General features: G+C 37.0%; 1 protein-coding gene across 3 annotated transcripts; it reads left to right on the top strand.

Annotated features, from left to right (window-relative positions):
- Window positions 1-22,135: 22,135 nt before the first annotated feature.
- Window positions 22,136-75,853, top strand: LOC131031446 (probable aldo-keto reductase 1). 3 transcript variants are annotated; one of them, XM_057962561.2, is made up of 8 exons: window positions 22,140-22,388; window positions 22,495-22,662; window positions 24,483-24,686; window positions 50,075-50,278; window positions 50,546-50,718; window positions 74,992-75,088; window positions 75,253-75,406; window positions 75,509-75,853. In XM_057962561.2, the coding sequence occupies exons 1-8, from the start codon at window positions 22,338-22,340 to the stop codon at window positions 75,685-75,687; spliced, it is 1,230 nt and encodes a 409-aa protein (XP_057818544.1). In that variant the 5' UTR covers window positions 22,140-22,337; the 3' UTR covers window positions 75,688-75,853. The 3 variants fall into 3 exon arrangements, with proteins under 3 accessions (XP_057818545.1, XP_057818544.1, XP_057818546.1); XM_057962562.2 differs by lacking the exon at window positions 22,495-22,662 and having other exon boundaries at window positions 22,136-22,388; XM_057962563.2 differs by lacking the exon at window positions 24,483-24,686 and having other exon boundaries at window positions 22,146-22,388.
- The last annotated feature ends 31,481 nt before the right edge of the window (window positions 75,854-107,334 follow it).

The following is a 107,334-nucleotide window of genomic DNA, read 5'->3' as shown; positions in this document are numbered from 1 at the left end:
CCCTTTAATAACTATGCAAGCAAGAATATGGTATACATTCTAGATCTTGGATGATCAATAACTAAAATGAATTAGGGTTATCCTTTAGTTAAAATACCAAGGGTCTAAAATGAATATCTCAACTTTGATTTGATACATAACAACTAGCTGAAATGATAATTTGGCACTAAATTTGAACTTGAAAACTAATCAATTAAGAATCATTTTTGTAAATTTGCACATCTAACCTAGATCATTTATGTAATCATGGATCTAGCCCAAGTTGGGAGATCGAAGAATATGAGGATCAAAATTCCTTTTTGGGGGAGTGTACATATGAAAACAAATAAGTTTTGGGTTATGTTCACACACTAAATGAAAAATATGCTATTTGTTCTTTTTTCATTGTATAAGATATAACCAAGCTAAAGTAAGTCTAAAATAAACGATAAAACTAGAAGGCATGCAAATTTTTACCATTACAAAATAGATGCTTAAATTTAACTTTATATGCATGTAATTAGAAAATTTTACCTTGGTGGATTATTTAATAAACATAATCTATGTAGATATGTAATTATATTAATTATTGATTCGTATAAAGACTAATTTATGAACAATATTCAAATTGAACATACATGTCATGTTTCCTTTGTTGAAGCATCTCCTATACTCTTTGATTGAATAGTATGATATTATAGTAAAAAATTATATAGTGTATTAGAACTTCAAGACAAAGATTGATCCAAGGAGATGAAAATATGGAGAATTATATGTAGAAAATTCTTAATTTTGTTTGTGCACACATTATCTAATAGGATTTTTTTTAGAGTGGAAATCGTTAAAATGGTCAAAAGGTTGTTGGGAGGATGCTTGGTTTATAAAGAGCCTACAAAAAATTGAATCTTGTTGAATGCGATGGATTTAGATGATATGAGATAAGACCATGTCCATCCTTGATCTAAACAAAAGAAGATTGCTTATTCTAGAATAGAAGCTATATGCACCTCAAACCTTCTTTAAACCTAAGAAAATCAATTATTCAAGAATAGATAACCCTTAATCATGTAAGCTTAAGAAAATTGATTATTTTATAATTAATACCCTCCAATCATTCTTTGAGAAATTAATTATTTTAGAATGGAAACCTTTTGCTTTATTCTCTAAATCTAGGAAGATAGATTATTTGTCCTTGCATTTAAAAATCCTATTGTAATGAAAATTTATTACCTAGTAGAGTATTTTTTGTCCTTGTAACCAATTAAATATTAGAATTTTTCAAACTAAAATAAACATTATCTTTTCAAAAATCAACATGTTAAATTTTTACAATTTCTCTAAAAAAATGATTTATTGACAATGTAATTTGTGTAATATAATATATTTATTAACTTTTTACTCTTGAAAATTTGAGTTGCTCTTTCGATTACCTTATTGAATAATTTGTATTAGATATCACTCTTTTGATTGACTTTCTTGGCAAAATAATTACCATCTTTAAAAATTGCATTGACAATCAAGAGCATGACAAGTGGATAGCAAACTAAATATTTGTACTTTTTTTTTAATATTTAAATTTTTAAAATATATTTCCGTTGTATTTAAATGAGGATTATTTATTCATATCTTGTCATATTTTTATTATATTCTATTAAAAATTCATTTGGAGTTGTTATTTTTCAAGCTCAAATTTCCTATCACATTTTTTTGCACAATATGGTGTTCATGCACTTCAAGCTCCCTAGAACAAATCTACACCTTACACATTTGATATTTGAGTTCATTTAGTAAATATCTTGTTAGTTAGGAAAAAATGATTTATATGTATTATTACAAGGATACATATTTAAATTATTGGAGGGTAGACATCTACTACATGTTTGCACGTCACACTACACTTCTACAAGATTTTTCACTTGTTTTTATTTATTGCAATGTGAGTGACACCACTAGACATTTTTCCCCTCTTTATATGGCCTTGACCTTTCTTTCCTCCATAACAACTATTTCTAGAGTTGAAGGCTTGATGATGACATCTAGTGGCTCCCTTGCCCAAACACCTTCAAAAGTTTGTACCCCAGGTGTTCCATGAGGTATGTCCCTTGAAACACTATAAATGTGATTCTTTCCATTCCTGATTTTGATAATACTTGCAAATGGCTGGAGAATTCACTTTAGTTGGCCATTTTATGGGTAGGGCCCCCTCTAAAATCATGCTTAAAAATTGGGTCAACAAAACTTTGACCCCACATAAGATTTGTTTTACTACTGTGTAAAACCTCACCAAAAGGTTTTTCTCTTTTGATCCATGGAGGCCAATCATGTTGAGTCTATCATCAACTGAGGCCTGTAGCTTTTCTATTCTTTCCTCTTAGAGTTAAACCCTAGAGTCGTGCCATTTTCATCTCAAATGAGAAGTCTCTTTGAATCCCTATTTGGGTTGAGTTTCATGTTTTCCACTACCTTGCTAGAACTTTCTACCTCGAGTAGTGTCTTCACTAGGCACAATGGTTTTCATCAAACCTAAAATGTTTTTCTTGGTTCATCCACACTGACATTTTTATGTGGAGATAGACCTCTCCAAGGACCTCAAATATGATGTAGATATACAAGTTGGGCATGCATGCTATTCTTAGCGGGTGTGATATATCAATCTACTGAATATGTGATATTGATACCAATCCTTAAAGCACAAGATTCAAGATTTCTTATTGGCATCTCCACACTCAAAGCCTTTAACATAACCCTTGCCAAGACCAACACCTCCTACAAAAGAAGTTTTGTCCACCATGGTTAACAAGGGAGACGAGCACAAATGCCTAGAATTTGGCTCCCAAATTTTTTGGCATGGGATCTTTGGCATCATAGGTGACTTCAAAGACCATCATCTCATATTTACCCTCATGAGAATCCATCTAGTGAAGTGATGAATAACATAGTTGCTACTTAGATAGTTAAGGCCCATTTCTCTTCTCCTCTTGCAACAGAAAGGTGGTCTTGTTTGCAAGGCACCTAGCACTCCAAGAATGAAAGCTTTGTTTTCTTTTAAGTTTGTGTGTTAATTTGTGATGTAATAATGGACCAACCATTGAGGACTCAGTAGAGCCATGGTTGAGTTGTCCAAATTTTGGTTTGAGTCATTTGTGCTCAGGATGTTGTCAGTCTGAGAAGTGAGATGCTTAGGTAGTTCACAGGAAAAATACTCCAGATGAATGTATTCATGTATTAGGAGTCAATTGAGTTGTGTTTAGGTCTTCTAGGGTGTTTGAGGACCTTCAAGAGTCTTAGAATGCAAAAATTGCATCTTGAAGCAAAAAGTTGTCAAAAGTTGCATTTTTGGTTATAGGTGTTAGGAAGTTGGTTGAACCGACTGAAACAAGTGGATATAAGCAAAATTTCACTTCATTGTACGAGCTGAGGATTGGAAATGCAAGAGCAAGTTTTTGGTTTGTGAAGCAACCTTGTTTCCACCGGTTGTTGACAGTTTTTGTCTTGTTTTCCTTGTTTGTATAGTCCAATATGGACTAGATGGTGTAAACTCATTGCCATCTTTGAAGGTCCATTGTATTTGCTTTCATTAAGGTTGATTTGCAGGTTTGATTGTTTCAGGTTGTAGAGATTTCTTCCATTCTTTGCAACTAGGAACAAAACACTTGCAAGTAGGGTTTAAGAGCAAGAAATGGCTCTAACCTAGGCATTATTTGATGACACCTATTGAAATCACTAAGAATGCTAGGTTAGGGTCTATACATAGCTTAGGAATAGGGTGTGTGGTGTTGTAGGTTTAGGAGGAGGAGAAACAATGAAGCCCTAGGCTCACCGCTGGGAGTAGGTGAGTTAGGACAACAAGAAAGTGTGATTTGTGAGCACATGGGGATTGGTGCAGGTCCAAGTGGCACATGAATGGAAAGCCCTCTGAGTTCCCTTGAAGGTTCCCAATTTGTTTGGAGCAGGAGATTTGATTGGTGAAGAGTTTAGACCCATCTTGCCAAGTCACCAACGAGGCCTAAAACCCTTCAAAATAGTGCAACATTGGAAACCCCACATGTACGGATAAACCAGATGCACTTTTCCAGTATTGTCTGTAACTTCCAAAAGGGTACTCAAATCCATGATTTATTTCTAGGCTTGTTTGGGATTTTCGCAAATTAAACCCCTAAAACTGCCTAGGGAGAGCTAATGCAATTAGGCCTATTTAGGTGCCGGTAGAGACCTAGAAGGGTTAAGAAGCCAAGCCGATGGATTTGGTGAGTCTTAAACCTCAAAACATATTGAAGACACCTTGTTGATGCATTGGGAAACCATAGGAAGAGATTGTGTGTTAAGATCCTTGCAGGATTGGTTGGAGCCCAAGAGAGGAGTGTGTGAGTAACTGAAGTGGCAACCTAAAGTGGTGGAGTTGATTGACCAAAAACCATTGGCTATGCCTAGGAGGCTAGTCAAGAAGGTTAAGACCGGGGAGGTCCCATTAGCGTAACCCCTGCCAAGTGCCATAGGAAGGACTTGAGTAGTTGAAGGGTTGAGTAGGTCAAGTCAGTCAAGAAGGTGTAACAAACAAAGCTCCAAGACTCTCCGCATCAAAAGTTCATGCCACAAAAATGGATTTCTAGTCAAGGTGATTTACAAATTAAAATTTATATAAGTGATGCATTGTTCCCGAATAGTTATTTGGCTCTAGGCAAGCTGGATAATGAAGAGATGAACCTCGAAACTCATCAATGAATTATGTTTTTATGGAACATTCAAGGTTTAAAAACCTCTCCCAAAAGTACAATGCTTCCTTTGCTCATCTTCTTATATTCAAATTTAAACATTTTCTACCTTCAATATTTCAAAGTGTTTGGTTTTTTCTCTCAGTGGCATGTGTCATCTAGCCTTCAAACCATTTTTTTACAGTAGCCATGAATCTAGTCGGGGAGGAGTTGTCACCTTTCTCTCTCCCATATGAATCGGTTATTGGTTGATCATGGTTGTGACCCAACTAACCATGTTTTATGGGTCTTTTCAATTCCAATAATCATTCCTTAAGATACCTTTAGAGATGGATTGTTCATTCACTATTAGCCACCACTTGGGTTTTGTGCAAGTATTTTAATATGGTCAAGAATGCATATAATAAATGTGGTGCATCTCCTATGCAATTGATACCTAGTGAAAGAGAGGCTTGGTTTATTAAGTGTAATTAATTGGGTGTTTTTAACCCCAATTTGGTTGTCACCAAGATCATTCATTGTGGTACACTTGGAACAATTTAAGAGCAATCCTTGATAGTTTTCAAAAGACTTGATCGTGCCATGATTTTATCCCAATATTTCTTCTCACTTGCTAGATTTTATTCTTTTCCTTTGGAACTTTTGGTTGATCTTATCTTTTTAAATCACTTCCCAATATGTTTTCACATCGATTTGACTATTTCGAATCTCAAAGCTATAAGGATTTAGTTATTTTAAAAATGCACTTCTCCACCATGAGGCTAGATCAAAATACACCAACATGTCTAGAATTTAGATCCTCACCCAATGCATAGGGATAATTGGATAACATGGTGGAACAACACCATCATTCACATGTCGTGGTTCCTCTACATATATGGGTGACAAACTTGCCCATTTCCATAATTTCTTGTATGAGTGGCTCCACCTGGCCATCATCACTTTGGAAGCTAAACCATTTCATCTATATTTCCAAATCTAGGTGGCTTAACTCTAACGACATAAGTAGATTGGCTATACTCATACAACTTAAGGATCTCAAATTAAATCTCAACTACATTGGCTCAAGATAAGAGACAAAGTGATAAAAAGAGTTTTTTTTTACCTTGCAAGCCTACCACACTTCCCTTTCCATCCAATAGGTTTGAGAGCTACAACATCTCTTGCATGAGTTACTAACACTTTGTAAGCCTTTATTTGTTGACGGGCCTTCTCAATGCATGAGTTATCTTCAATTAGGGTTTTTCTTTGTAAACATTCTTGTTGTCATCCCTTCATGAGATACAATGCTCAATGCACCTTATGTGATTAACTTCTCTCTTAAGATGATTTCAAAGAGGTTGTTTTTATATGGCCAATGAGAAAGCTCCTGATTAGAATGACTTTGCTTTTGAATTTTATAATACTTTTTGGCGTACAATGTATGATGATCTGCATCATGTGTATATTGAGGCCACGTGAACTCGCTCATTGTGAAACATAATTAATAAAGACAATATCAAATTCATAACTAAATTCAAGGGTGCTAAAGAAATTGACAAGTTGAGGCCTATCACATTGCATAATGTTTCTTACAAAATTATTGGTAAAGCCTTGAACATCAAAGATTTGCTCCACATTCCACTGATTGTTCACCCTAAACAAATGATTAGTCTCCACTATATCCATTAAGTTGGCGTAGTATGTCATGCACACAACACGGTTGAAATTTTCAATGCGGTAACCCTATGTCCTATGTGAAGGCTCATTTAATTATTGATTCCTAAACTTTCTTTTTAGGATAAGGTGATGTTAACCTTGCAATCCTAATCCATTCATATGTCTCCATATTCTTTGGAAAGTGTTCCCTAGGACATGTGAGGAAAATATTAAATATTTTTACCTTATGGCTATTGGTAATTGCATTTTGAAAAGGTGAACATGAAGATGTAATAAATATAAATCAAAATGGATAAAATACACTCCATCCCACGTCCATAATGAGACATGAAGGGTCATGCATAAGGAGATCAAGTTTGGGAGGAGAAAAGGTGTCCATTTGGAGTTTTGAATAGTCACCGAAAGCTTTAGAGCACTTGGAATGTGTAAAGACTAAGCAGCCTTGGGTTGGCATCCTTGAGGAGTCACTTGAAGAGTTATTTATTATCTTATTATGTCTATTGGCTATTCATTCTCCCAGGCATGGTTTTTTGTAAGTAGTTTTGGCCCCTTGGTTTGGGAAAACAACACTAGTTTTTCCTTTCTCATTTGGCTATAAATTGGAGCCAAAGCATAATTGTTGATTCATCAGTTGGTCATTATTTATAAATAGTTGCAAGATCATTTGGAGGTGTGTACTGAAGTGTATTATTGTGGTGTTCTCTCTTTTGAAGAATAATAATGTTCTTGCTCTCGTTCTCTGGTGGAGTTTTTTTCCCAAAAGGGTTTCTCCACATAAATTTGGTGTCTCTTTTGGTATGGTTTTTATATTTATGTTGAATAGTGCAATCACATGTTCATTTTAGATTTGATAAGTCTTTTTTAAATTTCTAATCACATAAAAAATTTAATATTGCAAGCTTTCTTTACTTTGTTTCTCAACATTTGGTATTAGATCTAATGGTTCTATTGAGAGGGGGACGCCTTTCTCTTTAAATGTTCAAGGTTTGTTGTTGCAGTGGGAGCTTTTTTTGTGTGGTTTTGCAAATTTGAGAAGAGGATCGAAAGCCATGGCTTCTACGTCTCACATACATATTAAGAAATTCAATGGCACTGGTTATGAGATGTGAAAACTAAAGATCTTTTGGAAGAAATAGATTAGTGGTTGCCAGTTTCACATGAAAAGAAACCATATGACTCTACTTTGGATGATGATGCTTGGAAGAAATTGGACAAGAAGGTACGAGGAACCATTCAGTTTTGTCATATTGATTCCGTCATCTTGAATGTCTCTGTAGAAGATACCGCACACAAGTTGTGAAAATGGATTAGTGACATTTATCAATCTAAATGTTTGTCCAATAAGTTATATCTCAAAAGAAGGTTATATTCTTTGAAAATGAAAGAGGGTGAATCTATTACAGATCATTTGAGTTCTTTTAATCTTACTATAAATCATCTTGCATTGATAGATATTAAATTAGAAGATGAAGATAAATGTATCTAATTTCTTTGCTCTTTGCTTGAATCTTGGGAAAATCTAATTGTTGCTATTAGCAATGGTAATATAGAGCTAAAGATGAACAACTTGATTATCATACTTCTTTAAGAAGAGGTGAGAAGAAACTGTATGAACGTTGTCTCCAAAGATGCCTTGCATGTGCAAGGAAGGTCCAAAGAAAACAAACCATAACGAGATAAAAAGAGGGAGAAGTCTAAAGGATGATTTAAGACTTGCAGAGAGAGCAAAGTGTTGGAATTGTGGGAAAAGAGGGGCAAGTGAAGAAATAATGTAGAGTTAAGAAAAATAATGTTTACTCCTTTATGGAAAAGTCATTCGATGATGATTCTAATGCTTTGTTTATTTTTGCAAACACTATTAGTGATGATGTTTGGCTTATTGATTTAGGTGTCTCCTACCACATGACTCCTCACACGGAGTGGTTTTCCTCTTACAAAGAATATGATGGAAGAGTAGAAACCATTGATAATGTTTTTTTGCATATTTCAGGACTTGTGAGAAATCTTCTTTTTGTATCCAAGTTGAATGATTCTGGAGTGTATTGGACATTTGGCAAGTCTGGTTGTAGGTTGGTAAGAGGGAGTTTGATGATAGCTAAAGGATCGCGAATATGGACTTTATTTAGGCTTAATGCCTCTACTTTTTGTAACTCTATCAATGTAACTGGCAATGAAAATACATGTATGATGTGGCACTAGACATTGGATCACATTGGTGAAAAACGTCTTAGGACCATTCTAAAAAAAAAGTTGGTTGATAGTCTTTTTGATTATTCTGTTGGCAAAAATGATTTCTGTGAGCATTGTGTATTTGGTAAACAAAATAGATCATCATTTCCTAAAGGAATCTATAAGGCAAAGAGATCATTAGAGATTATTCATTCGGATGTGTGGTCTAGTGGATGTTGTTTCTTTGGGTAAATCTTGGTATTATGTTTCCTTCATTGACGATTTATTGAGATACACTTAGATTTATTTTATGCATTCCGAATATGAATTTTGTCACTAAGTTTAAGGAATTTAAGGCGTTAGTGGAAAAACAATCAGATAATAAGATAAAAGTGTTGAGGATTGACAATGAGGATGGATATTGTTCAAGGGAATTTGAAGAGTTTTGTAAGCATGCAAGTATTGTTTGACAAAAGATGACTTCTTACACTCCCCAACAAGATGGGGTAAAAGAAAGAATGAACCAAACCATAATGGAAAGAGCTAGGATCATGTTGATAGATGCTTTTGGGTAGAAGTTGTTAGTATTGCTTGTTGTTTGGTTAATAGATATCCTTGTTTAGCTCTTACTGACAAAACTTCTTATGAAGTGTGGACATGTAAAAGCTATTGGTTGCACACTTAAGGGTCTTTGGTTGTGAGGCTATTGTTTATGTGCCTCAAGAGAAGCAATCTAAACTAGATCCAAAAGCTCATAAATGCATCTTCATTGGTTATGGTGAGAATGTAAAAGGTTATAAGATTTGGAATCCGCTAACCTGAAAAATTATTCTTTCTGGAGATGTTATTTTCAAGGAATTTAGAGCTTATTCAAGTGAAGAACAACCAAAGGAGAAGACAAAGATAGTGCACTTTGAACAAAAATTGAGAAGCATGAAGACGCACATGTGGAAGAGTCGATAGATGGATTTGAGGATGGCGAAGAAGAGGGTTCAAAGAGTTCTGATGATATGTAGGATGAACATACATATGAAGATGAATATGTTGAGCTCATTGCTCCTACCTTGAGGAGGTCCACAAGGCAACGCAACCTAGTTGACATGTATAGCCGACTAGATTTCCATTGTATATTTGCTTTGTTAATTACCGACAATGAACCTAGATCCTTTAGGGAGGCTCTCTCTTCAGAGGAAAGTGATTCTTGGATGCATCTCATGAAGGAGGAGATGATGACCTTAGATACTTGTGACACCTGGGATCTTGTAAGTTTGCCCAAAGGAAGCCCATTGGATGCAAGTGGGTATTTAAAAAGAAGTTTAGAGAAGACAAACTGTTAGAGCGGTACAAGGCCAGATTGGTAGCCAAGGGATACTCCTAGAGAGATGGTTAATTTGGTGAAATTTTCTCTCTTGTTGCAAAATTGACTTCTATTAGATTCCTATTGTCTATTTCTATTGCTTGTGATTTTGCATAGAGCAAATGGATATTAAAATTGCTTTCTTGCATGGAGATCTTTAGGAGGAGATTTATATGTGAAAGGGAAAGGAGAATTGATTTGCAGGTTACAGAGAAATTTGTATGGTTTGAAACAGTCACCGAGGATGTGGTACCAAAAGTTTGATACATTTGAATTAAAGTTGGGTTATAAGAGGAGTGAAGAAGATCATTGTGTTTATATGAAAGTTATTGATGATCAAATACTAATCATTGTCTTGTATGTTGACAACATGTTGTTTATGGGTAACAACAAGGTGATGATTAGAGAAATCAAGACTCAACTTTCTGGCACATTTGATATGAAAGGCTTGGGGGGTGCAAAATATATTCTTGGGATGGAGATTCGCAAAGATCAAGCTCACATATAGCTTTGGTTAAGCTAGAGTAGTTATGTTGATACTATTTTACAGAGGTTTAATATGCATGGTTGTAAGCCAACAAGTATTCCTTTTCCAGTTGGTACTAAGTTGAGTTTAGATATTTGTTTGAGTTTTGATGATGATTATGAGGATATGTCTAAGGTTCCTTATGCTAGTGTCATTGGGAGTTTGATGTATGCAATGGTTTGACACTAGAGAAGATATAGCCCAAGTAGTGGGAATTTTGAGTAGGTTTATGTCTAATCCTGTTAAAGAACATTAGAATTCAGATGTTTACATATTTACAAGGTACTTTTGATTCTATTGAAAACCCCTTTGTATAATGAATTCATATAACCATAAACATATTTATAACTTAACTGATATGTCACAATGATACTTTAATAGAAGACTAGAATTCCATAAATATTACATATGTTTGTGTTTATAAACACCTTCAAAAAACACCTTTGAGTCTTTTCTATACATAGTTAAAGAAACAAAAATCTTCACACATTCAACTTCAAACCATAGAATGCGAAAGAAAATATAAAAATAAAACAACAATTATTATAAGAAGAACCCACAAAACAACATAACCATAAAATTAACGAATATAGAGAAGGGATGAACAAAAACCTAAAAATCCATAAATGAAAGAAACACCCACAACAAAAAACTTATGGTTAATTGCCTTAGTGAGGAAAGAAAAATCTCACCTAGGTTAAAAATTGCTCCATGACAACCTAGAAGAACAATGTTGATCAACACAGCATTGACGACCACTCCATTATGTGAAACTTGCAAAAAATGGTAAATGAGGAAGCAAATGTTGTAGGCAAAAGGGAAACCCACCTTAGTAGAAACATTACTATGAAGAGGAACAACAAAAAATGATAAATGAGGAAGCAAATGTTGTAGCCAAATGATAAATAAGGAAGCAAATGTTGAAGCTAAATGAAGTTATCTTTGTAGACGCCATCATTGTGAAGAGAAGTAATGAGCACAAACCCACCATTGTTGAACATTTCTTTCACAAAAATCTTATAGAATATAGAGTAGAGCCAATTAAAATGTTTTGGTCCCTATTGAAATAAACAATCGAGAAGAAACATCTCATTTATGAAATTGCAATGAGTGAGATAAATGATGTTTTGTAGCATTCAATGTCAAATGCATCAAAAGTTGACACCATTTGAAACAAGTAAATGGAAAGGGATGTAGAGTTGACATGTTAAATGTGAGGAAGTGGATGTTTATGGTGGCACTTTTCTTGCTTGTTATATAGCTTGACGAATATGTACCACTTTTTCCATAGAGTCGTCGAAGGTGGTTTTGACTTCAAATCAATCACCTATCTAAACAAACAACTAATTTGATCATTCCACCTATCATCAATATGCACATAATAGATTGCATCCACATAAACAAAATGAATTTTTTAATCTGAACTACATTTTTTATTATTATTTTGATTCATAAGATACTCCTGTTGGAATCAGGGATCACTGAGGGGGGGGGGGTGGTGAATCAGTGATCTACCGGTTAGTAAATTTTCAGACTTAACTTTAAACCACTAGAAGCATACACATGAAATTGAAATGCAGGAACATAAAAAAATCAACCACAAAATCATATCATCGGATTTTTACGTGGAAACCCAAATGGGAAAAACCACAGTGGGATTTGAACCCACAATATTATTCCACTATGGCCAGTAGCAAACAATATTGCAATATGGGGAATGCACAGGCATTAGGCACACTGCCCAGAGCTCACTACTCAAATACAATGAGGGCTACAACCCCAGAAGGCTTATTGCCTTATTGATTAATTACAAAGATGAATTACAACAAATGAACTCCAAAATAGCATCTACAATGCTTGGATGAGTTCCGTTTAAGTGCCAAATACACTATCTAAATCACCTCTATTGTTCTGCTTTGCCTTGTTCACTGTCCTAGTCAGTTACCAGATCAAGAATGCGAACGTGAAATTGCACCAAAACGGATTCTCGATCACCACTCACTCGTATACAATCATACCATACACCAAAAAGATCATCTACACCAGTCTTATATATCTGCAATCACAAAATAGATCATTTATCAAGTCGGCCTGCAAATGTAACATGTAGTCACATGTCGGCTTGATTGGGTCGCCAAATATAAATGTGGATCACCAAAACAAAAATAAAATGATGTCTCTACGTCAACCCAATCATCCCATACATGATTCATAGCTCTGCAATCACTGGAAAACTTCCGAACCAAAATTGCTTTGTTCAACTTGAAATATCGGTTAACTGGCTACTGATTAACATCCTCTTCCAGAAATCAAGATCCGTGATTAATGGATGGGAACCTCATGAAGAGTTGTCATCAATGACAACCCTAAACCAATAATCAACCACTAGAAGCCACCAGATGAGTGTCAATTGCCAACAACTGCATGTGGTCCCTCAAACTTACTTCACTATGGGATCCTACAACGAAGGCACACCAAAATAACAAGAAGATTAAGATGGCTAAGGCATAATAAATTTATCACAATCCTTCTAAAGGAAATAAGCTTCAACCAAATAACGGTCATTCATGAAACACAACAAAAGCAAGTAAAAACAATGACATATTTACAAGAAAATCGTGAAAATCTTGAAAATCAAGTTGAAAGGATATGTCTGTATAATCACCAACTTAATTGTACCGAGGAAATGAAGTAGCAAGAGGGAAGGTGAAAGGTGAAGGCAAGCTGGACCAATACAACCCTAAGTCAACTTGGTCTTCATACCTATATGTTGATGAACTAGTGGGGCTAAAGAGGAGACTTGAAGGTATAGCAAATGACAAGAGATCGTGGATACCAATCATAAACTCAGTCAAGAAAATAGGTTATTTAAAGTGAAAATAGTCAAACTATAAGCTAATCTGAAAACAAGTGAGCAAGAAATATTGATCATGAAGTGGGAACTAAAGTAGGTTAAAGATGAAAACTCTCTCAGAGATTTGGAGGAAAGAGGCACTTCACCTCTATAGGAGTTTCAATCAACAATAGCAAACATATATTAGGGAAGTGAAGCTAAAGGAACAAGTGAAAGAGGCAAAATCATGGGCAAAAGTAATGAAAGGGTCAACAAAGAGTTAAAGAGAACTCATAAAGAAGCAAAGTAAGATGCAATTAGGGGAATAAAAGCATCAAAATGATAGAGCAACAAAAATAATAATATTTAAGATTGAAAGAACATGGAGAAGGTGAGCACACCGATAAGTTAATTAAAGACTTTTTAGCAGACACGTTGATGTTGGTAGGGCATATTCATCAAGCAAAATCGGTAATGTTACAAGATGACAGGAATATAAATGTAGGGGTAACATTGAAAAACATAGAGGACAAGAACAAAATTATGATGAACAAAAGGTCTCTCAAGGGAACACGATTCTACATAGATGAAGATTTAACCCCATTATAATTAGAAGAGATAAGAAAGGAATGGGAAAAAGTGGTGGTGGCAAGAAATGCAAGTAATGAGGCATAGATCTATAGAGGGAAAGATGAGTTCAACAACAAAAGAAAACATAGTAAATAGGAAGGCAGAGCCCCTCAAGCATGCTTCTCAATGGTAAGTTGAAATTGCAGGGGTTATCCTTGGAGGAGACGGGTTGGTTAGGGCCCACAACTGAGGGGATGGACATAATTGTCCTCCTTGAAACACACAAGCATGAGGGCTACAAGGTTTCAAATTCTAAGGGTTACATGAACATGTCAGTATGGAATGAGCTAACCGAAAGTGGAAAGGGCTATGGAGGGGTAACAATTTTAGTAAGAGAATCTTAGGAAAAAAATCACACAAGTGGAAAAGGAAGACCCAAATAAGCAGTACATATGGATAAAAATAGAGGTTAAGGAGCTCATAAAATATCTTGCAACATGTTACTTTGCTCCCAATGTTTCAAAATTCTATAAGAATAAGAAATTAGACAAAGAAGACCCATGCAACCTTGAAAAAGGATATATCAACATACAACCACAAAGGGGAAATCATCTTAATTGGATACTGTAATATTAGAATTGCAAATAACCGGTCTCTTTGCCTCAATAATGAAGAGGGAATATGAGACAACTCTTTATGGTTGGAAGGGGAAGAGAGCGAAAAGTGGGAAAGAGTATCACAAGTTGGAAAATGAGCTACCATAGAATATGGGGCAGGATTGTTGGGAGTTTGCAGCTTGTACAATCTAATTATATGCAATGGTTTAAAAGCCTGGCCAAGTTTGGGGAACATTACGTGTCACACCTACAATAGTCAATGCATGGTTGACTATGTTATAAGCTGAAAGAAACTCATAACAAATTTAATAGAGATAGAGGTGAAGGATTGTCCCATAGAAATGAAATTAGATTACAATCCAATACATGTAAAGATCAACATACAAAAAGATAATTAGTACAAAGATGAGATGCAACACAATGAAAAGAAAAAGGCTACTTAAGGTACAATCCTTTTGACACATGAAAACCAATAAACCTTTCAAACAACACTCGAAAAATAGTTGCACGAAGTGGGAACCGATGGGATGGCCAATTCAAATGAGAAAAGAATAGGCAACATCATGTTGACCTCTATTATCCTCAAGGCTCTGAAATCTTGCAAAAGGTCTAGAAGCAACACAAATATCTTTCCGACAAACCCATGATACGATGAGGATTGTAAGGCACGATCAAAATATTGGGTAATAACAGGAAATATGCAAAGCCGATTAGACTGAGAAAAGAAGCCTATTTGCAAACAATAAAGGAGTTGATTTCTCTTGGGAGGTACAATCCAAGAGGCTTTTGGAAAGAATTGCAACCAAAAGACATGAATAAAGAGAACAATATCACAAATCTTGAATGCTTAGAGTATGCAAAGCAAGTATATGAGAGAGTGCAAGATAAAGACATCCCTTCGATAATCAATTCAACAACTAAACTCTTCTCTTTGAAAAACATTAAAGATGTAATAAAGAAGCTTGCAATGGGTAAAGCTCGAGACATAGATGGTCTACAGGTAGAATATTTAAAATCGGGCTTAAAGGCCCTCATGTCTCTGATTAAAAGAATATTCAATAGGGTCATTCAAAATGGGTTTTCGACAAATTGGACAACTAGCATTGTCATCCCATTGTTCAAAAGTGATGACATGAACAACCCTTCAAATTACCACACTATAATGATCAATCCTCTTTTTGGTAAAATTTTTGGGAGCATGATAGAAAACATATTAGTGCTTGGGCTGAAAAGGAGAGAAAGAGGGAGAAAGGGCAAGCGAGCTTTAGGCCAAAGCATTCTACCATCGACCATTGGATTACACTTAGACACTTAATTGAGAAGGTTTGGGATAAATAGGAGGGGAGATCTTTTGCTACTTTGTTGACTTCAAGAAAGATTTTGATACGTTACCTATAAGAAAATCCTAGAGTAGAATGAAAGAATTAGAAATTCCAAAACAATATAGGGTTGTTGTGCATCGACTATTTGACCAAGTCTAGGCCAAAATTTGAGCCAAACAAGGATCTTTAAAATGTTCTGGAAGTGACATTGGTGTCAAGCAGGGATGCCCATTATCCCCTACATTATTTGGGATATACATTAACAAATTAGAGGAGTGGATAGACAAGTTTGGTGGTCGGGGGGTTTACTTGACCAATTATGTTATAAAGTTGCTTCTTTATGCTGGTGATCTTATTTCACAAAATTTGTAGGAAGACTTAAAAGCTCTAGAGCTTTTTTATCATGAGGTAGGGATGTAGGTGAACATTAGCAAAACTAGAGTCATCATTTTTACTTTGAAGAGAAAGAAGGTTCATATGGAATTTGTTTTTGAAGGTAGGCCCTTATAGGTGGTCAATGAATATAAGTACCTTGGCCTTGATTTCCACAACAAATTCAGTTGGGAAACATGTATCTAGCAAAAAGAATACAATGGGGGTGGAAAGATTTATACTGATTGCAAAATAGATGTAGAAGAGATGAGCTATGGGACTGAAAGACAAAGAAAACTCGTTTTGGGCTTCTAGTGGTTCTAGTGGTACTATATAGATGTGAAGTATGGGGTAGCAACACGTCAGCAAGAAAGTGGAGATAGATAGAGAACTTATACAAACATTAAACCACACATTGCCTCACAGTTAAATCAACTATTCTATATGAGATTGTCTTGGTTAAAGTTGTGGCTTTCCTCGTTGAAGCATCAACTATGTTTTGGTTATTAAGTTATTTAAGAAGATTAGATAACATGGAACCTCATCGCTGTTAAAAATGACAACTAGAAAGAAATTAGATAGGAGGAAGATCACGTGGATGAAACAAAACATCAAATGGAAGAATAAGTAGAGTATTAGCATAAGTGAATGTCCAAATAACAATGAGGATATAAAAAAGTATGTGCAAGGAAAATTCAAAGAAAGCACATGGAAATGGATGCTTGGGAGGAAAAATGAATACTATATCAAACATTTCAATCTTAAATATGACCATACATAAAAGACCTACATAAGAATGAAAATGAAATGGAAAGCAAAAATGTTAACCACTCATATAAGAACTAATTCATGCCAACTTAGGTGTGAAACTAGAAGATGGATGATACCCAAAGAGGTGTAATGCTCACCAAATTACCCTAAAGAAATACAATCATCTAACACGCAAATAGAGATAATTTAAAATAAAATAAAATTAAACCAATGTAACACTTACAACTCAATAATAATTTACATCTATTTAAACATCCACTAACCATACACAATCTACTTAAACATGATCATAAGAATATAATATGCAAGTGGAAATAAATAGCATCTCATTGTCTAACACTCCCTAGGGTATCTCAATGCCACTACTTAACATAACTCTAACCATATGAACGCAACTAACTTCATAGAAAACCACCACATCCAATTAACTTCATTAACTCTGACATTCATTCCTAAGCATACGGAATTGTTTATTTAATTAAGATATCATGAATACATTTCATTATAGTCCAATTACCATTTATTCCCCCTTAGATTCATTTTAAAAGCACCAATTCTCAATATTTCTTTTCCCCTTATTTATATCATTTACTACTACATTATCATCCCATTATTAATCCATTACTAACTTCACTTACGACATATCTATACCATTTCCAATAGAATTAACCTTACAATTCCACACAAACGCTTACATGATTACATCCGTTAAAAAAAGAGCATTAAGGGAGTAGCTTCGTTTACCATCAAGATCTATAACCATTAATCATAGAAATAACCTTTCTAATTTATTCATCAAGTCTTACAATATTACAATATCATCTTTCATCTATTACATGATCACCTAACCAACAATTATCCATACACATCCAAAAATCGAATCTAAAGTATAAATGTTTCTCATTTTCTAATAGAAGATTCCACACAATTCTAAAGCATAATTTCCAATTTAACACATAAGGTACACATATCCCTAATCCAAATAGCATCATTATTCATCCATGAACCTTAATCGCTAAATGCATAGATATTGAATAAACAACATACAACAGAGGGTCAACAAGGATTACAACACTATATATACTCTGTCACAAGAATCATGATCACAACCTACTACATCATTTCCCCATTACATATGAGTACAAGATTTTCTTACATCAAGATACACAGTTTTCCAATCTACAAATGCATTTATCTCATGATACATAATTTCCTATCCTACTATTATAAATGTCACATGAATCATAATACACCATCAAATTACATTCTTTAAGGTATACAACAATCTACTTCATGAATCCATCCATAAACTGAAGAGAAAGAATCCACAATTACGCACAAGAGCATCCAACGAAGAACATCCCAATGGAAGAAGACATTAAACCACCTGACCATGTGGAACCAATTAGGAACCACCTCCCATGCTGGGAGATGACACAAGGTCACACACACACTCTAGACCTAGGCTGGCACCTAACAACCAAAGGATATAGACACAACAATAACTATAACTGCAAGCAACCACTTATACAATAAACCAATTCACATCACAAGGCTAAATCGGAAGCATAAAGATCCTAGAGGCCGATCAACGATCATGACATAAGGAACAAGGACACATGTAGGGAAGAGTGTCATCGCATGTTACCCTCACAAAGAAGGTAGATCCACACCCTTGATAGACATGCAAAACCGTCTCCACCTATGTGAGAATCAAGGGAGTTTGGTTTGCCATCTCTATGACTTCCGCAAGCTCATCCCAAGTCTCTCCTTAAGGGCTATGAGATGGGGCACCAAAAAACCAAATTATTATCTTATTTAGATGAATCCTAAATACCTAACCCATCTAATTAATTATTAAAGTTATCATTTGATTAAACAAGAAAACTTTCAATGAGATCCTGGAAGTCTAGACCCAGAAGCATCCTTACAAGGAACCTCTTGGTGGCCTACTCTCATGTGACCCTGACCAACTCATGAAAGCCACTCCCCCTAACCATGTTCCAAGACCTTAGGGTAACAATAATACAATAACAACAACATGGAGGCTCAATCAAGGCCACATAACAATAACATCCACATATACATATACAAATATGAAACAATAGCCAATATGTCATAAAGACAAATCATATAATAACCAAGAGCCTCATAGAAAATCTATAAACATGAGCAAGGCATGATCCCTCTTGCTTAGCCAACAAATAATTCAAACATCCTCAGCAAGACAACATCTTCTTGTTGGAACCATTTAAATGCACAAATACTCAATGCAAGGCAAATACATCTTGCTCAATCACAACATATCGATAAACAACATTTGATCATAAATACAATTCTGGAATAACAAAGAATCCCGAAAATATCCTCTTTAGTAAAACACAAATTTAGAAAATTGACACAAAAAGCTAAAAAATACCAAGAAAATGAAAAGACAACAGACTAGTGCATACACAGGCTTAAACAACACATATGCCAAATCCTGTTGCACATATGAAAAATTCTGTTGCACATATGACAAATCCTGTCCCACATATGACAAATTTTGTTGCACATATACACATGAAAATAACACATACATAAAGTCTTGTATAGTCCAGACTAGCGCTTACACGAAATAACACATATGATAAATTTTGTCGCACATTTGTTAAATTCTGTTGCATATTTGTTAAATTTTATTCCACATTTGTTTGTTTATCGCATATGCCTAGAAAGTATCAGAAACAAAAGTAAAATTCATGACAAAGTATAAAAATTAATTTCCAAGAATTACACAACATTGAAATGTCCAAATGGACATAATACAACACAAAATTACTTCTCGACAACACATAGACAAGCCATTCACGACAAACACAAAAATCAAACCTTGCTTTCCATAAAAAATCAAAACTATATAAAATATATTTATCCCAAGGTTTCATATGCACATTTTATATTTATCAAACTATTTGGTAAATCTCCCAAATATCTCCTCGTAGACAATCTTTTCACAGGCGCGATGAAAACAATCTTTTCAAATTAAAAACAATTGAAGGAAATAATTCTCCGACCTGGTAAAATTGAAGCTATGGAAAATGAATCTGGAGAAGCCCAATCCAATCCACAATCCAACCAAATCCAAAGCCAAGCTCTCAAAATCCAAATCCTCAAACAAATGCAAAATTTTTCTAGCAAGCCAACCAACACCCGAATACGCTCAGAAAACCAAATTTATAAAAAATCATTCAAAAAACTATGCGAAATTCCAACCAATCAAAAAAATCGGAAATATAATATTTCCTACCAACCATACCAAATTCGAGGTAGAACATTATAAAATAATATTATTTAAATTACCCAAACCTCACAACCAATCATAAAATAGGGTAGGTGGAGTAAATAATAATTAAACAAATGGGTAAAAGAACAAATAGTAATAAATAATAAATAAATCCATTAATCGATAAATAAAATAGAAAGGGCTAATAAACAAAATCAATAAATCAAATGCCCAATAAATGTTAAACCACAAAATAACATAAATAAATAAACAAACAATTAAATAATAATATCTTCACAATCACAACTCCCAAAATGGCCAATCATAACAAGGGATGAGTAAATAAATATTAACAAATAAATAAGCCATCAATCAATAAATAAATAACCAATAAATAAATAAATAAACAATAAATAACCCAACAATAAATAAATAAATAAATACTAAATCCAATAAATCAAAGGCTCAAATAAATACTCAAATAAATATTAAACCATATAATAATAATAATAATATAAAAGCAACAATAAAATATTAATCCATTAAATAAACATTAATGAATAATAATTCTTCAATAATAATAACCACACATTAATATTAAATATTAATGTCATCCATTAATTTATTTTAATACTTAATAAACTATACGAATCAATTAATTATTAATTTAATAAATAATCACAAACTCAACTCAACGTAGGGTTGAACAACATACCACATGACGTTGACCATCAACTCAAGCCAAGATATTAACTTACATGGGTATCAACTTAAGCCTAGAGTGTGTAGTAGGAACTCATGTCATCTCCGATCAACTTGCCATTGGGATTAAGACATGCTTAGACTTGTGAGACTAGGTGGAGTCGATGTCTAGTACCTACAACTATGCAACCACCAATAACCACAAGACAATATGTACAATTGCATATATCATAAATAACCAGGCAAGTGAAGATAATCACAACATCATATCATGCTCGTAATGAGTGATATGACATCGTCTCTATCACAAATACAATAGCAAACAATCAGGACAACCATATCATCTACTCATCCAATATAATCATGAAGTGGGGTTAGCACTAGTAAGAAGCTATCATATCGTCATGAGCAATATAATCCATATATGAATAACAAGTGTATATGGATCACCAAATGCAAGTTCAATTATCATAATAGTCCAAGATATAACATTATCCGCATTAATCCTAATAAACCCACTAATGTCAAAGAGAATATTTGTATAAAGAATGAAACAAGAGGCATCAAGAGCATGAACAAGTCCAAAAATATTTATCACATCCTCTCATAAAGGATGAATCACCAAGGGGCATTACAAGAGGAGTGGGCAGACAAAAGGTGTAGTTATTGCATTCAAGAAGTGGTGGAGACAGAATGAGATTACATCATGGAGTGTTCAACGTATAAGGATATCTAGTTTAATTAAATTGAGACACTAAACGTGAATAACTTGAATAATCTTTTAGAAAAAGAGAAGACAATAAGAGTTAAAGATTTTTTGGTCAAGATACACAATAGAAGATCCAAAATGTAGAAAGAAAAAGAGATTTAGGTGTGATGTTTTGGACTATGCATGCTTTTCTTTGTTGGGTACACTGGATCCCATAGAGTGCTTGACCCCATGAAGTGTTCAACGTATAAGGACATCTAGTTTAATTAAATTGAGACACTAAACGTGAATAACTTGAATAATCTTTTAGAAAAAGAGAAGATAATAAGAGTTAAAGATTTTTTGGTCAAGATACACAATAAAAGATCCAAAATGTAGAAACAAAAAAAAAATTAGGTGTGATGTTTTGGACTATGCATACTTTTCTTTGTTGAGTACCGTGAATCCCATAGAGTACTTGACCCCATGGATATGATTAAGAACATTCATTCATTCCTTCTATGAACCAAGAATGATTTAAAAGCGCCACTAAAATTATATAAAAAGTACCGCTAAAATGATTTTAAAAGCACCCTCCATAAGTTACCTATGTGCAACGATGATGGTTGCTGCTTCCTAATGCTTTTTACCGACCGGTCAAAACAATATAAGAAGAATGAGCGTAACTACGGACAGACGCTAAACCCAATCAACAACTTGTTTCTAACATAGTAGGCTGTTAAAAACCACGGCTTCTGTATATTGAGCTGCCGAAGTCATCTCCGTTTATCTACAATGGCAACAACAGTAATTCCACGAACCAATTTGGGCAGCCAAGGTTTGCAGGTGTGCATTTTCTTTTTCATTTTATCTGTTCCATGTATAACCCTTGTGGAATTTCGGGTTGAAAGATTTCGATAAACATTGAAATTGGAATGTGGATTTGGTTAAGGTTTCTAAGTTGGGATATGGATGCATGGGGCTTACTGGAGTATATAATAAACCTCTCTCCGAAGAAGATGGGATTTTTATGATTAAGTATGCTTTCGAGAAAGGCATTACCTTCTTTGACACATCAGATGTATATGGCGCCACTACCAATGAAATCATTGTTGGGAAGGTGAGCTTCAGTTTTAAAATGGTTTGCTATACACACTTTCCTGATTTTTTCTTTGGAGTATCCTTTAAATTTAAGACATTGTAAGAACGGGCGTGTTCGATGCCGCTATCAGTGTCCTTTATGGTCATCATGGCCCTTATTAGTGGGGGCTAAATCTGGTTGCACACACATTCAAGAACAGCCCACCGGTTTTGACTCCTGGTCCTCCAGGAACAATGCTAATTTGTTAATTATTTATAGACACCCTTAAAAGGAAATTTTCTCCATCCCTAATCTGATTTGTGATTAAAGGTGTCTTCAGGTTTCATGAAAAAGCTGTTAATCTTATAGATTTTGTAGTGCAATTTAACTTAAAAGTCTAAGCTCTGATTTAAGGAAGCTGGTAGTCTCATGAACACAGTATCTTTGTCAGTTGCTAGTCTTCTATACTCTGCAGTGTATATAGAATAAAATCAAGTAAAAAGAATATTTTTCTTTCAAATTTTATTCAAGGGAAATCTAAACTTAGATGATTGACACATGCTAGATAACATTTTTAAGCTGGTAGATCAATTTCTAGCCCTACACCATTTTCACCATTTCACCAGCTTAAATATGCAAGCCTAAAATGTAGGGGAATGACTATCTAGCCACTCAAATGCATCAAACATCTATTATAATGTATTTATAATGTACAAAAGATAATGATGCTTTGGTGCATTTTAGGGACTGAAATTTACAATATACAAAAGATAATGATACTCTGGTGCATTCTAGGGGTTAGTCGTTTCCAAAAAGTAAGAGCTCCTTTTTTCTAGGAATTGATTCCAAATAATCCCTTAGCAATTTTTTTTTCTTCATAAGACGACCTATTGCTGGAAAATAGAAGATTAAAATGAGACCCCATTCCTGAAAAGTAGAAGCTTAAACCTTCCATAAGACCCCAGCCTTACAAGCGATCAAATATACTGTACTATTGATGATTACAACTCGCAAGGGTCTCTAGGCCAGGACTCGTTGATCTGAGTGCCAGAGTCTGTAGCCTTGGCTGAGTCCAACAGCCCAGACTCCTGCTGTCAGACTCACAAGTCTCAGTTGTCAGACTTAGCCCAAATCATTTGTTGGATCATAGTATTGACTATTGAGGCAAGGACTCATCTGAGTACGAGAATCTGCAGCCTTGGTTGAGTCCGACAGCCTAATCTCTTGTTGTGTGTAGAACATATCAGGATGCATCTATCTAGATGGAGTATTATTAAGTCTTTATAATAATTCTCCAAACTTTATTTCCTTGTTTTTAATTTATCTCAAGTCTCTGATTTTTCTGTATTAAATCTTTTAAACTTCAAGCACCTGATTTGATTCATTCCCAATAGCCATGAGGCACTTAATTTATGGTAGACTTTCTGTCGGATGATGGGCAGATACTTTTTTGACTTTTTTGTCTTTGAAGGATGAAGAGTGAAACTGAATATGTAGCATGTGTTGAGATTTAACATTACATTGCAAATGTGTGTAGTTGAGCTTTATTTTCTGTAAATTATACAAGTTAATTCAAATTTGTTCACTTCTACTTCGTTTATATTGCATGTTCGACAAATTATTTGTTGTCATTGTTGTAAAGCACATAAAATAATAGAAAATATGTTTAACTCTTTTTCATTTGAATTCTTTGTTCTCATAAAGTCTTTAGGTGACTACATCTAGTTTTATTTCATAGTTAACGTAGTTGGTTTTGATTATATCTCCCAAGCTTTTTTCTTTCAGTTTATTAACTGTGAACAAAAATGGTTTAGTGGCCTACAGTAGTAAATGTAGCTAACACAGGAAATGATACACAGGCCTTAAAGCAGCTTCCTCGTGACAAAATTCAACTTGCAACAAAGTTTGGTATTGTGTTTAGTGCTGATGGTAAGATAGATGTCAAGGGTTCCCCAGAGTATGTCGGGAAATGTTGTGAAGAAAGCCTTAAACGTCTTGATGTGGAGTACATAGATCTATATTATCCGTCTAAGATAGATACGTCAATTCCTATTGAAGAAACAGTAAGCATAGTGTGTTCCTATTTGTATTGGTTCTTTCTAAAATGCAACGAATGTTAAGTCTAAGGCTAGGTTTGTTTCTGAAATTTCCATCTATTCTGAAATTTGGAGCATATTTTTTATTTTCCCTTGGAGGTTTTGGGAAGGTTTCAAGTGCGCATGTGCTAACTTAATAAGACTTCATCTGTCATATGCAGATTCATTAGTGAGTTTTGTCTGGTTTATAATCAATGCAATCTTTTTCTTGCCGATGATTTTAGATAGGGGAGCTCAAAAAACTTGTGGAAGAGGGAAAAGTAAAATTTATTGGACTGTCAGAAGCCAGTGTTGACACCATTAGAAGAGCTCATGCAGTGCATCCTATTACTGCCGTTCAGCTTGAATGGTCCCTTTGGACTCGTGACACTGAGGAGGACATAATCCCAGTATGCAGGTCTGTACAAACTTGTCTGCATATATTTTGATTGAGTTTATTACTTAAATAAATTATTCACGAATCCAAACTTTTTATTGCCAACTATTGTAAACTCTCCCTGTTGAGACATGGACCAGCTAGGACTTGAACCTAGGACCTTCCATACGCTGCTGGAGTGCTCTACCACTGAGCTACTGGCCCCTCTTGAACCAGTTCATCGTCGGTCCGGGTGTGGCTTATTTCCAACACCAACACCCCCCTTAAGCCACACCTCTCATGTGCTTGGGGCTCCTAGCCTGGACCTGACTCTGATACCATGTTGAGACATGGATCAGCTAGGACTCGAACCTAGGACCTTCCATACGCTGCTGGAGTGCTCTACCACTGAGCTACTGGCCCCTCTTGGACCAGTCCATCGTCGGTCCGGGTGTGGCTTATTTCCAACACCAACACTCCCAACAGTTGCGATTTCCTCACACAGAAACTTTGTCAGCAACTTGAAAATTGTAAGCCTGGGGATGGATTAAAGAGGTAGTTAATATTCTTAACTTGGAAATCTTACAAATGGAAAGGTTCCCTAAGATGATCATGGAGGCATCAATTATTTGTCTGCAATTAAGGCTGTTTGATTGTTACTTCCATCAGATGTCAAGGACCCTTGTGGTCATTTTTAAACGATATGTTAAACCGAGATGGAAGACTCATTTCTTAGATGCCAGATGTAATGATTCTGCAAGAAATTTGAAATTTTAATCCGTGCATGGAAGATCAGTTTTTGAATAACAGCCTTTCAAGGAAAGGGATCTAGGAAGTTTGCCACAAGATTGGGCATCATCTTGAATAATTTGATGGTTTTCCTTAGGCGGTGAAAAAAAAAAATGTCAAGCATTGTTAAGGCTTGGTACAATAAATGCAGCTGACCGCTGATTCCTTGTCGATTAGAGGGAACAATTGGATAGGAACTTATTGAGTGCCTGTTTTTAATCCAAGAAGATAAACGTGCAAATTTGCTTACGGGATGCAAAATCTTTTTGAAAGTTTTCTTCATTGCCTTTTTTAGATGGAAGTTTGGAACAGTTTAAAATTAAAACTAATAGAGTCAATGATTTACTAAAATGAGTGTTCCTTAGATGCTTAGGAAACATTGAGAAATAAATGGCAAAATTCTGTAGAGTTTGCTGAATATGAAAGAAGAAATGAAGGTATTAAGTTTTACATCAACACACCAAGCAACAAAGAGATCTGGAACAAAAGAAGGCTGTGTATGTTCATGTAGGCTGTAATGAAGATGCCTTTACGGTATTTATTGAGAGATCACCATACAACGTGCATCTTCATCATTGATTCTATAGCAATATAACCTGAGGATGCGTTTCTGGGTGAAATAGAGCTATTTCGGGGACGGTACATGTCCGGGGACAGCGTGTAACGTTTCTTTCCTGTTTCCAGTTTGTAGGAAAATGCCGAAATGTTTCCTGAGCGCGGGGACGGCATAGGAAACCTGGGGGTATGCCCTCCGTCCCAAGGACGGCTGGCGACATGTCAGATATCCCTTGACCGTCTAGGGACAAGTGGCTGTTTCCCAGTTCTCATTCAATTTTAAAACAAAAAAAAACTCGCCCAGCTAAGAAAAAAGGACTATTCTCCATGCAAATTGAAAAATCAAACCTTGGAACTGTGATATCTTGATCTTCATTCATTTGTAGTTTTTGGCATTTGGCAGTGTTAAGAGGATTGCATGACATTGTTCAAAAATTTTACATTCAATAGTTGGCAGGGTATTTGATAGAGAGGAAGCAAGAAAAAGCAAGTGATGCCACTAGAGATACATAGTGGTGGAATTGGATTCTTTTGCAACAACGTTCATAATAAGATTTAGGGCAAATATCCAGGCATATAGTAGCATTTGAATTTAAATTTTTTTCATATTGAGAATATAACAGTAATTGCACTATGTGGCTGGGAGAATTCAAAATAATTTCTAAATTAATGGGAAAGGCATGCATCCCATTTTCAAAACACAGCTATTTGTATTAAGCACTAACTGTTTATATTTTTTTTAATACTTTTGCAAAGAATCTAGCTCATGCACATTCTAACCTCTTGCACAGTCCTCATTAAATTTTTTCCATGGTTTTTACAAGAAAAATAAACTATTTATATTGTCAATTACATTCCACAAGGAAATAAACAATTATTTTTACCCTCAAGTACATTCAAGGAAAACAAACAATTATTTATACTCTCAAGTACATTCCACTAATAGTTGCATTCTACTGTCAACCATATTATATGTTAGGTAGATATGGCCATTGTTTGCATGCTTTCCTATACTGCCAAGAATATATTAGAAATTTGAACTCATTTATCAATGTTATCATATGAATATATTTGAAATTTGAAATTTCTCTATATATTTGAAATTTTCTCTATTTTTTTATATAATCGTGACATCATCCCCTTTGTCATCCCCTCTGTCTCCTAAAATAGCAAAAAAGAAAAAAAAAAACGGTCCCAAAAACCCGTTTTCCCGTCCCCTCGTCCCGAAGACTCAGCGTAACATAGTTCTATAGTGATCTTTGCTAGTGTAAATATACACATCTTAGTCATTTGAATGTGAGAAGGGGTCGACAAAGACTCAATGTGGTACATATAACACAATGTATGGATTGATCCCCATAAAGTACAAATGTCTATAATCAGGCCATCCATGAGAGTTGCAAGGTCCAAGATGTATCAACCTAGCACATGTAGGACTCTAACCAAGCATGAATAGTCATTATTGAAGTAATATTGTAATATTTAGTTTATAATGGTCAATTAAGTTGTTAGGAAAGACTTTAGGAATATTCTTTATTCTTTTAGGAAAGGAAAGGATCTTTTATAGTCCACGATGCCAGCAATTTATATATGGGTCTACACATGGTTTACAACAATATGGGTCTACCCCGTACTCCTTGTGGGAGGCACCTAACTATGCTACAAATGAGACGTACAAACCCCACCCCCCTGTGGGATTTGAACTCGTGACCTCTCTTTCAAGAGCACAAATTCTATACCACTAGGCCAACTCAGGCTGTATCCTTTGCTTTACTAGTTGCTGATCTTATCCTTTACGAATAAATTATTTGTATCTTTTTTTAAGGAGACTTTGGTTCCTTTGTTAATTATCGTATATCGTGGTAATCATTTTGTGTCTTGCATTTTTTGTAATATGGTATTAGAGCCCAAGTCAAGCTTAGGGATCCTGAGAATGTGTGGAGTTGTAGGGATTGTTGTCGGTAGTGATTACTTGCACACACGTAATGTAGAAAGACCAAAGGGCTGCTTATACGACATTGTATGAAACTATACAGATTGTCATTTAGGGTAGAAATCAGGTGTTTTTCTAAGCAAAAATTGTATGTTTTTTTTGCTGTAAAAATTGTGGGTCATTTTGTGGAAAATCACATTTTTTATTTTCTTGCAAAAATACACCTTTTCTCTCTACAATATTGTGCCATTTTTTTTTGAAATTTCGTGATTTTTTGGTCTGAAAAATTGTGCTATTTTTTTGAAGAAACTGTGGCATTATTTTGGTAAAATTCATGTTGTTTTGCCAGTAGAAGTTGTGCGCCTTTGTTCTCTGCAAAAATGCAACAAATTTCTTACAAAAATAATTGTTGCAGGTTTTATGGCATAGCTGATGGGTTTTTTTTTTAATCAGTTTTTTGATATTTTTCATTAAAATCATGGGATTTTTGTTGTTTCTTGAACTAGTCAACATGATTTTAGAAGTATTTTTTTATTGATTCAAAAAAAAAATTGTGGGTCTTTGGCATCATCGAGGTTTACTAAAATCATCAATTTTTTTTGAGCAGTTTGAGAACTACGGCAAGGACACGAGATTTGATTTTTGCAGATGAAACTTTGAGCAGGTTTGGTAGCTAGGGTTTCAAATTTTTCCTGAAAATTTTGTTTGGTCTTTTTTTATAATGGTAGAGAGTTTTTGTATTTTCCGTAATTACAAATTGCCGGAGGGTGGCTTCACCCAGCATCATGTTGGAAGGCAGCCAACACTTCACTCGCAAAAAAATATGACACTTGGAAACACCACATGCTCATGATCTTTGAGATAGTTGCCTCAACAAGATCACTCTCGGGTAACGACACTCGTCCAACCGTTGCTAGTAAAGGCTAGGAGAAGTTTAATGAGTGTGATCAAGAAGCCGTCATGTTGATTAAGTTATCAGTGATAGATGAGTGCTTCTGGAGGTTTGAAGAGGCATCACCTTTACGGAGATTTGGAAGCACCTGCAAGATCCGCATAAGATAAAGGCAGTGCCTTACTCAAATATATGCTTTCTTTCAATAATGATGGATGAGAAGATGTGTTTGCAGGAACATTTGATGAAGATCAAAGACATTCACGATCAACTGCAAACCATTGGTTGGAAGATGGAAGAAATAGATATAGTGGTCATAACATTGAAAAACTTACCACGGGAATTTGTACATTTCATTGAGCCAGTCAACATTACATCTACTAGTGTTGACCTAAAGTTTGAAGATTTGTGCAACAAGCTCTTGTAGCAAGACAGATGGAAGTAGTAGTTTGGTAGCAGTAGTGAAACACAGTGAAGAACATGCCTTTACATCCAAGGACAAGGGCAAAGGCATTGGCCTAAAAAAAAAGGTCAAGGGAATAATGGAGATACTTAAAAGAATCTGAAAGTATCATGTCACTATCGTGGTAAACTTGTTCTAATGAAGAAGTATTGCAGAAAGAGGTTGGCTGATCATAATCCAACTAGGAAGGGCCTCCACAAAATGCTTATGTCACAAAGCATTTTGAGCAGGAGTCAACCTTTTATGCTTTCATTGCCAAACGACCAGCAATTCAGTAAAATTCTATTGCATGGTATATTGAATTCGGAGCATCTCAACTTTTTACCCATTGGAAAGATTGGTTCATGAAGTATACAAATTGTTTAGATTCAATGATCTTTAGTGGTGGTGAGGACTACATAGTTGTTGGCAGAGGAAATGTGCAAATATTTTTTTGTTGCACAAATCTTATTTTCTTAATGTCTGCTATGTGTTGAGAATGGAGCTCGTTTTGCTCTCAATGAGTTAGATTATGTGCCATTGTCCCAATTTGGATTTCATATTTCGCAAACATGAATGCTAAATAGTTGAAAAGGAATCTAAGAAAACTATCGCTATTGGTATTGAAGATCATGGTTCATATTGGCTTGTTGATATTGGACAGGTTCAAGAGCGTGTAGTAGTAGCCAAGAGTGCTTCAGATATTAGTATGCTATGGCATCAATGATATGGCCACGCCAACTTAACTTACCTTTCATAGTTGTTGTTGTTGTGTTTTTATGCACCTCGAACACAGAATAAAATACCAAGGTATTCTATCCTCTCTTGAACAGAGAAACCTCACATGCTAAATAATATGATCAAGTGAGATGACTCCAAGGTTTACAATGCGAACTATGCGACTTAAATGCTGTTGTTGTACAATTTGAGGAATCATGTCAAGTATGTACATATGTTAGTCTTTTGAGTTGTGTCCAATCTAGGAGTCTTGTATACAGTTTAGTTTAGTTTAGAGTAGGTTTCCTTTCGTGTGTTTAGTTTAGTTGTTTTGGTTGATCCTGGTTGTCAATTTGCCTTGAGTCATTTGGCTCGAGATATTTAGGTGGCTCAAGTAGTTTAGTTTGGTTTTCAGTCGTCTAGCTTCTTTAGTTTTGTTTGCATTAGTGTCGGTTTTCTTCGTTTAGGTGCCTTGAGTGGGAGCCTTCATTTGTGAGAAAGGGTGTTTGTGTTGTTTTCTCATGCGGAGCCTTCATTTGTGAGAAAGGGTGTTTGTGTTGTTTTCTCATGTGATGGCATAATTCTTATCTTATGTTCGGTCCATTTCCTTGATATCTATTCATGAAGCTCTTTAGAATCCGAGGTTATTCCTCTCAATTTTATCATTTGTTTAGGATTTGTACCTGATTCGAAAGGGAATCACTTATTTTGTTTTGATAATATCTTTCGATTACTATATTTTTACACACTTAATCAATTGCTCTAAGTCATTGTGGTTTATTTAGGAGACGTTGTGGCTAGTGAAAAATCTGAAATCCTGCTTCAGCACCATTGTAATCCTCAAACCCATGTAAGCTTTATTGCTTACGAGTCAAAAGTGTGGAAGATGTGTGAAAAAGAAATCAATATCAAAAAAGAAAGAAAAAATGAGAAAGCAAAAAGAGAAAAAATCAAGAAAAGAAAAAATGAATAGAATGAAATATCAAAGTTTTGGCTTTGGGGACATGTGAATAACTCCATCGGGGCTATGGACACCCGACTAACAATGGAGCAATTTTCGTGAGATTACAATGATAACCTTGTTAGGGCTATGGACACTCGCTAACATCGAGGCTCTATCTAGGATGCTTTTGAAGTTAGGATTACTCACGTAGCTTGTCACGGTGGATTCTAATGGCCATGGTGGTCTTGTGAGTTGGAATGAATACATTTGCACACACTTGGGTAATCAAAGCCGAAGGGCCTTGATCCAATTTGGGATTCTTCTTCCCTTTTGAGTATGTTTCCTAGTTACTTGATAGGTTGGGTTGAATTTTCCGGAGGTTCTAGGTGTAGATTGGGTCTTTATCTTTGAAATGTTCAGGAATGCTTATTCGAGGTGATGCTAGATTTTGTGACGTTTTCACACATCGCCGAACTGCAAATGGGGACCCCCACTTTTTGCTTAGCTTAGGTGTTTTGTTAGCTTGATAGTAGTTTCTTTAGCGTCCTTGGCCTTTGCTTGTGAGAAGAGATGAGTTTTGTCAGGATAGGGTTGAGGGGGAGTGTGATGTCAATCATACAAGTGTTGTCGATGATGCTAAGTTGCTCAATATTGCAAAGTTGTCAAGGTTGTCAAAATTGTCAAAAATTCAAGAAAAGTTGTAAAAATGCTGTAATGACGAATTGTTGAAGTACAATCTCAAATGTTGGAGTGGAAATTTTCTTGCGATTCCGTTAGGAATTGCAAGTCTTTCATGTTGGTCTTTCTCTACAATGTTGGCACAATCATTAGAAGTGTCAAGAAATAACAAGTGAAATGGTCAAGATGCTATATGTCGGTGTGGTGTCGAAGTTGTCAAGGAGCTTTTCAATTTTGCATTTGTCTGTGTGATTGAGCATTAAGATTTTTTGTACTAAGGTAAATGTTAATCAAGTGCAAGATTTTAACAAGGTTCAAGACAATGTTCTTAAGGGCATCTTCTATCAAATGTGTTAAGAATGCAAAACATTTTGAAACTCCGATTTGCCTTGGGAGAATGCACAACATCTTAAAAGTCCGACCTTCATACTGTTCGACTTAAATCAATACAAATCACTCAAGAGTTCGACTTGGATGAATACTAAACTCATCCAAACTTCGACCTAGGTGGGATAAGAATTGCAAAACATGATTGAATTCCGACTTGGCATATTGCAAAGTTCATCCTAGGTCCAACATGATACTGCACAATTGCAAAATCTTCTTAAAATCCGACCTTGGTGTATAAATTACAAGACTCCTAAAACGTCGAATCAACTTTGTGGATAACTTGTAAAAGCTCCGATCCGCTTTGAATGCATATCTTCAAGAAGGCCTGACCAGTCTCATTGCACAACTGTAACAAGGTCCAACCTTGCATTGCCAAAATTGTTGATTCACATCAAACTCCACCAAGGCTAGGGTGAGAAAATGCCTAAGGGATTCAAGTTTGATGGCGAAAATGCAAAAACTTGAAAAATGTAAAATCTCATGAAGGTTCGACCTTGGTGACAACAAAATGCAAAGTTATTATAAACTACGATCCATCTTGCGTCAATGCAAAACATCTTAAAAGTCCGATCATGCATAGTGTAAATTCGCTTGGAAGTTCGATCTAAAAATTGTTGCTCTCTTTTGTTGTTTTATGACACCCTTGGTCCATCAGTGAAAACCGATCAGAGATATGTTCCATGGACCAGCGTGGCCTCAGTTGTTCAAGGAGAGAAGAATCATGAAGTGTGAGGTGTTGCCTTGTCCGAAGGAAGTTCCTCCTTTTCCTTTTCTTCTTCTCCGGAACTCCCGAACCCCGAGGTTCCGAAGTTCTTTGCCTTAGTCACTTTCTTTTCTTCTCCGGACCTCCGGAACCTCGAGGTTCCCAAGTTCTTTGCCTTAGCCGTTTTCTTTTCTTCTCCGGAACTCCGGAACCCCGAGGTTCCGAAGTTCTTTGCCTTAGCCGATTTCTTTCCTTCTCTGAAACTCCGGAACCCCGAGGTTCCGAAGTTCCCTTCCTTCCCTTAGCTTTTCTCCAGTTCTCTGGAACCCCAAGGTTCCGAAGTTCCTTCCCCTTTTTGCCTTCTCTCCCTAGCTCCTTCGGAACTCTAGAACCCCGAGGTTCCGAAGTTCCCTTCCTCTCCATAGCCTCCTTCTATCCTTGCCCGGAACTTCGGAACCTCGAGGTTCCGAAGTTCCCCTTCTCTCTTTAGCCCTTTCCCTCTCTTCCTCGGAACTTCGGAACCCTGAGGTTTCGTAGTTCCTTTGAGCAGTTCTCCAGAACTCTGGAACCTCGAGGTTCCGAAGTTCCTTCCCCTTTTTGCCTTCTCTACCCTAGTTCCTTCGGAACTCTACAACCCCGAGGTTCCGAGGTTCCTTTTCTTCTCTTCCTCTCTCTATCCCGAAACTTCGGAACCCCGAGGTTCCGAAGTTCTTTCCTTAGCCTTTTCGAAGTTCCTTGCTCCTTCCCTTGACTCCCTCACTTCGGGAGTCCGAGCTTTCGAAGTCTCTGGGCTTCCTTCCGATTGGCGACACTTCCGGATGGCGTGATCGACACTCAATGCTTTTAATGCTCCAACAACTTGGTGACTTGTGCACTTTCTTTTGTGGAGCCACAAGGGTGCATTAAGTGTTTTTGGCAGGATTTCTATCAAGGGAGGTACGGGGCCATGCTTGGTGACTTATGTCATGTTTGACTTTGGAAGGTTAGTCAGCCCACCTTCCTCAGAGTTGCCTTTGGTGGTATGGCTAGGTTCTTGCATGTACAAGCCAAGTGCATGCACTTCCCTGCACCTGCAGACTGACATGCAGGGGTCATGATCACCATTGTAGCCCATTTTTCTATATAAGGTTGATAAGCCTTATTGTAAAGGTTTCTCTCCCTGCTGCCTTGAGCTTTCTTATGCTCTTCTCTTCTCTTGAAGACTTGTAATCTTTTTTGCATTTCTGCAATTGTAAGATTGGCTTTTGACCTCGAATTAACTGAAGATCACCATTCTTGCCTTCTTTCAACTTATTCATGCTGTGTATGTGTTCTTACCTCCATTATAAGTGTATGTTTGTGATTTTCTTTCACATGTATGCTGTGTTAGCTTGTTTTTTGAGTGTGACTTGTGGGAATCCTTCTCCCCTCTTAACACTAAGCAAATTCTAACCTCCACACACATATTGGGATCACTTGTACAATTGAAGTCTGTGCATTTCCTGGGTGTTTCAGTTAATTCTTTGTGTCATTTCGGTAGGGAGAGGAACTATCTCTTCTTGGTGCATCACCTCCTTTCATTTTAAGCAATTCTCTCTTCCCTTTCCTTTGCAAGCCGTTAGGATAGTTTTAGAAGTTAGTTTTGAAGTGTTGAGTTGGTTCAACACTTGCACCTAGATTGAGAAGGAAGCCGACCTTCTGCGGAGATTCAACCCCCTCGTGCAAGGTCCCACACTTCGGGGTTGTTTCCATGTTTCACAAGGTTGCTGAGTTGATTGCTTAGCAAGGGTGCAAGCTTTTGTGATAACAGTTTTTGGCACGCCCGGTGGGACCTCATTCAATTCACATGCTAAGGATTCAATGCTCTTCTTGGCATCTCAGCCAGTAGAGGCAAACATCTTCAAGCACTTGGCGACTTTGCTCCAGACCAATTCTTGTTCACACAAAGTTCGCAGCTCCGGAACCCCGGGACCCCCAGGTTCCGAAGTCAGTAAGATTTTTTCACTCCGTAACCCCGGAACCCCCAGGTTCCGAGGTGCTTAGGCTCGGAAACCCGGAACCCCCAAGTTTCGAACTCCCGAACTTCCTTACCCTAGACATCCGAGCTCTCGAGGTGCCGTAGTGGTCATACTCTGGAACTTCGGACCTTCGAACTTCGGAGGTCGGTTGTGGATTTCATGCCCAGAATTAATACAAGGGCGTCTTCTAGAGGTAGTTTTCAATTTGTAGAGCTCCCATTTGCATGCTCTAGAAGGTGGAGAGGCAGACCTTCATTGTCACCAGTTAGGGGTGTCGACGTTGTAAACACCCCATCTCCCAGGTCTCATTCTACTCCTCCATTTACAAGACCATTGCTATCAGGGGCTCCTACCACTCATATCAATAGACCATTGTTCCGCATGGCTAGAAATCAGGTTTTCGTCACCTTCAATGGAGGGAGTTCCCTTATTTTGACTCAATGGAGTGATATACCGGTGGTTGCATTGAAGAGTATACCATACTTCATTGGTGAAACAACTACTACACCCATTGAGCACATTCAAGACATTGCAAACATCTGCTCCGTCCACAATATCACTCAGGGTGATGTTGTTGTCAGACTCTTAGCCACATCTTTGAAAGGCAAAGCCTTGCGGTATAGAGGGTTGCCGTCTAGTTCCATTCACAATTGGGATGAATTGGGGGAGAGGTTGTGCAACCATTTCGAAGACAAAAGTGATCACCTATCACTTGTGGAGCAATTAACTACGATCAAGAGGCAACCTCACGAATTCATGGGAGATTTCAATTTTAGATTCCATAAGACATGGAATAGGATTCCTGCTCTAGTGAAGCCATCTCCAAATCATGCATTCTTGTATTATCTTAGAGCTCTCAACAATGATATAGCTGTCATGATCCAATCAATGGGTGGAGCCTCTCTACCGGGTGCATATGACATAGCCATAAGAGCAGAAAATTGTTTGATTTAGGCTGGGAAGATAGATCCAAGGCCTCCAATGCCTCTCTTCCTAGAGGCTCCTACTCAACAACCCACCTTGGCTCCTATCCCCATGGCTCCCACATGACAATCATCCACACCCTCTACATCCTCCAATGAGCTCCATGAGGTCAAGGTTCTATTGCAAAATTTTGGCAATGAATTGGTGGCACTGAAGAGGCAACAAACTCAGTATAGCAGACCTTACCAAGCACAAGGTCAGAATTGTTAGCAAAATAGGCCACCCTTTCAAGGGCAAAACCAATGGAGCAATGCCAGGCTGTTGAATAGTGTGAACCCCACAACCGCAAGCAACTCAAAGGCAATAGTTCCAATGCAAAATAACCTCGCCCAAGAGCAAGACTGGTGTCAATTATGTAATCAGCCACACAACCAAGGTATATGCCAAAATGGAGGGTTTATCCAAACCTTAGTGGTGCAAGATGAGCCAACCACTTCAGGCCAGCAATATGACCCAAATCAACCTAGTGTTGGTCCCCAGGCTCACTTACAAGGGGATTCCACCTTTGTCAATTGGCAGGAGGCGGAATTTTGTGGTTTGAACCAAACAAATGGTGAGTCCATGCTGCAATATACAAGGTCAAAGAATAGAGCAATGGAGGCTGCCTCACCTTCAACATCAACCTAAGCTCCAACACCCAATGTAGCCATCCATGATACAAGCCAAAGTACCATGCAAGGGAACAAGAGGCAGGAGGGGACCCAAGCTATCCCAGGAGCAAAGGCAAATCTTGTAACCTCAAAGGGGCCTCTAAAGTCAGCTGGTGTTCCTTTCAACATAGTTGATCAGATGAAGAAGGCCAACCTCAATGTCACTATGTGGGAGGCCCTTTCAATCCCATCTCAAAGGGATTTTCTTAAGGAGGCACTGAAGGATGTCAATCAGTCAGGTGGTGAGACAACAATCAACGAAAAGGCAGTCTCCACCAGCTTGGTGCAACCCAAGGAGGAAGAAGATTCAAGCAAAATCAGCAAGCCTCCCCCTTTCTATCTCTCCTTAATCATAGGAGACAACTTGGTTCACAACTGCATGATCGATTTAGGAGCTAGTAGCTCAGTCATGCCTAAGAAGGTAGCTGATCTTCTTGGCATAGAATATGAACCCATGACCAAAGGGGTGGTCCAATTAGATGGCACTTCTATTAAGATTGTAGGGGTGGTAAAAAAATTGAAGTTAACCTTGAATGCATGCCTTGGTTGCACTGTCTTGCAAGACGTATCAATCATCGACCTCCCTGCCTTCTTTGCCATTTGCCTATCTAGAGACTTCACAGCTAAGATAGGTGGGTACCTGTCTTCTGACTGGTCCCATATGCTATTTCGAACAAGGTATGGTACCAAGGTCACCATAAGGGCAGAGCCCATTGCCCAAAACCACATTGAGCTCTACACCCCTAGCCCTTTAAACATGAATTGCACTTTGCATGAAGAAGGGGAGGAGTGTGCTATCCGTGAGCTTGGTACTCTCTTGCAAGAGGTTCCTGATTGTTTGCTGGACGAATGGGCCAATGCTTTTTAGTTTGATCCATTAGCTGAGACTGAAGAGACTAGGCTTGGCACCTATTGTATCCACGAAGAGGATACTCCTATCCCTAACCTCATCAAGACACAAGGAGATTCAGAGGGGTTATGGAACATGTTTTTTGATGGTTCAAGAAACAAGAATGGTGCAGGTGCCGAGGTGATTCTAGTTTCTCCTGAGGAGGAGAAATATTTCTTCTCTTTTAGGCTTCAATTTGGTTGCACTAACAATTTCCCTGAGTATGAAGCCTTGATCCAAGGTCTCCAACTTGCACAAAGCAGAAAGATCAAATCTTTGCAAGTATTTGGAGATAGTGAGTTGGTTGTTAACCACATGCGAGCCCAAAGTGTAGCAAAGAACAACCTACTCAAATCATACAAACACATGGTTTGGGATTTGATTGAAGGATTTGAGGCCTTCAATATCCAGAGGCCTTCAATATCCAGAGCATCCCTAAAGATCAGAACAAGCATGCTGATAGGCTTGCAGCGGTTGGTGCTCAATTCGACATACCAACGCATGTTGCAAGTGAGAAGGAGCAACACATAAGGTTTGTTGTGAGGCCTACTGTCCCAGACAATTAGGTGAATTGGCAAGTGTTTGAAAGCGATCGGCAGATCGTCAACTTCTTGCAAAATGAAGTAGAATTTTCTGCTAAAATTCAGTCTAAGCTGTAGGACCAGTATGGAAATCAAATCATTTAGCTCAACTCCAACAAGTTGCCTAAAGGTCTAGTTACCTTGGAATGCATTTTCAACTCGGGTGATCAGTTGAAGAAAAAAATGATCTTGGTTGCAAAGAGGGGTGATAACAAGCCAGTTTTGTTGCTGAGGGTAGGTCCTTAAATTTGGGCAAGGTGTGCTCCTCAACCGAGCAAGAGGCCTTTGTTGAGCTTTGCCAACAATATGATGACATAGTTGCTTGGACCTATGAAGACTTGAAGGGTTTTGACCCTAGCTTAGCCCAGCATACCATAGAGCTAGACCCAGATGCAAAGCCAATTAGACAAAAGCAAAGGCCAATAAAGCCCAAAATTGACCACTAATGAGGAAGGAGTTGTCCAAGCTCATAGAAGAATAGAAGCTAATATCATCTTCCCTATCAAGCACTCCTCCTGGGTGGCCAACCTTGTCCCTATAAGGAAGAAGAATGGGGAAATCAGGCTATGTGTAGACTTTAGGGATCTCAATAGAGCCTCCCTCAAGGATCACTATCCCCTTCCTTCTATGGAGCAGATTCTCCAAGAGGTCAGTGGCTCGAAAAGATTTTCATTCTTGGATGGGTATTCAGGCTACAATCAGATCTTGGTCCAAGAATCTGACCAATACAAGATTGCATTTACTACTAAGTGGGGTACCTATGCTTATTGTAAAATGCCCTTTGGGCTAACCAATGCAGGTGCCACATTCCAAAGAGCAATGGACATGGCCTTCAAGGGTGTATTAGCAAAGTTTGTGCTTGTATACCTTGATGACATAACTGTTTATTCAAAGCATGCAGCTGACCATCTTGGTCATCTTGAGCAGGTGTTCATGAAATGCAGGGAGTATGGTGTGTCTTTGAACCCTAGCAAGTGCGTGTTTGCTACTGATCAAGGAAGATTGTTAGGACACATCGTATCCAAGGAGGGTTTGACCATTGATCCAGAGTGAGTGGAGGCTATTCTTTCTCTTCCACTCCCCAGTCACAAGAAAGGATTGCAAAGTTTCCTTGGTAGGATCAACTTTGTGAGGAGATTCATTCCCAACCTTGCCACCATGGTAAAACCCCTCACTTCCATGTTGAAGAAAAACTTGGCTTTCAGTTGGACTAAGGAGGGAAGGGCCGGTTTCGAAGAGATCAAACAAGCAATTGCTCAGGCCCCTACCCTTGTCAATCCTAATTATGAAAGGGATTTTATCCTCTATACCTTCGGAGGAGAATCCGGTATCTCAGCTGTCCTAACACAGCTGAACGATGACAATTTGGAGCAACCTATTGCTTTCTTTTGTGAGGGGCCAAAGGACTATGAGCTTTAGTATAGCTATGTAGAGAAACAGGTCCTCACTCTTGTAAGGGCATTAAAAAAGTTTAGACACATGTTGTTGAACAACAGGATCCAGCTCTTAGTTCGGCATGCAAGTGTCAAAGATTTCCTTCTAAACAAGGATATCAGTGAAAAGAGGGCTGGGTGGATAACCAAGGTCATGGAGTATGACATCAACATCAAGATCGCCAAGCTTGTAAGAGGCGGGGGCCTATGTGAACAGCTTGTCTCATCTTCTGAGACTACTTCAGAGGTGGCCCTTGTGTTACAAGATGATCAACCAATTGGCAACAACATTCAATTCAGTTGGGTAGGTGACATGACCACACCTTCTTAATGGAAGGTAGATACCCCCAAGGTCTTGGCCGGACCAAAAGAAGGCATTTCAGGTTGCAGTCCATTCCCTATACTGTAGTGAATGGCACTCTTTGCCAAAAAGACTCCAATGGAGTTTTACTAAGATGCATCAAGCAAAACCAAGTCAGCAGACTGTTAGAGGAATTTCATGATGGCTCTTCAGGGGGCCACTTCTCTGCAAGGACTATGACTATCAAAATAATGAGGGCTGGTTATTACTGGCCATCCTTATTCAGTGACTCACATAGATGGGTGAAGAATTTCAAGAAATGTGCTCTCTTCTCTGGGAAGCAAAGACTAGCTGCCCTACCTCTTCATCCCATCCAAGCAGATCAACCGCTCACCCAATGGGGTTTAGACTTCATTGGCATGATAAATCCACCTTCCGGTGCTGGCCATAAGTGGATCTTGGCCGCAACAGATTACTTCACTAGGTGGACAGAGGCAGTTGCATTGAGGGATGCCACTGAGGCCTCAGTGTTGGAATTCCTTGATGGAATTATGACAAGATTCGGTGTCCCCTCCACCATCATATTAGACAATGCCAGGGCATTTGTTTGAACCCAAATCAGTTCTCGGGCAGTTAAGCATGGTGTATACTTGAAGACATCATCCAATTGAATCTTCCAACAAGAACCTCATCAGGATAAATAAAAGGACAATTGAAGACAATCAGAGGGCATGGCATATTAAGTTTAAGACAACCTTATGGGCTAGGATCACACCTAAGAGGGCGATTGGTAACTCCCCTTTCATGCTAGTATATGGGAAGGAAGCAAGACTTCCAACTTCCCTAGAGTTACCCTCTCTTGAACTAGCACATCAGCTGGAATTGATAGAAAATGATGCCATGACAGTTTGGCTAGCTGAGCTGATGGAGTTGAAGGAGGTTAGAAGTAAGGCTATGCATACACTTGAGACTCATCAAGAGTAGGTCAAGAAGGTCTTTGACAAAAGGGCTACTAATAGGGTCTTCAAAGAGGGAGATCTAGTTCTCAAGTGGGATGCAGACAGAGCCAAAGTTGGGCGAAGTTTGATGCTATCTGGAGTGGCCCATGTGTCATCACTCGTTGCAAGGAGGCCAATGCATTTCATCTCTCCAAGCTTGATGGCGAAGTTCTTCCAATCCCAGTGAGTGGGATTCATCTCAAGCCTTGCTTCTGAAGAGGGTGTTGATGATTATGTAAATATTAGACTAGAAGTTGTTTTGATTTCCCAAAGTGCTTATGCACATGCCGCATTCTCCTTAGGAGGGTGTGCGTTGTAGCTTTTCAGTTTTCCTCCAAGTGATGGCACACACATGTTTTGGGTCTTTTCAATGACTCAGTACCCAATGGATGCTTAAGGCTTCTGGACTTCATGCTTAGCAGGCAAGCATCCCGTAGAAATCGCCAAAAATGTTGTCATTTTATGACACCCTTGGTCCATCAGTGAGAACCGATCAGAGATATGTTCCATGGACCAGCGCGGCCCTAGTTGATCAAGGAGAGAAGAATCATGAAGTGTGAGGCGTTGCTTTGTCCGAAGGAAGTTCCTCCTTTTCCTTTCTTCTTCTCCGGAACTCCGGAACCTCGAGGTTCCGAAGTTCTTTGCCTTAGTTGTTAGCCGATTTCTTTCCTTCTCCGGAACTTCGGGACCCCAAGGTTTCGAAGTTCCCTTCCTTCCCTTAGCTTTTTTCCAGTTCTTCGGAACCCCGAGGTTATGAAGTTGCTTCCCCTTTTTGCCTTCTCTCCCTAGTTCCTCCGGAACTCGGGAACCTCAAGGTTCCGAACTTCCTTGTCTCTTTTCTCCTTCCCTCTTCGGAACTCCGGAACCCCAAGGTTCCGAAGTTCCTAGCCTTCCTTTTCTTCGCCTCTTCTCTTAAGCTTCTCCTTTGCTCGGAACTCCGGAACCCCGAGGTTCCAAAGTTCCCTTCCTCTCCATAGCCTTCTTCTATCCTTGCTCGGAACTCCTGAACCTTGAGGTTTTGAAGTTCCCCTTCTCTCTTTAGCCCTTTCCCTCTCTTCCTCGGAACTCTGGAACCCCGAGGTTCCAGAGTTCTTTCCCCTTTTTCCCTTCTCTACCCTAGTTCCTTCGGAACTTCGGAACCCCTAGGTTCCTTTTCTTCTCTTCCTCTCTCTATCCCGAAACTTCGGAACCTTGAGGTTCCGAAGTTCTTTCCTTAGCCTTTTTGAAGTTCCTTGCTCCTTCCCTTGTCTTCCTCACTTCAGGAGTCCGAGCTTCCGAAGTCTTTGGGCTTCCTTCTGACTGGCGACACTTCCGGATGGTGTGATCGACACTCAATGCTTTTAGTGCTCCGACAACTTGGTGACTTGTGCACTTTCTTTTGTGGAGCCACAAGGGTGTATTAAGTGTTTTTGGTAGGATTTCTATCAAGGGAGGTACGGGGCCATGCTTGGTGACTTATGTCATGTCTAACTTTGGAAGGTTAGTCAGCCCACCTTCCTCAGAGTTGCCTTTGGTGGTATGGCTAGATTGCTTGCATGTACAAGCCAAGTGCTTCCCTGCACCTCCAGACTGAGATGCAGGGGTCATGATCACCATTGTAACCCATTTTTCTATATAAGGTTGATAAGCCTTATTGTAAAGGTTTCTCTCCTTGCTGCCTTGAGCTTTCTTATACTCTTCTCTTCTCTTGAAGACTTGTAATCTTTTTTGCATTTCTGCAACTATAAGATTGGCTTTTGACCTTGAATTAATTGAAGATCACCATTCTTGCCTTCTTTCAACTTATTCATGCTGTGTATGTATTCTTACCTCCATTATAAGTGTATGTTTGTGATTTTCTTTCACATGTATGCTGTGTTAGCTTGTTTTCTGAGTGTGACTTGTGGGAATCCTTTTCCCCTCTTAACACTTAGCAAATTCTAACCTCCACACACATATTGGGATCACTTATACAATTGAAGTTTGTGCATTTCCTGGGTGTTTCAGTTAATTCTTTGTGTCATTTTGGTAGGGAGAGGAACTATCTCTTCTTGGTGCATCGCCTCCTTTCATTTTAATCAATTCTCTCTTCCCTTTCTTTTGCAAGCCGTTAGGATTGGTTTAGAAGTCAGTTTTGAAGTGTTGAGTTGGTTCAACACTTGCACCTAGATTGAGAAGGAAGCCGGCCTTCTCCGGAGATTCAACCCCCTCACGCAAGGTCCCACACTTCGGGGTTGTTTCCATGTTTCACAAGGTTGCTGAGTTGATAGCTTAGCAAGGGTGCAAGCTTTTGTGAGAACACTCTCCAATAAAGTTTGCTATGGCAAAGAAAAGTTGTGGTTGCAAAAGGAAGTCTGCCATAAGGGAGAATGCAAAACTTATGCAAACTCCTACATTAAGTGTTGCAACATGCAAATCAAGCTGTAACTCCGACTTTGCCTTTGATCATTGCAAATTTCCGTTGAACTCTGACCTTCAAGGTTAAAGTTGATCAGAAAAATTGCAAATAGGTTTCAAACTCCGACTTCACATTGTGTTGATCTCTCATGAACTCCACCCTTCATTAATGCAAAATTTTCAAGAACTCCGACCAGCTTTGGACATTGTAAAACATTTGAGAAGTCTGACATGCATTTGTGCACAACTTAATTAAAGTCCTACATGCATTTAGTGCACAACTTTGTCAAAGTCCGACCTCTTTATCAATGCACAATCTTAGCAAAACTCCGATCTCCAAATTGCAATACATGTTCAAACTCCGACCTAGGTTGAATGAGGATTGCAAAGCTCAATTAAAATCCGACAGAGGTAGGTATCAATGTAGAATCATTAGGAAGTTTGACTTCTTAATTATGGACAACTTATGAGAACTCTGATTTCACTTATTGCACAAATGAAACAAACTCTGACCTCATTCATTATGCAAAAGCATTTGAAACTCCGACTTTGAATTGTAAAACCCAAACAAAGTCGGACCTACTTTCAAGATAGCCGACATATTACAAAATGAGGCAATTTAAATTCAATTTGAAGATCAATAAGGTCAGCTAAGGTGAAAGGGTGGTGTCTCTTAGGTTGGGTGCCTATATAGAAGAAAATGCAACTTATTTTAACTATTCAAATACAGTTCAAATTTACAAGTGCAGAGCAGATTTAGGACTGCAAATTTCAAAGAGGGAAATCGGAGAGTTGCTAAGGAAATTGCAAATCTAATCAAGGAAAAATCAGAGTGCTATCAAGGAGAGCACGAACTTGCCTAAGGAAAGGCAACATTTTTGAGGAAAAAATTGAATTTCCGAGTTTTGTTAGGATCAGATTTGGTGAATTTTCTGTGCATTGTTGGAGATATTCCCCTAATTCCCAACCAACTAGTGTAATTAGATTAAAGTGGGTTGTAGGAAACATGATTTTCTGGAATATTGCTCTCATATTTTGGTATTTTGATTCAAATTATGTTCTTTTCAGGTTCAGGCCAGGAATGAAGCACATAGGAGGAAGCAAATGAAGATGCAACAACATGAAGAAGTTGAGTCTCAAGTCATGCAAGCATTTGAGGTTTTACAACAACATCGAGGTTGAAAGCTTCAACACCAAGGAGGCATATCAACATGAATGTCCAGATGGAACAAATGCCCAAGGAACGAACAAATGACTATCTTGTATTTCCTTTGGAAATCCAAGAGTACTGGTTAGTATAAGGAGATGATTCTGGTTGAGGAGGCAATTGCATCTAGATAAGGAATTTAAGTTAGAGCTACAAGGTCAAGTACATTGTGAACAAAGGAAGATTAATCGTGGGCATCACATAATCTACATTTGGTAAAGTAAGATCAAGGTTAAGCATTATTCATAAGGATTCTACAGCAGGATCAAAGTCAAGGTCAACAACATGCTCTACATTTCAAGAGGATGTCTAAGATGAGAAATTTAGGATGGAGAATAATGCAAGAACAAGTTCAGGTTATCACGAAGGCGAAAATTTCCAAACATGAAGATGGAAAGATGAAGTGTGATCAAGTAGATAGTTGCAGAAGAGTTAAGAAAAGTTAGAAAATTTGCTTGATCATACAAAGATGATACAATTTGGGAATATGCCCCATCTCCATCACACCGAGTTTGGATAATGTTGAGTATCAAGAGATATTACCCCATTACAAACATCTTGTGAATATCTACATGTTGTGCACGTTGAGGTGGCATCCTACTCATCATTAAGCCAATCGGGTTGTGCCACATCAGGATGTCCAAGTTCATTGAACCTGACTCATTCAAGGGATGGAGATAGTGACACATGGCTCCATCAAATATTATTTTACATACCTAACCTCATTACCTATTGTTTTGAATTCAAAGATGGACATGTGTCCAATTCAATGTAATTTTCTCATTGGTCAAGAAAAGAGTTTGTTGTAACAAACCCTAATTAGGGTTTTATTTGTTAAATCTTGGCCATTGATCTAAAATTGATTTGAGCTGTTGAATTGTAAAGAGTCCTCTATATAAAGCTCAAACCTTTCATTTGTAAAAGGTTAATAGTTAATAGTTGTTAGATAGTAGTTAGATAGCAAGTAGAGTAGAGTAGGAGGAAAGAAGAAATTGTTGCCAAGACTTGTCATAGTTAATACATTATTTTCATTGAAGCATGGTGGATCTCCATGTGTAATTTCTATATGTTGCATGGTTTCTTGTTACTTCTCAAGTTTAGTTAAAGTTCATTGATTGTAATGGAGAAATGTGCTGATATCTTGATTGAATTCTTGTTGTAATTTGCTGATTGTAAGTTGCAGTGCATGGTTAGTCTGAACTACATTGAGCACAAGTTCAATTGTGAGTGTTCACTTGAATTGCGCCAGTCTTGGGTATTTGATGAATGTTCGTAATATGAAAACCCTTCGTTATTCCTTTGGAGATTGCATCAGCTTTGTGTAGTTGTTCTTGCATGGCGAAGCAAAGCTTGATTATGGAATTTGTCTATCAAAGCATCCTTTGTTATCACCATTGTTCTTAGGATCTTAGTATAGGATTTCCTAACCCTTTATCTCTTTAATCTTTATTTTCCATGTTAAGTTAGAATCCATGTTCCAACAAAGTTCAAGCAAAATGTAAGTCCCCTTGTGATTCCAGCAAAATCATATCATATCTCTTTGTCTATCCACAACAATTAAGCTGAATAGTTCGCATTGTAAACCTAGTCATCTCATCTAATCATGTTGTATAGCATATGAGTTTTCTTTGTTCAAGAGAGGATAGAATACCATGTTTTTTTATTTTGTGTTCGACGTGCATAAAAACACATCAACAACTGGCACGAGAAAATTTGGTAGAGTGTTTATTTGATATATAGCAGTGTATATAGGATCTCTGTGGAGCTTGCCAAGTAGGGAAGCAATATAGAACTCCTTTCTCAAATGGATAGGCTGGCAGATCCTCGAGAGTCCTATAGTTGGTTCATGCAGATGTTTGTGGACCATTGAATACGACATCAGTCATTGGGCTTACTGGAATATATAATAAACCTCTCTCCGAAGAAGATGGGATTTCTTTGATTAAGTATGCTTTCGAGAAAGGCATTACCTTCTTTGACACAACACGTGTATATGGTGGCACTACCAATGAAATCTTTGTTGGGAAGGTGAGCTTCGCTTTTAAAATGGTTTGCTATACACACATGATTGGGCTTACTGGAATAAATAATAAACCTCTCTCCGAAGAAGATGGGATTTCTTTGATTAAGTATGCTTTCCAGAAAGGCATTACCTTCTTTGACACAACACATGTATATGGTGGCAATACGAATGAAATCTTTGTTGGGAAGGCGAGCTTCACTTTTAAAATGGTTTGCTATACACACATGCTTCCTGATTTCATTTGGAATATCCTTTGAATTTTAGGACATTATAAGAATGGGCATCCTTGATGCCAATTGTGTCCATCATGGCCCATCATGGCCCTTATTAGGCGCTAATTCTTGTTGAAACTATTTATTTCACTCTTAAAAGGAAATTTTCTCCATCTGTAATCTGGTTAGTGATTAAAGGCTTCTTTATTTGATGTTTAGCTTACGAGCGATCATGGTATGCTGTCAATGATGATTACAACTCGCAAGTTTCTCTAGGCCAAATCATCTGTTGGAGGATAATATTGAGGCAAGGATTCGCAAACTGAGTATGAGAGTCTACAGCCTTGGTTGAGTCCGACAGCCTAATATCTTGCTGTTTAGTTGTCAGGCTTAGCCGAGATCGAAAGAAACAGAATATCAACTTAAAATTCATAAAGAAACCAATAGAAACAATTTTTCTTGTATTATATGTATTTTTAATTGGTGAGTTTTGCCAACTTTTGGCCAAATTTTTCCACCAAATGCATGTCCAGGACACAAAACAACTTGCTATGTATGCAGAGTCCGAGTTTCAATGTTGTGTAGTATTAGAATATTTAATTATATTTTAGTCACCTATATTTAGTTCCTTGTTTAATGGTCATTTAACTTTTTAGTTAATTAGCTTTTAAGCTTTATTTAGCATTTAGCTTTTTCTTTTTAGTTAATTAGCTTCTAAGCTTTATTTAGCGTTTAGCTTTTTGGTAGTTGGATTCTTTAAAGTTTGGCGAATTTTTTAATAAAAATTCATAGCCTTCTTTCTGGAATATTTTCCAGATTTTTTTTTTTAATGTTTTTTTATAAAAAAAACGATTTTGCTTTTTTGAAGGCTTTTTGAGGGTTTTTGGTTTGTGGGCGAATTTCTTTGTGTTGGGCAGCAATTCATGTTTTTTTAGGGTTCTGGAGATTTTTCGGGCCTGCAACCTGGAGGCTTTTTTTGCAGATTGAAAATTTTCCTAGGGTTTCTGCAAATTTTCGACTAGGGTTCTGACCCTTTAGTTCAAGTCGAAATTTTATTTTGCTTGCAGATTCTTGGTGGGTTTTTCGAGACCTCAACAGGGTCGTCGTTAGATTTTTTGGATGCATCGTTTTCCGTGCCTCAATTTTTTAGCCATCGGATTTGCATTTTGTTTTCAGATTCTTGGTGGGTTTTTTGAGAGCTTTTCTAGGTTGGTCTCAGGCTTTTCTGGGTGCATCATTTTCCGTACCTCGAATTTTGTGCCAGCAAATTTGCCTTGGAAATTAAAAAACAGTTCACAATTTCTGCCCCTATTCTTTTTTTTTGCATTGTTTTTGAAAAAAAAATCGTCAATATTTTTCTGGATTTTTTTACAACAACAAATCAGAGGTATTTTTTTATTTTCTACAAATTATTATTTTTTTCTGATTATTTTTGAGGAAAAATTTCAGGTTTTCAGTTTGTACAAAATTTTAATTTCTGGGTTTCTTGGTTTCTTCCAAACCTCGAAATTTGCACCTTAGAATTCATTTGTGCCAGAATTCTCCTCTAGGGTTTCAGATTTTTTTTTCAACTACTTCTATTTTGATTTTTGAATCAGATTCTTTTGTCTCATGCTTTCACTCGGTTGACCTCGTTCAACCTCCATTTTTGTGATGGCATCTTTGACCAACATCATGTTGGAACACAGTCAAAAGTTCAACAACTATCACAACACCTGGAAACAGTGCATGTTCATGATATCTAAATATCGTTGCCTTGATTGGATTGATTTAGGCCAGACCTTGTCTTACAGGTCACAGGGATTTTACGATTTTTTCCTGAAAAATTGTCTATCGGTTTTCTGGTTTTTTCCACAAAAAGTCATGGGAGGGTTTTCATGATTTTTTTCTCAAAAATTTTCGCAGGGTTATAATTTTCCCTTAAAAATTATCTCATCTGTAATCCGCGATATTCGCGTAAGATTTTAATTATTTGGGTTTTACCGTTTTTCCACAAAAACGATGATTTGTAACCTCAAATTTCTTGGTTTTTTCGATTTTCTCCTCAAAATCGTAAATTCTCTTTTCGAGGGTTCCTATTTCAGGGTTTGACGGTTTTTTCCTCAAAATCGTGCTTTGTTGCAGTTAGTTTGGGTCGCACTTGCTAGGGCGAACATCTGCAACCGTGGTATCTTGCAGTCAGTTTTGGAGTTGATACTCTTCTGCAAAAGGGTTTGCCGATTTTCCTCAAAATCATGGTTTCAGGTTTCAATTTGGTTACCCAACGTCAGGTTGGATGGATTCTGGTATTCTTGGTCATTAACACTTTTAAGATCCAGAAGGGTCTCCACCACAACAAAGTGTTCTTTTCATTTGTGATCAAAAGACCTGCAGTGTCTTCTGTAGGGTAGTTAGTAGATAGAATGACCATTAAGGGAGGGTATTAGAATATTTAATTATATTTTAGTCACCTATATTTAGTTCCTTGTTTAATGGTCATTTAGCTTTTAAGCTTTATTTAGCGTTTAGCTTTTTGGTAGTTCACTTTAAACGACTTGTTCTTAATTTAGAACGTCGTCTTATAATCTCTATATATACGCTTGTATATTGTTGAATAGATTATTCGATTATTGAATCATTCATTCAATTTATTTTTCATGTAGGACATATCAGGATGTATCTACAGATGGAGTATTTTTAAGCTTTATGATAATTCTCCAAACTTTACTCCCTTGTATTTAATTCATAGCAGGTCTGTGATTTTTTTGATTTAAATGTTTTTCACTTTAGCTCTGAAAGAATAAAATGTTAAACACGAATAAGATAACAGCACCTGATTTGATCTGTTCTCAATAGCCATGAGACACTTTTTTTTAAGATAAACTTTCTGTCAGATGATGTGCAGATACATTTTTGACATTTTTGTCTATAAGGATGAAAAGTGAAACGGAATATGTAGCTTGTGTTGAGATTTAACAATTCATTGCAAATGTTTGTAGTTGAGCTTAATTGTTTTTAAATTAAACAAGTTAATTAAAATTTGTTCACTTCTGCTTCATTTATATTGCATGTTCAACAAATTATTTGTTGTCTTGTAAAGCACATAAAATAATAGAAAATATGCTCAACTCTTTGTCATTTGAATTCTTTGTTCTAACAACATCTTTCTAAAGGTGACTACATCTAGTTTTATTTCATAGTTAATGTGACTTGGTTTTGTGTATATCTGCCAAGCTTTTTTCTTTGAAGGTATTAACTGTGAACAAAAATGGTTTAGTGGCCTATAGAAGTAGTAAATGTAGCTAACACTGGAAATGATCATACACAGGCCTTAAAGCAGCTTCCTCGTGAGAAAATTCAACTTGCAACAAAGTTTGGTATTGTATTTAGTGCTGATGGTAAGATGGATGCCAAGGGTTCCCCAGAGTATGTCCGGAAATGTTGTGAAGAAAGCCTTAAGCGTCTTGATGTGGAATACATAGATCTATATTATCAGCATAGGATAGATACATCAATTCCTATTGAAGAAACAGTAAGCACAGTGTGTTCCTATTGGCATTGATTCTTTCTAAAATGCAACGAATGTTAAGTATTAGACTAATTTTGCTTCTCAAATTTCTATCTATTTTGAAATTTGGAGCATATTTTTTATGTTCACTTGGAGATTTTGGGCAAGGCTTCAAGTGTGCAAGTGTTAAATGTAATAAGACTATCTGTGACTATCTGTCATATGCAGATTCATTAGTGATTTTTTTCTGGTTCATAATCAATGCAATCTTTGTCTTGCTGATGAACTTAGATAGGGGAGCTCAAAAAACTAGTGGAAGAGGGAAAAATAAAATATATTGGACTGTCAGAAGCCAGTGTTGACACCATTAGAAGAGCACATGCAGTGCATCCTATTACTGCCATTCAGCTTGAATGGTCCCTTTGGACTCGTGACATTGAGGTGGACATAATCCCAGTATGCAGGTCCGTACAACTTGTCTGTGTATATTTTGTTTGAGTTATTAAATAAATTATTCATGAATCCAAACTTTTTATTGCCGACAATTGTAAATTCTCCGTATGGTTGCAATTTCCTCACACACAAACTTTGTCAGCATCTTGAAAATAGTAAGCCTGGGTATGGGTTAAAGAGGTAGTTAATATTCTTAACATAGAAATATTACTAATGGAAAGGTTCCATAAGATGATCACATCAATTCTTTGTCTGCAATTAAGGCTGTTTGATTGTTACTTCCATCAAATGTTATGGACCCTTGTGGTTATCTTTAAACGATATGATAAAACCAAGATGAAAGAGTCATTACTTAGATGCCAGATGTAATTATTCTGCAAGAAATTTGAAATTTTAATTCGTGCATGGAAGATCAGTTTTTGACTAACAACCTTTCAAGTAAAGGGATATAGGAAGTTTGCCACAAGATTGGGCATCGTCTTGAATGATTTGATGGATTTTCCTTACGTGGTGAACAAAAAATGTCAAACATTGTTAAGGCTTAGTACAATAAATGCAGCTGACCACTGATTCCTTGTCTTTAGAAGGAAGTAAGTTACAATTGAATAGGAACTTTTTGAGTGCCTGTTTTTAATCCAAGAAGATAAACGTGCAAATTTAATTACGAGTTGCAGAGTCTTTTCGAAAGCTTTCTTGATTGCCTTTTTCAGATGGAAGTTTGGAGTGGTTTAAAACTAATAGGCTGAATGATTTACTGGTATGAGTGTTCCTTAGATGCGTAGGAAACATTGAGAAATAAATGGCAATATTCTTTAAAGTTTGTTGAATATGAAAGAAGAAATGAAAGTAGTAAGCTTGACATCAATCACACAAAGCAACAAAGAGATCTGGAACAAAAGAAGGCTTTATATGTGCATGTAGGCTGTAATAAAGATGCCCTTAGGGTATAGTGAGAACTCACCATATAACATGCATTGTCAACATTGATTCTATAGTGATCTTTGCAAGTGTAAATGTACACATCTGAGTCATTTGAATATGATGAGTCGACTGTAACACAAGGTGTGGATTGATCCCATAAAGTACAAACATCTATAATCAGGCTATCCATGGGAGGTGCAAGGTTCAAGATGTATTAACCAAGCACATATAGGCCACTAACCAAGCTCGAACAATTGTCATTAAAGCAATATTGTAATATTTAGTTTATAATGGTCAATTAATTTGTTAAAATAGACTTTAGGAATATTCTTTATTCTTTTAGTTAATTTCTTATCCTTTGCTTATTAGTTGTTGATCTTATGCTTTACATATAAATCGTTTGTCTCTTATTTATGGAGACTTTCACTCCTTTGTTAATTATCGAATATCTTGGTAATCATTCGGTGTCTTGTATTTTTTCGTAATATGGTATTAGAGCACAAGTCAAGCTTAGGGATCCTGAGAATGTGTGGAGTTGTACGGATTGCTATCGGTAGTGACGGCTTGCACACGTAACATATAAAAACCAAAAGGTTGCTTGTATGATATCATACAAAATTGTATAAATTGTCATTTAGGGTAGAAATTGGGTTTTTTTTTTGTTAAAATCATGGGTCATTTTGTGGAAAATCATGAATGTTATTTTGTTTGCAAAAAACACAGCTTTTCTCTTTGCAATATTGTGCCGTTTTTTTGTTGTTGAAATATCATGGTTTTTTTGGTTTGAAAAATTGTGCTGTTTTATTGAAGAAATCTATTGGTTTTTGTAACTAGGTAGAAAAATAAAAGTTGAATTCTGATTGCCGAAGGCAACATTAGAATTCAACTTAAGTAATAGGGCTGGACCCATTCTTCTATGTGGCGTGTGAATTAGTCATGTAATGGGCTGGGCCCAATAACCATATCTTGTATTATGACTGAACCATTTCCTAAACGTGTGGACCCATAAATGTTCCCACGCGACACATTATGTATTCCTAAATGAAACGTGTGGTTAAGCATTTCATAGGGCTGGGCCTCAAACAGGAAACGTGTCACAAGTTGCAAGTTATTTAGGCCCCAAATTGGGCGCCAAAGTGCAAAGTGAATATGTAATATAAAGAAATTAGTTAAGGCCGACTTAGAAGACTTGAACATAAATCTTGTATATAAACAAGATTCATTCTACACAACAAACATCCTTATCAAGTGCGATCAGCCTTATGCAAGAACAGTCAGCGAATCAGGCATCTTAGAGAGCGAATCCATTGGACAACTTGCTGGGCAAGGTGATGCGCTATACTTCAGTGATCTCCCTCTTCAATTGATGTCAATATTCTGCTCTCCCCGAAGACACAATACAGCTGCATATGCTAGGTTCAGTCTGCCCTAGATTGGCATCCAAATCAGATAAGTAATCTGATTCATGTAATCTGCTCATAATAAGAATCTGATCTGAATCTTTCATGCTGGGTTTTTCCTCCAAGAGGGAGGTTTTCCCAGGGTACTTGTGTCTTGTGTTGTGTGTTCTTATTGTTATTTCTGTTTATTCTCAATCTGTTTATAACTTAAGTAACTAGATTAACATTTGATTACCTAAAATCAACAAAATCGTGGCGTTTTTTTGGTAAAAAATCGTATCGTTTTGCTAACATAAGTTGTGCACCTCTGTTCTCTACAATAATGCAACGGATTTTGTCCAAAAAATAAATTGTTGTTGATTTCATGGCACAACCAACCGTTTTTTTAAGTCATTTTTTGATAATTTCAAATTAAAATTGTGGGATTTTTGTTGTTTCTAGAACTAGCCGATAGGGTTTTAGAAGTACTTTTCTGTTGATGTAAAAAAAATTGTGGGTCTTTAAAATATTGGGGTTTTTGTTGTTTCTTGAACTAGCCGATAGGATTTTAGAAGTAATTTTTTGTTGATTTAAAATGTGGCTTGTCTAGAAGACAATTATCCTTCAATTATGGACTATGTTTTGCAAATGTTCTTAGGGTCAGAAACAATATCTATGCTTGACGACTTCTTAGGTTATAACCAAATTAGTGTAGCTCCTGAAGATTAGCTCAAGACAACCTTTACCACTATGTGGAGCACCTTTGCTTATAGCAAGATGCCTTTTGGGTTGATGAATGTTGGTACTACTTTTCAAGGGGCCATGGATCTTTCTTTTGGAGATTTAAGGAACAAGATTATTGTCATTTATTTGGATGATTTAACGGTCTTTTTGAGAAAGTAGGAGAAAGCGGGAAGAACATGCTTATCATTTGGAATGTGTGTTACAACATTATCGTCAGCAGGGAATCTCATTAAATCTAAAGAAGTCTATCTTTGGAGTAATAGAAGGTAAACTGTACAGATTATCATTTAGGGTAGAAATTAGGTGTTTTTTTGTGAGCAAAAATCGTGAAATCTTTTTTTTTGTAAAAATCGTGGGTCATTTTGTGGAAAATCACAATTGTTATTTTTTTGCTAAAATCACACCTTTTTTCTGTGCAATACCATGCCATTTTTTTGGAAATTTCATGGTTTTTTTGGTTTGAAAAGTTGTGCTGGTTAATTCGATTCCTGTCTTGGATGTAATTTCTTACATCCAAGCCATACCAAGGAAGACCATCATAGCTGATCAATTCCTTGCCTTGGATGATGCATCTCATCATCCAAGTCCATCAGAGGGGATCGGCCAGATCCGTCTCTTCTTGGATGAACTTAGTCAACCAAGCCATATATATGCATATAGATATTCAGTATATACTGCCTACCAGGGATTATCATAATCCCTCCATTAGACTAAGGGAGTTTCCTCCCTATAGCCTCCATCATATAATCACATTTATATTACATTTTTATAATTTATTACTACTACTTTCCATTCCATAATCCACATTTACATATTCCTAATTTAGCATGTATTCCATAACATATGTTCAGAAAATGTCCATTATCAAATATTCACATTTATTTATTAACGTATATTCCTAACTATTCATTGATATGTATTCATTAACATATGTTTATACCTATTTATTAACATCTAAAAACCATTCATTAACATATGTATTAAACTGTTCATTACTTATATTCATTACATATGTATTAAAATATTCATTATTTATATTCATTAATATATATATTGAAATGTTCATTATTTATATATAATAAACTATTCATGCATTACCACTAATCTAAATATTGAAATGTTCATTATTTATATTTGTTAACATATATATCTTAGACAATATTATAATTGTATATAGCTGTAAAATAGTTTATAGAGAGAAGCATAAATTTTGTAATAATTATAGAATAGACATACCGTTGGCAGCACCACTCACCAATCACCAATCACCGCTTTTCCTTTTATTTCCCTTCAATGTCTCCCCCTCTATCACATCGTAGTAATAATGCTATATTGTTGAGGCTAATTTTGCTGTGGGAACCTGTAACTGTGATGGTGTTGTTCTAAAATACTGACCGTTGAATATATGCAACCCGACTGGTCCTTGAATACTAATGCTTAACTGAGTAATGAGATTAAAAGATAACTTTTTATATATCCTCCTTAATCATGATCGATATCTCTGATATCTTATTGAAATATATGTAAAGTATATAATTCTCTGACGTATAACATTCTATAAGTCTGTTTGTGTATCCCCCCCTTTTCACGCTTTCCTTACTTCACTTTATATCCCTGTGCCTTCCTGAATAGATGCATCCTTTGTAAGAGTGATATCCACTTAGAAAGGTCGTGGTTTTTAATTCAAAAATTAATCGTTGTCGAGGAAGTTATTCCTTTTCCTTGATCGCTTTCTAGTATTTAACAAATCGCAGCCTTAATATTATGTCCCATAATTATTGTTGCTTCTTTACCGTTAATGAATATGAATATGTGCAGTACTTTCAGTCTGTAATTATATTAGTGATCAGATAATATATCATAAATATATTAATAATTGATAATAAATATTCTTTCTTAATTAATATAAAATTATTAATTAAATAATGTGTTTATATTCTTAGAATTAATTTATTATTTTATTTAATTATTATTTCAAATGTATAAATTGTGTTTACCATTAAGAATGTGTAAACTATGTTTATAATTTATAATATGTTCAGAATATAATATTCTTATTTTTATTTAAATATTTCAAAAATATTACTAGTAAGAAATATTAATATATTAATTAAATAATATTTAATAAATAAATTTAAAATAATCATTTGTTGTTAATTATTATATTAATTAATAATAATTGCTTTATTTAGTATATATATAACGATCAAGGAGGGGACATGACATTCAAGCAAGAGTACAATGATCTTGTGTTGATGATGAGTCGGATCATGGGATGTCCGAAGGCATTCATCTTCGAGCCATGGATGTTTTACTTCATTGAGGAAGTGATGGATGCAATCAAGATGGTGGATTGGGCAAGGTTAATTAGCAACAACATGGACGAACAACCGAAGAATCCGATACATTCCCAGTCCTTCTACATGAGCTCCTACATTGTTTATATGCTGGCAAGAATGGTCAAGTTCAGCAGATTGTCAAGTAAAGGACCCGTGGGATGCAGTCGAGGATAGGTCAAAGTCCATGAGTGCTATCCTCAGTTCCATCTGTATGGTCAAGTTCAGTAGATTGTCAAGTAAAGGACCCGCACGATGCAATCGAGGATAGGTCAAAGTCCATGAGTGCTATCCTCAGTTGCATCTGTACAACACTACTTATTTCAAGAAAGCAAATGGACCTTCATCATGCACATTGTTCGGTCCTTACAAAGAGGCGTTCACATGAGGCTGTTGTAGGAAGCAAGGAAATTGGTAAAGAAATAGGGAGCATGGTTCATCCAGTTTCCAAAATTCACCTACATCCAGGTCCAGGGATTCTCTTCTTGTCCCAATAGGCACCCAAGATATCCAACAAATAAGATGGTATTGCTTGAGGTAACAAGATAGCTGACTGCCTATGATAAGATTCAGAAACAAAAGAAAGGTGGACTTGAGCTCTTGATGGTCATGGGAGATTATGATGAGTTGTGCCCATCATTAGCAGTAGCAGAGAAGTCAGTGGAGGAACTGCAATTCTACCACCCTGCAACCCACACTACAAGATCAGATTTTGATCCATACGACAAGATAAGAATGGTGGCTGGCGGAAGGCACATGCATAAGATATAGCTAGAAGATTATTGGGCTAACTCCAAGGATGATTATGAGGTCAAGAAAATAATGTTTTCCAGGTTGCCTCTCAAGTTGATAAGGATATGCGAAATCATACAAGTGCCAAATCAAGGTGAAGAGGATTTGAACAATGTTCACGCTGATCATGAGGAGAAAGATAAGCCAATCCAAGCAGCTTATTGGTCAAAACCAGAAATTATTGATCTAGATATTCTAAGCCAGCTACTTACAAAATTTAAAAGACTTTGGGTTGAGTGCCACATCAACAAGTTGAAAGCAAAGAACGCCCACCTGACTTATGCTTTGTTGGGAGACTTGGAATCACAAGATGAAGCCATTGAGAGGTCAATAGGAGCTCAAGTCAGAGAAGAGACAAATCCATAGGGAAGGGCAAAATGTGGGAAAGAGAAAATCATTGCTCGGGATTCACAACCAAAGTGTAGAGCCACAACAGAAGAAACAAAGATTAGAAGAGGTGTAGTCGCTTGGTAACTCATCAAGTGTGCAAGAAATTGGCATCTTCATAGAAACTAGTCACAGGAAGAGGGCCAAGACACTTCATAGGCATAGAATATCCTTAGTGCCAGTGCTTCTCGAAGGCCTATTCAACAAAGAAATGAGGAACAAGAACTTCCTCCGGATACAAAACAACATATCTAGGATTGCTTTAGAGAAACAACAGTTGAAGACTTGGGGCTCCTTGAGGAAGTAACACAGGAACAAGAGCAGCTAGAAGCACATGATCAGCAGTCAACCACTCTTGATTGGCTGAAAAAAAGAATGAGGAAGGAGCCACTAAGGCACAACAATAGTTGATCTGGGACGTGCCACTTAGGCACAAATTATAGAGGATTTTGATGATTCCTCTTAGGCACTGAAGGAACGGATGAAGGAGATGGAAGTAAAATATAACAAATTGAAAAGTGAGAACAAAGCTCTATGCAAATATGTGCAATGCTTAATGCGTCCGTTTAGGTAGATTGACCAGACCTTTGTTCCTCCCACAACTCTTCCAAAGGAATCAATTGATAAACTTGAAGAGATAAGAGAAATCGCCCAAGGCACTAAGAAATGGGTGGAGGACATTTTCACTATAGCAGGTAAGTTCGTTGAAGGCTTGGCTCAGTTATATTGGAGAATCTTGGCTATCCTTGGCAAATTGGAGAATGTGGACCAGTCATGGGAAGACACACATCTATCAGGATATTACTATTCCACGCCTAGAAGCATTGATGGAAGTCCCCAGGCAAACGTTGATAGATGGAGAAGTCATAAAAAAAAATGAAGCATATGACTTCCCTGTCGGGAAGGAATTCTTCGAAAGATCAAATGAGGAGTCAGCTCGATTGAGGAAAATATTCAAGAATATTCAAGAAGAAATACTCAATATTGTCGAGACATTGTTTGCAAAGAGATTAACTGACGAGGAGCTGATAGTGGATAATTTGAGGAACATGCTGCATGAATTCTTCTTCGTGGATTCCTTCTCAAGGGATCATCTAGAAAATGTTTCCTATTCTCAAGCATCATGTGCAGGACCCAAGAGACAATGATACAATGGGAGAATATTTTCTCGAAGTACGAAAATGTCATAGCCATTTTGGAGTATAAGTTTGAAACTATGCCAAGTGTCTCCGTAGGTGAGCTCGAGGCCAGTATGACCATGTTCATAGCATTTGCTGTCAGAGAGAGATAATGGACACCCTATTTTGGACGATGACTTATTAAATGCATAGTGGAGTGGTGGGCTACTTAATGCATAGTGGGCACCTTATTTGGAGTGATGGGTTATTTGATGCTTAGTGGGTGTGATTCCTCATTTATGGCTAGGCCCACTACTTGGCACCACCTTGGTTATTTTTGGTCAAACCCTAATTAGGGTTTTGCATGGATAGATCTTAGCCATTTCAATGTAATTATGGCCGTCCATTTTCATTCTTGGGGCCTATAAAAGGGGTTCACCCCTTCATTTGTAAAAGAGGGAGAATTTGTATGAGATTGTTGCTATAAGCGATCAGGATAATAAGAAGTAACTCATTGGTTTTGGTGATTACTTGTGTTATTTTGAAAGTTTGCATGGTTTCTCTTCCCCAAGTAGTTAGATTTGTTTTTGTTGCCCCCATATTTGGCATACCTAAAATTTTAATTTCAAATCGATCTCAATGTTGAATGAAGATCCAATAGGTGTATATGTGTAAACAGTGAACACACAATCCAAGGTCCTTACCAGTCAGAATATGAAAAGTGGATGAATTTTGGAAATTACCAAGAACTAAGGGGAACCATTTGATAGGCATGTTATTAGCATCATTTTGTGTCATGTGGCCAATTTTCGCCTGAACCTAGTTCGTAATTTGTCATATATTAAACTTTCAAATTTTGGTGTCCCTTGCCCAAAAATGATTAAAATATCTCATCCTAGGATTCGTTATGAGGTGTAAATAATTGTGTGGACTCATTTCCCTACCATTGACGCGTGTTTCAAATTTTAGGACCTAATTCCCTACCGTTTGAAAGTTATGTCATTTTTCTCAAGCATGAGCATTAAATTTAAAATATTTAAATTATTTTTCAAATAAATAATTTAATATTTTAGATTATTTTTATTTTGGTCATTTGAGGAAAAAGTTGTCTAAAAACGTCAGTTGCATTCCTCCTTTATTCTCCTCCGTGATCAATGGTTTCCGAGGTCAAAATCATAGTCTTTGAAGCAGAAGGTTAGAAATGCTCACTTTTGAGCATTCTTAACCTCATTTCATAACCTTTTGCCAAAGGTTAGAAATGCTCAGTTTTTGAGCATTCTTAACCCATATTTCTAACCTCTCACAAAGCAAAAAAAAAAGGTTAGGAATGCTCCAAAATTGAGCATTTCTAACCTCATTTCCTAACCTTGTGGGCCCGCCTTGTCAAAAAGGTTAGGAATGCTCCAAAACGGAGCATCTCTAACCTCATTTCTAACCTTGTGGGCCCGCTTTGTCAAGAAGGTTAGAAATGCTCCGTTCTGGAGCATTGAAGAAGAGAGGGAGTTCACCAGATGTTGAAGTTGCAGCTACACTGGAAGACATAATTGCAGATTAAGGAAGCATTCACATGCCATGAAATGTAAATATGTATGCGAAATGTGGAAGGCATAGACAAGCTACAAACCATTTGACAAAGTGCCTCACAGAGATGCCATCTTATGGCTGTCAGAACTGCAGTTCATGCACACAATGAAGTCATTGAAAAAGTTTTCACAATTCCCAGCAATATATTGATCTTCATGCAAGCACAATATAATTGCACAGACAATGCAAATCGTGAACTGTTTGCAGCTACAGAATATGGAAGCATAGACAAATCACGTCAAATTGTTTGACATAATGCCACGTCAAAATGTGCAATGTGGAAAGCTTTTGACACGGCATGTGAATTGTTTGATTGAATGCCTTAAAGAAATGTGGTCTCATTTAGTGCAATGATCGCAACATATGCAGAAAACCAGTCACAGTATGCAGCAAAGCGTAGAGGATAGAGGAACTTTGTCAATCACGCTGTTGCAGCCGCTCTAGTAGACTTGTATGCAGAACATGGAGCTCACACAAGGCACGCTAACAGTCTGACAGAATGCTTCAAAGAAACGTCATCTCATGGCATGCTTTGATCGCAGAAATGTGGTCTCATGAAATGCGATGATTGCAGGATATCCACAAAATGGATTTGTCAAAAAAAAAAAGAGAAAAAACTTTGAAACGGGGTATTGACAGCCATCAAAGCATATGCGCCACATGTCCACTGTTCAGCAGAATACCTCAAACGACGTCATGCATGGAATGCGATGATCCTAGGCTATGCACAGAATGGTTTCGCTAAAAAGCTTTAGAAACTTTCAAGCTAATGCAATTAACGGGTGTAAATCCAAATTCCACAACCTTTACTAGCATCCATCCCGCTTGTGCAGAGACGATAGGCCATGGAGCTCTTGTACAAGCATTGGCAAGGCAAGTGAACCGTTTGGAAAAATGGTCAAAGTAATGTGGTCTTAGAACACGAGATGGCCGCATCATACACAAAGCGTCTGAGTTGTTTTGACAACATATCTCAGAGAGACATCTCTTCATGGAATTTGATGATTGCATAATTGTTCAACAAAATGCCTCAAAATAATGATATCTCATGGATACCAACGTTGCAGAAGAGAACACTCAAACAAAAACAAAAAAAAGTGGACATTAATCAATGAACAGAGGTATCGTTTTTCATAAATCATGGTGAGCATGTATGCAAACTATGGAGTCCTAAGTTTGCAACACATGGATAAAAGGATGCACAAAATGATTGTAGCTTATGCGGAAATTGTGTTCATTTGAAAATGCCTTGGATACCATTAAATACATGTAGTTAATGGACCAAAGCAGCGACTTCTAGGGAGATATCAAAATGTTCTTATAAAATGATGATTATCGTGTGTCGATTAATCTATTTTCAAGATGGTCTAGACTTCATTCAAAATCATCACACACTATATATTTTGCTTACAGGATGGGTATATTGACTTATCTCAGAAACCAAAAATCAAGCGTTCTTTGAATAAATGGAAATTGGCTAGCCAAGGGAGGTTGGGATATGAGATGATTCACCATCATGGACTCTATATAAGTTTGAAAAAGTATGCGGAATGGGAAAGTCAAGTAGTTTCATAGAAAGATAAATTTTCGGATGGGTGGCATTATTTCATCTCTTCTAAAGCGGGAAAGGACATTGAAAAATGCATCGAGCAAAGTAGAAGAAAGCGTTGATAGGGATGAGATAACTATGCAAATGAAGGTGTTTATCTTTTCTCATCTCATTATGTGTCGAAGGAACTCCAAGGAAGCATGAGCAACTCATGGGATATCTTACAATGGAAAACATATTTCGAAGACAATCAACAAACATGCAAGGCGGTAATAAAGGATGTTTAATTGATGTAATTGGATTGCGTCTTTGAAAGAAAGATGTTAGTGAATGATAGATTTATGTCAATGATGAAGGTACCAACCTATGGTCATTCTACAATGCATGATCCTTTTGAAAAAACCCTGGAGTTGTCTAATCTTTTCAAATGTATATATATGTTTTGTGATTTCAAATGGCTAGATAGTAAGATGATGACAAGTACAAATGAAGCGGATGAAGATGTAAATCTACATCAACATAACTCATGATTTGGGTTTTCATTGAAGTTACAAATTTGAATTTGTATTATTGTAAAAGTGACTTTGCTCATCGTAACTAAAGGTTAGAAAGTGGACCTTATTCATGCAGAAGTGAAGTAGTTTCTAACTAAGATCTTTTTGCATAAAAATGAGCTAGTTATTAACCTATCGAAAGTTAGTTACTAAGGTGGTTATTCTGGGAAGCCTATAAATGCAATTCTATTTCATTTGTAAAGGGGGGAGACTTTTTACAGAGGGGAAAACTTTGTTGGAATTCCAGGAGAAACTTGTAATGACATTTCGATTTGCACTATGTATAGAAAGGGTTTTGGACTTGTATATTTTCAAAAGGATAATGAAGAATACATCTTAGTTCGTGTGTTCTAAATGTATTCATGTGTTATCATTGCTGATTTCTCTTATGTCAAATTGGCAGTCTTTTTATGCATGTGATTTGTACAATTGATGTGATGATGCACAAGCAACCTTTGGTATCTCAGTTTGAATGTGTTGAAGTATCTTATCTCTCCGTATGTTGAGACTTGTCATTCTTCTTTATCGTCATCTCATGGCTAAGCATATTACCTTATAAACTCCCCTTGTAATTTGTTGCTAATGTTGGGAAATCTCAGTTGATGGTCATATGTCTATTGTTGGGGTTTCTATCTTTATTTCTTTTTAGTTTTATGTTTTCTCCTTTATGTACTTTCAGGTTAAAAGTACACAAAATCCTAAATACCCCTATCATACGAGGGAGCTGCCCCTCTCAAACATAGAGGAAGATTGTGGTTTCACTTCAATCTCTCCAACTGTTGGAATGTTTGTCACTTCTCAGCGGGCAAATAGGGTCAGTTTCAGATAAACGACCGCAGTGACAAATCTGTTTACCAACAATTTTCAAGCAATTAGATGAATGAGATAGATAACATTGTTTCATGGTGAAGTCATTTACTCATACCTTTTGCAAATAGATGATTTCTATTTGCAATGTAAGGTTGGACTAAGCTTTTAAATGTATATGTTTAACTTCAATTATTGAATGAACATTGTTCTTGGATAGTATTCATTGATGATATGAAAATCCCTAGCACAACCCTTGAAGGTTACACCTCCTTTGCGTAGTTATCTAAGTTGACAAAACAAAGTGTGGTCGATTTCATTTGAGCCTTTGTTGTCTTTTTAGCTCTTTAGATTTAGATTAGAACTTCTCAATCCCTTCACTCATTTATTTTCCGCAGATTTCATTGAGAAAACGTTCCAAAAAATATGTATCATTGCTAAATCATTTGCTTTACTTCCTTGAAGTCTAAATTTGTTAAGTCTCCTTAAAGATTGTTCTACTTTACGTAAGGTCCCCCTTGGATTACCAACAAAACATCAAGCTAAACGAGCTCATATTCATCACAAATTCGCAAGTTCATAGTAGGAACCTTGGAATCGCTTGTATGATCTTAAAAAATCTTAGCATACATGGGATTTTGCTCAAGAGATGATAGTGTCCATTGGAAACTTTATTCTGTGTTAGTGTGGTCACAAAACACCCGTCAACAGATCCCTATTACACATTAATTGCTTCAATTTTCCAAGCATGTTGTCAAATGTCTTGTAAATCTCTCCAAGACTAGGAGAGTCTGTATCAACATATCTAATGACACCCACATTTGGTGAAATGAAGGAGCAAATATATTTGCAAACAAAAAGTTGAAAAAAGACAAGTTAGAAAATTAAAATCATAATTTTTTTAATAAAATCAGCAATCAAATTATAAATTTATCAATGAAATGAAAATCAACAAGTTTTTAAAAATAACAATTTTTTTACCTCATATGGTACCACCGATCATCCTTGAATTTTTTTTGTTTGATGTTTTTTCCTTCCATAGTGTTGTAGTAGACCATCTACTCCACTCTGAATTAATCGTCATCAACTATTGAGCCTTCTACACCTCAAGCATCCTCTCTAACAAAATAAAATAACTAGCACCCAATCTATATTCTCTGTCTTTCAATGGATTGTTCAATGCATGGATACAACAAGGGGTCCAAAAGATGTACTTGTAAGCACCCTCCACCATTATACTAGCTATATTGCACACTTACCGAATCATTTAACACTTGCACAACATTGGAGACCCCAACCTCCTTTGTGATGCCCTGAAGGGAGCAAGTAAGACTGATGGTTGCAATTAAATATATGAATATCTCTAGCTTCTATCATCATTTTGCTACACCTGATCTATCTTCCCCATGTATTTCAATGTGCTGTTCAATGCTAAGTCATCAGATTCGACGAATTTCTGCCTTTAGGTTTGAAATTTGCCGAACCTAAAAAACGTGTTTAAATTCGGGGTCAAATTCATACAAATGAAGCAATGATGTGTTTTCAGTCAAAAATATATTTTAATCTCGCATTTTTTAGGTTTTTTTTTTAAAATAAATATTGCGCCAAACTTAAGAGGAGAGCACATTAGTTTGTCGGATTCACATTCTATAGTAGATGTAGTCGATTTTTTGTTTGTTGAAGCTCGCGACTAAAGGTTGAAGGTCTTGTTGGTTCGAAGCTTTCTCTCGTTGGGCTCGTTGGTCTCCGAAGCTTTGTCCGCCTATCTGTCGAAGACGAAGCTCTGTCCACCTCTGCTGCCCACGATTGGAGCTTGCAGACGTGAAGTTGCACTCAAGCTACGTGAACCTGCCACTGCCCTTCGTCCGTTGGACTTGCCCAGGTAGGCATTCTGCCTTTAATTTTATTTGTTTTTAAGATCTTATTAAAACATATATTGTTATTCAATTTAATATTATTTTATTTTAATTTAATTATTAATTTATAAAATACACAAAACAATATTTTTTAGTTTTTCGTTTTTTATTATGTTCTGTAAAGCTAAAATAAAAAATTTATACATTTTTATTTTATTGTTAAAAAAATTGTAGTTTAGTAATCTTATTTTGTTTTTAAGGTTTAGTATTTAAAAATAAAAATGAGTATTTTTAATATTTTTTATTAAAACATTAATATATGGTATATTAAATTCAATATTATTTTATTTGAATTTAGTTGTTAATATATAAAATACAAAAAAATAATATATTTTAGTTTTTTTAAAAATTTTGTTTTGTAAAATAATAAAAAATAAACATTTTTATTTTATTTTTTTAAAATCAAGTTTAGTAATTGTTTATTTCTCACAAGGGGGACCCCATCCTCGAGTACATCATCATGATGGACCACACCCACACACACAAGCCCTACACCTTTTAGAAATCTACCTCACATTGTTGAGGTTTCACAATGATTAAACACTTCCCCTTATGAAGGTTTTCCATAATCTTATATAAGACTCCACACATATTGCTCTTGAACACAATCATACCTTCTAGACCAACTAGGATAGGTTTCTTGGCATTGAGGACAGTCATAAACCCAAGAGAGTTTAAGTTTGGTTAAACGATACCATCACTTTATGTAGAGCCTTGACACTTCCACACACCCTCTCAACACTCCTACCAACCCTTAATTATCAAACACCATGTACTCTGATCCAACCCTCAACATGTACAAAAGGTTACTGTTAAACAAGAACTTTCTGGCCTCTTTGACACACACTCACTCAGAGATGAATACCTTTTTCAATTGGACATATTTTGCAGATCCCTCTGGTGGGACTCTAGAAAACTGGGGTATGAAGAACATATCAAAAAATAAGAAAGATCTAACAGTTAAGTTTTGAGATATCGACCACGTATCAGGACTGTATTTTTCTTGTGACAGTCAAACCTTCCTGAGGCAAGTTTTCAGTCACCTTCATACCTCAAACCACGTGCAAAACCTATCATGGAACCCTGCAACAATAATGGCATGATAATTTACATAATATTACATATTTCCACCAATTTGTGTGGCTTGATCAACCAGGAACAAGAAGATATAGCATTTTCTTTGTCTCGGTTTGCCCTAGTTCTGGGTTTTGACAATTTTGAGAGAACTTATTGTATCTTTGCCAAAACAACACCAAATGACATGAAACCTGAAGGAAATGAAAGGTAATTTACTGTGCTTAAACCCTCAAACCATGTTAATGAACCTTCAATGCATAGCAATGGTGAAAACTAACAAATTGGAGAGTAAATGTGAGGAAAGTTCAGGAAAAACACAGAATGTGCAAGGAAACCACTTACTATTATTGCCAAAAACTTCAATTCCGAGAATTACATCTTTTTGAGGAGTGTTTTCACCATATTTATAGAATTATAAGGATTCCCAACCGACCAACCAACTATAACCACCCAAAACCAACCTTTTTGCAAATGTTGTCAAGCAACTTTGAAAAGTTGCATTGACATCATTTCTTGCTTTTTGACAACTTTTGGTTTATTGTACTTCTTGATCATCCAATACCGCAAATAGGTTAAATAACATGTTCTAACATTAAAAATGACACAAAATACTCCCCACAACCTTGTTATTTCCATTTTGACTTGTTTTGACCACTAGGCCCTATGTGAGCAATTTGACAATTTTCAGGACATATGACTCAACTGACTCAACCTTTACATTTTATTGGCACTATTGGCCTTATTACATCATGTTGGGTCTAAATAGACCTTATTTGAACAAAACAAAAACAAACTAAATAATGCCCCACATATGGGCCCTTGAAGGGATGAGGTGCTCCTGCACCAGGTATTAACACCTCCATATTGAATATTTGCAATCGTCTCCTATCACTCTGTTCTCCTTATTGCTCCGCTCTCACCTTATCTCTCCACGCTTCTCTCCTTATCGCTCCGCTCTCACCTTATCTCTCCATGCTTCTCTCCTTATTGCTCCATTATTTCTGCCTCCTTCCTCCGACCGCCTCCAAACTGTCGCACCTCCTTATCTCTCCACCATCCCGTATCACCCTGGCTCCTTATCACCTCTGGTCCTTCGTGTCCCTTTGAGCCTTCTCCATCCACTGTGGACACTCATCTGACACAACACCTGCAGAAAAACGCGGGGGCATCCAACATTACTAATGGCTGCAGTGTGTGAAGGGAGGTATCAACATCTCCAACGTGGCACTCCAAACACCATCGGGCCTCAACGAGTATCGAACAGTTTCAGCCTGCGGAAATGCCAAACAACACAAATAAACCAAACAATAGACTATTGATAGCCAAATTGGTTCGAGGATTTGAACCATAGACTCCGTAGAAACATGGAGTTGCAACTTCTGTTGCACTGCGGGGTCAACCCCAAGTTTAGTAATTTTATTTTGTTTTTAAAGTTTAGTTTTTAAAAATAAAAATTAGTTTAAAAAAAAACAAACCTTTTTAGAGTTAAAAATGTAACATGTTTAAATACAAAGTATTAGTGAATGTTTTTATTAAAATTTAGTATTTTTTATTTTGAAAGTTTGAAATAAAAATTTAATATATTATTTTATGTTTTAAAATAAAATTAGTGTTTATTTTGTTTTTTTATTTAAAAATAAAAATGTATTAAATTTTTGTTTTTAATGTTTGTTAAAATAGAATGTATTATTTATTTTGTTTTTTAAAATTATTTTATTTTAATGTTTTTAAAATAAAATGTAGTTGATGATTTAAATATTAAATATTATTCTTCTATTGACTCATGTAGATCATAGTTTAATGGCTCCAAAAAATCAAAAGCTGAAGTATGGACATATGTGACCCGCAATGGTGCTAATCTCTATTGTACCAAGTGTCAACAATTTTTTACTGGAAGTTTAACAAGGGCAAGGGACCACTTGCTTGGTGAGCATGTCCAAAGGTGACCATAGAAATAAGAGTTGCTTTAGAGAGGGAACAATCCTCTTCAATTGTAGGAATGATGAAGAAGACACAAAAAAACAAAGAATTGAAGAGGATGTGTCCAAATTCACCTTTATTATGTCTTCTTCCAGTTCACTCAAGGCCATAGGTGCATCAAAAGAAAGTGGAAATTGAACAACTTTTGGAAACCAATAGAAAAATAACAGGTGGATGATGCATTAGTTGATATGTTTTATTCAAGTGCCTTTCCATTCAACGTGGCAAGAAATCCTCATTTTTGTAATGCAATTCAAAAAGCTGCAATGTTTGTTAAAGAGTACACGCCTTCGGGTTCAGAGGCTTTCAGGACAACTCTTTTAGAGAGGTCAAAAGATAAAGTGATAGCAAACTTAGTTGAGGTCAAAGCCTCTTGGAAGTCAACAGGTTGCACTATATTGAGTGATGGATGGTTAGATATATGTCAAAGGCCATTGATTAATGTTTTAGTAGCTTGCCTTGAAGGTGTTTTGTTTTTGAAAGTGATGGATACTATGAACCAAAAGAAAACTTCATAGTATATTTTTTAGATATTAGAGGAAGCCATTCGTGAAGTAGGGGTGGAAAATGTGGTTCAAGTGGTTACTGATAGTGTAGCAAATTGTGTGGGCGTTGAGAAGCTGATTGTAGAGAAGTACCCACAAATATATTGGAGCCCATGTGCAACCCATTGTCTAGATTTGTTGCTTCACGATTTGGTTAAATTCCCATGGATACATGAAGCAATTCATCAAGGGAGAGCAGTTGCAAATTTCATTAGAAATCGACATTGAGTCTTTACAAACAACATGCATCTAAGGAGTTATCGAGGCCTTGTGACACAAGGTTTGCTTCATTTTATATCACTTTGAAAAGATTGGTTGAAGAGAAAGCAGCTTTGAGATCAATTGTTTGTTCCAATGAGTGGGAAAGTTCAGTGCTTTCTAAAAGTGCTAAGGGAAAGAACATAGAGCAAATCATTTTAAACAACTACTTTTGGGAAAGTGGAGCAAAGGTTTTGAATATATGTGGGCCAATTGTTGATGTTCTTCACATGGTGGATGGTGACACTCCTTGCCTTGGCATGCTTTATGAAAGCATGAACTGTTGTAAGGAATCTATTCAGAGAGCACTAAATAATGTAGAAGCAGAGTACATGGAGATATGAGAGATAGTTGATTCTAGATGGTAAATGATGCACACACCTTTACATGCAACAAATTGTTATTTGGAGCCTAAGTTATTTCATATTGATAGACAAGGTGATTCTGAAATTATGGTAGGGCTTTATGAAGCCATTAGCAGGTTTGAATGAGATTGGACAACTGCAACTCTAATCAGAGACCAATGTTGGAAATACAAGAAAGGGGAAGCATTGTTTGGAATAGAATCAGATCGAGATGATATGATATGAGATGAGGTATCTGCTTATAGATGGTGGATGAGCTATGGAGCACAATCTCCTAAACTATAGCGCTTTGCATTCAAATTTTGAGTTAGGGAGCAAGTTCATTAGCTTGTGAGAGGAATTGGAGTTGCTTTGACCACATCCATTCCAAAAAGAGAAACAAGTCGCTGTTCGGAAAGTTGGGAGATCTTGTCTACATTTGCAACAATATAAAATTGTTCATGAACAGATCAGCAAATGACTCCACATCTTCTTCACAACAACGTATTTCAGAAGACATAGCAGCTGGAGTTGTAGATGAGCCTGACTTTCTGGATGATGAATTGGGCAGTGATATTGATGATGATGCTACAACAACTCAGCCATGTTCTCTTGATGACTTGGAACTTTTTTGCAGTTCTATAATCGTGACTTTTGATTGTACCTTTTTGACTAAAAAACATCTTAACACTCTTGATGGCTTGTAACTCTTTTGAAGTTCTAAAGTCTTGACTTTTGATTGTATTTTTTTGACAAAAAAAAATCTCAACAATCATGATTTCACATGTTTCTTATGGTTTATATTTTATAAATGTGATATCTTTTTATAATGATTTCAAATCTATTTTACAATCTTAAACTATTTGATAATTTATTGGATATATCACTTATATTTAAAAATAAACTAAAATTATATAAGGCAAATTTAATGCCGAATTTTTTGCCCTTGCCGAACTTCATCCGAATTTTATGGTTGCTGAATTCGAATTCGATTTCGAACGTGGTGACTTGGTTCAATGCATGGATACAACAAGGGGCCCAAAAGATATGCTTGTAAGCACCTTCCACCATTATACCAGTTAATTTGCACATGTTTCAAATGAGCGATCACTTGCACACCATTGGAGGCCCCAAACTCCTTTGTGGCATCACTTGGAATATGAAATTGGAATTTTACATCCTTGCACTTCTAGAACAATCAATAACTCTAAGAAAATATGAGCCAACTGAACATGTGATTATGATGTTGATAAGCGGCCGATGTCTAATATCAGTCCACCCATCCATGACAATAGAGCAACCTGTCCTAATCCAACAGTCTCATGTCCATCACCAAACTCACCTTGAAATATTCTTTGTCAATGAGTGCAGTGTGTAGTTTATGTTCTCGAGGGGGAATGAATGAGGGACCAATAGTGAAATACAAAATAGAACTATTGAAAGGGTTCCGGGGGGGGGGGGGGGGGTGAATCAATAGTTCAATAACTTTTTAAACAAATTAAAATCCATATCAAGCTAAGAGGACACAAGAATTATCTCGTAGAAAACCCTTTCGGGTAAAAAACCAGGGCACTGAAAAACATCTATTCAAATAAGATGGGCACCAACCCTGTTACAAAAGTGAACTACAATTCAAACTATGAGCACCGACTCAATACAAAGGTTACAACCTTAATGAGCACCTACCCAACCACACAAAGTACAAGTTCAGAAATTTGAATGTACAACAAGCTCTATGTTTTACTCAGAAATGCGTAAACTCCTTAAAATCTGTGTAATGTTAAGCAAAATGATATTGTGACTCTGCACCTTTCAATCCCCCCAAAAATTCTTTCAATGCATTGATTGAAGAAACTACAAGTCATTGAAGTTTGTTGCACTGCACAAAATAACCAGACTTTCAATTCAATCTTCAAATATTTTCCTCCTCTGCAAAAATATAAAACCTCCACACTTTTAAACTGAGATAATGTTCACTGTCTGAGACAACTGTAAAAACCACTGCTTGAGCAATACACGTTCCTCATTGTCACACCATTCAAACTCAGCACGAAGGACATATATGTTTCAGCATCATTGTAGACTTCCTGATTTTCTTCAACCTTTCACTGCGTAAGTGAACATCATCAAAAGTTTGATTCATATTTACCACACTATATTCATCACTCCAAAATCACGCAACTGCACAATGCAGACATCACTCTCAAGGAAGACTATATACGATTCATATTTTTTTACACACTATATACTTCAACCCAAGAAGATCAGCATACACGATATATCATCTGATGTATATCAGTTGTAAAATGGCAGCGAACTTAAGCTAAAACAACACATCACGCACCACCAAAATTTTTCTACAAAAGCTGATCAGCACAGAAAAATAAAAAGAAAATGCCTTTTTCAGAAGACTTACATTTGAAGATGTTGCAGAGAGCAGAAAAAGAAAACGCTATCTTAACACTCTCGAAAATCTCCTATATGGTGCCACCAATCAATAAATGACTTGTAACTTCCAAGTTCATAGAGAGATAAGCACACTCATCGCACACACCCAGCATAATGTTACTCCACTGACTTCCGTTACACACACCCAATCAAGGAATGAAGAGTTCCAAAAACGCCTCTGTACAAGGTGATATCCACTTGACCACGTACAGGAAATGTGTCCAATAGACACAGCATATATCAAAGCTGCCAAAAAAACGTCTGCACAAAGCAACTTCTAACACATGGTCAACTGTCAATGTCTGGGAAGGCGTTGCAAGAGACGCAGAGAAGCAAACAGTCATCAGGAATCAGTAACATATCTTCTTTTTTAACCAGCATGTAAACACTTAATGCCACTTCACACCCAACGCAGCACAAGAAAAAGAATATCTCTGCAAATTCTTCCGAAAAAGCCACACAGGTGGCACAAACTGAACAGCAAGTTGACAAAGCACAAAGAGATCAACAACTTACATATGTGGATAACAGAACCAAGAAAATCAATCAGCTGACACCGAGCATATTGACATCAACAACTTACATATGTCGCTAACAGAACCAAGGAAATCAATCAGCTGACACCGAGCATATTGACATCAATGACTAAATTCAACAAATAGAAACAACATCTTTGAATATTTGTTTGAAAAAGAATGTGCTACATGGAATGAGATGGCATGGGCATAGAAAAATTTGGCAATGGAGGGCTCTGCCACATCTCGAGCACTTGCAACTATATGTGGCTGCTCACTAGAAATAGTCTTCTTCTTCCGTCTTGTGAAAACATGAACATCACCACAAGCACTATCACTAGCACTACCACAAGCACTATCACTAGCACTACCAAATATAGAGGGCATATGCATAGCTGATTGTGCAAATTGTGTTGACATCAGCAGCCCCTTAGACTCTGATTTTGCCTCCATCTGCAATCTAGAACACTCTACTCTCTCATTCTCGTTTATGTCTTTACAAATCTTCACCCCTTTGGTTGTAAAACCCAATAGATGAGAGTATACTCTTGTGTAGTTCCCTTTAAAATGATCTTTACAAATGTGACACAACCACAATCTAGAACCTGCTGAATTTCTCATTTTGTCTTTGTCTAGGGCTGTCACCAATTGAAGAAGAGGTTTCTTAGAATTAAAGTGGCCTTTTGCATAATCTTTCAGAACTTTGGAAGGGCATTCGAATGGATTTTTTTGAGGCTTCTCCCTTTCACGCATACCACTACCACACCCTGATGAACCCCCTTTCACCCTTACCACTACGACACCCTGATGAACCCCCAAGTTGGTTTTAATTTTCTTCTTCCCTCTTATCATGTCCAGTACTCTCACTACTGCTGCTCATGTTTTGTTTTGGAATTTGGAAACTGAAAATAAAATAAAAATAAAAAAATCATACATTTCATCTTTTAAAATTTTAAGAAATTTGTAAAAAAAAGAACAAATGAATGATTAATATAGTAGCTCTTTCACTTCTCTTGCTGGTGGCTACCTCACTACCAACCTTTGTTGCTAACCAATGCTGGTTTTTCCAATAGCACCTTCAAACCCTGCTGCTTTGTCTTTCTAACTTGGCTGCAAAATTTTCTATGCAAAAATGAAGTCAAATGCTACATATGAAATGTTATATTTGTTATGTTATGGTTTAAAGGGGTGTGGGGGCTACGAGAAACATTTAAAATTGTTTTTTCTCAAAACCTGAGCATTTTTTCAAAAAGTTGTTGGAAATTTGGGGACGGCTGACCATCCTTGGGATGGTTGGGGGATGTCTCAGATGTCACCGTGTTTTGGGGATGGTCGACTGTCCCCACATTGTCCCCATGTTGTTCCGCCATCCTAGAAACATTTCTGACGAGTTTTCCGATTTTTGGGGATGGCTTGGAAACATCCCTGAGCCATCCCTGTGGCCCCGGAACATCCCTAGTATGGGGACATGGGAAAAAATCATGAGGACACGTCACCGTGTACCCTTGGATCACCTCATTGAGTCATAAGAAAAATGTGGCCATTAGCCATGAATCAATCATACATAGACATTAGATTTCTGCTAGATGAAGCCCCTTCTGGCTGTAGTTCTTAGTAACATGTAATAGCATCTAGAAGTTTGATGAAGATTGAAATCTGTATTAGAGTGCTCCTTTGAGAAGTTTTGGCTTTGATGCTGAACATTATGGTTGGGATTCTTAGTCTCCTCTTGAATATCTTTTTCAAAAGTAAGTAGCTTTTAAAGTTTCAAGGTTGGTTGGTTATATACTTTATGTTTATGGTAGGAGATTCTCCGTTTGCCTATGCCCAGCTTCTCTCCTCAGGAACTTCCACCGTAGTAGCCTCTGCACTCTTGTACCTTGTAGTGGCTTTTGTCTGCAACTTCTCCTTTTCCATGGTTATCTGTGGAATGGAAACAATAACAAGTGTCACCGGTCTGCTCCTAGCAATGGTAGCTAAGAAATCATAAATGAAGATACAAAGAATAAGGTAAGTGATACTTTGAATGAATTCAGTCAAAATGTACATGAATAGCTAGATGAAAGAAATAAAGGAGGTGAAAGCATATAAGGCAAAGAAACAAGTGGTTATGTCTTCTTAATACACCTTATGACATGCTTTGGAGCAATGCCTTGGGGTCATTGTGATTCCAATTCCACGCCCCTTGGAAATTTCATGATAACATGGATTATTTTGATGGAAGCCTGTTTTTTTGTTTTGTTTTTGTTTTGCATCACATTCTTTTCAACTCCACAAAACAAAGCTCGTTCTTGTTTCTGTTCTAGCTGCAACCTTCCAATCTAACATGTAACAAACAATTTTTTAAGGATTGTAAAAAAATGAGAGATTTTTGGAAAGAAAAACTGTTTATTCTAGATGTTAGGATTGAATCTGTTCACACCAGCACCACAAAAGGCTCATATTGTAGCTAATGTGGTGTGTCCATGTTAGCTGTTAGCCTTCCACTAGAAAAATGTTAGGGCCAGTAAATATTGAGGCAGATCTTCTAGAGAGGAGGGTAGGCTTGAATATTTATTATGGCAACACTTGATCCCTTCTATCGCCAGGTGTTCCCATTCACCATTGTCAAGAGCCATTGAGAATGAAACATGGGCCTGTGGTGTGAAATTTGTCATTTCTCTCTTGCCCAAAACCCTTTGGGCATGTTTCACAAGATCATTGTTAAAACGTGTGAAATCTAAAATGTTGAAAATAGTCATAATAATAGAAATGATTATCTGAGAAACAAAAGCATCTGGAAACCTAATATAAAAACTCTATTAGTCATGTTAATCAGTGAGATGATACAAAACTATTCGCAGTGAAAACTCTTTAAGAAGATCGTCTACCTTTCTCATATGGCTGTTAGACATGTTGGATTTAGTTCTACAGATCTCTAATATGATGTTTGGAAAAGAGTTCAATTTTTGGATGGAAGGAAGTGTTAATACTTTTTCATTTTTTGTTCCCATAACTGATAGAATATGAACTGTGCTTTTTTGTCATCAGGGAGTTAGGCATTGGTATAGTACCATACAGTCCTCTTGGTCGTGGATTCTTCTCTGGAAAGGCAGTTGTGGAGAGCTTACCAGAAAATAGTTCATTGGTATGTTTCAAAATTCAAATTATATTTAGGAACTGGCCCTAAATATGTTCTTTGTCCTGATTGAGCTTGTACAAGATTCTTAAAGACTGAGAATCGAGTTCCTTTATGAACATTTTCTTTCCACGTGATTTGAAATTTCAATTAATATCATGCCTATGGGTCAGGTTAATCATCCACGTTTTAGAGGGGAAAATCTGGAGAAGAACAAAGTTTTCTACACCCGCATTGCAGATTTAGCCAAAAAGTATGGGTGTACACCTGGTCAGCTTGCTCTTGCATGGGTTCTGCATCAAGGTGATGATGTTGTTCCCATTCCTGGTGAGTCTATTTTCCATATCTCTGTTTCATCAATGGGAATGTTTTGACTTGAAAAATTATAGTTGCTAGTATATGCAGTGATGTTCTATTGACTTTTGATAGGAACTACTAAAACCAAGAACCTGGACGAAAATATTGGCTCCTTGAACATAAAACTCTCGCAAAGGGACTTGCAAGAAATTGCTGATTCATTGCCAGCTGATGAAGTTGTAGGTATCCGAACCTATGAGTCCATGAATCATAAGACATGGAGATTTGCAGATACCCCGCAGAAATCTTAGAATAGATAATTGCCGTGGCAGAATAATCATGGTGCTTATAATTGATAAAACTTTCTATAGTTGAATTTATAAGGAGAGTTATGCTAGTCTTAGAATGGGTGGACAAACTTTATTGCTTGTTGCTTGTCATTCTATACCATATCAATAAAATTTATATTATCGCTAAGTTGATATTTTGATCTGTAGTTTGAGTTATTTGACATTGATTTTAAATTACTTTAGCATGTTAGGTTACACTTTCATATGATTAATAGTACAGACAGTCTTGAAAGGGCACTGATGTGGTCAAATTCCAAGTAGTTAAAATTGTCAATTATGGTTCCAAGTCTCATTCTGTTTAGGATAATTGCATTACCATGGTATAATATACTTTCTAAGCAATGTAGTGACCCATCTTATGATTCTAGGCCACAAACAAGCATAAAATTAAGAAAACACATGAACTCCAAGAATTGCTTAGCTTTTGATTGCACCCTTTCATAGCTAATATACTTTCTAAGTAATGTAGTGACCCATCTTATCATGCCAGGCCATAACAAGCATAAAATTAAGAAAACACATGAACTCCAAGAATTGCTTAGCTCTTGCTTGCACCCATTCATAGCTAAAATGAGATTGCCTGCTATTAAATCTAGAACTAGGTAGAAAGCACACTAGTAGGAATAATTTGGCATCCTATACCTGAGAAGTATGTCACCAGAAAAAAATTACCCTCTTGTATCTAAAGAGCATGTCTTTTGTAAGCAGAGGTTATAGAGCAGGACTATAGAGTTGTGAATAAAAATGTCATACAATATAATTTTATGCAAATCCAAGGAGCATGCAACCCTTAACTGATGCATTGGAACCCCTCCTATGATTGGCACCATTAACATTCCTGCTATGCCATCTCGAATGGCATTTCACCTTATAGTAGCATTATGACATGAAAAATTGAATGTGTAAATAGAATTCAATTACATGGGTTTAAAATGTAAAAACACTAGGAGGGGGGGTTTGGTTGGGGGGACAAATAAAAAGAACACTAAATACTTGTAGAAACATTGAAAGAAAAACTGCAATTGTAATTTCAAGCCAAATTGAGTGCATAGGAAGAGAAAAAAAGTCCACACTATAGTTATAGGACAAATAAAATTCGTTATTGCAAATTACTTTTGAATTCTTCTCAAGTATCAAATGTTCAGTCATAGAGTAAATATACAAAACAAAATTGGAGAAACAAATAAACTCTTAAGGAAGCCATGATTTGAAATGTGAAGTGGAAGTTAATGCCTCTTCGTTCATGTTCGGGACATGAGTGTAGTCACAATAGTCCAAAGTCTCATTCAAGATAGCCAAATCCTCTTCACTAAATGAAAGCTCCACATTAATTGCAGTCCATCTCGAGTTGAATGTCATCGATATCAATTGATTGATCATTTTCGACACTACCTATGACTAGCAATGATGATTGCGTAAGTTCTTGATCTACTAGTTTATGCTAGAGAATTATTGAAACTAGAAATCATAAACTTGAAAAATTTCTTACCTCAATTTTTCATGTAAAGACAATCATTCAGGTGGACAAAAAACAAATCATTCATTTGCTAATGGCTCAAATGGTTATGTTTCTCAAAGTGTAGAATGCTCAAGCCTCAAATGTACTCCAAGAATGCTCATAAGCAAAAGAACTCCATTGTTGGGTTAGAATACACTATAAAATAGTGAAGTAATTTGTGTCACTACTAAAGTAACCCCACCATTTTCCTAACATTAGATTAGTTGCAAAAGCAAAAGTTATTAATAAATCAATAATATATTTCAATAGTCAATAAGCAAAAAGACTAAATGGATTTTGATGACAAAAGATGAATTTTAAAACTAAATACCTTCTATTAATGTCTTCCTTGATTCCAATTGAATACCTAGTGTTAGTGTCTTCCTTGATTCCATTGTGTAGATGTTGGAGAAGAAGCCCTTTGTTTGCTTGTACAATGGCAAATCTAGAATGGTTGCTCATCTTTCCTCTGCATTAGGAAAGATTGTAGAAATGCACTTGAATGACCTTGCTCTCGCTTCATCCTTATTTTATGATGAACTGTAAAATATTGGAGGATTCAAAAAATTATCATATAGCATGGAGGTGACAATTTGTTTGGGGATCCCATTTAGCACCATTAGTCTTCCAAATTGGCATGAACCTGCTTTCATCATTCTCCAAGTTTGGACCATATTGCCTCCTTTGTCTTATGCATTGCTTCATAAAAATAACCCATAGGAGGTTTATCCTTATCAACCAATCACAAGATTTTGACTAAGGGCTTTGAAATTTGCACAATCTCATATCGTCCATCCAAAATGCCTCGTCAAACATAAGATGTGAAATGGTGATACCCTCCATTTGACTAGTAGAGGAACAATTACCCAATCCAATAAAACAAATATGCATTTAATGTTTATTTTTGAGGCACTTAATTTCTACAATGCTAATAAATTATTGGCAAACCTTGTTGCACTTGGTATCACAAGCTTCTTTCCCTAAATGAAGATTCTCATCATGCTCAACACCTTAGCGAGGCTATAAAGCAATTTGGTGATTGATATCCCTCTTTTTATTGTGGATTTAACGCACTCAAGTTTACCGATGTCCTCAAGGGTCAAATCAAGGCAATGTGTCACGCATGGGTCTCAAAAAAATGTAGGGTAATGCTCCCTAAGAAAGTTGTTTGCTGTCACACAATTTGCTATATTGTCAATGACAAATTGGAAGACATATTGCAGCCCAACCTTCATCATAATTTCATCAAATATTGAAAATAATAAGTGGGCTGTGTTGATGGATAGCTTCGGTTGAATCCTACAGGGCCGACTTTGCCACCAAATGTGTGAAGGGCCTAATCGGCCTTACACATTTAATATGTTCGATTCCTCATTTCTGTCCTTTGTAATGAAACAACTTATTAATAAAAAGCACAACTAATAAGTGGTCACCTTGGACGTTGTGACCTTTGGCATGAGACGTGTTATTGAAAAGACATGTTGTTTAATATCATAGTCGACTTATGGATAATTCGTGTTGCTTGATTAAGACATGGTTATATATAGATCGCCTCCTTCATTCTCCTTGGGCAATTCGTATGCATTCAGATCACATCATCTTCTTCTTTGACATCAACAACGATATCCTTCTGCAGTTCGTGTCCCTCAAGCAAATCGTATTCATTCATTAGTGGTGTGCTCTCTTTCTCTAGGCGATTCATCATTCTAGATGCTAGATCAAATAAGGATTGGCCTTCATTAAGTAGTCCTCACGGCTACAGGAGTTCAAATTGGTTACAACAGTCAAGGGTGAATCGATTACTTCAAAGAGTGAAGTGAATCATTGTAATATTACTTGTCATCCTTGAAATAATAAACTATACTTCATTGCTGGGTTTTTCACCTTCAAGAGGAAGGCTTTCCCAAGATAATATCTGTGCATTTGTGTGAATTATTGTGTTATCTAATTTGATCATAAAACTTAACATGGTATCAGAGCCACTGTGAAAGAAGATCGTGATTAGATTCTATACAACTTCTAAGTATTCTCTCCTTTCTCTCTCCATCGAGCAGTATCTCTAAGTCTCGAAAATGGTGAACGGTCTTAAAGTCGAAGATAGGCTTGAAGGTGCATCTAACTTCACCTCATGGAAGTTCATAGTGCTCATTGCAGTTGAAAAAAATGATCTTCTTCAATTCATAGAGGAAAATGATTTATTCGAACCTGAAGATCATGAGGAGAAACTGCAATTCAAGAAGAATGCCATCAAAGCAAAGAAGATATTAATCGACTCCATGAGGGATCACTTGGTGCCTCTCATCTCCAAGATGACAACTGCAAGAGATATGTTCAAGACCTTGGAGGGTTTATATGAGATTAACAACGTAAGTAGGGCTCTTGCCTTGAGACAACAACTCCACCAAGTGAAGATGGCAAAAGGAGATTCAGTCATCACTTACTTCATGAAAATTTCAGAATTAAGAGATCAACTAAGTGCAATTGGAGATCAAGTGATAGATAAAGACCTTATTATGCTAGCCTTGAATGGTCTGCCTCATTCGTGGGAGCTATTTATCCAAAGCTTAAGTGGAAGGTCCAAATTATCTAAGTTTGATCGACTCCGTGCAAATTGTATTCAAGAAGAATCAAGATTGACTGCTAGAGGAATTGTCAAGAGTTCTCAAAATGAAGATACACATTTTCTTGCCACTCAATCTACCAAGAAACGAAAGTATTGGAAGAAGGGCAACTTCAAAAAGAATAGAGATTTCAAATCAAATTCCGCCCTTGATTCTAGGAAGACGAAGAAAGATCTCTCTCGCATTCAGTGTTTTAGGTGTGACAAGTTTGGTGACTTTGCAAAGGATTGTTTAACAAGACCTAATCATCAAGGAGCAAACATCAATGAAGTCTCATCTCAGAAGGAGGTTGAAGATAACTCCAATGGTTTTCTTTTCATATCAACATTATCAAGCAATGTTCCTATAGACAGTGATACATGGTTAATTGATAGTGGAGCCTCTCGACATATCACCGGTCATTGGGAGCACCTTTCTGATCTAGTGGAGAAAGAGTCACATCTCCAAGTCATTATTGGGGACGATGCATGCTATGCTGTAAGAGGAGTTGGTGCTACATCTCTAAAACTTGAATTTGGAGTTTCTCTACACCTAAGTGACGTTTTGTTCGTACCAGGGATCAAGAGGAACCTTGTGTCTATTTCAGCCCTGGAGGATAAGGGCTATCAAATTGCATTTTCTGAAGGAAGATTTCTTGCTTGGCCTAAGAACTCCAACATCAAGACTGCTTGTGTGATCGAAAATCAACATGAGAGTTTATACAAACTCTCCACTCTCCTAGTTCAAGCTCTTATTCACGATTCTTCTAGTTCTAACAAACTCTGGCACAAAAGACTTGGACATCTTCACTTCAGGGCTCTTCCATCTTTGGAGAAGATGGTAAAAGGTATTCCTAAACTCATTCATGTAAATGATGGTACTTGTAAAGGTTGTGCTATGGGTAAAAATACTAAAAGTCCTTTTCATAGCAGTGAAAGTAGGTCTAAAGAAATACTAGATCTTGTACATTCAGATTTATGTGGTCCAATGTCAATTCCATCCCTAAGTGGATGTTTGTATTATGTAACTTTTATAGATGACTACTATAGGAAGACTTGGATTTATTTCTTAAGGTCTAAAGAGTTTGATGAAGTCCTAGGTAGGTTTAAAGAGTTTAAAGCTCTCTTCGAAAATATCTCTAGAAAGAAAATTAAAATTTTAAGGTTTGATAATGGAGGTGAATACACCTCGGGTAGCTTTTGTGATTTCTGTATTGAGGCAGGGATCAAGAGGAATTTCTGTCTTCCTTACAACCCTCAACAAAATGGGGTTGTTGAAAGGAAGAAAAAATCTATTGTTGAAGTTGCAAAAGCTATGATTCATGATCAAGACCTTTAGATTTTTCTATGGGCAGAATCCTCTAGAACAACAATGTATGTTCAGAATAGATGTCCTCATCAGATATTACAAAATATGACTCCTGAAGAAGCCTTCTCAGGTCTCAAGGCTGATATTAGCCACTTGAGAATATTTGGTTGTTCTGTGTATGTTCATATTCCCAAGGTCAAGAGAACCAAGTTGGAGCCTTTTGGCAAGAGAGGAATATTTATAGGCTATAGTGAAACCTCCAAAGACTACCGTATTTACATTCCTTGTCAGAAGCAAATAGAAGTTAGCAGGGATGTCACATTTGAGGAAGATGTTGCATTCAGGAAATCAAAGGGCTCATGCATGGAGATAGATGATGAGACTCCTCAAGACATGGATGTTGATCATGCTCCTGAGATTCAGAGGAAGACTACAAAACCTGATATGAGTAATGACCCAATTGAACCTTTGGATCCCACTAATGGGCCTAGAGATATTGTTGTGTTTCGAAAGAGACCTCTTTGGGCACAAAACACTATGCAGGTGTAACTAGGAATTTGGGATGCATCAAAGCAATATTAAACTAGCTCAACCACAAAAACTAGATTGCAATGAAATGAAATCCTAATACATTCAATAAAGGAAATAAAGACAAGATTCAAAAGAAACGCAAACCAAAATGTTGAAATCTCCTTCATTGTTCCTCCATTGTTCTTCTTTCTCCTTCAAATTTGTGGATGCCACCTACAAAGCAAGTGTGTTGCAAGCAAGATAATAATGAAATTGATAGCATAAGGATACTCGAAATGTGGTTCTTTTTTGATAAGAAAAGATTGATAAATTTATAGAAGATTGAAGACAAGATTGGAGAATCAAGATGGATTAAAAAAGATGGCATAAGCAACTTTTGACTGGGCATATCTCATTTTTCGAATTTTAAATTGAGATTAAAGAGATATTTTCCAAGAAGATAAATCAAGAAAATCAAAAGTTGATTGGTTGCTTCTATTTTCAATTTTTAGGAAGATATGATAATGATTTTTAAAAATCATATAAAGCAGATGATGACATACTTTCCATTTTTTTAAATTGGGAGAATATGAGAAAATAATTTATTTAAATTGGATAAAGATTTATTTTAATTTTTAAATCATTTTCTCGATTTATTCCCATTTTTGAATTTGGATGATGATAATTAGAAATTAAATTAATTAAATAAAAATAAATAAAGATTTGTTTCCATTCTTGATTTTTGGAAGAAGATAATTAAGATTTTATTAAATAAATAAATTATGATGAATGAATTAGCTAATTAAATAATTTAAAGAAATTATTCAATTATGAGGAAAATGAAATTGAATTTAATTAAATAATAAAGATTTTTTAATTAAAGTTAGGAAATGAATGATTAATGATGAAATGATTTAAATGATTAGGAAAATAGAAAATTTAAATTAGAATAATGACATAATGTCATCATATGATGAAAATCAAATGTGACATAGAAGACATGTTAGAAATTAGGTTAGCGACGCAAGAGTGATGACCAATTTTGAGTGTCTACAACAGGAAGCATAACAGTTTGCTACTCCTAGAGGAACATTCAGAGAAAGCAAAAGACCACAAAGATTTTCTGGTTATGTTGCATTAATGTGTAATCTTATTGAGTCTGAACCTTCTAGTGTAGCGGAAGCTGCAAAATGATAAGTTATACATCTAGTTGCAGTCAAGCATATCTTGAGATACTTGTGTGGCACAGTTGGATATGGCTTGAAATACTCTTCCAGTATGGGCCCGATTCTTGAAGGATATTCTGATTCTGATTGGGCATGGAGTGTTACTGACCGAAAGAACACTTCTTGTTGTTGCTTCAGCTTGGGATCTGCTATGATTTCCTGGTGTAGCAGGAAGCAGTCTTTAGTAGCTCTAAGCATTGCAGAGGCAGAATACATTGCAGCATGTGTAGCAACTCGCGAAGTAGTGTGGTTTCGTAAGCTCCTTGCAGTATTGTTTGGTCAATCATTGGAGCCTTTGATTTTAGGAAGACAGTGAGATTTTGCCAAGATCAAGAGCTCAATGAAATGGACAAAATAGAGATAAAATATAGGACAAGAATAAACTGTATTCTCATCAATCAAAAATGATCAATAGTTGTTGTTTACAATGAATATGAGCCTGCTTATATAGGCAAGGCTATATGGATATGTAAGCACACAAACATGACATGTGGCTCAATAAGAAACAAGGGTAGGTAGGAAATAGGTGTGGGTAGGTAGGAGAAACAATAAAATATTCCACATGAGGTGGATCATCCACCGAAGGTGGAATTATCACTCCACAATAAGTGGATTTGATAAAGTAGTAACAAGACCAACACCATAAAAGGTGGAATTTCTCCTACACACACTATCCCAATGTGGCGCAAACACCCAAGTGTCTCATACCCAAACTACTATGAAATGCATTTCCTAAGTAAACTTAAGTAAGGTGTAATAATATCCAATATGAATAATTATTTACACCAACACCCCCCCTTAAGTGCAACTTAGGGGAATGCACTTAAGTCTACAATGCAACTAAGCAATGCAAGATGGGTCCCGACTATTAGGCCATGTTAGGTACCCATGTACAAATGCAAATGCATGCAAACCAATGAAATGAAATCTCTCACAAAGTGGGGAAAGAGAGAAAAACCCAATGGGAAAAAATCCTCCCCCAAAAGAGAGATGAAAACTAGATACAAAGAACTCTCATAGAAGTATGTGAAGGACAAAACCCCATGTGAGGAAAAAGTTCCCCCCATATGAGAGAAGAAGAAGAAGAGAGACTAGGAAGCCGCCCCTCAATGTGGAATCTGCACCAATGATAGAAGCTCGATGTATGAAGAAACTGCTCCACAAATGTCAAACAACATTCCTCCCCTTAGGAATAAACAAAACCAAAGGCGTATCCATGAAGTCTCCCCAATCATGAAGGGAAGATGTAGAAAAAATACCCATGATGAAAGGAATCTCTAAAAACTGCTCAAGTGTCCCCATGTTGATGCTGAAAGATACCCCCTCCAAAGGTGGTAAACTGCACCACACTGCTGAAAAAGGCACTCCAAGATCTAGTAGAGATGATGTAGAAAATGTCCCAAAGACTCACATGTCTCCTCTAAACATAAAGAGACATCCTCCAACTGCTGTACATAAGTATCCACAATCATGTCAACCTCGAAAGAATAACAAGAGGGTCAGAGTGTTCCCTCACAACAATCGAAGAAGGATCATCTTCAACAAAGAGAAGATGAATGTCATCAATGATGTCTCCCAAATCTGCAATGTAGGATCCTGCAATGTCTATCAAGTAATCATCCCATGAATCTGAAGCTGGAAGACAATGAATATCCTGCTGCACTAAATCACATGAAGGCAAAACTGTCGCACTATCCGCATCATCAGGTGCAATAGGTGATGTGATATCAATATGAGGAGATGAAATACAAGGCTCAAGAACGGGGTCACATGTGAGAATCCCCATGTTCAAGTGCCCAAAGTTCTCCTCTGAACCATCACAAGAAGTGTGATCATCATGTGTAGAATCATCAAATGTGAAATCATCATCATCAACAAAATCTGAAAAGGAGTATAAACGAGATGCATGATCAACCACCCCAGTCACAATGATATCTCTAGTCTCCAAGTCTCTAATGAAAACTCAGGTGTGAACTCCACAACTCTCTTAGTTGCGCCATGTGTGATTTGATAGATAGAAAGGAGATTGTTTGTCAAGTGGGGTACACACAACACATCATTGAAGGAGTTATCCCCAATGTCAATAGATCCTTTCCCAATCACATCCATGTATGTATGATTGCCCATCAAAAATTGCAGCATGGTGCAAGGCTCAAATGTAGAGAACATAGACTGCGAAGATGCCATATGATGAGAATCCCCTGAATTTAGAAGCCATCTTTCTGAATGATGACTGGTAGTAGCACAAAGAGCTTTTCCTTTTCTTGTCCCAAAAGAGTGAGTCTTCCCACTTGTAGAAGCCATGAATGCTTGCCTTTTTCCTTTTGACTGTGAGGAAGTGGAAGTTGATGAATCATCCTTCTTGTAGACATTAGGCAAATCAATGTTATGCTTTTTGAGGATATGTGTGAGCTCATCAATCTTCTTAGAATGGCAACGATGCTCCTCATGACCAAACTTTTTACAATAGGCACAAATAGGTCTCTCCCTCTTTGGTGAATTATCCCTCTTGGAAGAGGATGTATCTCTTTGTTGTGGAGAGGATGATGCTTTGTCCTTAGGCTTTGATTGCCATTTCTTCTTGTTTGAGTTGTCCTTTCCTTGATTTCCTTTGTTCCCTTGATTTGCCACTAATGCTTGAGACTTAGAAGCCTTAAAAATGCCCATGCTTATCAACTTAGTTTGTTCCATCATCAACATTTCAACGAAAGCATCAAATGTAGGCATTGTGTAGCTTGAACCCATTGTCATCCTATGGGTTTGGAAACTAGAAACAAATGTTGCATATTCTTGTGGAAGCTTGCCCATCAAGTTGAAGATCAATTGAGTATCCTTCTTATCAATGCCACAATCTTTGAGATGTGCCCTCAACTCATTTGCCTTAGTGACATAATCTTGTATAGTATCAAAGTTCTTGGGATCCAACATGTTGAGATCACTATCAATCTAATATCCCCTAATCTCATCAACTTGACCATACAAGTCTTGAAACTTTTGCCAAACATCTTTGATTAGAGTACATTTCTCAATATGAAAAATGAGATCCTTTGATACATACTTTCTTAAGGTACCAATTGCCATGATATTTTTAGTGAGCCAATCCAAGTGACCAACTGGATCAACCTTAGGATCAACGAGAGCAACAATAGTTCCATCAATGTAATGAGTTAGTCCTTTTTCCATAAGTTTACTCCATGCATCAATTTTCCAAGTAGCATACTTATGAGGAGTTAAGAGAGGAAACTTAGAAGAACCCATAGCAACAGAAAGGAAGGAGCATAAGAGCACAAAAGCACAAGAGACACCCCCCAAATTCACTCAATCAAAGTACCCCCAAAATGGATGATTTTGGCACTTTATATGTAGTGCGTGTACAATAGGCCACTTGCAAAAAATGGCAAGGTGGACTTCTGATTTTGTTTTATAACTGCCCCAATAGGCCGAGAACTACAAAGAAAAAGACCAAAAATATAGATCTATGCAATACAAATGCCAAATTGGCCAAATAAGACCATATGATGAAAGTACAATTTCTACCCACAATTGCTGCAAACTGATAGCATATTCTGAGAGTAGACAAAAAATAATGCACTTTAAAAAAAAACGACACCTGAAAAGGAGTTCGTATGAGCCCAAACAGAGTCCCGAAAGTTGCAGAAACGAGGATTGGACAGGTATGGTCACCAAAAACTAAGAATTCTGAAAAATATGTTGATCAAAATCAGAAAATAATTCCACCACGTGAAAGTACACAAAATTCTAGCCCATTTAAAAAAAAATTGCACCAAAAAGGAGCAAAAATGAACAAGATATGGCCATTTGAAGTTGGACTGCAAAATCAAAAAGCTCAACGAGAGGGGCCTGCTAAAATGTTCGAAAAATGATGACGTCATCGACCTGCAGGGAATGATGATGTCATCGACTTGCAGGGTTAATTTTGACGGCTGTATGACCATCGCCAAAACTTCACGGCTGACTAGGCGCTGATTGTGCAAGTGATTTGGCAGCCAATTGGGCTGCTGACGTGGCTACTGACTGGGCTCAGTTTGCTGATGTGGCGCTCAGGCAGGCCCTGTTGGCAGTCATTAGCGTTCCAGTGGGTGGCTGCCGTAAGGCAGGTGGCGGTTGCTGGAATTCGGTGGCGGGAGTCTCCGGCGGTGTCGACGACGACGACTGAGGGGCTGGCGGGGGCGGCGCGACAGGGAGGTGATGCGACGGGAGGCGCGACTGCGGCTGTGTGGTGAGGCTGCCGGTGGGCAGAGCTGCGCGACAGCAGTGCCGGGTGGGTGGTGGTGCCGCCGGTGGTGGAGCCCTGTAGACTTGCAGATTGGGGGGGTCTTTGGACCCCCAAAATTTTGATTTTTTTTTTTGAAATTTTTTTTTTCCGAAATTAATTTTGATGAAAAATATATTTTTTTCGACCATACAATAAATTTTATTTTATTTTGCAGAAAAAATAATAATAATTTTTTTTTCAAAATTCGTACAATAATAAGCCAAAATGGGCAAAAAAATTTTTTCTCACCAAAATAGGTGGACTTTATAACCAAAATTCATGGAAACGGCCACCTGGATGCAATGACGAGGTCGGATTTGGTCTAGGACGCCTCCAAAAGATGTTGCTCCTCAGACCTGCCTCTTGACGTCGCAATAGTGCCTCTCAAGACGAATCAGTGACACTCTAATGGCTCTGATACCATGTGAGATTTTGCCAAGATCACGAGCTCAATGAAATGTACAAAATAGAGACACAATATAGGACAAGAATAAACTATATTCTCATCAATAGAAAATGATCAATAGTTGTTGTTTACAATGAATATGAACCTGCTTATATAGGTAAGGCTATATGGATATGTGAGCACACAAACATGACATGTGGCTCAATAAGAAACAAGGGTAGGTAGGAAATAGGTGTGGGTAGGTAGAAGAAACAATAACATATTCCACATGAGGTGGATCACCCATCGAAGGTGGAATTATCGCTCCACAATAAGTGGATATGATAAAGTAGTAACAAGATCAACACCATAAAAGGTGGAATTTCTCGTACACACACTATCCCAATGTGGCACAAACACCCAAGTGTCTCATACCCAAACTACTATGAAATGCATTTCCTAAGTAAAATTAAGTAAGGTGTAATAACATCCAAGATGAATAATTATTTACACCAAGAAAGACCATGTTACTATTGGAAGCAACCAAAAAGTTGATCAATAAATGTTTCCTTCTATTAGTTTCCCCATTAGGCGTTCTTATTTTTTTTTATTTTTTTGTTTCAATATTTAAGTAAACAAATGCTGATTGAAATTATTATTGCAGCTAAATGATAGTAATAATAATGTAATCGTTGCTTCACTATTGGCCACTTGGATTTGGATTGCTCTCTTTCTCATAAAAAAGGTTCAGCCACTTGGTGGAAGAACGCTAATGAAGACCACTTGATTGTTGAGGTTCCAGTCTCTTCGAAGGATAACTCATCCTAGGATTTTGATGTGCACATTGTGTCTCGTGCGGCCTCCCTTGATGCCTCTGCTATATATTCTCATTTTTTGGGTTTGATTGTCCCCTCATTGGATCCTATTGTTAAGTGTTGGACTCTTCCGGTTGCTTCTCCTAAGCTCCAGTCTTCTCCTACGATTGCTTATTGTCTCTCGACTGGACAACTTATTGTCCCCCCTTAGGTTGATGCTAATTCTCTAGTAGGGGAGTCACCTCTTGTTTCCCAATGTAGGGCTTAGGACGATAGTATGGCTTGGGCTATCGTCCATAGGAGGAAAGGATGTACTTTTTCTTCTCTTTCTCTTTTGTGTGCTGCAAAAGAGTTGCCTGCAGTTTAGGATTATGACCCTAGTTTTCCCCTAGTTCTTTCCTCTAGTCAAAAGCTTCTCTCTAGTTAGTTTATTTTCCCAATCTCACATCTTTTGAGATTCGCTTCATTTGCCTTGATGGCTGATTTATAGTGGGTTCGGGCATTTCTCACGCTTATCTTATAAAAAAGTATTCAAAATATTATTGGAAGTATTATGTTAATAAATTCAAATGACAAGAAAAATTCACTTGACATATGTTGGATTGCTAAATTTGACCTTCTCAAATTCTTGTGAACAATTGCAACCAATCAAACAATTGTATGAGCACAAATTTGACCCTTGTATGATTCAAACAATGAGAGCTAGAAGGTTTTTGTTATTCCTAAATAAATCATGAGGATTTTTGTCCTTAAGGTAAAAGCTATACTAAACCTTAATGCTCTCCATAATGAGGGTTTTTTGGAAATTGACAATGAATAGATTGAATATCTTTTTCCAATAATTATTTTTTAATCTTTTTATCCATTCAATCGTAAAAGTAATTAAATTAAAATTTTAATCGAATATTTATATTTTTCTAATTTATAGTCACTAATTACCTTTTAGGTAGTTAATATTTCTATTAATTGAATATTCACCCTTTTTAGCCTTGCATTCAATATTCACTTCTTGTTCCATTTAATAATAATAAATTAAATGTAATTTTTTCAAAGCTATAACTTAACGAACCCCTGTTAGACAATTTAATAAATTATTACTACCGGGAATAAAAATAGGTTTTGGGTCCTTTAGTTTAGTTTGAAAAAGGGACATTATAGTTTGTCCTTTTTGGAATTGCTTTCCCTCAAGCAATTGCAAAACAAGATGCTCAAGAATCTCTACATCCTTCCAAGTAGCATCTTCTGTGGGAAGATCCTTCTATAATATCATATTCTTTGTAATCTTTTTGTTTCTTAATTTCTTTTCTTTGATATCCATAATAGTTTTAGGAATTAGTATGAGCTTGCCTTCACCATCCAAAGGATGCAACTCAACGGGACTAACATGATATCCTAATGCCCTCTAAGGCATAATACATGAAATACATTGTTTATTCTGTTGTGCTTCAGCAACTCAAGCTCGTAAGCCACCTTACCTCTTCTTATCATTAATTTGTATGACCCATAGAAACAAGGTTTGAGCTTCTCAGCTCCACTCTACTTGATAGAAGATTGTCTATAGGTTGTAGCCTTCAGAAAATCATGTTGCTCACCTCAAAACTCCTATTTGTATGATGCTGATGCTTATATAGTTTCTACTAATTTTTAGCCTATTTGAGGCTTTTTTTCAAGGCACTCAATATGTCTTGGGTTTGTGCAACCAAGTCTTGTGCCTTGACACTATACTATTAGCATTAACCAAATTCACAATTAAAAGGGCATCATAGCCATATAATGCTTTGAAAGATGACATACCAATGGACATATGGTATGTAGTGTTGTAGCAATTTTGTCCCATGTAAAGACAATTAACCCAAGCTAATTGTTGTCCATCTGCAAAGTTTCTAAGTACCCTTAAATCCATTTATTAACATTATTTGTTTTCCCATATGTTTGAGGATGAAAACTGACATTTGGAGTTAACTTGTTCTTGCCAAGTGAAAAAGATCTTGTCAAAATAAACTTAAGGAACCAACTATCCTTGTTACTCACAATGTTTTTTAGGCAACCCATGTAATTCAAACGATTCTTTATAAAAATGTCAACTTGAGGAGTCTTAAACTCATCAGGAATGACAAAGAAACAAGCATATTTGGTGAGTTTGTCCAACACAACATAAATAAAACTCTTACTCTAAACCTTGGAAAGTCTTGTGATGAAAACCATACCGATACTCTCTCTTTTTTGATTTTGTATGGTAATGATTGTAATAGATCTATTGAAAAAACATGTTATGCTCTATTCTACTAACAAGTAATGCATTCTCTAATTTTTTTGAGGACTTCTCCCTTGAGCCCTCACCAAATGAATCTATTCCTTACATGCTTATGCCTTGAAATACCTTGAGTGACCAACAAAGGGTATATAATGACTTTGCTTTTAATTTTTGATTCTGGGATTAAATAGATCCTATCCTTGTAGAGGACGAGACCATTAACCACTTTATACTGCATTTTTCCCTAGAGGATCTAATTAGTGAAACCACTTTTTGCATACTTTGTTATTAGTTCAACACTTTCCAATCAATAGTAATCTCAAACATAGAACATAAATAAAGATTTCTAGATAAGGCATCAACTACCACATTATTTTTGTCTTTTATATATTCTATATTAAAATCACAAGCTTGAAGCTTACTCGCCCACTTCTATTGCCTATTATTTGACTCCTTTTTGCTGAGAAAACAACCTCAAGTTGTTGTAATGGTGGAAAAATGGCGAATGATAGATCAAGAGGAAAACTACCATTTCCCTCAAAGAGAGATGAGAGTTTCACTATTGATTACCCTTCAAACATTTTTCACCAAGTTACATTTGGAAGAGGAGAGGAGAATTCACTAGATTCAATCTCTCCACAAGAAGATGATAGATTGAATTCTGAATGAAATGGGAATGATAAGTTGATCCCTTCTTCCTTGCTTGAAATGGAAAGGAATTGATTGAATTATGTAGTACAAAAGTGACAAAGAACTAATTATAACTTAAGATTGGAACATGGGATGAAGTTGTGCACCTGGATCTGACAGTAATATGTCGAGACGAAGCCGCCCTGTGAATTTGAGGAAAAGTTGTTTGGACCATGGCGGGAATGTACACGGTCCTCCAAAAAATCTGCGAAATGAAAAGGGTTTTTCCGCCTCTGCAAATGAAGCCCGAATCTGAAAGTACAGCTGTGCATCTGCAATTAACACATAGAAAAGAGAGGAAAATGGGTTGGGATTGGGGGTTTGCCTTTAGGTCAAACCCCAGTTTTGGAATTAACCAAGTAATGAAAGAAAGTGCTTGCAAGTAGCTGTAAATGAAAGACTGAATTGTAAATCACCTCAAGGGAGGTTGTGGTAGCAATGTTGATATAAATGCTTGTGTGGAATTGAATGTTGGAATCAATCTCCACTTCAATGGTTGAATCCTTGACTTGAATGCAAACACCTAGCCTTGAAGGGAGACTCGAGAATTCTCAATGCTGGAAAAGAATGCTTGAATGCTTGATCGCTTGTGCCACTTGAATTTATCCAACTTCAACCTATCCAACTTCCACTTATGCAAATGAGAGGATGAATGCCCCTTAAATACATGCTAGTGGATTTGATTTTCGTCATAGGACGACATCGGGGGAGTTTCCCGCCCAATGCACAACCAACAATGCAACCCTAGGAAGGGTACTGCCCCAAAATAGGGTAGGGACAGAGGCGCCACACCCCTGTCCTAGGAGGACAAGGGTGCCACACCCTTGTCCAAGGGGGGACAGTGGTGCCACACCCCTGTCCTGGGAGGACAAGGGCGCCACACCCCTGTCCTACCCCTTTCTCCAGGTCAGAGTGCAGACGGGGTGATGCAGAGGCCAAGGAAGAAGCTGTTTCTGAGGGCTGAACAATCTCTGGTCTTTGACCAGGCTAGAGGATTCAAACTCGCGTGTGTAAGGACCCTAATGTAGTCGAAAATTGCTAGGGTCGCAATTTTATGACACTACATTTAGCCCCAACTTTAGCAGGAGTATAAGCGTACACCAATACTATCGGTAAAGTACAAAGAAACAAGATTGAAAGACTTTTACCACGTCAAGGAGGCAAGATGCGCCAAGGCCCCAATGGACTTAGGATCTTACGACTTCGATTGACAAAGTAAAAGGGAAGAGCGAGAAGGGGAGAACCATGACTGCGAGTAGCAAAATTCCCTTCACTATGAGTCATGAAAGCAAGGATACCAAAGATTACAAAGCAAAACAAAGTTCACTAAGTAATTCTAAGTATCAAAGAAGGAAAATATGAGCGGAGTGTATGCCCCCATGTTAAAGCGATCACACGCATCTTATCGAGAGCGATTGCTTTAAGGTAGGATACACCCAAGAGAAAGAGGAGAGGGAGCACGTTATCACAAGGATTTAACTCCCAATCAAGGAATAAATCCAAGGATAATGAACACAAAACACGAGGTAGTGTCGCTTTCCTCGGGGTCGGTATGCTGTATGATAACTCATGTATATCATGTATGTATATGGATATAATAATTGTCATTCCCCAAAGAAGGACACTACCTTAGAAGAAAGGAAAGAGAGGATGTCTTTTGAGTTAACATGAAAGAGACCAGGAAAAGATCTCAATGCTTTGCATCGTCCCCAAGTAGACATTAAGGGAACAATAGAAGAACATGGATACACATAGAAGAATGGTCACAAAAGAGAAAGAAATGAGAGAGAAAGATATGCAGGTGCTAATCTAGCACGACATCCACCTCCCGATCTAGCTGATCACTATTTCGGGAAGGCGAGCAACATGCCAGAGGAGCGACATCGAGCACAACAAATGGAACTATCACAAGATCCAAACAAGAACTATGCTCATGTTGTAAGTCACTTTGTTAGATTCTAGGAGCTAGGATTAGGGTTTGTGAAAATTCATCAGATAAATGCCTGTCCACATCAACATATTCATATTCACTATCAGAAGCATTAAGAGTTGTATTTCCATTATGAATAACATTTTCACCCATTTCTTCATCAAAGTTTAGAGAAAGGGGAGCAAGAAAACGAATAGGAATAAAACCATCACATGTTTTATGCAACTTATGATTTCGAGATGTTGGTTGAACATCTTGCTTAGGACAAAAGGGAATCATGTCAACTGTCGGAGTCTGAGGAGATTGAGTATTATGATGGATAGCTACATGAGCTTGAACACGATGTCTTCGTTGGTGTTCTCTCGCACAACGATTCCGTCGAGTCTTAGTGAAAGGCTGAGAAGGAGGAGGAACACTTGAAAAAGTAGAAATGTTTCTCTCCTTGATATTGAAAGGTTTAGGTTGAGGTATTTTTGGTTGAAGAATAGGAGAAGCGGGCCTCTTCTCTCGATAAGAGGAAGGAGGTGGAACTACGTCATAGAAAGGAGGAATATTAGGTGTAGGAAGGAGACCAAGTCTATCATGAGGAGGAGGTATAGGTCTAACCTTAGGAGGAATATTGTTGTTCTCCTTAAGAGAAGGTAAAGTTACATTCATAGGTATAGGTTGACGATCTTCCTTAGGAGGGAGATTAGTTCTATCCGCGAGGGGAAGATCCTCATCTAGAAGAATAATAGGAATGTCAAGTGTTGGAGATCTAGGTTCACTCAAGGATAATATCATATCGTTCTTCCATTTTTGATAAGATTGAAAAAGAGCATCGCTCCTTGATGGAAGAGATTGAAATTGTTTAGGCGAAAAGAAGTCAATAGGAACATTGGGGCTTCTTTCGGATGGACGAAATAAGCTATGGTTCACGGTTATGATTTCGCCACTGTGAGGAAATTTCAGACACTTGTGGATTGGAGAAGCAATAGCCTTCATGAAAGATAGCCAAGGATAACCCAACTTCACACGGAATAGCTCAAAAGAGGGTATGATAACAAAGTCAACATCCATGGATTTAATATGAACTTCAACTGGAAGGGTGATAGAGCCAATGGTAGGACAAGAGAAGCCATCAAATAAATTCACAATCACATTAGAAGCATCATATATGAGTTTATGCAATCGTAAAGTGAAAATATACTCTTCAATTATGACATTAACCATTTAAGAGGGATCAATAAGGGCACCACGACAAGGGATATCCTTAACCTTTGTAACTATGTATAAAGGGCTATCGGGTGCTCTAATGGTCTCACTAGGGTCAAATATAATACAAGGATCCTTAGGCGAATCTTGTGTTTTTACCATATTAACCAAGTTTGGAGCCACAAAGGTGAATTATTCAGAAGAGAGAGAATTAAGCACAATCTCAATAACGTTAGAGGTATGCGAAGGCAAGGTATCAATGAAAATATTATGATTTTGATTAGGAGGAGCTGCTAATTTATTCCCTTTATCATTCACACCTATCACAAATATAGTATTATTATCAATCAAGTCTTGAATCTTATTCTTCAATGCAAAACATTTCTCAGTATCATGATCGGGTTGACGATGAAATTGGCAAAAAGAATTGTTATCACAATAAGGGGATGAAAGTTTAGAAGGATCAATTTGTTTTATAGGAGGAAGTTTGATAATATTTCCGTGCAACAATTGAGACATAATATTATGTAAAGATTCATTCAAAGGAGTGGACTATCTTTCTCTTTGGATTTTTTTTGAAATAGAAGGCACACTTATTGTATCATTCACATTGTTGTTGTCGATTGGATTAGTGAACTTGATGAAGCTTTTTGTTGGCTTGAACTTCGCAAATGGTTGTTGAACACTCCCCCCCTTATCACTCGGAGCCATAGGAGTGGATCGCTCCATTTGACTCACAACCAGTTGATAATTGTGGAGTGTTGCACACAACTGCGGAAAGGAAGTAAACTCAGACAAAAGAAGCTTTTCCCTGACATCTTTTTGTAAATTAGAAATGAAAATTCTTTGAATATCATTATCAGGTACATGAAAAGAAATTTGAGCACACAAATGCTTATATCTACCAATGAAATCAATCACTTTTTCTTTAACACCTTGTTTACAATGCATTAAATCAGTCAACGTGATTTTAGGGCCAATGTTCTTTTGAAATTATTGGATGAAAGCATTTGCCAATTGTTGAAAGGAAGTGATAGAATAAGAAGGCAAAGATAAATACCATTGTAAAGCCTTATCTCTTAGTGTTCTTGTAAATAGTTTTGCAAGCAATCTTTGATCATAAGAAAAATTAGTACGCAAGGTTTGAAATATTTTGACATGCGTAAGAGGATCACCTTTTCCATTATAGAGTTCCAATTGAGGTATCTAAACATGTTTAGGTGACACGACTTTAACAATATCAAGAGAAAGTGTGCTCAGAACATCAAAGGTGGGCACACTAAACTTGGATTGACTCATGGAAGCAATTTGTTGTTGTAAGGAAGACACGGCTTGAGCTAGATTGTTAATTGTCGCTTCGGTAGAAGAATTGATGTTAGACATAGTTGATTGAGAAGGTGGTGTGATGTTATTGAAAGAAGGCATGAACTAAGAATAAGATGGTGGGACATTCTGATAAGTAGGCATAGGTGATGATTGGGTAGGAAAAGGGACACTTAAAGGAGGAATAAAGTTGTTGAAGGAATTGCTCCCTTGTGTCACACTGATTGGTTGAGGAATAATAGGAATATTCATGGAAGACGTAGGTAACGATGGAGGATTAAATGAAGAAGAGGGATTGCCCCCGCGACCAATGGGTGTAGGAATGACATTTTGAGTTGAAGTAGCCATGATGTTGGAGGTAAAGGTAGGAATACTAGTCATAAGAGTAGTCAAAGGAATTAAAGGATTGGCTTATGTTGGAGGTTGTGAATAACAACTCTTGATAGGTATGACATTAGAATCAACAATATGTGCAATGCCCCAAAATATATCAATTCCATTCTTCTCACTTTGAATCATGCACTTAAGGCCTTCAATTAATGGAAGAGCTTCACTATTAGGGTATTCTCGGGACATCCATTGTTGAAAGTTATCAAATTGATTGTCCAATGTGGAAAGTTGATCTAAAGAAACCCTAGTTAAAGCTTCTTCTTCATCATGAGATTCATCAATGGGGTGAATAGGCACATGATTAGGATGGGAAGAATTCGCACGATCCTCCTTAAATAAGTCACCCAAATTAGGCTCCATCTCCTTGGTAATTAAACTTTGGGATGCCTTAATTCTAATGCTTCATCTAACGGGGATAGGATATGTAGGACTAATAGTGGTAAAAATCATGCACTAGAGGGAAAATTCAAATTTTGAATTGTGGAACAAAACTTACAAAATTGAGTAATGTGAAATTTAAGAAAATAATGATTACACAATTTGAATTTTGTTGGAAGAAGGGGATGACACAATTTCCATTAATGAAAGAAAATTAAAATTTTAAAATTAGGGCCAAGGGAATACCACTTAATTTTAAAATCAGGGCAAATTATAATTAACCTCTTAATTTTAAAGATTTTCTTGAAATTTGAAATGTTGAATTTGGGAGGTATTTCCGATTCTAGAGGGATTAAAAATCGACAGAATCAACCAATCTTCTAGATTTAGGCTATTAAATACAGTCATAACAGTCTCTTGAAATTTCGGAAAAAAAGCTGAGGACCGTGGTAGGAACGCACATGGTTCGAGCAATTTTTTTTGAATTTTTTAGGGATGAATATTACGATGATTTTAAAGCTAACCCCCCAAAATTAGTGAATTTAACGATCTCTAGATGGGAGAAATGAAGGTGCAAATGTAAAGATAGGACCCTATTAGGGTTTTGAAGAAAAAGAGGAATTGAATTGCAATTTTTGAAAAGGTCAAACCTAATGGATAGGGACACCTTGGAAAATATTTAGAAATCGGAATTGAAATTAAATTGATTTGAAATTTGCACAAAATCCAATTAATTTTAAAAATCAGGTTTTTATGAGATAACCACTTAATTTTAAAATTTGAATTTTGGGGAAAAAAGGGCGAAATTGTAGGAATGAAGACAAATCTGAGAACAATCAGAAATCTGAAAATTAAATGGAAATCCAATTTTTGCACAAGTTCAAGATGATTTTTGAAAATTAGGGTTTTAACAAGTAACCTCTTAATTTTGTAAATTTTATTTGCAAATTGAACAAGGCAATGAGAAAATTGAATTTGATAAACAAAACAATTTTCAGATTTAAGATAACCACAAGCAATTTTACAAATCACAAGTTCAATTTTAATTTTAAAAATTAGGGTTTTTGATGATTTAACCACTAAGTTTGCAGAAAAGATAAACTTGCAAATGAAAAATATGCAATTTTGTTCAAAGGAAAGCATGCAAGACTTTGGGTTCACTAAAATGTAATGGTGGAAAAATGGTGAATGATAGATAGAGAGGAAAACTACCCTTTCCCTCAAAGAGAGATGGGAGTTTCACTATTGATTACCCTTCAAACACTTTTCACCAAGTTACATTTGGAAGAGGAGAGGAGAATTCACTAGATTCAATCTCTCCACAAGAAGATGATATATTGAATTCTGAATGAAATGGGAATGATAAGTTGATCCCTCTTCCTTGTTTGAAATAGAAAGGAATTGATTGAATTATGTAGTGCAAAAGTGACAAAGAATTGATTATAACTTAAGATCGGAACATGGGATGAAGTTGTGCACTTGGATTTGGTAGTAATATGTCGAGAAAAAGTCGCCTTGCAAATTTGAGGAAAAATTGTTTGAACTATGGCGGGAATGTACACAGTCCACCGAAAAATCTGCGAAATGAAAAGGGTTTTTCCGCCTCTGCAAATGCAGCTCAAATTTGAAGGTACAGCTATGCGCCTACAACGTACACATAGAAACAAGAGGAAAATGGGTTGGGATTGGGGGTTTGCCTTTAGGTTAAACCCCAGTTTTGGAATTAACCAAGTAAAGAAAGAAAGTGCTTGCAAATAGCTTTAAATGAAAGACTGAATTGTAAATAACCTCAAGGGAGGTTGTGGTAGCAATGTTGATAGAAATGATTGTGTGGAATTGAATGTTGGAATCAATCTCCTCATCAATGGTTGAATCCTTGACTTGAATGCAACACCTAGCCTTGAAGGGAGACTTGAGAATGCTCAATGCTGGAAAAGAATGCTTGAATGCTTGAATGCTTGATCGCTTGTGGAACTTGAATTTATCCAACTTTGACCTATCCAACTTCCACTTATGAAAATGAGAGGACAAATGCCCCTTAAATACATGCTGGTGGATTTGATTTTCATCAGAGGCCGACATCGAGGGAGTTGCTTGCCCAATGCAAAACCAACAATGCAACCCTAGGAAGGGTCCTGCCCCAAAATAGGGCAGGGACAGGGGCGCCACGCCCTTGTCTTGGGAGGAAAAAGGTGCCACACCCTTGTCCAAGGGGGGACAATGGTGCCATGCCCTTGTCCTACCCCTTTCTCCAGGGCAGAGTGCGGATAGGGTGATGCAGAGGCTAAGGAAGAAGCTGTTTCTGAGGGCTGACCAATCGCCGATCTCCGATTAGGTTAGAGGATTCGAAATCGTGTGCATGAGGACCCTAATGCAGTCAAAAATTGCTAGGGTCACAATTTTATGACACTACAGTTGTAATTAGTCTTGACGACAAATCTTCCACATACTAAGTATTGTCATAATTTGGCTAAAGCGTGCATCACAACCAATATCTCTTTATCATAATAAAAAATCTACATTCTGCATCTTTTAGTTTTTTTCTTTGAAAGGCAATAGAGTGCCCCTTTCACATGAAAACAACCCTTATTCCTTTCCCTGATGCATCACATTTAAGGATTAATGGAATAGTGAAATTTACAATAGCAAGTATTGGGCAAAAATTCATTACTTCTTCAAATGTGGCTTGATTTGATTTAGACCCTTTGAAAGCTCCTTTCTTTGTTCCCATAGCACCATGTTTCTTTATTACCAATATTATTGAAGATGCAAAAGGATTACAAATTTGACATAGGTGTCCAATCTCTAATAAATCTTTAATTTTTTTTCTATTTCCTCTTTGAATGCTTTTGGATGGTGATTGGGGTAATCATAAAATGTTTAGAACCTATCTCAAACTCTATGGTATGCTGAATACATCTCTTAGGAGACAATCTTGGAGGTTAATCATTGAACACTATAACATGCTTGTCTAAAATAGTCTATATATCTACACGATAAGATCTCTTGCCATTGGATGTTGACGTTTCTCTAATAAAACAATGAGCTATTCACTTAGTGTTCACTTATAGAAAGCTCTTTCCATCCTCTTAGCTGAAATTGATTTAGAAGCATCATTGTCTATACCACGAAGAACAACCTCTTTACCTTCATGTTGGAATTTCAACTCCATCGTTTTGTAATTTTATGAGATTTCCCCAAGGGAATGGAGCCATTGTACTTGTAAAGCTCTATGTTTTTTCTTATGCCAACTACATAAAAATTATAAGTAATTTTGTGTTTACGAAGTGTAATATCCAATCTTTTAACCCTCTTGGTGCATGGCATAATAAATCCAACTACCACAATAACATTAAATCCATAAAATCTTCTATTGGTAGCCTCCTCTATTTTTACCAAGCTCTCTTCAATAAAGTTGTGGGTTTCCTATTAGTTAATATTTTCACCTTATGTCCTTTCAACACTCCACAAAATATAAATGGGTGATACCTTGGTGCACTTGAGAGTGTAGATAAGATACTACTAGTAATCTTCTATCCTTTAGTCATTTCGGCTTTTGCTTGTAGTTCTTCTTCTACTGTTATTGCTCTTGGTTCTTCTACTTCTTTCCCGTCCTCAAAAATTACTTAAATGTAATGTGCTTGTCCTTTTGGAAGACACCTATGGTTTGGCTCCCAAGGCTCTTTGCATGAGAAACAAAGTTCTTCCTTCGGAGTTATTCCTTGATTAAATTTTTATAGCAATTTTTTTAACTTTTATTATTTTGATAACCATTTAGAAATAGTTTATTTTGTTGCCCAAAAGTAGTGGTTTTTGAGTGTCCATAATTATTTGTCATTGGTTGTTCATAAATATTTGATCTGCATTGGTCATAGGATGCTGATCTTTTCTATCATGTAGGTTGGATTCTATCTCTAGGGGCTGAAGTTTCAAGATTCAAGGTCTTTCTAATGTTGGGAAAAATGGTGTCTCAACCTTGCATTTATGTGAGGTTACTATTTATAGTAAGTTTTTATTTGAGCACGAAATCGTGCAAAACTCTCCCTGAAGCTTCTGGTTGGATAGATAAGCATTCCGGTAAAGTTTCGTCGCAAGGTCACAGCTAGTTTTGAAGATATTAAAGTTTTCATCTTGGAGGGGTGCAATAAAATATTTAAACTTAATTTTGGGGACTTTAGAGGCTCCGAAACGCCTTGAAAAGTGGCCGTAACTGGTGAGGCTGGTTACGAGGTGATAGAGCACTTCATGAGCTTTCCGGCGCTTCAAACGGTTCGTCAATCGGACACCCGGTTCTCAAGTGATGGCCTCCGGAAGTTTGTACTCCTGAAATAGGAAAAATAATTTGTATCGAATACATAAATGAGCTGTAAAAGGGAGTGACACATGTTGATGTGTGCTTTAACATGTCATAGAAGGGAGATAAGGTCGGCTACACCTTATTGGGTGGTTTTAGCCCATGGTTTTGTAATACCGTTTGACGGTTTCTTGTATTGTATCTCCTATTTATGAGGTGTGTGAGATAGAGGTTGTGTGTAAGAGTCTTATGGCTATTGAGTTGCCTCTGAATCTCTGATTAGTGCTACTCCTGCGAAGAGCTTGCTCTGCAAGTATTTTGTAATCTGTTTTTGATTGCTGAATAAAATATTGAGCTGCTTTTGGAGGGTGGGGTTTTTCTCCCGAAAGGGTTTTCCCCACGTAAATCATTGTGTTGTGGTATGAATGCTATTATATCTATTTCTATTTTCTGTAACTGTTGTAATGATCTGAAAAAGTTTTGCATTACCCTCCTCTCAAGGTTAGTGTAGGAAGTTGTTTCCGCTACTTAACTTCCTTACAAGTGGTATCAGAGCCTGATCACCTTTGGTTTCAATTGTGGGCAGTTGGGTTTTTTGAACTAATCCAGATTTGAGTGGGAGCTTGTGCAGAAGACACTTTTTGATCTTGTTGCAGGAATTTTCAGATGGCGAGTTCGTCAGGGAGAATAGAGGTGGAGAAATTTAATGGAAGTAATTTTGAGATGTGGAAGCTGAAGATGGAAGATCTGCTAATAGATCGAGATCTTTGGGATGCTGTTGATGCGAATGTCCAAAGGCCCTCAGATCCTACTGCGGCAACTCAGTATGATGTTATGGACCGAAAAGCCAAGGGTCTAATCAGACTGTGCCTGGCAGACTCTGTTCTAATCAATGTCCATGAAGAGAACTCTGCAAAGAAGCTATGGACTAAGCTTGGTGAGATGTATCAAGTGAAATCTTTATTAAATCAAATTTTCTTAAGAAAGAAATTGTATTCCTTGAAGATGGAAGAGGGTGGATGAATTGCAGAACACCTAGAAGCATTCAATATGATTGTGGCTCAATTAGTATCCGTCGGTGTTAAGATGGATGAGGAGGAGAAATGTCAGATCTTGCTTTGTTCTTTGCCTGATTCGTGGGATTCTCTTGTTATGGCTATCGGTAGTACTTGTGTTGTTTTGAAATCTGAAGACGTGGTGGGTGCCCTACTCGGTGAAGAGATGCGAAGGAAGGTATCCATCAGTTCAAAGGAAGCCCTAACCGTTCGTGGAAGACCTAAGGAGAAAGGCAAGAAGAATGAGAAGCGCGGCAAGTCCAAATCCAAAGGGAGATCGAAATCTCCTGGAAAGTCCAAAGTCATTTGCTGGAATTGCGGTAAACCGGGTCACATCCGTAAGGACTGCAAAGAAGAAAAGAAGAAGAAAAAGAAAAAGTTCGATTCTGATTCTGAGTCCGACAAGGAAGATGGCGATGCATTTATTGCGGCTTTGGCGACTCATGCAGGTAATGATGCCTGGCTAATTGACTCAGGTGCATCTTTTCATATGACTTCCAATAGAGATTGGTTTTCTGAATATGAAGGATTTAATGGAGGTAAGGTGTACTTGGGTGATGATTCACAACTAGACATTGTTGGTCGAGGTAAAGTTAGAATCAGGTTTTCTGATGGTAGAATAAAAAGGATTAATGGTGTGCTGCATATCCCTGGATTAAAACGAAACCTGTTATCTGTGAGCAAACTGATAGATGCAGGTGTGCAGGTAGTCTTTTCTGAAGCAGGATGTAAGATGATTAAGGGTGCTATGGTAGTTACTAGAGGTGTCAGGTTTGGCACTTTGTATAAGCTTGAAGCATACACTATTGAGTGTAATAGCACTTCTGTAAAAAGTAAATCTGTGGATACCTCACTGGAAGATTTGAAGGTTTCACCTTCAGCAGATGGAAATGGTTTTTGGGTACCTAAGGGTGCACTTTCGTCTGAAGCAAAGTTACCTGCAGAGAAGACTATGTTATGGCACCAGAGACTTGGCCACATTGGAGAAAAGGGTCTAAGGACCTTGAAAAATAAAAATCTTGTTGAAGGTTTGAATGATTGTAATCTTGACTTTGATTTCTGTGAGCATTGCATTTATGGAAAACAAAACCGCGTTCAGTTTTACTCGAGTTCTCATAAAACTTGTGGTGTTTTGGATCTTATCCATTCTGATGTGTTTGGTCCAGTAGATGTCTCTTCGATTGGAAAATCCACATATTATGTTTCATTTATTGATGATTTTAGTAGAAGGACATGGGTATATTTTCTAAAGAGTAAATCTGAAGTTTTTAGTCATTTTAAAGAATTTAAAGCAATGGTTGAGTTGCAGACTGGAAAGAAAATAAAATGTTTGAGAACTGATAATGGCGGTGAGTTTTGCTCTAATGATTTTGATAGATTCTGTAAAGACTGTGGAATTAACAGGCAGAAGACAACTCCGTATTCTCCACAGCAGAATGGAGTTGCAGAAAGAATGAACAGGACACTGATGGAAAAGGCTAGGAGTATGTTGAGTGGTGCTGGTCTCGAACAAAAGTTTTGGGCTGAAGCTGTTGCCACTGCTTGCTACCTGATTAACAGGTCTCCTACATCAGCTCTTGTTGATAAAACGCCTATGGAAGCATGGTCAGGTCACAAGCCTTCATTGAGACATCTTAGAGTTTTTGGTTGCGAGGCATATGCACATGTGCCAAAGGAGAAGCGAACAAAGTTAGAGAACAAGGCTGTGAAATGTATCTTCATCGGGTATAGTTATGGTGTGAAAGGATACAAGCTTTGGGACCCTGTTGCACAAAAGGTAATTCATAGTAGAAGTGTTATTTTTAGAGAAATTAAGTCTCCTTCTGTTACATTGCAGCCAGAACAGACTAAAAAAGAAGATGTGATTCAACTTCCTTCTACACCTGAAAGAGTTGAATCGAGACCCCTAGATAGGCAAGAATTTGAGGAGAGCTCATCCAGCTCTGAATCTTCAGAAGAGGAGGAAGAACCTCCAACTCAGCTTGTTCGAAGGTCTACAAGACATAGACAACCACCTGAAAGGTATTCACCTGATGATTGGAGATGTATTTTTGCTTTGAATACTAGTGTGGATGAACCAAAATCTGTAGAAGAGGCATTAGGTATGAATGATGCAGAATCCTGGAAGATTGCTATGGAGGAAGAAATGGCAGCTTTGAAAAAGAATGATACATGGGATCTTGTACCATTGCCTGAAGGACGAAAACCTGTTGGTTGTAAATGGGTGTTCAAGAAAAAGATTGGTTCAGATGGAAGCATTGAGAAGTATAAAGCAAGGTTGGTTGCAAAAGGCTACTCTCAGGTTGAGGGTGTTGATTACGGTGAGATATTTTCTCCTGTTGCAAAAATGACGTCCATTAGATTTTTGCTTTCTATTGCTACTGCTTATGATTTAGAGGTTGAGCAAATGGATGTGAAAACTGCTTTCCTTCATGGTGATTTGGAGGAAGATATTTATATGACACAGCCGGAGCACTATGTGGTGAAAGGAAAAAGTAATTTGGTCTGTAAATTGAAGAAATCTTTGTATGGCCTCAAACAAAGTCCTAGGATGTGGTACCAGAAATTTGATACATATGTGTTGAGTTTGGGATTTGAACGTTCTAAATCAGATCACTGTGTTTATTATAAATCTTATGGTGATCATTTCTTATTCATTGCATTGTATGTTGATGATATGTTATTCATTGGTAAAGGGAAAGGTATGATTTCAGAACTGAAGTCTCAGCTCGCTGCTAAATTTGAAATGAAAGATCTTGGTGCAGCAAAGCACAATCTTGGGATGGAAATTAGAAGAGATAGGGCGAACAGAAAGCTATGGCTAGGCCAGAGTAAGTATGTGAATTCAGTGTTACAGAGGTTCAACATGCAGAATTGTAGACCATTGAGTGTTCCTTTTACAGTTGGAATGAAACTATCTATTTCAGATTGTCCTACATCCCCATTGGAGATGGAAAACATGAGCAGAGTGCCTTACCAAAGTGCGGTTGGAAGCTTGATGTATGCTATGGTCTGTACTAGACCAGACATTGCCCAAGCAGTGGGAGTACTTTCTAGATATATGTCTAATCCTGGTAGAGTTCATTGGGATGCAGTCAAAAGAGTCTTCAGATATTTGAAGGGTACTTCAGAGTATTCTTTGTGTTATCATGGTAATTCAGTTGGAGACATTACTTCCCTTGATATCCATGGTTATGTGGATTCAGATTGGGCAGGTGATATTGATAGCAGAAGATCCACCAGTGCTTATGTGTTTACTTTGTTTGGTGGTGCAATTAGTTGGATGAGTAAGCGACAGGCTGTGGTTGCTTTATCCACTACTGAAGCAGAGTATATGGCAGCTACTCATGCTTGTAAAGAGGCCATTTGGCTTAAGAGACTGTGTTCGGATATTGGAATAAAACAAGGTACAGTGACAATTTACTGTGACAGTCAGAGTGCAATTAGCCTAGCTAAGAACCCGACATTTCATGCCCGGACCAAACATATTGATGTTCAGTACCATTTTGTTAGAGATATGGTCGAAGATGGTAGGGTGAAGCTGGTTAAGGTGGAAACTTTGATGAATGTTGCAGATGCTTTAACTAAGGCTGTGAGCACAGAGAAGTTCAGATGGTGTTCAGAGTCTATGGGCCTTATGGCCCCTAGCAATTGATTCATTGTGTTGACATTCCCTTCCGCTCATGCAAGGTGTTCGACAAGTGGGAGATTTGTTGGGAAAAATGGTGTCTCAACCTTGCATTTATGTGAGGTTACTATTTATAGTAAGTTTTTATTTGAGCACGAAATGGTGCGAAACTCTCCCTGAAGCTTCTGGTTGGCTAGATAAGCATTCCGGTAAAGTTTCGTCGCAAGGTCACAGCTAGTTTTGAAGATATTAAAGTTTTCGTCTTGGAGGGGTGCAATAAAATATTTAAACTTAATTTTGGGGACTTTAGAGGCTCCGAAATGCCTTGAAAAGTGGCCGTAACCGGCGAGGCTGGTTACGAGGTGATAGAGCACTTCGCGAGCTTTCCGGCGCTTCAAACGGTTCGTCAATCGGACACCCGGTTCTCAAGTTATGGCCTCCGGAAGTTTGTACTCCTGAAATAGGAAAAATAATTTGTATCGAATACATAAATGAGCTGTAAAAGGGAGTGACACATGTTGATGTGTGCTTTAACATGTCATAGAAGGGAGATAAGGTCGGCTACACCTTATTGGGTGGTTTTAGCCCATGGTTTTGTAATACCGTTTGACGGTTTCTTGTATTGTATCTCCTATTTATGAGGTGTGTGAGATAGAGGTTGTGTGTAAGAGTCTTATGGCTATTGAGTTGCCTCTGAATCTCTGATTAGTGCTACTCCTGCGAAGAGCTTGCTCTGCAAGTATTTTGTAATCTGTTTTTGATTGCTGAATAAAATATTGAGCTGCTTTTGGAGGGTGGGGTTTTTCTCCCGAAAGGGTTTTCCCCACGTAAATCATTGTGTTGTGGTATGAATGCTATTATATCTATATCTATTTTTTGTAACTGTTGTAATGATCTGAAAAAGTTTTGCATTACCCTCCTCTCAAGGTTAGTGTAGGAAGTTGTTTCCGCTACTTAACTTCCTTACATCTAATAGGTTCTTGTAAAGGATATATGGTTGAAAGCCTTTACTAAGCCTCTAAGATGTTCAACTAAGACTTCAATAAACAATACCGCAAGCCTTGTTTTTAAAACATTAGAAACCATAATTGAAAGTTGCTGAAAATCAATAGAAGCATTAATTGTATGAGTTTGTCTGAGTTGAGCCAAATCATGAAAATGAGTTTTTGGATCAAGTTTACCAAATATATCCCTTAACTTGGTATTGAACTTGTCATAGCTATGTATGTGATTGTGTCTTTGTGTGATTAACCCGTGATACCACCACTCATGTGCTACACCTTCAAGATGAAGGGTGACAAATTTAATGGTGTCATCCTTGGCCATAGGTCTCAATGACAAGAAAGTGTGATTTTTGAATCCAAGAACGTGTTGTACACTTATTGGATCCATCATATGAAGTGCTAATTTTTTGCAATGATTGTTAGAGATCCCTTTAATTTGCTTGTGAATTTATTTCATCTCTTTGACCACTCCTGATTTTCTTCAAACCCATAAAATTAGTGGGTTATATTGCCTCCCTAATTTCAACTTGTAGGAGCATATACTCCTCATAATTGCTTGCTATGTCATCTGCTATGAATGCTTGGACTTTTGTCTCAACAACTACTTCCCTGCAAATGAAATTGGATTGGATAGAACCAACAATTGTCCTCCGAGTATTTTGGTGAATATTTTGCCCTTGCCGAATTGCCTTCACCTTTTGTGCCCTCCTTATATTATTATTTTGTATAGTAGAGACTAGTTGTGCCATCATGTCAACTAACTATTCTTGTCCTTGAATATGTCTCTCAACAAATTATTGTGACCCATTGCTTCTATCTTTTCTAGAATTTTTTGTACTTTGTTGCCTTG

This window comes from Cryptomeria japonica, chromosome 10 (assembly GCF_030272615.1).
Source record: "Cryptomeria japonica chromosome 10, Sugi_1.0, whole genome shotgun sequence".
In the NCBI taxonomy this organism is placed as follows: Eukaryota; Viridiplantae; Streptophyta; class Pinopsida; order Cupressales; family Cupressaceae; genus Cryptomeria; species Cryptomeria japonica.
This window is presented reverse-complemented; position numbering and strand designations above follow the sequence as displayed.

Bases quoted from the DNA above. Each gene is read 5' to 3' on its own strand.
- LOC131031446 (XM_057962561.2), top strand. From the start codon at position 22,338: ATGGCAACAACAGTAATTCCACGAACCAATTTGGGCAGCCAAGGTTTG. The intron at 24,687-50,074 runs GTAAGCATAGTG...GATCATACACAG, and splicing joins CAATTCCTATTGAAGAAACA to GCCTTAAAGCAGCTTCCTCG. The intron at 50,719-74,991 runs GTCCGTACAACT...TTTTGTCATCAG, and splicing joins GACATAATCCCAGTATGCAG to GGAGTTAGGCATTGGTATAG.